We start from the raw sequence: 128,273 nt of genomic DNA on the forward strand, positions 1-128,273 counted from the left end.
CCCAGCTACCTGGGAGGCTGAGGCAGAAGGATCATTTAAGCCCAGGATATGGAGGCTGCAGTGAGCTGTGATTATTATACCACTGCACTCCAGCATGGGTGACAGAGCGAGACTCTATCTCTCAAAAATAATAATAATAATATTTAGCCATATTCTCAGCTCTAAAATATTTACTCTAGGAGAGGGTGACCCCTCAGAAGCATATAACCTAATTAGGCTGTTCTTCCCCATTTGGGAGATAATCAAGGGAGAGGGGTGCAGGGAGCCGTCACTGGCATCTAGCCCCACTTGTTCCTCCTGCCCCCAGCAGGGTTCAGGGCTGCTTCATGTGATCTACAGGCCATATGGATCTTCAGCAACAGCCTCCAAAGCCAAACTCCATGCCTCCATCTGGTGGCCTTGGTCTCAGTAGCTAATGCTCTGCTACTGCCCTACTTGAAGAGGGCTTGCCACGACCCTGGGCTTCTTCACTGCCATGTGCACAATGCTCCCTCTGACATCATTGGGATCGGCCCATTCATTCCTGTAGCCGCTGGCTTCTCCTGACATGACTCCGTGGCATTCACGGACAGAAGAAGGCGGCTATCTCCTGACCAGTTATAATTCTTTTATCAGAATCCAGCAGAAAGGGGTCTTGCTCTTACAGTGTCATAATAACACCTTTGTTATTTAAAATATTTTCCATGGCCAGGCATAGTGGCTCATGCCTGTAAGCCTTAACTTGAACAGCCTAAACATGGAATATTACTTTAAGAGGCCAAAGTGGAGGGATCGCTTGAGGCCAGGAGTTTGAGATTAATCTGGGCAACATAGCAAGACCTTGTTTCTACAAAAAAAAATATTTTTTTTTCCATGATTTTTTGCTTTCTTTCAGTACCTGACCCAAAGATTTCCAAAAATATGTTCTCTTGGAATTGAGTCAAGGAACAATTTTAGTGTTACACCTCAACGTTTCTTCCAAAATTGCTCCTCCTTCAGCTAGTGCCCGAAGACTGACTGATTAAAGAATCTTGTTTCTCTCTTCTCAAAACATGTGTTCCCAACTCATTGTGTATAGTGAATGGTCTCTAAAGATGACCACCATCAATGCCTCCCCTCATTTTATAACCATGCCACTCTTTCCATCAAGAGACAGACTCTATTTCCTCTCTCCTTGAATCTGGGCTAGCCCTGTGACTTGTTTTAACCAATAGAATGAGACAGAAGTTCCTCTCCATTCCTAGCCCTTATGAGAACGATAGAGGCAGGAGGCAGAAAAATACCTAAGCAAATAGGGCAGGTCTCCAGTGAAACCCAACCTTCAAGCAGGAATCGATCCCAGTAAATACGCAAACCAGATTGGGAACCGGCCTTCCCATTTGGCACGCTTTCCTCTGATTGATCCCCATCCTTCACCTACTTACATATACCCACCCTTTCCTAATTGGTTTTCCACACTATCATGCCCACCTTTGAGCGGTGATTTTGCTTTAACCTTTTTCGCATACTCACAAACCAATCAGCATGCACTCCCTATTCTGAGCCCATAAAAAGCCCCAGGCTCAGCCATATTGGGAACTCTCCTGCCTTTGGGTAGGAGGACCCCAGTGTCCCCTCCCTGCTAAAAGCTGTTTCATCACTCAATAAAACTTCCCACCTTGCTCACTCTTCATGTATCTGCGTGCCTACTTCTTCCTGGTCATGAGACAAGAACCCAGACCTAGCTGAGCTAAGGAGCTAAAACTCCTGCATCAAGGATGTGCAAAGGCCTAGGTTCTCATGCTCTCTAATGAAGGCGACCACCATAATGCAAGGAAACTTGGGCTAGACTTCTGAATGAAAAACGATGTGGAGAGAAAGAGGCCACACAGAGGAAGATCAAGGTGCCAGACAGGTGAGTGAAGCCTTCCTGAACCTTCCAGCACAGCACAGCCACCATCCGTCTGCAGCAGATCAGTGACTCAGCTGTCACTACATGGAAGAAAAGAGCCAATCCAGTCAAGCCCTGGATTCATGACCCCCAGAATCACGAGAAACAATAAATCATTGATATTTTATGCCACTAAATTTTGAGGTAACTCGTTACCCAGCAATAGATAACAGGAACCCTGGGAGACAAACCTCCAAGTGTTCAAGAAGCCGCTGTTGCCCTGTTCCTTGCTCCAGCATCTCAGCTCAGGGCCAACCATGTTTCAACTTGCCTCCATGGCCCCCAGAAAACTTTAAGAATTTTCATGCAAATAGAATCCCTGAAAACTTCTCTCATGTGCCCTGACATGCCAACCCCCACATGTGACATAAAGATGTGACTCCTATTTTCTCCCCTCAGATTTATTTTCTCAGTTATGATGGAGACTTTATGAAGATGTCAACATGAATTTGTTCTTCCTAATCAATGAAATAATGTGCAAGGGGCAGCGGTCAGCCTGCAAACCCAAACTGGCCCCAGACAACTGCCAGGGTAGGGAGACTAAGAGCAGGGACTCCTCTTAGGGACCTGCAGGGATCCCCCAAGCATGGAAATAGAGGAAAATCTTGAGTTCCTTTGAGGGAAATTCCAGGCAAATAGCTAGCACTGAGAAGTAAATGAGCATCTGGGTAAGCAAGGTGATAGTAGCTTGAAACAGTAGCCAAGGAAGTGAGAATCACGAGATGTTTGGTCCCCCTATAGAAATTAAAGATCACATATTAACACATGTCCTCTTGAGTTCCTTCAAGGGAAATTCCAGGCAAGTAGCTAGCCCTGAGAAGTAAGTGAGCATCTGGATAAGCAAGAAGGTGATAGTAGCTTAAAACAGTAGCCAAGGAAGTGAGAATCATGGGATGTTTTGTCCCCCTGTGGAAACTGAAGATCACATCTTAACACATGTCCCTGAGTTGTTTGGCAGAAACCTGGACCTCCACCAAATGGATCCACTGGCTTGAAGACCTCAGACAAGGGGGACTAAGGACCAAACTCTGACCACTGTTCTTCATCGTTCTAAATTTCTTCCTGAGGAGCCTGGCGGAGGTCACGTCCCTGGGCCAGAACTAATATTCTACTGATTCCAAAGTTTTAGACAAAGCTTTACCTCTTTAACCAATTGCAAATCAGAAAATCTTTGAATCCATCTATGACGCCTGGCTACCCCCTCCCTCCTGCTTTGAGATGGCCCTCCTTTTTTGGTCAAACTCATATATAGCCTCCATGCACTGATTTATGACTTTGCCTGTAACCTCTGCCTCCTCACCTTTAAAAACCCTTACCTGTAAGCCATGGAGGAGTTCAGGTCTTAAGCCTGAACTGCCCTATTCTCCTTGCTTGGCACCCTGCAATCTTGATGTCAGGGTTGGACTTTATTGCACCAGGTGAGTGGATCCCAGTTTGGTTCAATAACAAGACCATGTGCAGTTAACAAGCATGGCAGTTACATTTATTGATCAGTGGCTGAGTGCCAGGCACTAGCTAAGCACATTATAGGTAACATCACAACTTCCCTGAGAGACATCTATCCTAACAATGTCTTAGCTCGTTTTCTGGATTGTGGGGATCATATATGAGCCAGAGGGAGACACCTCCGTCCAGTCCAGTGCCTTCAGCCACAGAACATGCCCAGGAAAAGTCTGTCTTTTAACCCTATGCTTCCCAACTTGTTTCATGCCCTGGCACATATAAAAAGTGACAATAAATTTGGGGTATACTGAGACAAGGGGTTGAGGTGGAGGTTCCCAGTTGGGAAAATCCATTAAGCTGCTTATAATCAAAAATGCATTTTCCCAAATCCTTTTAAATCTCTTAGATTTCTGAGAGGGGGTGAGAATAAAAAAAAAAAAATTAAACATAATTTAATGGAGATAGGCTATTGTCTCTTAGCACCTTAGGAAGAGCAGCCTTCAACCTCCAGAAAGGGACCGACCTGGGCCATGTGGTTTCTTGAGATGCAACCTTGGACAAATGACTTAGCCTCTCTTGGCTTGTTTCTCTCTGCAGAGGCAAGAACTCCCCCACAGGATTATAAAGGCAGGAGGTGAAGATGGCATCGGGATCAGTCCTCGGGCCAAGTAGAAAAATTCAACCTCAGATACCCCTGGAGAGGAAGACAATTGTTTCTTTCAATAGAAACTACTCGGCCAGGCCGGGTGGCTTATCCCTGTAATCCCAACGCTGGGAGGCTGAGGGAGGGGGATTGGTTGGGGCCAGGAGTTCAAGACCAGCCTAGAAAACATGGCAAAACCTCATCTCTACAAAAAATACACAGATAGCCAGGTGTGATGGCATGCACTTGTAGTCCCAGCTACTTGAGAGGCTGAGGTGGGAGGACTGCATTAACCTGTGAGGTTGCAATGAGCCAAGATCCATCCACTGCTCTCCAGCCTGTGTGACAGAGCGAGACCCTGTCTTGAAAAAAAATGAATTAATTAATTAAAAGAAAAAGAAAAGAAACTGGTCAAGGAGAAGGGAATTTTCTGGACATTAGTGACGGTTTGGGTGGTACCTTCCAGATACAATGGAATTTATTTGGTTTTCTCTGGATATTTGCTTTCTTTTGCTTTTTAGCCATTTTATTGAGATACAATTCACATACCATCCAATTCACCCATTTGAAGTGTACAATTCACAGATTTTTAGTACAGTAACAGAGTTGTGCAACCATCACAACAATCTAATTTTAAAATGCTTTTATCATTCAAAGAGAAAAAAAAACCCCATAGCTATTAGCAGTCATTCTCATTCCTCCCCACCCCTACCCCTAGCCGTCCCTAGCCCTTGGCTAATCTACTTTCTTTCTCCATAGATTTGCCTGTTACGGACATCTCATAACAAATGGAATCATGCACTATATCTTTTGTCTTTTGTAACTGGCTTCTTTTACTTAGTGTAATGTTTTTGAGGTTCACTCATGTTGCAGCATGCATAATACTTCATTTCTTTCTCTTGCCAAACAATATTCCATTGTGTGGCTATACTACATTTTATTTATCCATTCTTTAGTTGAAGGACATTTGTACTGTTTTCTTTTTTGGTTTTTATGAATAAGTCTATAAACTTTTCTGTACAAGATTTTTGTGTGAACGTGTTTTCATTTTCCTTGGGTATATGCATAGGAACAGACTTGCTAGGTTAAACAGTAACTCTATGTTTAACATTTTAAGGAGGCTGGGCGCGGTGGCTCAAGCCTGTAATCCCAGCACTTTGGGAGGCCGAGACGGGCGGATCACGAGGTCAGAAGATCGAGACCATCCTGGCTAACCCGGTGAAACCCCGTCTCTACTAAAAAATACAAAAAACTAGCCGGGCAAGGTGGCGGGTGCCTGTAGTCCCAGCTACTCGGGAGGCTGAGGCAGGAGAATGGCATAAACCCGGGAGGCGGAGCTTGCAGTGAGCTGAGATCGTGCCATTGCACTCCAGCCTGGGCAACAGAGCCAGACTCTGTCTCAAAAAAAAAAAAAAAAAAAAAAAAAAAAAAAAAACATTTTAAGGAACTGCCAAACTGTTTCCAAAGTGGCCACACCACTTTACATTCCCTCATCACTGGATGAGGGTTCCAGTTTCTCCACATCCTCACCAACACTTGTTATTATCTCTTTTTTATTATAGCCATTCTACTGGGTGTGAAGTGATAACTCATTGTGGTTTTGATTTGCATTTCCCTAATGGCTGAGAAGCATCTCTTGTGTGCATATTGGCCACTTGTATATCCTCTTTGGTGAAATGCCGGTTCAGATCCTTTGCCTATTTTGGTATTTGGTTTCCATAGCATTTTTGCCCTTTTAATGGGAGTGTTAAGCTGGGAAGGTGGATAGTGCTTGATTAATGCTTGAGTTAACATGAGTGGATGAGAATGGCTCCCTACATTTGGAGAAGCTTTTGTTTGGCTATGAAGGCCTGGGGCTTTTTCCATATTCCCTGTGCTCTCCCTCTGTTCACTTTTAAGCCAGGGTTCTGACCCAGGTTGTTTTCTGACCCAGCTAAGTATGCAAGGGAAAAAAATAGGAGCTTGCACCAGAGACAGCATGAAATCCACACTGCAGCAAAGATGAAGACAAGGATGAGGATGTTTGTTTACCTCCAGGCTAAGCCTGGATTGGCAAGTTGTCCTCTTGGACAATTCCTCTTACCTTCTCTTACTTAAGAGTTTTAAAGATTAGTCATGTGAATAGAAAGATGACAGTATCAGAAAAACATGTCAAGGAATTCACTATTTCTCAGCCAGACTTGTTAGCAACAGAAGTTATAGGTAGTGGTGTATCTGTGTGTGTGTGTGTGTGTGTGTGTGTGTGTGTGTGTACTAACGTCTATAAATAGGAAACAAACTTTTAGAAAAATAATACTTTAAAAATTGACACATGAGGCCGGGCGCGGTGGCTCAAGCCTGTAATCCCAGCACTTTGGGAGGCCGAGACGGGTGGATCACGAGGTCAGGAGATCGAGACCATCCTGGCTAACACGGTGAAACCCCGTCTCTACTAAAAATACAAAAAACTAGCCGGGCGAGGTGGCGGGCGCCTGTAGTCCCAGCTACTCAGGAGGCTGAGGCAGGAGAATGGCGTAAACCCAGGAGGCGGAGCTTGCAGTGAGCTGAGATCTGGCCACTGCACTCCAGCCTGGGCGACAGAGCGAGACTCCGCCTAAAAAAAAAAAAAAAAAAATTGACACATGAAAGAAGCTTCTGGATTACTGTGTGTAATCATAGCCACCTAAAACTGATGGGGCCACCCATTTCCAGAAGCCATACAGATCAATAAAAGAGCAAATTAAACCATTCATAACCCAGTCCAGATGGAGATATAGATGGGATTCTCCATAAATAGGAGGTGTTCAATGTTTGTTGAATTAAAGAATGAATGGGTAAATGAATATACGGCACACTGCAGAGGAAATGGGCATGCCCTTCCTTTGGGACCCGACTGCAACCCATACAGAGCCCTAGCACTTCTCACACTGCATAGTGTGTACAGGATTAAAGGTCTGTCTACCACTGGACGGTAAGTTCCAGAGGCAAGCACTGTGACGTATTCATTCAACAAATGCTTGGGAAGCTCATACTATGTGCCAGACACTGTGCTGGGTGCTGGCAGGATGAGAGTGGTGAACTAAACCAAGTCCTTCCTGTGGAGCTCACTGACTGTCTATGGACCGATTCTTCCTTCGTGTCCTCATCGTCTGCTCAGTCCAGGGATGCGGTAGACCCTAGTAAGTGTTCCTCCTCCTTTGCTCACCAGATCTTTTTTTTTTTTTTTTTTTTTTTTTTTTTTTTTTTGAGACGGAGTCTCACGCTGTTGCCCAGGCTGGAGTGCAGTGGCGCGATCTCGGCTCACTGCAAGCTCCGCCTCCCGGGTTCCCGCCATTCTCCTGCCTCAGCCTCCTGAGTAGCTGGGACTACAGGCGCCCGCCACCGCGCCCGGCTAATTTTTTGTATTTTTAGTAGAGACGGGGTTTCACAGTGGTCTCGATCTCCTGACCTTGTGATCCGCCCGCCTCGGCCTCCCAAAGTGCTGGGATTACAGGCTTGAGCCACCGCGCCCGGCCCTGCTCACCAGATCTTTAAAGGAAAGATTTGAAGCTGTTCCACTGAGAAACATTTTGTCATTTCTTCGGAGAGGCTCAAAAGCAATCTTGCAGCCTCTGAGCAGTTCATTAGCAGATTGCTTTAACTGGCTCCAACCCTGCACCCTGCTTCTTTGATTCGTTGTTGAAACCATGTGCCTTTCTGGGGTGACCTTGTGCCTACCTGCTCCACACGGTGCTCTTAATCCCGTAAGGCACTGTTCTAAAGCCACTCATCACCTCAAACTACAGTCACCCACCCCAAGTTAACGAGTTTACTCCCTCAGGTCAAACCGGCCACAGCCATGGTTCTCCATCATCACACAAAGGGTGTCTGTTTTGTTTGTTTCGGATGCTCAAGTTAATCTCCACCCATTAGGGAGGCAAAATGGACAGGTTCATTTCAAGAGGATGGGAGGAAGGCTGGGTTTCAGCACTTGGTAACCTTCACTTTGGGAGAAATCCTCTCTCTGCACCAAGGCAAACTTCCTGGAGGAAGTGCCTGCCGGTTGTGCGGTGAGGGCAGTGTTCCCTCCTCCAAAGCAGCTCGCATCCATCGGTGCTAAGAAGACTTAGCCAAGAAATACTCACCATCTCCCAGCCTTTCTCATTACTAGAAAGCAGTGAGAAACAAACGAACGAAAGACAGACATCACAGTTTGCCTGCGATCATCATTCTTTCCATTAAGCCAACACTTAAGAGCTTACAGCCTGGGCAGCAGACACACAACTGGCCTGGAGGGTTCTGTAATGACCAATACCTGGTTCCTGCTTCAAGGGCTTCACTCTTTGGTGGGGGAGACAACTACATAAAGGGTTGATTACAAAATCGCCCCTTTGGAGAAGGTTCAAACTCCTTAGCAAGGCCTGCAAGGCTCTGCACGATTTGGTTCCCGTGGTGTATTCCAGCCTCACACCCTCTACTTCCACCCCTATTTTCTCCACTCACCGCGATGTCTTAACCACACCAAGCAGCATGCGAGTCCCTGAACAAGTGGTGCTACTTCTGTCCTTTGCTTAAACTACTCCTTGGCCTGAAATGCCCCTCTCGCAAGCTAGCAAAGATGCTTCTGTCCCCTTATCTGACAGAGGTGTCTCTGCAGCAGATCCCAACTGGGAGAAAGCGAGATGCCTGAATCTTTTTTTTTTTTTTTTTTTTTTTTTTTGAGACGGAGTCTCGCTCTGCCGCCCAGGCTGGAGTGCAGTGGCCGGATCTCAGCTCACTGCAAGCTCCGCCTCCCGGGTTCACGCCATTCTCCTGCCTCAGCCTCCCAAGTAGCTGGGACTACAGGCGCCCGCCACCTCGCCCGGCTAGTTTTTTGTATTTTTTAGTAGAGACGGGGTTTCACCGTGTTAGCCAGGATGGTCTCGATCTCCTGACCTCGTGATCCGCCCGTCTCGGCCTCCCAAAGTGCTGGGATTACAGGCTTGAGCCACCGCGCCCGGCGATGCCTGAATCTTAATTCAAGTTTTGAAATTTTATTTTCCCGAGCCTGGACATTTCACTTCATGCATTGAAACTGTTTTGTGACTTAAAAGTAGCCATACCTTTGGGTTTTTAAAATTTGAGTCCAGCCAAGAATGTTTGAGACTCTGTCTCAGTTTTCATCCAGGGACAGGGAGAACAGGAACCTCCAGAAAAAATATACAAAGGAATTGTGAGAGAAAAAGATAAATCTATGTTACGATCACATCCTATGAGCCACAATTGCTCAACCTCCAGGCAACCCACGCCTGTCTTTCCCTTAGACTGTGAGTCCCTTCCTGCGTGGAGGGAAGACCGTGCAGTAAATGTTCAATGAAGACGGGGTGGGCACACGGGCGAGAAATGGAACTGCACAGTGCAGGACAGGCTCTGCCCCAGGCATCATGTGCTCGTGTAGGACTCAAGGCTAGCACTGCCGCAGGAGTCAGCCTCAGATATGCAGGGTCTTGCAAAGGAGGCCCTTGTGGGTTTTAACATCTGTCTTTCGCTACACAGATAAACCCAGAAACTTTATAATTCAAATGCACCCCAGAAAGGCAATGTGAATCCAAAGGAGTATCTAAGTGTGGACAACATGTGTCAGATGCTTTCCTGCTGACACTTTGCTTGTGCAGTGGACACCAGGGAGAGCCGTAAGGACCCACTTGAAGAGAAGCGTAGGCTGGGCACGGTGGTTCACACCTGTAATCCCAGCACTTTGGGAGGCCGAGGCAGGCAGATCACTTGAGGTCAGGAGTTCAAGTCCAGCCTGGCCAGCATGGTGAAACCCCAACTCTACTAAAAATACAAAAATTAGCTGGGTGTGGTGGCGGGCGTCTATAATCCCAGCTTCTCAGGAGGCTGAGGCAGGAGAATCACTTGAACCCGGGAGGCAGAGGTTGCAGTGAGCTGAGATTGTGCCACTGCACTCTAGCCTGGGCAACAGTGTAAAACCCCATCTCAAAAAAAAAAAAAAAAAGAAAAGAAAAGAAAAGGAGAGAAGTATTGTCACCAGGTAAACCAAAGACAAGAGATGGAAGCCACATGGCTGACAGCCCATTTGTGTGCACTGCCATAACCTCACCACCCCGTGGGATGTGCAACCTGTAGCAATGAACAAAGTAAGCCTGACAGATTAACAAATCTGCCCCAAATCACACCACCACTAAGTGACAGACTGGGATTCAAATTCAGGTGTGTGTATCTCCAGAGCCCCTTCCAGCAGGCCACACTGGCTGACTCTGGGTCAACCCTTCATCTCCTTCTTCCATTTGCTTGGAGGTACTCTGGAAACCTTCAACTCTGGGCATTTGAGAATTGAGAGAAGAGATGAAGGACCCATCCCCACGGTCCGCACAGGGCTGGGAGTAGTGAAAGTCAGAGGGCAGGCTGGAAGGCAGGGCTGCTGCTGAGGATGGGAAGCTCTCCCAGGCTTCAACAGCGCCCCTGTGTGCACAGTGCCACACGCATCGTGCCTCCCCTACCGTGGGCCCCTGCACGACCTGGCTCACTACCCTCAGTGGCAGCACAGGGGCTGGGGGAGAGCAACCAACACACCGTGCACCCACCCCACCCCTTGCTGGCTCCCTCACAGGCCAGCCGCATGCTGGAGCTGGGCACCCACCGTCTGACACATGGCGAGTCAGCACAGCTGGACCAAGGACCTACCCAGGAACCACAGGTCACAGAACCACTCCAGGAGTTGGTCAAGAGCAAGTGACACTAACTCTATCCCAAACCTTTGTCAGCCTTCACTCATTTCTCTCCTGCTGGGAAAACATCTGGGATACAGCTGCCCCCACTCCTATGATTACAATACAGCCCTGCCACCTGAGAAGGGGCCCCCAGCTCAATGACGGGGTGCGGACAGGGGCCTGGCTCAGCTTTGGCCCTAGCCTGAAACCCCTCAGCTTGCTCATACCCTAGTGGGGCAGATGTGACCTCATCAACTGTTGTCTAGCAGTGGGGCCAGTCCCAGTCACCTTCTCTGAAGAATGACCCCTCCTGGGCAGCTTCATCTGACTTGACTGTAGGTTCTCAAGAGTGGATGACACTCAGGAGGGGGACAACGTATGCTTAGGGAATGTAAGGTTTATCAGTTGAGAAGACACACGAGCTTCCACAAATTGATATATTTACTTCATTGTCAGCGGAGTACACACGCACACATAAATATCTCTGAGTCATTTTAACTCACATAATTACAAGGATACAAACACACACTACTTCATCCCTGTGACTGAGTGCCCTTAGGGAATACTCAAATCCCAGTGGGACTTCTCTCTGCATCTTCTGGCCACTCTGGTCATTCTCCCTGAGCCCACCCACCTTCTCCCCCTCCCTTCTATTCTTCCACAATGGTGGCAAAGCAGGGAAGAGCCAGTGGAAACAGATTGCAGGTGCGCAGAGGCTTGGACAGGCCAGAGTCCACCGCAGCTGCTTTGGTGTCTCTCCTTGGTTCATGTGGTGGGCACTTCACCACTTCACGGACACTGTCAACTCCCTGAAGGCAAGGCCCAGGGCTTTGACTTCCCTGGGCATAGAGAGACAGTGGTCAGGAAAAGCAGCTCTTTGGCAGACTGCTGGGTGTGTGACAACTGTGAGGGCTCAGGGGCTACAAGCAGGGACAGGGCAACCTCGCAAACAAATAACTGAGACCCGACGCGGTGTGTACTGGAGCAGAGCTGTGCAGGGCACTGCAGGAAAAGAGGAGGGGGTAGGGCAGGACGGCTTCCTTGAAGGGAGCCCTTCAGGCACTGTCATGTGCCACATCCTGTGTGAGGCACTTCACCTTCATCTTACTGAATCTGGGATTCAAATCCAGATCTGTCTGCTTCTAAAACCCACGCGCTTTCTTCTGTACAGGTTGCTACCTGAGGGGACATCTGCTCTGGGACTCAGAGAATGATAAAGAGATCTCCAGAATAAATGAATCACTTTCAGAGAAAAGTAAAAGAACAAAAACACAAAAATAAAAAATACACAAAAGAAACAAAAAAATACCACATTCTCCCCAAATTTCACATCGTAAGTGGCTGGAAGTACAAACATAAAGGATGCTGGCAACATGGCCGCGGCAAGAGGAGACTCCGAAGCAAGGTCAGCTTCTCCTCTGATTTCTAGCTTTCAGCCAACAAGGCCAATGGATCTTCCAAACCTGCTGCTGCTGTTGAGCTCCAGAAGAGGCGCCTCTCAACTTCCAGAGGCCAGGAAGGCTCACTCTCCGGGCTCTCAGTTTTGTTTTTTATACTGCAAGACAGAGAGATTTGAAGTGGAGGAGGGAAGCCAACAGGGGCAGGAGGACTCTGGGGAAATCTCAAGCCTCCATCATCTGGACCTCACCTGCCTCCTGCAGGGGCTTCTTGGAGGTGGTGAAACCCAGGCAAGAGGCACTGGGCAGCCAAATCTCTAGTTCATGCCTGGACTCCCTTTCTTCTTTAATGAAAAAGGAAGCTGACAGGGGTGGGGAGGGAGGATAATAAGGAAACTGGGGTGCCTGTCCTCTCTGAGTCTTGTTTCAGGGGGAAAAAAAAAAATCCCAGGTGGAGGAGGACCCTTGGAAGCCAGTTGCTATAATCACTGGGTTTTTTTAAAATGGACGCTGGGTCCCATATCTGGAGAGTGAGTTAGAAGGACAGGGAGGTAGGGGCACACTCCAACTCTCTAGGGCCTCCTAATACCAGCATCTAAGGGCCAAGAAGCCAGTCAACATTCCTGACTCCCTCCCTTCCTCCACCAAAACATACTGAATGTTTCCTCCATAATTCTGCCCCAGTGTGAATACGCCCCCGAGACAGGGAGTCCCTCCCCAGGACAGCTTTCCTGTCTGTGGCGTCACAGCGCCACTTCCGGCTCTGGCACTATAGCTTCCCCTGCTTCTTCCTACTGACCCTCTCAACTCCATCAGCACTGTTGGGCGGAAATTTGCCTTTAAGGACGAAGAGTAAGAGCCCCTCCCCACTTGCAACCAGAAGGGATCTGCCTTCACCTTTCAGCTTCTGGAGGAGGGAAGCAGCTGGCTGGTGGCCTCCTCCACAGGGACCATTCTCAACTGTGGGGCAGGAGTGGCCTCTAGTGGTCATGGGGATCACAGCCATCATCACCCCAGCTCGCAGGCAGAGCCCGGGGGCCGAGCACCTACTTTGTTCATGATCCAGTCAGCATCTTCAATGGCCCTTTTAATAATCTGCTGGATTCTCTCAGGGTTGTCTTCATCTGAATGAACCCGAAAACTCTGCAAGTTTAAGCATAAGGAAAGATGACTAGGCAAAATTCCCAGGACCGACAGCTTCAGAGCACCAGTCACAGGCCAGGGACACTGCTGGGTACTGTATACCCAGCAGCTCTCTTCATCCCCCATAGACAGTTATGATTATCCCACACAGAGATGAGGAAACAGAGGCTCAGAAGTCCCCCCTTGGCTGCTGAACAATAGCATTTGAATCTTAGTCTATGTGACTGCAAAGCCACCAGGGTGGGTGCAAAGACTGGCCCCCAAGTTACCCCTAAATCAAGCTGAGCCCAAAAGCTATCAGGCAGTGGAGGCCAAGGGGAAACTTCCATCTCTCTTCCTCAGAAGAAGCTGTTTTCCCCAGGGTGAGATCTCTGCATAGGTTTCAGAGCAGGGAGGAAGAAGTAGGGCTTCTCTCAGCCCAGTGCTAGGAAAGCCACACAGGGAAGGAAGGGGAGGCACTAGACAGAGTAGTTTCAGGAAATCCACCCAGGCCCAATGCAGAGCATGGGATGCTGTTTGCTTTTGACCAGATGTTCACCCTTGAGAAGCAATCTAAGATTCAGGTTTTGCTTTCCAAAAAGAACTGGCGCCACACGTGGTGGCTCACGCTTGTAATCACAGCACTTTGGGAGGCCAAGGTGGGCAGATCACCTCAGGTCTGGAGCCCGAGACCAGCCTGACAACAAAGATCAATCCCATCTCTACTAAAAATACAAAGTTAGCTGGGTGCGATGGCGCATGCCTATAATCCCAGCTACTCAGGAGGCTAAGGGAGGAGAATCCCTTGAACCAGGAGGCGGCGGTTGTGGTGAGCCGAGATTGCACCGTTGCACTCCAGCCTGTGTGCAGAGTGAAACTCCATCTCAAAAAGAAACAGAACTGGCCTCTTTCCCTCCCCATCACTCCCAGCCCCACACATCCCCCTGCTCATCTTTAGGAGCCCCCTCAGCATACACCTCTGGGACGCCCTCCTTGACTCCCCAGACAGCTAACTGCTCCCTTCTCCACGTCTCCACAGCCCACTGTGGCTACTGCCACCTCTTTTTTTTTTTTTTTTTTAACTTTCCATATTATATTTGTATGAATTTTAGCTAACTTTCTATTTGGAAAGGATTTCTCACTTACAGAAAGCTGTGATAATAATACAAATAATTTCCTATCAGAATCACTGATTGTTAACATTTTGCTATACTTGCTTTATCATTCTCTTTATATAAGTATGTATAAGTCTTTTCAGAAGCATTTAAGAATAAGTTACAGACACCCCGTCCTTACCCCTAAACATTCCCATGTGTATTTCCTAATGACAAGGGCATTCTCTGACATAACCACAATAATCAAACGCAGAAGACTCAACATTGAAACAACACTATAATCTAGAGCCCACATTCCAATTTCATACACTGCACCAGTAACAGTGTTTTGTTTTGTTTTGTTTTTAGACAGGTTCTCACTCTGTCACCCAGGTGAGAATGCAGTGGCACAATCACAGCACATTGCAGCCTCGACCTCCCGGCTTCAAGCAATCCTCCCAACTCATTGTTTGATTTTTCTGTAGAAAAGACCAGGTTGGTCTTGAACTCCTGAGCTCAAACAATCTGCCTGCCTTAGCCTCCCAAAATGCTGGGATTACAGGCATGAGCCATCATGTCTGGCTCCCAGTAATATTCTTTACAGCAATTTTTTTCTGGTCTAGGATCATACATTACATTTAGTCACCATATCTCTTGAGTTCTCTAATCCAGAACAGTTTTGCCTTTCTTTGTGTTTCATGACACTGACATTTTTGATGAGCACAGGCCTATTAGTTGTGTGGCAGATGACCTCTCAATTTGGGTTTACCTGATGTTTTCTCAGGATTAAATTCAAGTTGTACACTGTTGGCAGGGATGCCTGCCTAAATGATGTCGTGCCCCACAGTCTATTTTAATTACCCACTTAGCTGCCTCATACGTGCCCTAGCACAGCTGGTATGCTGGCTGATGCACGCTGTGTTTCCTCGACAGAGAGGAGCTGGGCTGCCCAGCACCAGTTTCCTGTGGCTCTTACCACACTGCCACCTCACCACCATCTCAGAGACTAGCTCTGTGCCCTGGCCTTGACCTCTGACCCACACCCCCAAGCCTGCCATTAGAGGCAGCCCCCAGACCCGGTGGACCCAGCTCCCACCTGCCTGACAGCATGCTTGTAATGCTGCTGGATGCCCTTGGTCGGCAGCTGCCGGCAACAGCGCAGCAAGTATCGGTAGAGCTGCAGTGGCCTCTGAACCAGTTCTGCCCCTGGCAGCGGGGCCATCCGTGAGACCTTCTGTCCCTGGAAAACAAGGAGCATCACTTCTAGGGCATCAAGCCAAGTTCTATACTCAGCCCTGACCCCCAGGTCCCAGTACTCTGGGAAGCAGCCTTGGTGCAGTACAGTGGCCCCTCCTGTCCCATCCCATGGAGCCTGCGCCTTGCGGTGGGCTGGGCATTCAGTCCTACAGAAGCTCTAGCCCAGAGCAGGCCCGCAAGACCAAGGGTGAGTGTGGAGGGAGATGTACAGCCTCAGCTCTGGCGTCTTCTTTCTGGAACTCAACTTCAGATGGTGCGTGAGTAGGTGTCCCTCACAGGCAGGGTAGGGTAGATAAGCAGGAAGACCCTGAGGGGCAATCACTAGGAAAATCACTAGGAAACCAGCTCCGACATCAGTCCTGGTCTGGTGAGGGCACCAAGCCACAGAGGGGAGAATGCCTACAGGCCTGAGCTTCAAAACTCAAAGTGTGCTCCTGAGCCAGCAAAACCCACAGCACCGGGAGATCAACAGAAATGCAGTCTCAGGCCCCACCTCACACCCACCAGATCAAACCTGCATTTTAACAAGGATGCCAGGAGATTTGTATGCACATTTTAAAGTCTGAGAAACATGAATCTAGGGGACTCTGCACAGAGAAGACGCTGGACAGAGTCACCACAGCGTGGGCACATGATTTCATTTTGCTATGAGTTATCATAAAAATCACAATGGCCTGGGTGTGGTGGCTCACACCTGTAAGTTGGGCAGATTACTTAAGGTCAGGAGTTCGAGACCAGCCTGGCCAACATGGTGAAACCCCGTCTCCACTAAAAATACAAAAATCAGCCAGGCTTAGTGGTACATGCCTGTAATCCCAGCTACTTGGGAGGCTGAGGCAGGAGGATCACTTAAACCCCAGAAGTGGAAATGGCAGTGAGCCGAGATAGCACCACTGCACTCCAGCCTGGGTGACAAAGCAAGACTCCATCTCAAAAAAAAAAAGAGAATCACAATGAGCACTTGTTTGTCTCTATTCACTTCACATGTGATTAATGAACACAGTCACAGAGAGGTCTGATAACTTGCCCAAGATCACACAGCTGATAAAGCTGGAGCTTGGATTTGAACTCTGGCAGTCTGGTTTCAGAGCCTTCTTTTTTTTAAAAAAAAAAAAAAAAAAGGTATAGTTGACATATAACCAACTTCATATACTTAAAGTATGTAATTTGATAAGTGCTGCCACAGGTACACACCAGAGAAATCACCGCCATAATCAAGAGAATGAACATATCCATCATTCCCAAAATTTACCTCATACCCTTTGTAATCCATCCCTCCCGCCCTCCCTACGTCCCCATCCCCAGGCAACCGATGCATTTTCCAGAGTTTTGTATAAATGGAATTACACAGCAAGCTCTCTTTTGTGTCTGAGGAAACCATATTCTTCTCTGTATTAACACTCTCTCTCTAAAAAACCCACAACTCTAGCCTAACCTCTTCTTTTTTAAGGGAACTATGAGAGTATAGATTGTTTTAAATGCTAGGTTCTAGAATATATGGGCTTGCAAAGCTTTTATCAGGCTCCTGCCTGAACCTCTGCCACAGCATCTGCCTGGTGTCCCAGTACCTGGCTTGTCACTCCAGTCTCCTCCACCCCGTACCATGTGAGCTCTGGAATCAGTGTCCTGGGCACATCCCAGTCAGTCTCATGAAGTGTTCCCAGACCCCTCAAACCACCAAATGTGGTGCCTTTTGGTGCACATGCAGTTCCCTGGCCATGGACTCCTTCCCATCTTCTCCATGTGAGGAACTTTGTTCATCCTTCCAGGCTCAGCTCAGTGTCCTTCCTCCTGGAAGCCCTTACCCACGGTCCCTCTCTGGAGACAGAGGCACTCACCCTGTCCTCTGTGGGGCTGCAGTGCCCCCTCATGGTGCTGCCAGGGACTCATCTGCTACCTTGCCTGTGGCTCTCCCTGGGCTGAGCGCCTGGCCCACAGCGGGCTTCACTCACTGTTAACTAAACAGAATGAAGCTACTGTCTCCTCTGTATAGAGAGACACCCTCTATGTTCCAGATGAAGGAGCTAAAAGAGATCTAGCGACTGGCCTTAGTTTTAAAGGAACATATAAGAAAAAAAAAAAAAAAAAACCCTCCCCTCACCTCGCAAAAAGAACCAGAAACTAAATCCATCAGATGCCCTTAAACTAAGGAGGGAAGCTTAGGAAGTAGCTGGTTCCGGACGCTCCTTCATTCCATTTACATCCCATTATCTCCTCGGCAACAATAAATGTGTCTCTTCAGCTACGTTAGCCAATTCCTCCTGGTTCCCTGGGCTCTTGCTCTGATGCTGGAGTAGACAGGTGGTTGTCTGACCCCCACCATCCAGTCTCCCTTCTAGTAGCCCCAGTGTGTGATCTGGGGTGCACCCCTCCCCAGGCCTCAGCCCAGAAGGTCTGAGTGGGACTATCAGAGCCCTGCATCCACGTGGGTATAAGGACTGGCTCACACACGGGCATGTGACAAAAGCTAGTCCAATCACAGTGCATCGCAACACTTTTGCAGAAGTGGCGTGAAAGGACTCTAGCTCCTTCCCACTAAACTTGATGCTGGCAGGATTTGATCCTCTCTCAGTGAAGCCATCCTGCCTCCTCGAGAAGCCTGAGACCACACTCACATAGCAGAAGGCAGAACTGAGACCCTGAGATAAAAACAAGCCCAAAGAATTTATTTGGGCCAGGGGTGGTGGCTCACGCCTGTAATCCCAGCACTTTGGGAGGCTGAGATGGGTGGACTGCTTGAAGCCAGGAGTTTGAGACCAACCTGAGTAACATAGGCAGACCCTGTCTCTACAAAAAATAAAAAACTAACTGGGCATGGTGGCACACGCCTGTAGTCCCAGCTACTCAAGAGGCTGTGATGGGAGGATCCCTTGAGCTTCGGCAGTCAAGGCTGCAGTGAGCTGTGATCATACCATGGCACTCAGCCTGGATGATACAAAGTGAGACTCTGACTCAAAAAAAAAAAAAAAAAAAAAAAGAATTCATTTTGGCCCTAAAACCATCTACCTGAAGGAAGTCCTTCCTCTAGACTTCTCAGTGATCTGAGCCAATTAATCCCCTTTCACCAAAGCAGCTGGGGTTCATTGTTTTGTCACTTGTAACCCAAAACTTGTAACTGATGGACAGACCCTGACCTCACAAATTCTTCCATGATGCCCTCTGATGATTCCAGGCTGTAAGGAAGAGTCAGACAAGACAGGGATTCTCAAGTTCCTCCTGCTATCAATCATGACCGTGCCAGTCTGACTCACCACCCAGAAATCAGAGGGGAACCCGTTCCAGGGTGACCAAGACCATGAGGGGCAACCACAGGAGACATACCACCAAAGTCCCCAACCTGATGGGTAGACTCCACTGGCAGGCTTCCCCAAACTATATAAAGTAGTAATCAAATATTGTAAAATGCTAGTCGCGGAACAGATGGTTACCATCTGCAGTCCTCAAAATTAACATTTGGAAAGAGCACAACTTTGTTTCATTACTTAAAAACTCAAGCAATACTTAGTAACCAACCCAGCAAGTATGGGCGGCAGATTATTTTCAGCTCAATTATAATACTTAGTCATTCTCAGTAATAACTAGTAGAGAATACATGTGTGGGTCCACTTAGAAGAGCTAAACTAAAATGTTTTAATTTGATTTAAAGCGTGGGTTTGCTATTATTTAAGGGGCAATGAACCTCATAGCATCATTGCTAAAACTGCAGTCTAAGCCTCTGGGCCTGGCAACACTTACCTCCCTTGCCCTGCCCTTTGGACTTGATCTTGGCCTCTGCACCCTGGCTCCCTGCCTCTGTGATGGCTGCTCCATCTTCCCAGGCAACCAAACCAAAATCATCAGTCAACCCAGGTTCCTCCTCCTCTTCAATCCCCGTGCCACTGGTTTCTTTCTTTTCTTTTCTTTTCTTTTTTTTTTTTTTGAGATGGAGTTTCGCTCTTGTTGCCCAGGCTAGAGTGCAATGACGCAATCTCAGCTCACCACAACCTCCCACTCCTGGGTTTAAGTGATTCTCCTTAGTAGCTGGGATTATAGGCGCACGCCACCACACCTGGCTAATTTTGTATTTTTAGTAGAGATGGGGTTTCTCTATGTTGGGTCAGGCTGGTCTCGAACTCCCAACCTCAGGTGATCCGCCCACCTCAGCCTCCCAAAGTGCTAGGATTATAGGCATGAGCCACCACGCTGGGCCTCATGCCACTGGTTTCTAAGTCCTATCAAATTTCACCTCTGAATGCCCCTCATATTTTTCCCTTCCTCTCTACTCCACTGCATATCCTTGGGTCAGACTCTGTCTGGGACAACTGAAACAGCCCCTAGCTGGTCTCCCTGTCTTCCAGTCCATTTTCTGCCATCCTACTCTGCCCAAGAGCCAGAGTGACTCTTTCTAAAACATAAATCTCAAAGTGTCCTGTCCTTCATAAAACCCCTAATATCCACCCCTGCCCCCATCATTCATGGCAACTTTTCCCAAAATGTAGAACAAATACCTGAAATCATTTTAAGTAGTATATGGCCAGTATTTTTTATTGTAATGATTTTACATTTATTTTCATGTGCAATGAGGGGGAAAAAACACGTTTTCATAGGTATTAATGGCCTAAAGCATTTTTTTCAAATGGGCATAAAATTGATTTTTTTTTTTTTTTAATGTATCAAACAAATAATGCAATTGAAATGTGGACCCGGAAAAAATCATGAGGGTCCTGAAGTGTGGAAAGCACTGGTCTACAGAATAAAATCCAGGCTTCTGTCCATGGCCTGCAAGGCCCCTCTCGCTCTGGCCCCTACCTACCCCTCATCTGCACCTCTCACCATCCACGGCCTAGTCCAGGCAAACCGAGTCCTGTATGGCACACTCCATAACAGCCCATGCTGTGTTTGCCTGTTATGGTCTCGGCACTGGGACAGAATGTCTGGTGTGGAGTAGATGTATTCGTTGGGGTTCTCCAGAGAAATAGAACCTATAGGAGGGTGTGTGTGTGTGTGTGTGTGTGTGTGTGTGTGTGTGTGTGTGTGTGTGTATGAGAGAGAGAGAGAGAGAGAGAAGTTTATTATAATGAACTGGCTCGTGCAATTATGGAGATTGGCAAGTCCAAAATCTGCAGAGCCAATGTGCCAGTTCAAATACAAAGGCTGGAAGCTGCTGTAGAACCCGGAAGAGCTGATGTCCCAGTTCGAAAGTCACAGGCAAGAGAATTCTCTTCCTCAGGGAAGGCTTAGACTTTTCATTTTATTAAGGCCTTCAATAGATTGGAAAAGGCTCACCCATATTATAGAGGACTATGTGCTTTACTCCATCGAACAATTTAAATGTTAATCTCATCCACAGATACCCACATTGAAACACCCAGAATAATGTTTGACCAAATACCTGGGCCTCCTGTGGCCCAGTCAAGTTGACACATAAAATTAACTATCCTGGTGGACATTCAATTTCTATTTTGAACGAATCCTCCTACTTCTGCCTACTGTGCCCCTCTCTGCTTCCTGCACACCTCCTGCCTCTTCCACACTCAGCTCTGTGGCCTGGCTTCTCCTCCTGAAAGCCCTCACCGACCCGGCCACCATGCTCAGTGGTTACCTTGAAACAGCCTTCATCACCCCACATTACTCTAGGTCAGGCCTCTAGCTCAGGCTCTTGCCGGGGTTGCTGGAAGGGTATCCACCTGTCCTCGGGCCCCACCAGCCATTCTCCACATGGTGGTCACAGTGATTTGCCGAATTCCTGAATGAAAATCTTCACTAGACGTGAAAACGGTAGTGTGAGTTACGAATTTTCTTGGGTCATGAGACTGATGTAGTTACGTAGGAGAATCACCTTACTCTCAGGAGATGCAGGCGAAAGGATTTAGAGGTGACGTGTCATCAGGTCTGCAACCTCCTTTCAAATAGTTCAGCAAAAGACAGCACAGAGAGAAGAGTGAGGAAGATGAAGAAATGCAACAGAATGTTCAGATCGCATTTAGATGGTAGGTGTTAAGGGTGAACACTGCGCTGTTATTTCAACTTCCATATATTTGGAAAATTTTCCTAATAAAAAATTGCTTTAAAAACATACCTGGCAGGGAGCCACCCAGCCTTTCTCCCTACGTGTGCTCCAAGTGGCAGGGAACTCACAAGTCCCCCATTTTCACTCTGTTCAAATTATTGGAAAGTCCCTCCAGTTCTGAGTTAAAATTCCCCACTGTAAAGTTCCACTCACTGGTCTGAGCTCTACTCTTTGGGACAAAATCTTCCCTCACCTACTCCCAAGTCCAGCTTCTCATGATTCACAGTCAACTATCGCAGCCCCTCCCTAGTCCCTTTTCCAGTGTAAGCAGCCGGGAGGTGTTGTTGCGTCTCAAAGTGTCTCCGTCCCACGTGCCCTCTTCTGAATACACGTACCTTTATTTTTGACACCACTCTTAAACATGCTGTCCCACAAGAAAACAACAGTTTGGCCATGCTCTGACCAACTCCCCAGGCAGTGGCCCTGTTACCTCCTTTGACCCGGGAATTCAAGGAATGCAGCTCAGACTGCATTCTCTGCTGGGGCCCTCACGTGGCCCTGGCATTTGGCTCAAAGGCAATTTTCCATATACTGCTGTTTTTTTCCTTTTTTTTTTTTTTTTTTTTTTGAGACAGAGTTTCGCTCTTGTTCCCCAGGCTGGAGTGCAATGGTGCGATCTTGGCTCAACCTCTGCCTCCCAGGTTCAAGCAATTCTCCTGCCTCAGCCTCCCCAGGAGCTGGGATTACATGTTCATGCCACCATGCCCAGCTAATTTTTGTATTTTTAGTAGAGACGGAGTTTTGCCATGTTGGCCAGGCTGGTCTCAAACTCCTGACCTCAGGTGATCCACCTGCCTTGGCCTCCCAAAATGCTGTAATTACAGGCACGAGCCACTGCGCCCGGCTCCTGAGCTGTTCTTAAGTCTGTTTTCCCATCTTTTATTTTATGAGGTCATTCCAGAGTCACAATCTGCCACCATCCTTGGTGGGGGTCTGTTATATGACTGAATGTTATCCAACTCAATTCAACAAAACAAGAGCACAGAAACAGTCACATACCAGGTAAACACGGGGTAAGGACAAAGAGAGAGTAACCCTATATACTGGAAGCATCAGTCAACTACACCATGCCATTCAGAGTATCTAGCATGTGTACAACTCTGGACCCCAGCCCTAGGACTACAGAGATGAACAGTTTGGTATACCTAGCTCTCCAACCCAGAGCCTTGTGCAAAGCCGATGGCTCCCATCCAGGGAATGGGTAGGACATGCCAAGTTTGAGAGCTTTTCATTTTACCTCATTTAATCCTCACAACAATATTTTAAGGTAGGTATCATTAGTCCCACTTTATAGATGAGGAAACTGAGGCCCTGAGAGGTTAAGTAACTTGCCAGGAGCAACAAAGCTAGTATAGAGCAAGACCTGGAATAGAATCTAGGTCTATTTGATTCCAAAGACTATGCCCTTATCTGCTTCGCGAAACCACCTGCTATGTCTGAGCCACCCATAAAAATACTGACCAGATCAGGACTAAGGACCCCACAAAGAACTCCAGCAGGATTCATGCACGACTAGGTTCAAGCATTTATAAAGGCACTTGACTGCACTATCATCCAGTACTCCTCAATCTTCTCTACAAAACCTTGCTCCATGCCTTTCTGAAACCCAAGGACATCATCTGCAGCTTCCCCCTGCATATAGATGGAAAAAAAATCAAAAGAAAGAGTCACCAGGCTGACATCAATTACACAGATAAAGGAAATGAGCAACTAAAGAAATGCTTAACAACAAAGCTCTTACCAAATCCAGAGGAGAATATGACAGAATTTTTAAAAAGAGAAAATAAAGCTACAAAGGGAATTTCCTGGAAGTCAAGTGGTATCACTGGCACAGATGTTGAGAAGCAGGCCCACAGTCCCATTTAACCCCACTGTCCTTTTCCCTAACCTATGTCCCAATATAGGCACCTAAAAATAAATGAGAAAAAGTCATATATTAAAAAAAGAACGAAAGAATGGAACTGCAGAAAATAACCAGAAATTATGCCCTATTGAGCACTGATACAAGCTAAATTAAGCCTGCACAGGCCATTTTTTAAATATGCAATTACTCTTCTTGACAGGGAAAGTTGAAAAATAGAAATAGAGTGGTTTTGCTTCCCGCCCCCACCCACTCCAGGGCTCCATCTTGCACATCTGTGTTCTCCCAAGCTAGCAATGGGGCAGCAATCCCTGCCTCCCCCAGTCCCTCTCCTACACAGTCAAGGCTCTCCAGTCCCCTCACCCCCTTCCTGCCTCCTTTGCCCCTGTTGGCACTACCTTGGTTCCCAGCTTTGTACCCATACCTGGCTGGGACTATCCAAATACCTCCTGATCTGTCTCCCTCCTTCCAGCCCAGTCCACACAGTGCCACCCAAGAACACTTCCTAAAAAGCACACCCTGTCACTCCCCTTCCTCAGAACCTCTGTAGAGAGTTCTCTACCCATGGCCTTCCGAGATCTGTTTCAGTCCCTCTCATCAATCTCCCCTCCTGCTGTCCTTCCCATACCTCCTGCATTTTAGCCACAGACTGAACTTGGAGGACTTTGGGATCAGGTAGTCTGGGTTCAAATCCTGGTTCCATCATTTGCTAGTTCTAGGACCCTGGATGAGTTTCTTAACTTCTATCTCGAAGTCTGCTCCCCATCTGTCAGTGGGGTCCCTAATAAATAGTATTTCCTACATAGGACTGTTTTAAGAATGAAATAATGCTCCTAGACTACTAAGCATGATGCCTAGCACACACTACGTGTTTACTACTAACTGTTGTTGTTAATATCATCTCTGAAACATGCTGTGCTTTCCCCTACCTTGACTTCTTCACCTGCCTCAAGAATTCCTCTTCATCCTTAGAGGTCCAGTTCCCTGTCACCTCCTTCAGGTTTTCATTCCATGCTATTCACACCCCTATTACAGTCATCACACTGCTCTGTAATCACTTACTGTGATTATAATCACACATATATAATTATTGTGATTACAGAGCAGGTTTTGGAGACAAAGAACCCTAGTTTAAAAGCCTACCTCTGCTATTTACTAGCTGTGTAATCCTGGTCAACCTGGTTGACTTCTCTGGACTTCTGCTTCCCCCACTGTAAACTGGAGAAAAGAATAACCCACCTCACAGGGCTTCTGTAAAGACGAACCTAGCTAACATATGGAAAGTGCCTAGCACAGGGGCTGGCACATCTTAAGTGCTTGAACATCTTTTTTTTTTTTTGGCCTGAGACAGGGTCTCACTCTGTCACCCAGGCTAGAGTACAGTAGCATGATCAGGGATCACTGCAGTCACAACTGCGCGGGCTCAAGCGATTCTACCTCAGCCTCTCAAGTAGCTGGGATCACAGACACACGCCACCACGTCTGGCTAATTTTTTAAATTATTTATAGAAACGAGGTCTTGGCCTGGTTGGTCTCGAAAATCTAGGCTCAAGTGATCCTCCTTCCTCAGCCTCCTACAGTGCTGAGATTACAGGCATGAGCCACTGTGCCAGGCGTTGAACATCTTACCCTTTCCTACTTTACTTGGCTATCTGTTCCTTGCTGACTGTAAGCTTCTGGAGGACAAGAGACTACACTGTATTAGTTCAACACCTGTGAAATGAGGGGAAATGAGTAAGAAAATATATATATATTATATATATAATATATTTTGTATATATATTATATATAATATATATTTTATATATAATATATATTTTATATATATTATATATTTTGTATATATATTTTATATAATATATATTATATATTATATATATAATATAATATATATATCTTATATATTATATATATATATATTATATATATACTGTTATTAGTCACTCCTCCACAGTATGGTTCAGTTTATAGTACCTGAACCATAACAGAAGTTCCACAGATGTCAACTGATTCCCAAGTTGCCAGAGGAAACTAAAGCCAGTAGGAAACTGTCCTGAAGTCACGAACCTATGGCAGGTGAACCCAGAAAACATTATGCTACGTGAACGAAGCCAGTCACAACCGGCTTCTTAATGTATGATTCCATTTATACGAAACATCCAGAACAGGCAAATCTACAGAGACAGAAGTACATTAGTGGTTGCCTAGGGCTGGGAGAATGGGAGGAGATAGGAGGGCGGAGTGACAGCTAAAGGAGGTGTTTCTTTTGGGGGGTAATGTTCTAAAAAATTATGGTGACGGCTGCACAACTCTGCAAATACACTAAAAGACACTGAATTGGCCGGGCGCGGTGGCTCATGCCTGTAATCCCAGCACTTTGGGAGGCCGAGGCGGGTGGATCACGAGGTCAGGAGATCGAGACCATCCTGGCTAACACAGTGAAACCCCGTCTCTACAAAAAATACAAAAAATTAGCCGGGCGTAGTGGCGGGCGCCTGTAGTCCCAGCTACTCAGGAGGCTGGGGCAGGAGAATGGCGTGAACCCAGGAGGCGGAGCTTGCAGTGAGCCCAGATCGTGCCACTGCACTCCAGCCTGGGCGACAGAGTCAGACTCCGTCTAAAAAAAAAAGACACTGAATTGTGCACTTTAGATAGGTGAACTGTATGCTTCATAAATTACATCTCAATAAAACTGTTTTTAAAACAATATAACCACAAAAAGGATCAATCCTAGGAGCGAAAGGGTTTCGGCCACGGAGCAACTTGCTCTTACGCAGATGCATAAATCATCAGGTCAAGGTCGCTCCGGCCACCGGGTGCCGCGGGCAGAGGGACGGTGGAGGGGACATTCTCCTTTTAAAAGTGGCCAGGACGTGAGCCTCTGAGAGGCTGGACCCCCGGGCTGAACCGGACCCCGCGCCCCTCGATCGCGCCGCAGGCCTTTCCTGCTCCTCCAGGGCCGCCCGGCCAGGCCTGTGTCAAGTCCGGGCGCCGCGCTCCGGTGCACCCAGCTCTCGGGGGGAAGAGCGCGGACCGCGAGGGAAAAAATGCTGGCGCGGGTGGCCCCTAGGTCTTCTATAGGTCCGAGGACACCCGAGGCCGCCACATCCCTAGCCCGCCCCAGCCACCCAGTGGCTCCAGCCGCGGCTGCCCCCGCGCCCCCGCCCTCGGCCTCGGCCTGCGCGGCGCGGCTCACCAGCCTCCAGGGGAACGCCAGCCCCGCCGCCGCGGCGACGAGTGCGCCTGCGCCCCGGGAACTGAGCGGCACCGCCCCTACCCGGCGACGGTGAGCCCAGCGCCCTCTGCCGGCCGCGCGCGGGACTCGGGGTCCTACTGGGTGCCTCTTCCTTGATTCGACCCCACCCAGTTAAAAAGGAAAGCTGTCCCCACTAACAGCCTTCGTTACCTGTTACCTCAAACACCCACTCTGCCTTCTGGCTGTTGCTACGCCGGATATAAGCCCTAAAGGTACTCTCTCCTCCTTATTCCTGAATATGGATTGTGCTAAAATAGTAGGGGTGTTCAAGATCTCTGAAAGGCTTGCTGGAGGACTTTTCCTGAACCTCTCGTGTTGATGACAAGAATTGTGTTTGGATAGGAATCTGCGTTTTGAATCATTTCATCAAATTACAGTCCCATAACACCTGTCAAAAGAATAAATATGACAGTAATAAGCATGCTTCCTTTCAGACCCATCTATAATTATAATTGAGGAAAAGAATACAAAATTTAAACTTAGAGCTACTGCCAGTATCATTCTTTGAAAATGAAATAATGCTGTTTTATTAAATACTCTCTCCCTGCTCTCTCATGTTTAAAGCTCAAGTGCTTCTCTGAATTGATTTAAATACAAGTTTTATATCCTGAAAGAAATAAAGATGAGTCATTATCTTAAGACAAACCCCCTGTTCAATGATGCTGCTGATCTCTCCGCTGATGTCTAAGCGGGAGTTAGGTGGTTAGTGGGTAATATTGCTTCTGTTCACGTCTCTCTTCTCCAGGGCTTTTTAAACCTATTCGTAACGAAAAGGCTGATTTCCTTCAGACTCCATGTGTCGTTGATTTAACAGGACAACTTCTTACAATTTTTTCTTTTTCCTTTTTCTTTCTTTTTTTTTTTTTTAAGTAAAACATTGCTCCCCGATGGCACCTGGGAATTTATTTCTCTTCTCTTAGGAAAAGAGAAGCAGGGATATTTCTTAACGGAAGTTTTGTTTTGTTCCTCCCTTTAGGCTTTAGAGCTTTCTGTTTTCTTTTTTTTTTTTCTCTTCACCTAACATACTAGACTTCCCTCAAATCGGGGCTGGGGGATGGGAATGGGGGGTTCCCTCCCTTGAAATATTCAGATAATTGCCTCCATTTATTTTAAAGATGTAGACTTGGACAAATATATCTGAAAGATACAATTGTACCCTCATAAATCAGCCCTCTTATTTACACATGCATAATCAAGGGCACGTCATTAGTGCAGAGCCAATCAATAAATCATTAAGCTTTTAAAGCCCTTATTAAGAACAATCTGCAGTAACATCATCCACTCCTGTGCTCAGTCTTAGGATCATTTAATAATTTTAAGAAATTTCACAGTCTGTTCTCTAGTCTCATCTCCCTTTTGTTCCTAGATCGCTGTGTTCCTGCATCAGAAACATGGTTCTAATACCTAGAGCTCATAAAATATTCAAGATGCAAGCTGTTTGCTTTACCTCCGAAAGGCTCCGCCTTCAGAATCACTTGTGCCTCTTCCAATTTTACAAACACACAAGATTTTAACTTTCACAAAAATTTCTTATAAACATCCAAACACTAAGAAAAAAAATCCAAAGTAGAAGAGATTTGAACAGCAATCTCTAATTTTTTTTCCAAGTCACAATGGAAACCTAGATTTGAAAATAATTAAATTTGAACCTTTTAACTTGACAGCAACCTTAGGTTCTTACAGCTTCAATAGTAAAATGAAGTAAGTTGTACTAGTGCAAACATTAATTTAAAATGACACCAGTCTCATAATCTAGTAAAACCCCAACCATTTTTACCATGTCATTTTCCTATACACCGAAATTTTAGCAGATGAACATCCTTACGTCAGACAGTGCATGATATTTACAGATAAACAAAATAGACTTTTTACTTGAGAAATTAGTCACCCACTGTCCAGGGGACATGTCTGCACAGGGGAATTTGTTGACTTTCCTGAGAAATACATCACCACATTCTCTTGATTTCTGACATTATGTCATTTAGCCTGACAACTGCAGGTTTGTAACCAATATTTGTAGGGAAAGATACAAGAAGTCCTGACGTTTCCAGTTTAAACCTGCTTTTAGATTTCAAAGAGAAATGATAACATTTGCATCCTCTGATTAAATCAGGTTATTGTCTCCAAGGTTGACCATGTAAATAATTCAAATTAATTCATCAGTGTACAATAGGTTTAATAAGCATAATAAACACTTTGAAGAAAATACTTAAGACCCTCGGTCTGCCCTGGATCTTGCTCCCCATTATCTCAGATTTCCCTGAGAACAGAATGAGTAGTACCACGTTGTTCTCTTCTATTCAAAATATGCAAAGTTGCTATTTACCAGTTTGCAATTTGCATGTCTCAAATCCTGCCAGAACACAGGGTGAGGGGCATGGGGTGATGGGTGAATATGCCAGAAGAGGACACCAGGGGCGAAAATGGAAAATGGGGTGAACAGATCTTCCTTACCCCAGCGTATTGCAAAACACAACTCTTGCTGACTACTCAAGATTTAAGACAATAAAAATATTGGGTATGAAAGGTTATGTGAAATCTCAGACATCTAGTTTGTTTTTCTTTAATTGCTGGGTGAAAGAAAGGGATGAGCAAGGATTTCAATATTTTTATGAAAAGGAACACAAGAGGAAAAAGGGTACAATTGTGACTATTTAGAACATACACTTGGAGATTAATTTATGGGCTAGGTTTCAGCCTTCCTGGTCCTCCGTACTATGTTACTTTCTGCAGCACCATAAATCCAACTTTGCTGATATATCATTCTCTGTTTCTAGTGTGTTCTGTAGTAATTTATTAACAGTGACCACATGTGAAACCACATTGGTGATCAGATATATGTCATCTCTGAATATGTCCCCACTTTTTTATCTCTTGAAAATGTGTTCAATGTCTCATGATTTCAAATTGTAAATAACATACACACACATACCCATAATTTTTTGTATGAATCACCTTTGGAATAGAATTTCTTTTTCATAAAAAGTTCAAGTGCATGCTGGATGTGTATGTGGCAATATTACCGAAGGAGTGAATGTGCTTGGGAACATTTTTCTTTTTTGCATTTTGACAGCATTGACTAAAGATCCACTTTAAATTACCTTGCTTACAAAGTGTAATTCAGTTTTCACTGACTATATCTGCAGTGTCTTGAGATGTCCAGAGACAAGAATTACATGCCACCATTAATAGAAATGGAGACTGTAAGAATAATCAACTTTATTAAATAGGACTATTTGAAGAAAGAGGAGAGACAAAGGGGTGAAGAGAAGGAGAGAAAGAAGAGAGTGAAAAGGAGGGAAGTGGAGAATGAGTAAAAGTAGAAAGGAGTTATCCTGTTGATGCTGTCCCCAAGAGAAAGGGCTGATAGAGTTTTAAGTGTAGCAGCCCAGGAAAAAAAAAAAAAAGGCAACATTAATGAAGGGAAATCATTTTTCGACTTGGCCAGGAAATAGGGTGTTCTGGTCAGTCAACTACGTGGTTAGTAATTACCTTCCACTTCAGCAAACATCTGTTGAAGGAGTAGACTCCTTCATGTGCAAAACTCCATGCAAGACCCTGGGTCATAGCGGAGGCCTCTGAACTCTATCCCTGCCATGTGGGCTCTCCTGTCCTTCTCCACTATGGTTAGAGACAGGTATAATCTTATCGCTGTCCTGCTGTAGTCCCCTTAATGGCTTATCGGTGTTCTCTGAATACATATGCCAAACTCCTTATCATGTCCTACGAGGTCCTCCAGAGTCTGGCCTCTTAAGCTTCCATCCATGTCCCTGTCCTCTGTGGCAGCCACAGTGGCCTTTTGTGCACTCATTGTATCATGTCCTTCCACCCTACTCCTCCTTTAGATCCCAGCTAATAGATCTCTTCCTCGCCTTCCTTTGACATCCACATTCCCACCCCATAATGGAGCAGGTCCCCCCACCCAAATAGTAGACTGTACCTTCTCCTCGGCATGCATCACAATTTATAATTACATATACCTCAGTTTGGATTCCCCCTGGAGAAGCCCCTGAAGCAAGGATTTGAGAGCAAGTAGTTTATTTAAAAGGTGGTTCTAGAAAACACTAAGTGAGAAAATAGGGAAGTGAGACCAGGTAACGGTGGCTCACACCTGTAATCCCAGCACTTTGGGGGGCCAAGGTGGGTGGATCACTTGAGGTCAGGAGTTCGAGACCAGCCTGGTCAACATGGTGCCTCATCTCTCCTAAAACTACAAAAATTAGCTAGCCAGGCGTGGTGGTGAGAGTCTGTAATCCCAGCTACTCAGGAGGCTGAGTCAGGAGAATTGTTTGAACCTGGAAGGCAGAGGTTACAGGGAGCATGCCATTACACTCTAGCCTGAGTGACAAGAGTAAAACTCCGGGAAAAAAAGAAACAGAGAGAGAGAGAGAGAGAGAGAAAGAGAGAGAGAGAGAGAGAGAGAAAGAAAGAAAGAAAGAAAGAAAGAAAGAAAGAAAGAAAGAAAGAAAGAAAGAAAGAAAGAAAGAAAGAGAGAGAGAGAGAAAGAAAGAAAGAAAGAAAGAGAGAGAGAGAGAGGGAGAGGGAGGGAGGGAGGGAGGGAGGAAGGAAGGAAGGAAGGAAGGAAAAGAAAGAAAGAAGAGAGAGAGAGAGGGAGGGAGGGAGGGAGGAAGGAAGGAAGGAAAAGAAAGAAAGAAAAGAAAGAGAGAGAGAGAGGGAGGGAGGGAGGGAGGAAGGAAGGAAGGAAGGAAGGAAGGAAGGAAGGAAGGAAGGAAGGAAGGAAGGAAGGAAGGAAAAGAAAAGAAAGAAAGAAAGAAAGAAAGAAAGAAAGAAAGAAAGAAAGAAAGAAAGAAAGAAAGAAAGAAAGAAAGAAAGAGAAAGAAAGAAAGAAAGAAAGAAAGAAAGAAAGAAAGAAAGAAAGAAAGAAAGAAATTAAGAAAGAAAGGGAAAGGAAGGAAAGGAAAGGAAAGGAAGGAAAGGAAAGGAAAGGAAAGGAAAGGAAGAAATGAAGGAAAGAAAGAAAGAAAGAGAAAAGAGAGAAAGAAGGGAAGTGAGGCAAGGAAAAGAAGGCAGCCTGTAAAGAGAGCCTTCCCAAGCAAGTTACCACTGAGCTTCGTCCTGCTGGGGAAACAGTATGGAACCCACACCTTGGTTATCCCACCTGGGGTATTTATATACCAATTCCTGTTAGTTACAGGAATACAATGCTCTCGTCATACAATGCTCTCGTCATACAATGCTCTCGGGAGCACTAACTCCCTGGTACTTCTGGCCTGCCATGATCTCAGGCAAAGAGATAGAGATGCTGGTAGTTGGAAATCAGCCAGATATACTGCAATGGTAAGGCACAAGGAATTATGGGTGGGGCACTGACAGTTGTGGTAGTTACATAGACATGGACATTTACATATAATACATACATATATATGTGTGGGTACATGTAGATAGATATACATTTGTGTGATTATATCAGTGTTATCTCTCTCTGCACTATGAGTGCAGAGCTGGGACTGAGTAGCAGTATCCCACCCAGTGCCTGGGCCTCACTTCCTGTGATCCACTATTAAAATCACTCTCTTACCAACACCCTCAACTCCCTGGTTCCTCTTGGCCTCTGTCACTCTCACTCTGGATGAATCTATCATCCTCCTTCTCCAACCTGCGCCCAAGCAGATTAATGCTGAGAAAATTACACAACAGAGCTGATGGGTTTTACTTTAAATTTATGATCCAAACCTCAAAGGCATAATGGATGCTGCCTAGGAAGAAAATAACTCTGTTTCTCAGAACTCCTACACCCCACCTCCACCCTCACTCTCAGCTGAGGACCTCACTGAAAGATAGACATCATCAGATCTTCTTCTCACTTCTTCCCCTTCTTTCCTGATATGCTGTGGAAAGTTTCCTTCTGCCTTTGAAAAACCGGTCCTTGGCCAGGCGCGGTGGCTCATGCCTGTAATCCCAGCACTTTGGGAGGCCAAGGCAGGCAGATCACCTCGGGTCAGGAGTTTGAGACCAGCCTGACCAACATGGAGAAACCCCTCCTCTACTAAAAATACAAAATTAGCCGGGCCTGGTGGCGCATGCCTGTAATCCCAGCTACTCGGCAGGCGAGGCAGGAGAATCGCTTGAACCCAGGAGGCGGAGGTTGTGGTGAGCTGAGATTGTGCCATTGCACTCCAGCCTGGGCAACAAGAGCAAAACTCCATCTCCAAAAAAAAAACGAAGAAAGAAAACCGGTACTTCTGCTGGTTCTCTGGGTTGGATCCCTGTGTATTCCTCAAATCTTTGCCCCTGCAGTTATCCCCTCTCTTCTGCTTCATTGATCGCCCGCTTTCCACCCGTTCATTCTAAGCAACATACCAAGGTGGTCCAGGGCCTTGCTACTCAAAATGGGGTTCATGGATCAGCAGCCTGGGCCTCACCTGGGAGCTTGTTAGAAATGCAGAATCTGCCGGGCGCGGTGGCTCACGCCTGTAATCCCAGCACTTTGGGAGGCCGAGGCGGGCGGATCACAAGGTCAGGAGATCGAGACCACGTTGAAACCCCGTCTCTACTAAAAATACAAAAAATTAGCCGGGCGCGGTTGTGGGCGCCTGTAGTCCCAGCTACTCGGGAGGCTGAGGCAGGAGAATGGCGTGAACCCGGGAGGCGGAGCTTGCAGTGAGCCGAGATCGCGCCACTGCACTCCAGCCTGGGCGACAGAGCGAGACTCCGTCTCAAAAAAAAAAAAAAAAAAAAAAGAAATGCAGAATCTCCCACCTGGGCCTGCAGAATCAAAATCTGCATTTAGCAAGATCCCAAGATGGTTCCCAGGCACATCAAAGTCAGACAAGCAATGGGCTAGGGGTTCCCATTAAAACAAATGAACAAAAAACACACATATCCATATTCCATACCCATATGGTATTGCTCCATATCTCCTACCAGATAGATTTCTATTTCTCTACTCTCCCTTATAGCCAAACTTTTATCCTTTCATTCAAAAAAAATGAACACCTACCAGGTACCAAGCTGTTTTCTAGGTTCTGGGGAGACAGAATAAATAAAACCCTTTTGATCAGTGTGCGTGTGTGGTGTCTTAGGGGCAGAGAAAACAAAGAAAGAAAGAAGACACGATCAGGTCATAAGTAAGTGCTTTGCAGAGAAATAAAATGTGGTCATGTGGTCGTCACCAGATGGCTGCTGTAGATCACTCCAAAGAGGTGACATTTAAACTGAGATCTAAGTGACAAGAAGCCGTCATTAGAGTTGTCTACACAGGAAGCCTTAATTTCTCACTTACCATTCCCCCATTTACCCGTCAGCCAATAGAGTTGGTTTCCATCTTGTGCCACTGAAACTGCTTAACAAGGTTTTCAATGGCTTCCATGTTGTCACAAGTAATAGCTCATTTTCTGTCCCTTAAAATGTTGTAAAGTGAGTTAGTCACCTGATTAACCTCTTCCTTGCCATACATTGTTCAATGTTAAAATTAAAGACTTTTCTGGCTGGGCGTGGTGGCTCATAATTGTAATACCGGCACTTTGTGGGGCTGAGACGGAAGGATCACTTCAGCCCAGGAGTTCAAGACCAGCCTGGGCAACCAAGTGGGACCCCCCGTCTCTACAAAAAATTAAAATAATTAGCTAGGCATGGTGGCATATGCCTGTAGTCCCAGTTACTCAGCAGTCTGAAGTGGGAGGATCACTCAAACCTAGGAAGTCAAGGCTGCAGTGAGCTGTGATTGCACCACTGCACTCCAACCCGGGTAACAGAGGAAGACTCTGCCTCAATTTAAAACAAAAAAAGAAAAAGAGGCCAAGTGCAGTAGCTCGTGCCTGTAATCTCAGCACCTTGAGAGGCCAAGGCTGGCGGATCACGAGGTCAGGAGTTTGAGACCAGCCTGGCCAACATGGTGAAACCCCGGCTCTACTGAAAATACAAAAAATTAGCTAGGCTTGGTGGTGCACACCTGTAATCCCAGCTACTCAGGAGGCTGAGGCAGGAGAATAGCTTGAACCCAGGAAGCGGAGGTTGCAGTGAGCTGAGATTGCACCATTGCAGTCCAGCCTGAGTGACAGAGCAAGACTCTATCTCAAGGAAAAAGAAAGAAAGACAGACTTTTCTGGATAAGAGAAGAGATGGCAGGCAAGATGAAAGGGAAGGAGATGAATTAGATAAATTTTACTCAAGCATAAATATATGATTTCAAATTCAGTAAAAAATACATTTTATTTGATGTTTTTAACAAACCCTTTGTTATGTCAGGTATACTCGGAAATGAGATAGATAACTGCTTTGATCCAGTTCACCAAGGGAAAAGCTGGTTCAACGTTTCAACTGGAGGTCAACTGGCCTCCCTGACCTCTGTGTTAACTCTCAGGGTATCTGAGTTGGAAGGAGAGCTGGAGAGGGCTAAGAGGCTTCCCACTGGCCCACCAGCCTGAACCCACTCTCATTCCACCTTTTATCCCTGCAAAGCAGGTTGGAGCATTGAGGGGGTAGAGAAGGTGAGGAAGAAGAAAATAATTTGCTGGAAACTACAGAACCTTACCCAGGAAATGGATGGACATTATTATTAGCCTACTGATGTAGAGAAAGACCTAATTCAGCCCAGGGAAGGTGGTTTAGTGATGTCAGTATGTATTGTACCAAAGCTTGGGTTTCATAAAATAGAGGGCTGCATACCTCATTTACTACACATGGATTGTCAAAACTCTTGACTTTTTTCTTTTCTTTTTTTTTTTCTTCCTTTTTTTTTTTTTGAGACTGTCTCGCTCTGTCGCCCAGGCTGGAGTGCAGTGACATGATCTGCAACCTCCGCCTCTGGGTTCAAGTGATTCTCCTGCCTCAGACTCCCGAGGAGCTGGAATTAAAGATGTACACCACACGCCCAGCTAATTTTTGTATTTTTAGTAGAGATTGGGTTTCACTATGTTGGCTGGGCTATTCTCAAACTCCTGATCTCAATGGATCTGCCCTCCTCGGACTCCCAAAGTGCTGGGATTGCAGGCGTGAGTCAACACACCCAGCCAGGTATTTCTTTTTAAATATCAAATAGTGTTAGAGTCTGTCAGGAGCACACAACTCGAATGTTACCCTAGTGCTGCGCACCGAAGCTTGTTCCTGGTAATAACCACTGATGCACGCATGCACCATCATATAGTCACCCTATGCATTGACTTTGCAGCTTTAACCCACTGGATCCAAGCTCAGTCAACACTTGGCCCTCTGTGGTGATGGGGATATGGCCAAGGGTAAAGAAAACTCAGAGGAAGAGATGGTTACAGCTTCATGCCCCTGCCTACTCCAACAGTAGGAGACAGTAAAATCAGAAGAACATTTTGTGACATGTAAGAAATAGATAACATTCATATCTCAGTATCCATAAATAACATTTTATCATAGCAATGCCCATTTATTTATGTATTGTTTATAGCTGCATTTGTGCTACAATGGCAGAGCTGAGTAACTGTGACAGAGACAATATGGCTCACACAGCCTAAAAGATTTACTCTCTGGGCCAGGCACAGTGGCTCATGTCTATAATCCCAGCACTTTGGGAGGCCGAGGTGGGAGGATCACTTGAGCCCAGGAGTTTAAGACCAACCTAGTCAACATGGTGAAACCCTGTCTCTACTAAAATTACAAAAATTAGCTGGGCATGGTGATGCATGCCTGTAATCCCAGCTACCCAGGAGGCTGAGGCATGAGAATCACTTGAAACCAGGAGGCGGAGGCTGCAGTGAGCAGAGGTCCCGTTACTGCACTCCAACCTAGGCGACAGAGGGAGACTGCCTCAAAAAAAAAAAAAAAAAAAAAAAAAAAAAAAAGATCCCTGGTCTGCAGCAGCCAGTGGTGCAGGTGTTTTAGCCTTGGATTCCAGGTTCTGCGTGATGGTGACCGCATCCTGACTTACTTTTGCAACCTTACCTGCGGGGCTTTCCTGCTTCACATACCTCCCACAATGGCCCTGGCAAATCTCTTCTTGTTCCCCACTTAAATGCCTTGCTGTCCCACCTCTATGTTTTCTCCCTGCTGTTCTCCTCTTTTGGAAACCACACCTAATACTCTCAATTTGCTTTTATGCCAATTTCCTTCAACCTTCAAACAGGCCTTCCCACATCTCTCAACTATAATTTATTTCTCCACCCTTTTTTTGGCCATAATTCTCTCTCTGCTGTCTCATGACATGCCAGTTTCCTACTTTGCATTATAATTATTTATGCACATGTTTTATTCCCCCTCTAGACTATAAACTCCTTGAAGAATGCATCGGCTCATTACAAAATTAGCATTCTGAGAACCCTTATTTGCATCACACATAAGATCTCTTGTCTTCAGCAAAAAGGAGTATACTTATGACACATATAATTGGCACTTATCACACAAATCAATGATAATGGGGAACAAGGGCAAGATGGTTAATTAAAACCTAGAGCAAATTCCTCCAAAATTCATTTTTACCTTTCCTACCATTGTACCAGTATGATATGCACTGGTTTATACTAAATTTCTTATTTTTTACTTTCCCCCCACACTTTATAGATGTGTAACTGCCTTGGCCATCACACAGTTAGTGGGTGCAACAAGACCAGAAGTGAATAATCCACCAGCTGAAATCATCAGGCCTCCAAGAATGGAAAGCTTTGGAACAGTCTTTCCAGTGACAGTAGGAGCCTCTGAACTCTGAACTTTCCACCCCCAGAGCTCCATAAGGATTTGTGTGTATGCCATTTGGAACTTAGACATGGAACAATAATCTTTTAGTGTGGCTCTGATGCTGAAAATAATAGGTGAAGTTAAAGTAAAAATTAAATAAAACAACCAAGTTCCCTGCACATATGTCTGATTAGACAGGCCAAATATTCTATGGGAAACATTAATTCAACCAGCAATGATAAGGAAATAAAATAAATATGAAGAACAACCCTGCTTGCCAAAGCAACATATGCGTTTGGGATGAGTCTTTGCACCCATGACTAGTGTACACAAATATTGTGTTAAACCTCTCCTCCTAATAGCCTCATTTCTCACATGCTCTTCAGAGGAAAAAATGTGATGCTAATTTAAGATGACTTATCCTGCTAAGCACATAAATAAAAAATAGTTCAAAATCCAGAACATGATAAAACTCCCCTTTCACATTTAATTAAGTACTTTTAATTGGCAATTCAATTGGCAGACTGTATATTTCAGGCTGGAGAGATGAAGGCAGAGCAGACCCCTTAGTTAGATACAAAAGAGGAGATGTGGGGCGTATACAATTGCTTTATCATATGTGATACAGAAATGTGATGTCAGGCATGGAAGAAAGACAACTATCTGACTATCTGTACATCTGGGAAGGAATTAGCAGCAAACAGGGCAAACGCTAGAGGGTCTAATCAGGATTATAAAATGTCATTTAGAAAGATATTTACATTGTTAATTAAGCAATGAAGCTGATAACTGCTACTCTGTACATTGTGCTAATTACCCTGGTGCCTTGGAAGACTTTCTAATCAGCCAGATCAATAGACTCCTGGTTTATGCTAATCACAGAGTCACCCTCCTTCTGAAGTTCTTTGCTTACAGCAGCCTGAACGGAGTTCAGCTCCCGCCCACTGTCCTGTGCTAGAGGCAGCCAGCATTCATCTGTCTGCCCACATCACAGCAGTAAGGCTGATGCCTGCTCACCCCCAAGGCCCACAGTGAGGCAACTGGAATCCCACCATGCACCGCGCCACCATCAATTGTTCAGGAAAGAGGCCTGAGCCTTTGTGCTCCATGAGATTTTCATGTAGCCACAGCTCTGTTCTCTTCCGACAATGAAAAAGATCACATAGTCCTGAGGGATAAGGGCTATGAGGAAGACCTAGATTTAAGTCTCTTCTCTGCCGTTGACTTTGACAGTATGACCTTGGAGCAGGACACCAATTGTTTTGATGGGAATGTGTGCAGGACCAAGTATGAAGGTCAATTTGGCTCAAATACTGGGTGAACCTTTAGGGATTTTTGTTTGTTTTCTTTTTCACTGATCATTAGTATGAACAAACCAGTCTTCTGAGCCAGAGGAACCAAACTGCTTACCTCTCCAAGTACACAAGCAGCCGCTCTGGGGCCCCAGCATGACAAGGAGAAATCTGAAAAATGTAATAAAGGGCAAAGACAGTCTAATGCAGAGTGCTCTCATGTGTACAGCTGCCTCTTGGTCATCCACATGGAATGGGTAGAGTGTGCATGAAGGAGACCCAGAAATAATCCATTTACCTCATTGCAACCTATAATTTCTATCTCCTTCCCCCACCAAACCTCCAACAAAAAAATGGCTGGTAGCCAAGTGGCCTGATTTGAAGAAGATTAACTCGTTTGCTTTTTGCTCTAATTCCCTGGTAGGTGTCCTAATGAACAGTCAAAAATCCCACTTGGAGAGTAACAGGGTAAAAAAGAGAGGATTAGCAAAGGGTTTGGATAACCCATGGACTGAATAATCAGTCCCCAAATAATTGAGAGTCAACTACATGTAAACTTTAAGCAGCAGCCAAGGGAGGGCATGGAGGTGGAAAGCCAAGGTGAGAGAAACGCTGAGCACAATTAGGGCTGGAAATAACTGGGATCTGTTTCTTCACTGGCAAAGCAGAACCCCTTCCGTGCACCTCTGCATGGGGCTCCCAAGCTTTCATTGCTAGCTCCCGTGCCCCAGCAGGCAGAGCCTCTGAGTTCAAGGCCAGCTCCTGTGCTGGGCTTTGGGATGGGGCCAATTTGTTGAGTTGTTTCAGTGCTTTGATGTGTAAACTAATCATCCGTCATTGTGCTCTAATTAAACTTAAGTGGTGCAATGGATTTGCTGTCATAGAGGCCAGGGCCCCTCCTGGCTTGGGGAGGGACGGGCAGCATCCGCTGAAAGCATCCCATCCCCGGGAGAGCATAGAGCAAGGAAATGCCAGGCATGAATATGAAAGGAGCTGATAACTCTGTCTAGGCCTAGGAGACTGAAGAAAATGGGACAAACCAGCAACCAAGGCAGGTCTATGAGTCTCTGATTTCTGGGGTGCAGTCGCCCTCAGCATGAGTGTACAGACATAACAAGCTCGGGTCAAGTGGCTAACCACAAGGTGATCTTACATTTGTCATGGTAACACATCTCTCTGGGCCAGCTGGCCTGGCATCATCAAATTGTAACCCAGTTTCACAAGGTGAGGGGCAATCTTCCCCCCCCCACACCCAAACCAGATGACCAAAAGGTGCCAGGAGAGCAGATTCAAGACTCTATAAAATGTTGATCATCACGACCATTTTCCTCTTCCCCAAATACTTGCACTCTAACTTTCAAGAAGTATGTCTAGAATTATGAAGGGGAGAGTGAGTTCTTCTTATGATGGGGAGTCAGAGGAAAGAGGGAGAAGATGGTTGTGGTGCAGTTGTGCTGTGACATGTGTTCTGGGAAGAGAGTCATCCTGTCCCAGATCTGACTCTTCCCTGGCTCCAGTGCACCACCAGAAGGCAGGAATGAGGATGTGCATGCTCCATACTGCACCAACATTTTGTGGGACCACAACCTGGATAATGCTGATATATTTGTCTTGTTGCCTCAACGTAATTGATAAATCCCACTCCATAGAGACACAGTGATGGCATGATGAAAAGATTCTTCTCTTCTTCACCCGTGTATTCGTTTAGCAATTATTGATTGAACATCTGTGTTCAAGGCATGCTATAAGATCAAAGTTGTGCAAGATATAGCCTCTGCCTTGAAAGAACTCCTACTGTCAGAGGAAAGATAAGATGACCACCTATGATTTGATGATTGCAAGTAATTCAATAACAACTGTACCTTGGAAGGAAAAAAAATAGGTCAAGCATATTATCATATGGATATTATGGGGTACTGTCTAGACATCTCCAGAAAAGAAAGAGAAGAAAGGACACTAACACTTTTGGCCATCTTTTTGTATTCCAGACACTATGTCAGGCATAATCACAACTGTTTTCTCATTCAGTACTCACCACTGTCAGAGGCATTCAAACCAGTGCAACTCCATCTTGAATAGGTGCTGGGTAAAATAAGGCTGAGACTTACTGGACTGCATTCCCAGGAGGTTAGGCATTCTAAGTCACAGGATGAGACAGGGGTCACAAAGCCCTTGCTGATAAAACATCATGCAGTAAAGAAGCTGGCCAAATCCCACCAAACCCAAGATGGCGATGAGAGTGACCTCTGGTGGTCCTCATTGCTCATTATATGTTAATTATAATGCACTAGCATGCTAAAAGACACTCCCACCAGTGCCGTGACAGTTTAGAAATGCCATGGCAATGTCAGGAAGTTACCCTATAGGGTCTAAAAGGGAAAGGAGCCCTCAGTTCTGGGAATTGCCCACCCCTTTCCTGGAAAACTCAGAAATAATCCACCCCTCACTTAGCATATAATCAAGAAATAACTAGCCGGGTGTGGTGGCTCACACCTGTAATCCCAGCACTTTGGAAGGCCAAGGAAGGTGGGTTACTTGAGGTCAGGAGTTCAAGACCAGCCTGGCCAACATGGCAAAACCCCGCCTCTACTAAAAATATAAAAATTAGCCAGGCATGGTGGCATGCAACTGTAATCCCAGCTACTCAGAAGGCTGAGGCAGGAGAATCATTTGAACCTGGGAGGCGGAGGTTGCAGTGAGCTGAGATTGTGCCACTGCACACCAGCCTGGTCGACAGAGCAAGACTCTGTCTCAAAAAAAAAACAAGAAAAAAAGAAATAACTATAAGTATCCTTAGTCCAGCAGTCTAAGCTGCTGCTCTGCCTGTGGTGTAGCCATTTTTTTTTTTATTCCTTTGCTTTCGTGATAAACTTGCTTTCACTTTACTCCATAGATTCGCCTCAAATTCTTTCTTGCTCAAGATCCAAGAACCCTCTCCTGGGATCTGGATCAGGACCTCTTTCCAGTAACATCACCATTCTGTAAGGTGAACATGATTATTCCTATTTTACAATGAGAAAGCTAGGCCGGGTGCAGTGGCTCACGCCTGTAATCCCAGCACTTTGGGAGGCCGAGGCGGGTGGATCATGAGGTCAGGAGATCGAGACCATCCTGGCCAACATGGTGAAACCTGTCTCTACTAAAAATACAAAAATTACCTGGTCATGTTGGCGGGCGCCTGTAGTCTCAGCTACTCAGGAGGCTGAGGCAGGAGAATCACTTGAACCCGGGAGGCGGAGCTTGCAGTGAGCCAAGATTACACGACTGCACTCTAGCCTGGGCAACAGAGGGACACTCCATCTCAAAAAACAAAACGAAACAATGAAAAAGCTAAGACTGAAATATCCCTGACAAATGCCATATAAAAGTGTGGCAGACACTCAACTTCTCCCTCCCTCTCCACAGCCCCATATCTGTTTTCTCCTTCTCTGGTAATAGAAATTTTGGCCTTAGATAGTTACCCAAATAAGATCTACCTCTCCTAATCTCCTTCGTATAGATCTGGCCATGTGACTAGGTCCTGAGAATAGGATGGAAAGAGATGTGATGGGAGCAACTTCCATGTTGTATCTTACAAAAGAAAGCAGCTGGGCGTGGTGGCTCACACTTGTAATTGGGAGGCAGAGGCAGGTAGATCACTTGAGCCCAGGAGTTTGATACCAGCCTGCACAACATAATGAAGCTTTGTCTCTGCAAAAAGTAAAAAAAGAAATTAGCAGCGTGGTGGTGAGCACCTGTAGTCTCAGCTACTCGGGAAGCTGAGGTGGAAGGATCGCTTGAGCCCAGGACGTGTAGGCTGCAGTGAGCCATGATTGTGCCACTGCACTCCAGCCTGGGTGAGGGGGCAAGACCCTGTAAGAAAGAAAGAGAAAGGGAAGAAAGAAAGAAAGAAAGAAAGAAAGGAAGAAAGAAAGAGAGAAAGAGAGAGAGAGAGAAAGAAAGAAAGAAAGAAAGAAAGAGAAAGAGAGAGAGAAAGAAAGAAAGAAAGAAAGAAAGAAAGAAAGAAAGAAAGAAAGAAAGAAAGAAAGAAAGAAAGAAAGAAAGAAAGGAGGGAGGGAGGGAGGGAGGGAGGGAGGGAGGGAGGGAGGGAGGGAAGGAAGGAAGGAAGGAAGGAAGGAAGGAAGGAAGGAAGGAAGGAAAAGAAGGAAAGGAAGCAAAGGAAGGAAGCCTGTTTTCTCTTTCCTCTTTCTGCCTTCTTGCTAGTTCCCACAAAGATGTGGTGGTGGCCACCTCCAACCATGGAAATGTAGGCAGCATGCTAGGGCTGACAGAGTGAATGGCTGATAGGGTCCAGGATACAGGACACCCTGAAGACCCTGTATCAGTATGGACTCCTTCTATTCCTACTCTTACATGGAAGCAATAAACTATTTTGTTTAAATTACTGATACATTGACTCAGTGTTTCAGGCACATGTCAAGTAACAGAGAGTAGTACAAACCATGTAACAGAGGAATGCAGAGGAGAGAAAAAGTCATCAAGAAAAATATTCTTCAATTGTTTTTAAATTTATCAAACTCCTATTACATGCCAGGCACTGCTCTGGGCTCTGGGGATTCAAAAATAAACAAAGTTCTTGACCTTAAGGAGGAAATCCATAAAACAATCATTTTATGTAGAAATACCAATGTTAGCAATAATCACAGAGTGCCATGAGTGAACCAGAAATGGACACCTATCTCAGCCTAAAGGAGACAGGCCTTTAACCTGGGCCTGGAAATCCCCGTTCGGATTTTATTATAGTGGGGAAGATGGAAGGTGGAAAAGAGAGGAGGGGAAAAACTGTTGGTAGAGGCTGCCTCCTTGCCTGACTTGCATTAGTCCCACTACCTGTAATTGCCACCTGGAAGGTTCTCTCTCTCCATTCCTAATCATCTTGAATGCACAGGTCCCACTTTGTCTAGAAGACTCTGCTGAGACTCCCCATCGCTGAGTCTGAAGGAGTATTTCCAATGACACTGACATCTGCAGCACTCCAGCAGACTAAACAGCAAAGAAGGTCACACATCAAGTATATTTGCAGGGTTGTCCGCCTTCTTTATTGTGTGTGTTTGTTTGTTTGTTTGTATTGTTTTTGAGACAGAGTCTCGCTCTATTGCCAGGCTGGAGTGCAGGGGCATGATCTCAGCTCACTGCAGCCTCCACCTCCTGGGTCCCAGTGATTCTCCTGCCTCAGCCTCCTGAGTAGCTGGGATTACAGGCGCATGCCACCATGCCCAGCTAATTTTTGTATTTTTAGTAGAGACAAGGTTTCACCATGTTGGCCAGGCTGATCTCGAACTCCTGACCTCGGGTGATCTGCCTGCCTTGGCCTCCTAAAGTGCTGAGATTACAGGCGTGAGCCACCGCACCTGGCCTATTTTCCTTTTAAAAATACATATTTGTCAAAACATGTCTTTAACTCTGGATGCTGTATCATTTATTAGAAACTGCAGTGCTCGTGCCCTCTGCTCATTCACATTGACTGCATGTGAAAGAGTTTAGAAGACTCTAATAGAGAGAGCCCACATTCAACTAGTTTAAGTGTCATGATCATTGCTGGTCAGGGCAGGTGCTTGTTGAGTGCATGAGAGGCAGAGACGGGGAGTTTGCTGGCCATTTCTGGACCTCATTTACAAAGTTGGCTATTCAGTAAGCCTTTAAGACTTGCCAGATTGGGCCACCAAGCAAAGATTGCTGTCAGGAATCCAAACTGGGAAAATAGATCATTTATGTCCTGAATGCCTCATAACATTTTTGCATAGAAAGGAGATAAGGCACAGTATTTGGAATTGCCTCTCCATGAGTTTTTGATCCCTCCCATCCCACCACACACACACACACACACACACACACACACACACACACACACACACTCCCTTCCCCTAAAAAAGACTGTTCCTGCCCTGGTCTACACACCCACGAGCCATCCCTGACTCTCCCTTCCCCTTAAAAGTGAGTCCTGTTGATTCTCTCCCCAGCTTGTCTCTTGAATCTATACTCTTCTCTCCATCCCACCACCAACCTAGTCCAAGCCACCATTGTCTGTCACTAAGAGCCTTGCTATTCGAAGAGTAGACTAGGGACCAGCATCACTGGAAGCTGAACCCACCCCAGACCTAGATGTAAGGAATCAGAATCTGCATTTTAACAAGATCCCCGGTGACTCATTTGCACATGAACGTTCCAGAATGAGAATGCCGCAGGAGCCTCCTAACCAGTTTCCCCCTCCTAGTCCTGGCTTACATTAAGACATTGATCTGGGACCAATTTGCTCTCTTTCTATATATTTATTTTTTGACTGCAACCTCTGACTCCTGGGTTCAAGCAATTCTCCTGCCTCAGCTTCCCAAGTAGTTGGGACTACAGGTGCACACCACCACACCTGGCTAATTTTTTGTATTTTAGTAGAGACGGGGTTTCACCATGTTGCCCAGGCTGGTCTCGAACTCCTGAGCTCAGGCAATCCGCCTGCCTCGGCCTCCCAAAGTGCTAGGAGTACAGGCCTGAGCCACTGTGCCCAGGCTCAATTTGCCCTCTTAACTTGAGAATCCTCACACTATTCAGATAGTGCCATTTTTCCACTGTACTTCTCTACATGACACAGGATTGCTGTTCTAATGTCTTACAGATTATTTTATCCACAAGATAAAGACGAAATTTCTTGTTTCCTCCCTGAGCAGGTGAGGGAAGATATTTTAGGTCATTTCATTGGAGGCTGTGGGATTCTTTTCAGGGTCCTGCATTTATGAAATGGTTTCAGTTCCAAGTCCCCTTTTCAAGTGAGCCCAAGCCTTGTCCCTGTCCCAGCCTAGGCATGAAAACTCCAGCCCCAAGCCATTAGGGTTTGTATTCTGAAACTTCCCCTGCCCCACTCCCACCTCTTAGCAGCCACAGAATCCACTTAGGATCTTTCTGCTCTGTCTTTAACCTCTCCTAATCTCTGCCCCAGGATTATTTGCCTTTCTTTCTATTAAACACAGACCCAGTGTTTGATTTAGTTTAGTTTAGTGTTTTTTGTTTGTTTGTTTGTTTGTCTTTGAGACGGAGTTTCACTCTTGTTACCCAGGCTAGAGTGTAACGGCCTGATCTAGGCTCACTGCAACCTCCGCCTCCTGGGTTCAAGTGATTCTCCTGCCTCAGCCTCCTGTGTAGCTGGGATTATAGGCATGCGCCACCATGCCCGGCTAATTTTGTATTTTTTAATAGAGATGGGGTTTCTCCATGTTGGTCGGGCTGGTCTCAAACTCCTGACCTCAGGTGATCTGCCTGCCTCGGCCTCCTGAAGTGTTGGGATTACAGGCGTGAGCCACCGCACCCAGCCTAGTTTAGTTTTTAAAATGAAAGTCCTTTCTATGTGTTTATGGTGGAGTTAAGAGAGGAGGAGGGAAAGGAGTCCCTCACTGGCCCAGCTTACTTATCCTGTTACCAGTCAGAGCCATCATCTTAAAACTGAGGTCAGATCCCGCTACTGTCCTGTTTAAAATGGGTCAGTGGCTTTTCTCCACGTTTAGGCCAAAATCCAAAACGCAGAATAGGCAACCTGGCCCCTGCCTACTCAGCTCCCCAGTCATTGGTGTGAGGAATGAAGTTGTTGAAAGCGTGATGGTCTAGAGTTTCACTGTCCCACAGGGGGCCACACCAGACCGAGCTGTGTGCTCGGAGCATACTGGATTTCAAAAAATTTAAAAAAATTGTTTTTTTGAGACAGAGTCTCACTCTGTCACCCAGGCTGGAGTGCGGTGGTGCCACTCACTATAGCCTCAACCTCCCAGGCTCAAGCAATCCTCCTGCCTTCACCTCCCAAGTAGCTGGGACCACAGGTATGCACCGTTAAGCCCAGCTAATTTTTGTATTTTTTGTAGAGATGAGGTCTCGCTATGCTGTTCAAACTGGTCTTAAACTCCTGAGCTCAAGCAATCTGCCTGTCTGGGCCTCCCAAAGTGCTGAGATTACAGGCATGAGCCACAGCGGCTGGCCCTAATAAAATTTTATATAGATTACATGTTGAAATGGTAATATTTGGATTATTGTGTTAAATTACGTGTATTTTTTTATTTGATATACTTATTTTTTTTGAGATGGAGTCTCACTCTGTCACCCAGGCTGGAGAACAATGGCACAATCTCGGGTCACTGCAACCTCCGCATCCTGGGTTCCAGCAATTCTCCTGCCTCAGCCTCCCAAGTAGCTGGGACTACAGGTACATGCCACCACGCCTGGCTAATTTTTGTATTTTTTAGTAGAGGCGGGGTTTCACCATATTGGCCAGGCTGGTCTCGAACTCCTGACCTCGTGATCTGCCCGCCTCAGCCTCCCAAAGTGCTGGAATTAGAGGCGTGAGCCATTGCACCAAGCTAAATACATTTTTTTAAATTAGCACTGGCCATGGTGGCACACACCTGTAGTCCCAGCTACTCGGAAGGTCAGGGCAGGAGAATCACTTGAGCCCAGGGGTTCCAGTCCAGCCTGGGCAACATAGCAAGACTGTCTCAAAAAAAATGTTTTTAATTAATTTCACCTTCTTAAAAATATGGTTCCTAGGAATTTAAAATGACAAATGTGGCTTATGTTATATTTCCATCAGACATTGATGGTGAAGCACCTGGAAGCAAAAGTGATTGCAGACATTGGAACTCACATGTCATTTCTGTTTGCTCTGGTAGACTTGGGTGCCTCGGGAAAGCCCAGTGCTTTGAGAAGCAATTCACTTAGCTCTGAGCGACATCTGAGCTCATTCTTGACTGTGTTGAGGTGTGGGCAATCTCACTGGGGAAAAACAAACAGCTGGAATCAGGCTTTGTTCTTAATGCTATTTCTCAGTGCTGACGACACCCCTGCTGGGTCCAGCCTCAGGGGACACAGTGGGGAACGGACTGACAGCCATTAAGAAAATTGAACATCTCAGATCAGACATCAAGGCAGAATCTTTATCAAACTAGCATCAGACCCTGCGAGCTCTCCAGCTAGGAGGAAGGCTTGCCTCTAGGACCTTTGCTGTTCGTGATTATCCGACAGTCTCCAATCCTATTTAACATTCTAGAATTCGAATTGTAAAAAGACATCACTGTGTACTGCTTGCCATTCACTGGCCATGTGGATGAGTGAGTTAACCAAGTTAACCTCCATGGCCCTCAGTGTTCTCATATGTAACATGGTGATGAAAATTGTACTTGCGTCACAGAGTTGGTGGAAAAATGAGATGAGCATCAAGCCACGCACTTAGAACAGTGCCCAGTCTACAGCCAGTGTTCAATGGAGATTCGTTATTATGATGGCTAATTATGATGGGAATGTTTGTATAAAAGGAGTCTTTGCCTACAGCCAAAAATCTTAAGCAAAAGCTGAGAGATATGCTCCATACAGCCTCGCAAGTGCCATTTCTGGGTACTGGTCATGGGCCTGTTCTGAATTATTCTGCAAAATGGGATCCAATCCAAGAATCTTTACTGTGCTAGTGGTCATTTATCATTTTGGCATTTGTCAAGCATCCGTTTCCCTTCAAAATAGTATCCCAGGCTGGGCATGGTGGCTTATGCCTGTCATCCCAGCACTTTTAGAGGCTAAGGCAGGAGGATTACTTGAGCCATGGAGTTCAAGACCATCCTGGGCAACATAGTGAGATCTCATCTCTACAAAAAAAACAAAAAACAAAAAATTAGCTTGGTGTATTAGTCTGTTTTCACACTGCTATGAAGACGTACTACCTGAGACTGGATAATTTATAAAGGAAAAGAGGTTTAATTAACTCACAGTTCCATATGACTGGGGAGGCCTAAGGAAACTTACAATCGGAGGCCGGGCGCGGTGGCTCAAGCCTGTAATCCCAGCACTTTGGGAGGCTGAGGCGGGCGGATCACAAGGTCAGGAGATCGAGACCACAGTGAAACCCCGTCTCTACTAAAAATACAAAAAATTAGCCGGGCGCGGTGGCGGGCGCCTGTAGTCCTAGCTACTCAGGAGGCTGAGGCAGGAGAATGGCGTGAACCCAGGAGGCGGAGCTTGCAGTGAGCCGAGATCGCGCCACTGCACTCCAGCCTGGGCAACAGCGTGAGACTCCGTCTCAAAAAAAAAAAAAAAAAAAAAAAAAGGAAACTTACAATCGTGGTGGAGGGGAAGCAAACACATCCTTCCTCACAAGGTGGCAGGAGAAAGAAGAGTGAGGAGTGAAGGGGGAAGACCCCCTTATAAAACCATCAGATCTCATGAGAACTCACTCACTATCATGAGAACAGCATGGGGGGGAACCATCCCCATAATCCAATCACTTCCCTCTCTCTATATATGGGGATCACAGGTCCCTCCCTCAACACGTGTGGATTGCAATTAGAGGGGAGATTTGGGCGGGGACACAGAGCCAAACCACATCACCTGGTGTAGTGGTGAACACCTATGGTCCCCACTGACTAGAGGCTGAGGTAGGAGGATTGCTTGAGCCCAGGAAGCCAAGACTGCAGTGAGTGGTGTTTGTGCTATTACACTCCAGCCTGGGCAACAGAGCAAGACCCTGTCTCAAAGAAAAAAGAATAGCATCCCAATTTCCTTTTGGGAAATAAAGCCTCCCTCATTTTCTGCGGTTGGTAACTCCTAGCACCTCACCCTGGATAAACCCAGCTCCTCTCTCCCTGTCCTAGTATAGACAGGGGCAGCCCACAGAGCACTTTTTGCTGTGAGCTGCCCCACGTCAACAATATTCTTCTAATCTTTTCCTTTGGGTATAAGTCGGTGAGAGTCCATTTCTGTTGCTTGCAACCAAAAACCCCACTGATAAAATTCTTATTCCTTCCTTTCCTTTCTCCCCTGCTCCTCACTCCAGGCTTTCCTCCAAATGCCACTAGAATACAGAACAGACCACATGGTCAGAGGAATTGCACTTCTATAGAGTTTGAAGTGAGAAAGCAGCACATGCTCCATAAACAGGCCCTTCAGCTGCAACTGAAATGTTATAAGAGAGACAGATCCCACGATGGAAAGCAGTCTTTGTAGTGAGAGAGACCCGGATTCAAAATCCTGCTGTATGACCTTGTGCAATTACTTAGTTTCTCTGATCATCAGTTTCCTCCACCATGCCCAGCTAATTTTTTTTTTTTTTGGTAGAGACGGGGTTTCACCATATTGCCCAGGATGGTCTCCATCTCTTGACCTCGTGATCTGCCCACCTCGGCCTCCCAAAGTGCTGGGATTACAGGAGTGAGCCACCACGCCCGGCCCACATTTTTTAAATAAAAGATATGTTTTAAGAAATTGGTTTACATGATTGAGGGGGCCGGTAAATCTGAAATCTTTTACTTGAAGTCCACTGATTTGTAGATGGTAACCATATCTACAAAATGCTTTCACAGCAACGCCTAGATTCATGTTTGATTACATAACTAGGTACTATAGCCTAACCAAGTTGACTAAGAAAACTAACCATCACAGAGATCATAATACTACTTTGTATCCTTGAGTATTAAGCAAGCTAAATGCTTATAAAGTACTTAGCACAGTGCCTGCCATTTATAGGAATGCAATAGGCAGTAGACTCTTTTCTGACAATCCTTTATTGGAAAGGTTTTTTCTATTAACAGAGGCAGGAAAGGGTAATATAATAGCATTCATGCAATGTCCTGGAAACCAGGCTCTATCCTAAGCACTTTATAAATATTAACTGATATTAACTGATTTCATTTAATCCCCCAGCTACCCTAAGAGTTAGGTAATCTTATTTAGATGAGGAACTAGTGATCCAGAGAGGTTAAGTAAATTGCTGAAGGTCACACAGCCAGCCTGTGGTATGCCAGTAGGCAAGTAACTGCCCCTCTGAATCAGGCTGCCCATGAGTGGTCTCTGCAGCACGTATTACGCAAGAGAATGTCTTTCCAAGTATCAACTCCAGTTAAAACCTTGAGATAAAGTGTGCCCTGCCCAGTCACTTTAAGGAAAACTCCACCCAATCCCACAAACATGGCCAGATTTAGCTGCCGGTATATTTTTGAAAAATATTTTAGGGTAGAATATGACACCCCCACCACACTCCCCACTCCACTCCACCATCTCCCCATGATGAGAAAAAGCCAACACCTTTCCATCTAAGAAAACTTGGCGGAGGTCTCTCCCCACACATAAAGAAGGGCTCCTTCTATGCACTTCTATCAGGAGTGTCACACAACTAACGAACTTTCCAAACAAAGAAACAGCAAGTCAGAAATAAAATCATGCGCTAATTGTGCTTTTCCTGGAATGGATGACTATATAATATTCTAATAAAAAAGCTGGAATCACATTTGCATTTAGACAAAGGCTTGTTAGAAAAGAGATGAGAATAAAAGGAGGCCATAAGACCACGGGTGCTTCTCCCAAGGCCAGTCATTACTGCTCAGGGCAGGCAGCCAGCAAGTGGAAAGTTGCCCAATTTTGGTCAAGTCCAGAACTCCAGGGATGCCCCCTTGTGTCCACTAGCTCTCTCAGGGGCCCCAAATCCTACTTACACTATGGCCACCTAAGAGCATTCAGGCAGCTCCCATATCAGTTCGCAGTTAGCGGGAATTCTCTCTCACAGCAGGTGTTCTTTTTTCCTTTTCAGAACCGTGCTGGAAATTGAACATTCAGTAAAATAGAGTGCTGTGATCATGTTTAAAATCCGGCCAGGTGCAGTGGCTCATGCCTATAATCCTAGCACTTTGGGAGGCCAAGGCAGGCTGATCACTTGAGTCCAGGAGTTTGAGACCAGCCTGGACAACATGGCGAAACCTCATCTCTACAAAAAATGCAAAAAGTAGGCAGGGTGTGGTGGCTCACGCCTGTAATCCCAGCACTTTGGGAGGCTGAGGCAGGTGGATCACCTGAGCTCAGGAGTTGAGACCACCTTGGCCAACATAATGAAACCCTGTCTCTACTAAAAATACAAAAATTAGTCAGGCATGGTGGTGGGTGCCTGTAATTCCAGCTACTCAGGAGGCTGAGGCGGGAGAATCGCTTGAACCCAGGAGGCGGAGGTTTCAGTGAGCCAAGATAACGTCACTGCACTCCAGGCTGGGCAACAACAGCAAAACTCCGTCTCAAAAAATAAAAATAAATAAAAATAATACAAAAATTAGCTGGGCGTGGTGGCACTTGCCTGTAGTCCCAGTTACTTGGAAGGCTGAGGTGGGAGGATTGCTTGAGCCCAGGAGGTCGAGGCTGCAGTGAGCCATGATCACACCAGTGCACTCCAGCCTGGCCAACAACAGAGTGAGACCCCATCTCAAAAATTTTTTTTTTTTTTTTTTTGAGACAGAGCCTCGTTCTGTGGCCCGGGCTGGAGTGCAGTGGCCGGATCTCAGCTCACTGCAAGCTCCGCCTCCCGGGTTTACGCCATTCTCCTGCCTCAGCCTCCCGAGTAGCTGGGACTACAGGTGCCCGCCACCTCGCCCGGCTAGTTTTTTGTATTTTTTTAGTAGACACAGGGTTTCACCGTGTTAGCCAGGATGGTCTCGATCTCCTGACCTCGTGATCCGCCCGTCTCGGCCTCCCAAAGTGCTGGGATTACAGGCTTGAGCCACCGCACCCGGCCTCAAAAAATTTTTAAAAAAATTAATAAAATAAAATTAAGAGTCAAGGAGTTTCTAACTGTGACTGCTTTTATTTTGGTGGAAAATAATTCCAATGTAACAGGTGTGAGGTCATAAACATACAGGAAGACACCCCCAGCTGTGACTTCCTCTTGTAATATGGAACATCTCACATAGGCCATGGGCCATGCATGCTAGGGTAAAACTGTGAAGTACAGAAATCTAAACTTGCTAGAGCTTGATGTTTTCCTTCTATCTTTCCTTGCTCCTTCTTCATATCAAATTTTTCCTATCTTCCCCAGAAACTGGACCCCTGGGTCTAAAGATTGGGATCTTCTGGTTGGGCAACGGCTCCTCTACAAGGCAATTTCAAAAGCCATTCTCCATTTGGTACCAAGTGGTGGAGATTAACATTTCAGCCAGGCATGATCCCAGACCCTGAGGATTAGCTTTGTGGTGTTTGAGTGATATCTACCGGTTACACCCTGGGGTTTGGCTGTCTCCCTTGTCTTTATCTGTCAATGTCAGCGTCAAATTAGAGAGAGAAACAAAATAGGACAAGCCAAGGGCAGCCTTTCTGGGAGTTATGCCAGGCTGGCAAGATGAGGCAGACAGGGCAATGTGTTGGCAGTTCACGACTGGGTCAGATGATAGAGAAATGGGGTGTCTGCAGGGACATACATGGGACTTTGGGTTCAGAGGACTGAGCTAAGGTCAGAAGTTGGAGAGGTGAATTGGAGTCCATGTTCAGAAATCCATACTGGGTATGATGGTGTGGTCTGAGCATAATAGACAGGCCAATCACAGAGAAGAACAGAATCAAAATGCAACTCCCAGGCCTGAAGATGGAAAAAAAAAAATAGAGCATATGAATAATAGTCACACACGTTTCATTCATTGGTTCTTATCCCTGTCAACTCCTTCAGAGCCACAAGGCCCCTGCAGTCACTCCCGCCCCACCTTCCAGTCACTTCCAGGCATCGAGAGGGATTCTCAAGGGATGGCCTCACAAATGGCTGCTGTGGCCCCAGTGAACACATGCTTCTGCACTGTTTGCCTCTCCATGCACCACCTGCCTCCCATGCACCCAGGCAAGGTGCTGTGTGCCTGAATGGCTGCAGTACCCTCTGCCGTGCTCATCATCTCTCCCGGGCCTTCCCACTGCAGGCCATGTCTATATCTCTCTGCCTGTGGGCTTTCTGTGGTGATGGGACCCCACCGCCTCTTCATACAGCAGGATGCAGGAGAATTAATACCCCCTCTAGCTGCCCCATCAGCAGCGCCCAGCCAATGACTGAAGGAGATCCTGTAAATACCCCACCTTCTTCATCCCTAGGACAAGGTCAATTGAAGGAACATTTCTACATAGGCCTTCAGGATTCCCCAGGAAAACTAAGCTCCAGTTGACCACAGTGGTAACTTGCTTGATAATGCATGTCTTACTCGCTGCTTTTCCTTCCCTGTCCCACTTTCCTATGTCTCTACTAGTGTTTCCCAATAAATTACTTGCACTTGAATGCTTGACTTTGGCTGTGACAGTCTGAGACATTTCCAGTCTCTCTCTCTGACCTCCTACTGTTGATTCTTCACACGGCAGCCTGAGTGGCCTTTGTAATTTATATATATATATATTTATATATGAAAATAGAGTAGAGACAGGCTCTCACTACACTGCCCAGGCTGGTGTTGAACTCCTAAGCTCAAGCAATCCTCCTGCCTTGGCCTTCCAAAGTGTTGGAATTACAGGCATGAGTCTCCGTGCCCCGCCCTGTGTGTCCTTTGATAACATCAGTCAGGGCAGATCATGTCCTTGCTGAAAACTTTCCAAGAATAAAAATGCAAAACCCTTCCTATGGACTGTGAGGTTCTTTGCAACCTCTGTGATCTGGCCCCTGCTCTACCTCTCGCTTCACTCCCTCTGCTCCAGCCACAACGGCCATCTTGCTGTCTTTCAAACACTCTGAGTTCTCGCCTGCCTTCAGTCTCGTGTGCCTGCTTTTCCCCTTCTTGGAGAACTCTGCACTTAGATCTCTGGGTGGCTCACTCCTTGTCAGTGTTAATCAAGTGTCAGCTCAAATATCACCTCCTCCAAGAAGCCTTTTCTGACTACCCAGTCTCAAATAGCCCTGTTCTCAACCCCCTGCCCAGTTAGTCTTCAACACTGATGACTACCTAAAACTCTCTTGGGTATGTATTTGTTGACTTGTTAATTTTATGCCTCTTGTTCTGACCCTGGTGCCTAGAACATTGCCCAACACATAGTAGGCACTTGATAAGTATTTGTGGAATGAAGAATGATCCAACAAGAGAAGAAGAGAAATTAAGACAATGGCAACAGCAATGGAGAAGAACAGATCAATTGGGAAAATATATAGGGGAGGGAAGCAGTGATATTAGATGACCAATTAGATGTAGAAGGTAAGGGAATGGAGGCTGACACCAAGCTTGAGAGCCGGCAGGGATAGGGATGCCATTCACCACAACAGGGAGTGCAGGAAAGGGCCAGGCCTGGAGAGAAAGATGGTGAGTTCATGTGGGCATGATGCGTGTGAAAAGTCCATGAAATGTCCAAATGGAGATGTCCAGCAAAGGGTTAACAATATAGGTCTGGAGCATCAGAGAAAGGAGGAAACTAAAGATTTGAATCTGGAAGGGGTCAGCAATGTGCAATTGAGCCTATGGAAGAGAATGACATCACTGGAGGAAAACATTAGAGAAAACTTTGCAAACTAAAATGCTTTCAGGGACCAAGAAAACAATTTAGATAAGTGAGGTAGCTCAGATCAAAACTATAAAGAATGGTGGTTAGTGCAGTGAGAATTCAAAATAATATGTCCCTTCTTGAAAGACATTCATAGTAAATGTTATTAAACCCTATGCGGGCCAAGCAAAACAGGTCTTGTGTGGGCCACTAATGTGAGGCCTTTAATGTAGAATGAGAAGTTTCCTGTGCTACTAGGCCCTGAGAACACCAACATTTAATGGGCAGGCATAGAATAAACAGTTTCCAAATGAGACTGATGAGGAGCGAGAAGAGAGGTGGGGTAAACCCAGGAAGAGTCACGGTGCAGAAGTCAAAGCATTATCAAATGCTGCCGATAGGTCCAATGGAGCGGAGTCAACAAGGATTCCTGGATTTAGCCAGAGGGAGCTCACTGATAGCATGAGCAGGAGCAATGTCAACAGGGAGGGAGTGGAAGACAGAAGCCAGGCACAATTCGATGAGAAATCCATGGAAAATGAGGATGTAGCAACAGTAAAAGGATAGGCCATACTTTCAAGAAGTTCATCAGTGAAGGAAAGAGGATGGGGACCCAGTAATTTCATCCTGGATATCCAACAGAAATGAGTACTTGTGTACATAAAAGTGTAGAAAAAAATGTTGATAGTAGCTTTATTTATTTATTTATATAATTATATTTTGAGACAGAGTCTTGCTCTCTCGCCCAGGCTGGAGTGCAATGGCACGATCTCAGCTCACGGCAACTTCCACCTCCCAGGTTCAAGTGATTCTCCTGCCTCAGCCTCCCGAGTAGCTGGGATTACAGACACCCACCACCACACATGGCTAATTTTTTTGTACTTTTAGTAGAGATGGGGTTTCACCATGTTGGCCAGGCTGGTTTTGAACTCCTGACCTTAAGTGATCTGCACACCTCAGTCTCTCAAAGTGCTAGGATTACAGGCATGAGCCACTGTGCCCAGCCAGCTTTATTTATTTATTTATTTTTGAGACAGGTCTCACTCTGTCACCCAGGCTGGAATGCAGTGGTGTAATCTCAGATCACTGCAACCTCCATCTCCAGGGTTCAAGTGATTATCCTGCCTTACTTAGCCTCTTGAGTGAGGCTGGGACTACAGTTGTGCACCACCACATCCAGCTAATTCTTGTATACAAGGAACTCAGGTAGGAAGCTGGAAATAGTCTGTATCTTGGATTTGGGTGGTGGTTCCAGGGTCATATACCTATGCAGAAGTTCTTTAAGCTGTACACTTAAGATTTGTACAAACATAAGATGTGTGTATGGCTGGGCATGGTGGCTCATGCCTGTAATCCCAGCACTTTGGGAGGCTGAGGTGGGCAGATCACCTGAGGTCGGGAGTTTGAGACCAGCCTGGCCAACATGGCGAAACCCTGTCTCTACCAAAAATACAAAAATTAGCAGGTCGTGGTGTCACGTGCCTGAATCCCAGTTATTCGGGAAGCTGAGGTGGGAGAATCACTTGAACTCTAGAAGCAGAGGTTGCAGTGAGCCAAGGTTGCGCCATTGCACTCCAGCCTGGGCAACAAGAGTGAAACTCCGTCTCAGAGAGAGAGAGAGAAAAAAAGATGTGTGTATGTAATACCTCAATTAAAAAGTGAGAAAACAGACCAGGTGCAGTGGTTCATGCCTATAATCCCAGCACTTTGGGAGGCCAAGGCAGATGGATCACTTGAGGTCAAGCATTTTTTTTTGTTGTTCTGTTTTGGTGTTTTTTTTTTTTTTTTTTGAGACGGAGTTTCACTCTTGTTGCCCAAGCTGGAGTGCAATGGCGCAACCTTGGCTCACTGCAACCTCTGCCTCCCAGGTTCAAGCGACTCTCCTGCCTCAGCCTCTCCTGAGTAGCCGGGATAATAGGCAGGCGCCACCACTCTGGCTAATTTTGTATTTTTAGTAGAGTTGGGATTTCTCCATGTTGGTCAGGCTAGTCTTGAACTCCCCACCTCAGGTGATCCTCCCGCCTCAGCTTCCCAAAGTGCTGGGATTACAGGGGTGAGCCACTGTGCCCGGCCGAGGTCAGGCGTTTGAGACCAGCCTGGTCAACATGACAAAACCCCATCTCTACTAAAAACACAGAAAATTAGCCGGATGTGGTGGTGGGTGCCTGTAATCCCAACTACTTGGGAGACTGAGGCAGGAAAATTGCTTCAACCCAGGAGGCGGAGGTTGCAGTGAGCTGAGAGCATGCCACTCCAGCCTGGGCGACAGAGAGAGACTCCGTCTCAAAAAAAAAAAAAAAAAAAAAAAAAACAGAAAAACAAAAAAAACACTGAGAAAATAAAGGAGAGAAAGAAGACATTTGGCTGAGGAGGAGACTGGGATTTTCTTTTAGAACCAGCTCAGTTCCTGCTTTAGGTCTAATGTTAGAGCTGCTGTGGACATTTTGGCACAGAAGAAAAAGTTCAAACACAAAAGGACTATCACAAATTATGTATGAATTACAAGGGAAAAATGGTAACTTTATTTATTTATTTTTTGAAACAGTCTTGCTCTGTCGCCTAGGCTGGAATGCAGTGGCATGATCATGGTTCATTGCAGCCTTAAAATCCTAGGCTCAAGAGATCCTTCCACCTCAGACTCCTCAGTAGCTGGGACTAAAGGTGCACACCACCATGCCCAGCTGATTTTTCAATTTTTCTGTAGAGATGAGGTCTCACTTTGTTGCTCAGACTGGTCTTGAACTCCTAGACTCAAGTGATCCTCCCACTTCAGCCTCCCAAAGTGCTGAGATTACAAGAATGAGCCACTATGCCCAGTCCAAAACAGTAACTTTATAGTAGAGAAAAAACAAGAAACCAAAGCTAATCTCACCAATACTAGAGCAAACTGACATCCTGTGTCCACTGATATGATGCACTGGGAAGGACACAATATCATTTCAACGGAATTTCTGTCAAAAATATAGAACTTGAATCTTATCATGAGAAAATAATAGACAAGTCCAAATTTAGGTACGCTATACCATGTAATTGGTCTTAATCTTGAAAATGTCAAGATAAAAAAATACAAAGATAGTGGGGCACGGTGGCTCACACCTGTAATCCCAGCATTTTGGGGGCCGGGGCAGGCAGATCATGAAGTCAGGAGTTCAAGACCAGCTTGGCCAACATGGTGAAACCCTGTCTCTACTAAAGATACAAAAAATTAGCTGGGCATGGTGGTGGACACCTGTAATCCCAGCTACTTGGGAAGCTGAGGCAGGAGAATTGCTTGAATCCAGGAGGTGGAGGTTGCAGTGAGCCGAGATCACACCATTGCACTCCAGCCTGGGTGACAGGGCGAGGCTCTGTCTAAAAAACATAAGAAAGAAGGGCTGAGAAACTGTTCCAGATTAAAGGAAATTAAAGAAACATGATAATTTAAAGCAGTATGTATTCCTGAAGTGGTTTTTGGACCCAGAAAACATCTGTAATGGACATTATTGTGATAATTGAAAAAAAATTGAATATGAACTGTACATTAGATAATAGTCTAGTATCAAGTGTAAAATTTTTTTTATTTTGATAACTACTATGGTTGTATGGTTGTCCTTAGGAAACATACACTGAAGTATTTGGGAATAAGGGGGCATAATGGCTTCAACTTACTTTTTTTTAAGGGATGGGGTCTCACTATGTTTCCAGCCTGGACTCAAACTCCTGGGCTTAAGTAAGACTCCTCCCTTAGCCTCCCAAGTAGCTGGAATTACAGGCATCAACTAACTTTTTAATGGCTTAGAAAAAATGCAGAGAGAGCAAGTGAGTGAAAAAGAGAAAACAAATGGGACAAAATGTGAACAATTGGTGAATTTGAGAGCAGGTTATATGGGAATGTCTGGTACTATTCTTGCAACTTTTCTGTAAGTCAGAACATATATCAAAACAAAAAAGTATCAAAAATAAAAAATACTCTCCAGACGTGGTGGCTCATGCCTGTAATTCCAGCACTTTGGGAGGCCAAAGTGAGAAGATCACTTGAGCCCTGGAGTTTGAGACCAGCCCTAGGCACGTGAGACCCCATCTCTACAAAAAAGTTTAAAAATCAGCCAAGCATGGTGGCACTCATCTGTAGTCCCAGCAACTCCAGAGGCTGAGGCAGGAGGATCGCTTGAGCCCACGAACTCCAAGGTGCCATGAGCCCTAATAGTGTCACTGCACTCCAGCCAGGGCAAAAGAGTAAGACCCTGTCTCAAAACAAACAAACAAATCAAAGCATGACAATGTAATAAACAAAAACAACATTGTGTCTCTATAAAGTTTTTTAAAAGTTTTAAAATAAGGTGTGGTACCTTTGATATAAAAGGGAAGGGCCCAGGCCAGTCTTGTGAAAGCATAAAGAAAGAACATCCTTTCTCCCAGGGCCACATGCCTTTCCCAGCTTGAATCAGGGAATGAGAGAGGCACCCAGGTCCCAGCATTCCTGGACAAACAGAACACACCAGACAGCTAAAGGACCGCAGCCCTGACTTTGGGGATTTCTTGGTTATGGCATTTCAGAATTTTCACCAGTAATAATTGTCCAAACAGATACACACACACACACACACACACACACATAAAACAAGAACCTCACTGCAAGGGACTAGCTTGAGACTAAGCTATTTTCACCTTGGAATGATAATATATCAGGGCAGTTAAAGTCAAAGCTTTGTAGTTTGTTTGTTCTGGGTTCAAACTCTGACTTTACCACTTGAGAGAGGGATGTCCTTGGGCAAGTCCGCTTGATCTCAATGGATTTCACCTTACTCATCCTTAACACAAGGCTTCAGTAGTACGTATCTTACAGAGCCGCTGTGAGAAATAAATGAAATAGTGAATGCCAGGCACTCAGCACTATCCCTGGCTCACAGAAGGTGTGCAATAAGTGCAAACAAATATGTAAAAACGGTAAAATGATTCTAGGAGTTAGATGTGTTTCGAAAGCTGGTTAAGGGGCTGAGGACTTTTCTAGGAATAACTTGTGCTCACCGAATATTTACTCCATGCCTGTCACATGGCACATTTGATCTCATTTAATTTTCAAAACCACCCAAAGAGTCAAGTATTATTTTCATTTTACAGATAAGAAAATAAGACCTAGAATGATAAGCTGTTTGCTGAAAGTCCCCCAGCAAATAAGAATTGGATCATTCCAGAGCAAGCTTGTCCAACCCACAGCCCACAGGCCACATGCAGCCAGGATGGCTTTGAATGTGGCCCAACACAAATTCATAAACTTTCTTAAAACATTATGAGGCTTTTTGTGATTTTTTTTTTTTTTTTTTTTTTTTTAGCTCATAAGCCACTGTTAGTGGTAGTGTATTTTATGTTATTATTATATTAGTGTTTGGCCCAAGGCCAAACATAAAATTCTTCTTCCAGTGTGGCCCAGGGAAGCCAAAAGATTGAACACCTTTGTTTAAGGCAACCCAGTTTGGTGCCAAGACAAAGAGGTTGAGGGGTGATATGAGCACCATCAAATGTCTGTCTTCAAGATTGTCCTTCAATTGGTAACCTACAAGGTCCCAAGTCTAAATGAGGATCAAGTGAGTTGGGCCAAGGGGGCTGCAATGGCTTTTGAAGGAAGCCAACCAAAACTATTGCCTAAGATACCCCAGCCTGAGTTCCAGAAGCTTAGACCGCAACCAGTGAAGACTCCAAAATGGGGCTGGCTGCTACTGGAAGCAGTACCCTTGGCACAGATAGGAAAGCTATCAGCACTGGGCACTGGCCCCCTTAGCACGGATGCTGGCGAGTACCAGCAGCCATGCTGATATCAGCAGGAAGCACCTGGTAACAAGCTGAAGTCTTAGAGCAGGAATTTGGAGATGGGGGGCTTGAGGGTACAGATAAGAGGACCAGACTAGGGGACACCTATCAACACCACTGCCAAGGACTGTCATCACAACAGGGGAAGTGGAAGCAGAGCGAGAAGAGGACTATTGCTAGGTAAGAGGACTGCATTTTTTTTTTTTTTTGGTCACCCAGGCTGGAGTGCAGTCACAGGATCTCGGCTCACTGCAACTTCCGCCTCCTGGGTTCAAGCAATTCTTCTGCCTCAGCCTCCCGAGTAGCTGGGGCTACAGGCATACACCACTACGCCTGGCTAATTTTTGTATTTTTAGTAGAGACAGGGTTTCACCATATTGGCCAGGATGGTTTCGAACTCCTGACCTCATGATCTGCCCACTTAGGCCTCCCAAAGTGCTGGAATTACAGGTGTGAGCCTCCGCGCCCAGCAAGGACTGCATTTTTTACCCCTAGGCTAAACAGCCTGGAGGATTATAACTTACAGAGCAGAGAAGAACTCTGATACTCATACCTGCATAGTGCAAGCTAGTCAGTAGACAATACCTAGGTAATTCATTTTCTGATTTCTGACATTAGTGAAAGGTTGAGGTTTTGTTTGTTTAATAACAGCCTTCATTTAGATCTTTGCAAACAGCCTTGAATGAGGAATGTCCTTATGTTTCAGGGAACATACCAGGCCTGGAAGCAGCTTTTTAGGATAAGCCTCACTCATTGAACTTCAAATGCACTGACTCCAACCATTTCCTAAAATAAGGAAAATCTGTCTGCACAGACGGCATTTTCACTCTCCTGAATGTTTTCTGTTGGTTGGTTGGTTTTATTGGTTGGTTGGTTTTGATACAGAGTGATATAATATCATAAAGAATATTAGTCAGGAATGGGGCACAGGTCTCAAGCAGGTCGTGGGACCTTGGTTTATTAATCTTTCTGGGCTTTAATTTATTTAGGTATAATATAAAAGGACGTTAATATATGATTGAGAAGGCCCAAACCACCTTTAAAATTTAGATCTGTGTCTCCCCACCAGACCTCTCTGGAGACACAGGATCTTACTCAACCTCACACAGATTCTTGGGTTTCTGCCATTCACATCTACACTGAAAATTCTCCCATAAACTTTATACAAGTCCTTATGGAATCATTAAAGCTTTGAAAGAAAACAACAGTACCCATTATAAAAGCCCAAGAAACAGAGAAGAAAATCATGTTTTATAACCCAAGAAATCTGTCCAAATCCTAGAATTTTTCTTCAGAGAACATCACAAGAAGGAACGGTCTCCTCCTTCCTGGGGGAAAGTCAGGGTTTCTTTCATTTCCACCTTGTTCACTTGTAACCACTTTCGCCAGGCAAAGTTCTGAGCAAGTGAGCTGGACTCATCACGGAACTCCAGGCTGTGTTTACACAATTGGTAAAAGAAACATTCCAGTCCCATTTCTTTGTCAGCTCCGACAGACCAACCAGCATCCCCCTCCCACTTGCCACTTTGATAGGGGTGACTGGTATCTCCATCTCCATATCTTTGTTGATCATGTTTCTGGTTTCCAATTGCGTCAACTTAACTGGTTGCCAATAATTCTATCATCTGAGGGGAAAGCAGAATCTCAACTGAACCTGCAGATGTCCTATTGAGACTTTGCCCATAAGGGAGCAGTCTTTGGTGCTTAAAATTCCATCTTTTGGACCTCATATCAGTTGATGTTTTTAGTCACATCGGAAACCAACTCTAAGTGATTTAAGCAGGAGAGAAAGTTATTTAAGGATATTTATAGTTCACAGAATCTCTAGGAGGAGAGGGGGGCTAGAAAACCAGACTTGAACACTACACAGAGAGACTCCAAGTCACCCTGGGACTGACCTGAGATGAACAGGGAACTGGTATTTTTAGCTTCCAGAGCTAAATAACAGCCTTCACTTCCTTCAAAACGCATTAGGTAGAAAACACACCAAACATGGGAAAGGGGTCCAGGAGCTAGGCTACCAAAGAGGATAATAAATGTTCACTATAGTTTCATCTTCTAGTTTTGTACTATCCCTGAAACATTTTCTTTTTTCCTCCAGGAGCCTCAAAATTACGGTTAAGTCTACAGTTAGACAGAAGGAAACTGGTGTTTACTAAACACTAACTTTGTGCCTGGAAGATTCACTTACAATATCATGATCCTTACAATAACTCTGAAATATGGATCTCATTATCAGCATTCTTTTTTTGTTTGATTGGTTGGTTAGTTGGTTGGTTGGTTGGTTTGGGTGGTTTTAGTGTCAGGGTCTCTTTCTGTTGCTCAGGCTAGAGCATGGTGACATGATCATAACTCACTGCAGCCTTGAACTCCTGGAATCAAATGACCCTCCCACCTCACCTCCAAGTAGCTGGGACTACAGGCATGTGCCATCATGCCCAGATAATTTTCTTTTTCCTTTTTTTTAAGAGGCAGGATCTTGCTATATTGCCCAGGTTGGTCTCAAACTCCTGGTGTCAAGTGATCCTCCCATCTTGGCCTCCCAAAGTGCCAGGATTACAGATGTGAGCCACTGCACCCAGCCTCCTTCTCAGCATTCTTATTATGTTTTATCTTATTATCCTCCAAGGATAGGTTAAGTAGTTGTTATGGGTTGAATTGGGTCTCCCCAAAATTCCTATGTTAAAGTCCTAACCCCAGTATCTCAAAATGAAGGTAGGGTCTGCATAGAGGTAATCAAGTTAAAATGATGTTATTAGGGTGGGCATTAATTCAATATGACTAGTCTCCTTATAAAAAGCAGACATTCACACACAAGGACACATGCACACAGGGAATATGATAGCAGAGATTAGGGTGATGCAACCGCAGGCCAAAGAATGCGAAACACTGCCAGCACACCACCAGAAACTGGGAGAGAGGCATGGAACAGATTCTTCCTCACAGCCCTCAGAAAGAACCATGCTGCTGACACCTTGACCTTGGAATTCTAGCCACTAGAACTGGGAAACAATAAATTTCTATTGTTTAAGTCACCTAGTTTGTGAGAGTTTATTACTATAGCCATAGCAAACTACTACAGGAATTCACCTCAAGTCTCATAGTAAATGAGAAGCAGAACCAGATTTGAACACAGGTCTGGCCAATTCCAACACATCAGCCTCTTTGCTATGACTGTATTATAATTCCTCTCCACCAAAAACTCTGGGGTGGTCTATAGCCTACGCTTAATGGTTATCAGATATTTTAAGCTGGAGGTCCTAATTTTGGTGGGAAAGATGCCAGTTTGGGTCATGTTGAGTTTGATGTGCCTGATAATACCCTGGCATTCAATAAACACTTGGATATATGAATCTGAAGTTTGGGGAGATATCCAAGCTCAAGAGAGACAATCAGAAGTCATTAATACACAAGTGAAAATGGAAACCCTGAGTATGAATCAGATCAACAAGAAAGAGCACACTAAAAACCAGTGGGCCTAGGATAATGCCTGGAGCAGCAATGATTTCTTTTTGCCACCCTATGTCAATTTTTTTTCCTTCTCCCATAGTAATAGAATTTTTAGCTAAGCACATGGGCTGCAGAGTAAAGACTACATTTCCCAGGCTCCCTTGCAGCTAGGTATGACCATGTTCAGGCTAAAGGAATGCTAGTGTCGGCTTCCTGAAAATTTCCTTATGAGGTAGATTTATGCCCTTTATTTATTCTTCTTCTCTGTCTGTCTTCCATCTTGCTCCCTGGAACTTGGATGTTGCCTTGATTCACAAGGATAAGGATCAATTCCAAGGAATTGTAGGGCAGTTAATTAGAAGAGGACTGTCTTAGTCCATTTGTGTTCCTATAAAGGAATAGCTGACACTGGGAATTTATAAAGAAAAAAATCATTTGGCTCATAATTCTGCTCTCTGGGAGACTGGGCATCTGGTGAAAGCCTCAGGCTGCTTCCACTCATGTCAGAAGGTATAGGGGAGGCAGCATGTGCAGAGACCACATGGGAAGAGAGGAAGCTAGAGGAGGAGGTAGGGGAGGAACCAGGCTTTCTATCAACTAGCTCTGAGAACTCATTCAGTCTCCCCACCTTGCAGGGAAGGCATTAATCTATTCATAAGTGACCCACTCCCATGACCCAAACACCTCCAATTAGGTCCTACCTCCACCACTTGGGATCAAATTTCAACATGAGATTTGGAGGGTACAAACATCCAAACTAGAGAAAGACCTGTGATCCTGAGGCCTTCCTGAAGTGGAGATGCCATATCAGCTCTGGACTGCAAATATCTGGACATTTGTATGACAGCTAAATAATTATTTTGTTCACATCAATGTCGTTTTTTGTGTGTTTTTTTTGTTGTTGTTGTTATTCTCTGCTATAACCAATCCCAACTAACATACCTGGTAAACACCAGGACATAGGAGGTAGACATAGGAAAGAGATCAAAAAGGAATGACCAAGATAATGGACATCTATTGTTATACATACTCATAAGAGCATCACTGTTCTGGAAATAATTCTCCTAACCAGTTGAGTTTTTTTTTACTTTGGGTTCAAGGAAAGAAGTTCTCAGACCTTCTATGATGTTCAAGGCCAGGAGCTATTGATGGCAATTTCTCTTACACATGGAGAGACCTGTTGTCTTAGTCTCTTTGTGCTGCTACAACAAAATATCTGAGACTGGGTGATTTATTAAGCACAGAAACATTTTCTCACGGTTCTGAAGGCTGGGAAGTCCAAGATCAAGGTACTCGCAAATTTGTTTGCCTGGTGAGGGCTGCTCCGTGATTCCAAAATAATGCCTTGTTGCTAAATCCTCCAGAGAAGAGGAATTGTGTGTCCTCACATGGTAGAAGACAGAAGGGCAAGGGAGCCGCATGAAGCCTCTTTTATAAGAGCCTTCATTTATAAGAAAGAAGCTTCATGGCCTATTCACCTCTTATAGGTCCTATCTCTAATACTATCACATTAGCCATTAAGTTTCAACACCTGAATTATGGAGTGGACTCATTCAAACCATAGTCATCTGAGAGAATGAAGTCATCACAGAAAAAGGAGAAGCGATGAAAGACCTGGAGAATTCTGCCACCATCATCCCTGGTGTCAGGCCTCTGAGCCCAAGCCAAGCCATTACATCCCCTGTGGTTTGCACGTAAACACCCAGATGGCCTGAGGTAACTAAAGAATCACAAAAGAGATGAAAATGCCCTGCCCGCCTTGACTGATGACATTCCATCACAAAAGAAGTGAAAATGGCCGGTCCTTGCCTTAAGTGATGACATTACCTTGTGAAAGGCCTTTTCCTGGCTCATCCTAGCTCAAAAAACTCCCCCACTGAGCACCTTGCGACCCCTACTCCTGCCCACCAGAGAACAATCCCCCTTTGACTGTAATTTTCCTTTACCTACCCAAATCCTATAAAACAGCCCCACCCTTATCTCCCTTCGCTGACTCTCTTTTCAGACTCAGCCCATCTGCACTCAGGTGATTAAAAAGCTTTGTTGCTCACACAAAGCCTGTTTGGTGGTCTCTTCACATGGATGCACATGACACCTGGTACAGTTGTAACTGCCCAAGAGGTTTGCCTTGCCCACTGCCTAGACAGAGCCAATTCATCAAGACAGGGGAATTGCAATAGAGAAAGAGTAATTCAGTCAGAGCCAGCTGTGCCAGAGACCGGAGTTTTATTATTACTCAAATCAGTCTCCCTGAGCATTCCGGAGCAGAGTTTTTAAGGATAACTTGGCGGGTGGAGGGAAGCCAGTGAACCGGGGTGCTGATTGGTCAGAGATGAAATCACAGGGAGTCGAAGGTGTCTTCTTGCACTGAGTCAGTTCCTGGGTGGGGACCACAAGATCAGATGACCCAGTTTATTGATCTGGGTGGGGCCAGCTGATCTATCAAGTGCAAGGTCTGCAAAATATCTCAAGCACTGATCTTAGGAGCAGTTTAGGAAAGGTCAGAATCTTGTAGCCTTCAGCTGCATGACTCCTAAACCATAATTTCTAATCTTGTGGCTAATGTTAGTCCTAGAAAGGCAATCTGGTCCCCAGGCAAGAAGGACATCTGCTTTGGGAAAGGGCTGTTGCTGTCTTTGTTTAAACTATAAACTAAGTTTCTCCCAAAGTTAGTTCAGCCTACGCCCAGGAATGAACAAGGACAGCCTGAAGGTTAGAAGCAAGATGGAGTTGGTTAAGTTAGATCTCTTTCACTGTCTCAGTCATAATTTTGCAAAGGTGGTTTCACAATCTTTCCTAAGTTACATCCATATTGCTTCTTTTTTTTTTCATCAGAGCTTCCCACATGAGCTAATTCATTCCAACTCCTATTAGAAATCTAGCTAAAGTTGGGTTTCTGCCATTTATGACCTAAAGTCCTGAGTGATATCATCAGAGAGCTATAAGGAAAATCAAGAAAGTGTGCTGTCATGGAAGAGGATGTTAAGGAGGAATCGATAGTATCAGAGGCAGTAGAAGGGTCTGGTCAATTAAAGACTAAAAAGTGCCTGATGGATTTGGCAATAAAGGTGGTCACCATTATGACAGCAATTCCATGAAGTTAAGGCTGGAATCAGTTTAAGAGTGAACAGGAAGTTAAGAAGAGGAGACAGTGAATGACAAAGACCTCTGCTGAGGAATTGGAAAGGAAAGGAGGAAGTTTAAAGGATAGATACAGGGGGCCTTGGGTTAATAAGGGTTTTGTTAAAAAGCAAAAATTTTTTGCATATTTATAGGCTGAGCAGTAGCAGTTAGAGATTTGGTAAAGGAGTTGGGGGGGGGTACAAAAATTGATGAGGCAAGGTCCAAATTAGAATGGGAGGGAAAGGAATTAAGGTCAAAGGGTAAGTGTTGAACGGGAGAAAAGATACTTTTTCTTTCTTAAGGAAAGATGGTAAAGAACAGGGGCAGGTGAGTGAGCAAAGCTGAGTCTCTCACCTTTGATGGCCTCAGTTTTCTCATGCAGAAAGGCAGACTCTCCTAGTGAAATGGAAGAGAGCAAGAGTAAGGAGGGAAGTTGAGGCAAGCAGTGACAATTTCTTCTTTGATTAATGAGGGGATTAGGAGAGAAGGCTGCTCTAGGACAGTTCTGAGGGCTGGGACTGGGGACCATGGAGGGGCTGTTCTGGCTCTTTCTGTGGTTTTCTCCAGCAGTGGTCTTCTGTCCTGGTTAGTGGAGGAGAGAAGCAGCAGCAGCACTACTCTAGGATGGAGATTTCAAGGGGGGCAAAGAGCAAGGATTGGGGAATAGAGGTGCTGGCGAGAGGGTGTTCTGATGCTATGACATGGGACCCATGCTGAGTAAAGGGGAGGAGGAGAGGCTGGACACCTGGGCCCTAGAGAAGGAAACAGATGCAAGGGACAGGGTGGACATGGAGACTTACTGGCGCACAACCCAGAGAACATTCTGGCATCACTGGGCAAGGAAGAAAATTCCACAGACTAAATTTTAAAATAGGGCTTTGCTGTTTTTAAGACCTGTATTATAGGGAGGAAGGAAGATAGTGCTTACCAGCCGGGCTCAGGGGCCATCCTACCAGCTCCTTCATACACTTACCTACATTCAGGCTTTCTCATGTATCTTAAGCAACTGTGAATACCCAAGACCCGCTATTCCACACACAGCCTTCCAGGAATTGCTTTGTGATACATGGGTATCACAGAGAGGTCCTGTGCTGGCACCCAAAAATAAAAAGAAAAATCCAAGAGAGGAAACTGATAACTTGCATTTGCAAACATACATTTGAAAACAAGGTTAAATACACATTTGAAAACAAGAAGCATGGCCGGGCACCGTGACTCAAGCCTGTAATCCCAGCTCTTTGGGAGGCCAAGGCAGGCAGATCACGAGGTCAGGAGATCGAGACTATCCTGGCTAATACGGTGAAACCCCGTCTCTACTAAACACAAAAAAATTAGCCGGGCGTGGTGGCGGCCACCTGTAGTCCCAGCTACTCAGAAGACTGAGCCAGGAGAATGGCGTGAACCCGGGAGGCGGAGCTTGCAGTGAGCCGAGATCACTGCCACTGCACACTCCAGCCCCGGCGACAGAGCGAGACTCTGTCTCAAAAAAAAACAAAAACAAAAAAAAAAAAAAAAAAAAAAAAAAACCAGGAGTATTCAGAAGAAGCAAAGGGAGTGTGACGTTGCCTGTCTGTAAAGTGGTCATGACAGGGGGTCAGAGGAATCAGACATTAAGGATCATTTCCATTGGTTTACTTTTTGGCTGAATGTGTGACATGAACTTCTGATTTTGGGGGGCTGGTTTCCTAATGATCTTCCTTGATTCTGCATAACCGAGGGTCCCTCCTCAGACTGGACCCTAGCAGGAAGTGACTCCCCATGGTTACAAGGCAGTTTAAAGCAAACATAGAACCCTTAGGTTAGAAGGTTAGAGGCAGCAGCCGAGGATAACACAACGAGGGAAACAGCCCTCCACACGCAAAGACTGGTAGCAACCCAGTTCTCTGTCTCTCTCTCTCTCTCTCTCAGGTCTCTCTCTCTCTCTCTCCCCCAGGCTGGAGTACAGTGTGGCAATCAGGCTCACTGTAGCTCCCAGGCTCAGGCAGTCTTCCCACCTCAGCCTCCTGAGTAGCTGGGACCACAGGCGCATGCCACCATGCCCAGCCAGCTTCAACCTGTTGTAGTAGTTATTTTTTTTGTTTGTTTGTTTTGAGACGGAGTCTCGCTCTGCCGCCCAGGCTGGAGTGCAGTGGCCGGATCTCAGCTCACTGCAAGCTCCGCCTCCCGGGTTCACGCCATTCTCCTGCCTCAGTCTCCCGAGTAGCTGGGAATACAGGCGCCCGCCACCGCGCCCGGCTAGTTTTTTGTATTTTTTTTAGTAGAGACGGGGTTTCACCGTGTCAACCAGGATGGTCTCGATCTCCTGACCTCGTGATCCGCCCGTCTCGGCCTCCCAAAGTGCTGGGATTACAGGCTTGAGCCACCGCGCCCGGCCTGTAGTAGTTATTAAGGAATTATTTTAGGCAGATAGAGAGAAAAAGGGGTCCTTGGGAAGTTTTCATTTTTAAAAGCATCTCTGAAAAATTTTCTTGTAAAGTCCCGGCTCTTAGAGCCAGGCCGGCAACCTTTGATAACCTTTGATAGGCAAATGCAGGCCATTAGAAGCTGGGTCCACCCAAACATAGCGATTCCCGCCCTCTTCCTCTGGCCCTTGCCCCACAAGTGCCTGGTGACATGGCCGCCCCCACAAATCCCCATGTGTGTAGAACGTCTTGGCGCCCTATATTTGCATATTAAAAGCTAGGGTGGGAGGGCCAGCTTTTTCTCGGGCTACGTGAATGACATGTCTGGTCAAACCAATCCCCTAAGCCCTATGCAAATCAGACATCACCTCCTCCAGCCTCTGTATATGTACCTGGCTGGTATCCGTGGCAGGTGGGCACCTCGTCTTTCGGCTTTGGAGCCCCCCTCCCACTGTCTCTGTATGAGGAGCTTCTTCCTTGTCTTCTTCCCTCCTGCTTGCCTATTAAACGCTCCACTCCATAAAACCGCTCTACATGTGTCCGTGTCGTTTTAGCTAAACCAGCATGAGGACCAAGAACCCCGGTGTTCCTCCACTCATCGGAGCTGTATCAAACTCAGTTCTTAAAGTCTGCGAATTAAGCAAGAAAAGAACCAAATGCTTGGCTTCAGTGATAAATGTACCAGAAGGAGAGGCAGGCTGGGCTCCAGCTCTGAGAGCCCAGGGCAAACCAGCAGGAACCCAGGAAGAGAATCCTGGCTGACCAGGAACTTCTCCCTCAGTCATCCCAGGCCCCCAGCATGGCCATTCCTTAGGAAGGGAGGATCTGCTACAGAATCCTTGTGAGACTTGATCATTTATAATCTATAAATATGTATCACACTCTACATCTAGGTCTCATTTTAGAGTGTGGGCTCACTTACCCTTAACAAATCTTTTTGTCACTTTCAAAAAGTCCTCAGATTAAAGAAACCTTCTTCTACTATAAATAGACACCCAGACCCAGGAACCATGCCTGGTGTGATCTTGGCTCACTGCAACCTCCGCCTCCCGGGTTCAAGTGATTCTCCTGCCCCAGCCTTCCGAGTTGCTGGGATTACAGGCATGCACCAACACGCCCGGCTAATTTTGTATTTTTTAGTAGAGACGGAGTTTCTCCATGTTGGTCAGGCTGGTCTTGAACTCCTGACCTCAGGTGATCTGCCTGCCTTGGCCTCCCAAAGTGCTGGGAATACAGGCATGATTCACCTCGCCCAGCCCAGAATATTCTTTTAACAAAACTAATCTCTGTTGGTGTATGCTGTGTACAGAAATACCACATTTTTCTTATGTTTATTTCGTCACAAGTGTGTGTGAATATCAGATAGGAATCTTTCAGTTGCCAATTACAGAAAACTCAATTGGTTTACCCAATAAAGGGGTTTTATTACCTCATGTATTCACCAAATATCTATCAAGAGCCTACTATGCGTTGGGCAGTTGAAAAGTTTGAAGATGGTACTAGCTTCAGGCAAAGCCTGATCCAGTAGCCCAGTTTTAGCAATGACTTGATTGGTGTCTTTGTCTCTGCTCTGGCTTCCATGTGTCCATCCTTAAGCTCCACATGCCAGTCCTTCCATTCTCATTTACCCCGCCCAGCACCATCCTCCATACATTGCTCTGTCATGTGGAAGAGAGAGTCTCTCTCAGAACCCCTGGGATTCACTCTCTGTGGCCATCCACGTGCCTGATCCCAACTAATCAGGGTGGCTGAGAATGGGATTTGGTGGGCTGCCTAGACCAGTGAAACCTACCCCAGGAGGTGGGAATGGGGCCAAATGTACTCCAGCTACTTCCAGGAGAAGTGGACTCCCTGGAAGAGAATAAGAGTGAATGGATGCAGAGAAGCAAGGGACAGAGTCATCACTGCATTGTGTCATTGTTCCAGCTACATGGACAGCTCTCCATAATGACTGAGAGCACAGGCTGATGCCAGGCTGACTGGGTTAGAATCCTGGCTTCACATTTATCAGCTGTATGACTTTGGGCATGTCACTTAACCTCTCTGTGTCTCAGTTTTTTCATCTGTAAAGTGAGGATAATAGTACCTGCCTTATAGGATTGAGGATTGTGATGAGGATTAAATGAGTTAGTATTTGTAAAGCAATTAGAATAGTGAATGATACGTAGCAAGCACTTAAAAGTGCACTGTGCACACAGTGGGGGGCCCAATAAATATTTGCAGAGTGGGTGAAGATGCAAAGCTGGGAGCAAGTCCCACTACTGTCTAGACCTTCAACCCCAGCTACTCCATCTCTCAGGGCAGGTCCTCCTGCCTTGGGGTCTGCTGTTTTGGAGTTGTTTTCCCAGAAAGCTGGCAGCTGGGCAGCGATGAGTGCCCCCCACCTATGATTAAGATGGCACAACCCTGTAAGACATCATTAAAGCACCATTTTTCCCTACAAACTGAGGAGAAATCCATAGGGGTAGATTCTGGGGGCCCATCAAGACACTCCTGGAATAAATGATCTACATGTGCCATGATCATCTGTATGACGATTTCAGGCTGGTTTATCCCCAGCCTGTGACTTTTCACGCTTCCTAAGCTGTATAAAAATGAACTGCAATCAGGCTGATCTATAGATAGACAGTTCCTGTTTCTGAGCATGCCGAATGAGGGTGGCTGTGTTGATACATTTGCATAAAGCTGGTGGATGTAGAAGGCTATGGTTTTTTGCTTTTGTTTTTGTTTTTGGTTTTTTTTTTTTTTGAGGGGTTGGGGTATCCTTTTGGAAGTGGAGCCAGAGAAGAGGTAAAATTAAGGGAAGTGAAAATAGGGCAGACTCATAGCTTTTTCATATGAAAATGAAGGAGGCAGTAGCTACAAGATAAAGTTGACTGATGCTCTGTCTGCAAGGAAAAACTGGGCTGGTTTAAAAAGCAAAACAAACTGACCAACAGGTGACCGGAAGGGATGGGGAAAGGGGTGTGATCTGTCTTTCCTGTCTGCCTCCTCCCTGCCTTTTTCATGTATCCACACAAGGGAAAGATGTAATAGTCTCTGTTTTCCATGTACAGGGATATTTAGACATGCAAATGAGCACAGCTTGTTAATGAGCTCAGGGTGATTACACTGCAGGGAGCTGCCAGCCCCTGCTGAACAATAGGTGAAGAGACACCAGGTGTCTGTGAAGGGGGAAGGGGACCTCCCCGCCCTTGCCTCTGTGCCTCTGACCTGTCTGCAGAATGAAACTGTTAGGCCAAGTTCTTTCTTATGCTCCTTCTAGCTCCCAGATCCTGAATCTAATGAGTGAAGATTAGCAGCAGGAGACCAGATAAGCCCCGGGGCTCATCAGGGAACTGATGAGCAGGTAAGCCCCAGAGGCTCCTGAACCTTACCTGGGCCAGGAAGGGTGATGGGCTGCCAGTGAAGCATGAAGCTGCCTCAGATGGGCAGGACCACCTGGCAAGTGCTATGGAATTGGGGTGGGAGAAGCAGGACCCTATGGAGTGAGCAGGTCATGCTGTGTCTCTTTGGGCAGCATTTGGTCATAAGATGGTGACTGGGCATCTGTGTGCTTTTCAGAAGTCAGGGCAAAGTTTTGTAATGAGAAACAGGAAATGAAGGAGTCTGCTTTTAATTTCTAGGCAGAGATGCTCAGTATTAGTAAAAAGGATGTGGACTTTGGAGTTGTACACATCTGAGTTTGTTGGGCTAGACACATTGGATGTGTTATACCCATGAACCCTGGCTGACAAGGTGCCAGCCACACAGCCAGTCTCCCCTATTGATAAGATAAAGGACTTGGCCTATCACATATGACTCTCCTGACAACCCCTTGATGGTTACCTAGCGAAGGAGGTAATTAACAAAGAATCTTATGAGAAACTTGTGTTGCTCGGGCAGATGCCCGGCCTGGACATCCCAGGCCCAGAGGAGTGGAAAGAACCCAGCCAGTTCCAACAGGATGTGCAACGTACTTTCTGACCTGTTGTTCTGATGGCAACAGAGCGGGACACTGTCATTGCCTGCCAGCCTCCAAGTATCTGTGACACTGTCTCAAAACAGTCTAAAGCTTTAAGTCCCCTCAAACCTCCCACATCTGCCTGTGGCTGGATCACTCCAAAATCAGGACATGTCCCTAACCTTCTTTAAGGACATTCGACTTTATACCATGTCACTAGAGCATCACTCAATCCTGCCTATAAATATGGATGCTGTGCTGACAAGACTTATTGCTGATTTAATGGCAGTGAGTACAGGCTGGTGTGCTGCACACATACACAGAGAATGGTATTGAAAAACAGGAATGATAATTAGAGTTTAATAAATGGTAATTTGCTCCTTGCTGCTGTGTGTGACAGGGGTTGGGGAGGGATGAAATAGAGGGGCCCTTCCAGAAAGTGAAATGTAGATAGAACGGATGCCATGACAACTTTATTTTAATTTTCATATTGCCCAAGATTGAAATTAATTCTTATTTACCAACAGGTCCCTTTCCCTGGAAATAACCTCTTGTGGAACATGAGTGGAGAAGACAATTAGACAAGAAATATTTATCACTGGGACCAAATTTTAACTAGAGTCATAGAATGAAGAGGTCAGGGCTCCAGAAACAAAGTGAAGCAGAGAATTAAAATAATTATCTGGATCATTCAGGGGAAATAAAATCATCATTTTTGCTTGAGTGAGTGTCTGAATGATCTAAATAATTGTGCCCACCCTTTGTTTTGGTCTGGTGGTGAAGACCTGGCCAATCGATCCAATAGCAAAGGATGGAAGTTGCAAGTTTGTGGAGAGAAAGGACAGGAAGGCTCGGTAAGCCTGAATCCCGCTGGTCCTGCAGGCCTGAGTGGTGGGCAGAGGCTGGCCCAGTCCAGAGCTTGGGCTGGGGAGGGAAGGATGGTATTCCTGGAAGCTACAGACCAGAAAGTAAGCAAAGCTGAAAGTCACATGGGAAACTAAGGTTCAACAAACCCAGAATACAGCCAGAAGGAGCCAGGTTTGGTGAATGAATCCAGGAAGCTAAAAGATTAAGCAAAACAGAATCACGAGGGGTGTGTGTGCATGTGTGTGTGTGTGTGTGTGTGTATGTGTGTGTAGTTAGGAAAGGTTAAACAATTCACTATACCAGAGGTTTGCAGCTTCTTGGACTCCACTGGCCAATCAAGAGAAGTGGAATTTTTCTGGGGCAATGGCAGTATGCTAGTGTGCAAATGGAACGTATGGTGTTATTCGGTGGGCCCTGCAAGTCTCCCCTTTTCAAGAACAGCTACTTTATTTCTAGATATAGAATAATAATAATAATAGTAAAAAGACAGCTACTTCATGTAAACGCATGAATGATCCATTGCTTGAGATTTATTCATGGCCTACTTGTGTGTTCATTTTTCAAACACAAATTTTCCTTGGAGGACAAATCAGTGGTTTCCAAGCTTACTATAGACATTAATAATAACTAATTGTGGTAGATTTTGAATTCCACAAGTTATTCAATACTCTTCCTTTCAAGAGACGGAACTTAATTCCCATCTCCTTGAGTATGGCTTGGACTGGGTGACTCACAACAGATAAAATATAGCAGAAGTTATGGTGTGTGATTTCCAAATCAAGGTTATAAAAGGTTTTGTAGATTCCTCTTAGTTCTCTCTTTTGGATTGTTTGTTATGGTAGAAGCCACCTGCCACATTATTAGGATACACAAGCAGCCCATGCAGATGTCCATGGAGTAAGAAATTGAGGTCTCCTGACAATAGCAGTGTGAGTGTGCCACCTTGGAAGCAGACTGTCCAGCCCCAGTCAAACCTTCCAATGACTGTGGCCCCAGCTGACATTTCAATGCATCCTCGTGAAAGGCCATGAACCAGAACCACCTATTTAAGCCATTCCTAATTTCTAACCCTCAGAAACTGAGTTATCTAATAAACGTTTGTTATTTTAAGCTGCTAAATTTTGGGATAGTTTGTTACTCAGCGATAAATAGTACAATAATCATAGCTAAGATTTACTTAACATGTACATGTGGCAGGCTTCACATTGTTAACATATTTAAATGGCTTAACAATCATATGAGATGGTTACATTACCAGCTCCATTTTGTAGTTGAGGAAACTGAAGTATACAAAGTTATATGTCGTGAATACTGTTAGTCCCCTTTCCTGGCTATAAATGTTGGCTGCTAAAGACTTACAGCTTCCCCCTATTCCAGAGAACTACCCCTGGCTGAATAGGAGTGGTCTCACCTAGGAAGTTACACACTGCCTTCCCCTCCCACTATGGCAGCCCTCAGCCACTGACTAGTTGATGCAGGGTAGGACCACCACAAAGTGGGACCAACTGTATGGTGCAATTCTCCCTCCAAAATTTTTTCCTGTGGAATCAAGCAAAAGCTAGACTCTAGCTGGGATTACATTCTTGCTTAGATCCATTTGCTACCTCGATCCTGCTTTCCTATAGAAATTCCTTCTCCCCCAAAAGCACTCCCTCAATAAATCAGGTGCATTGGAATCCTGTCTCAGGCTCTGTTTTAAGGAACTCAACCTAAGTTAGCCATAGTGATTTGCCCAAAGTCATTGCTATGGTTTAAGTATTTGTCCTCTCCCAAACTCATGTTGACATTTAATTGCCATTGTGATGGCATTAAGAGGTGAGACTGCTAAGAGGTGATTAGGCCATGAATGGATTAATGCCATTATCAAAGGAGCAGGTTCTTATAAAAGGTCCAGTTTGCCCCTTTTTTTCTCTCTTATCCTCTTGCCTTCCTCCATGGGATGATACAGCAAGAGGGTCCTCACCAGATGCTGGCACCTTGATCTTGGACTTCCCAACCTCTAGAACTATGAGAAATAAATTTCCATTCTTTATAAATTAGTCCATCCCAAGTATTCTGTTGTAGCGCCAAAATGGACTAAGACAATCATACAGCCTGGATTTGCACCCAGGCAGTCTGACTTCAGAGTTATTGCCCTTAAAAATGTTTCTGGAAGAGTAACAAATACTGGTAGAATGTAGTGGCACAATCATAGTTCACTGCAGCCTTCAACTCCTGGGCTCAAGCCATCCTCCTGCTCCAGCCTCCCAAGTAGCTGGGACTACAGGCATGCATCACCACACCTGGCTAACTTTTAATTTTTCTGTGTGGAAATGGGGTCTTGTTACATTGCCCAGGCTAGTCTCAAACTCTTGGGAGTTCCTCAAGGATCCTCCCACCTTGGCCTCCCAAAGTGCTGGGATTACAGGCAAGAGCCACGGTGCCTGGCCACTACTAAATTCTCGACTCCTATTTTGGCAAGAGACAAGTGGTGTGTGGTTCGGTTTGGCTTTTTGGAACTGCTAGTTCTGCACCCCGCCCCCAACACTCACCATGGATAGTACCACCTGAAAGCCAGTCCTCATGCCCTGCCATCCTCATCCCTTACCTACTACCCTAATTAATCCTGTCCAGATCATCATTCTGGCCATGAATTTTAGCCTCCTCTCTTAGAAAGGATTTATATTTTCTTTCCTATAGTGGGTGAAATTGAGTCCTAACCCCCGGTACCTGTGAATATGATCTTATCTGGAAGTAGAATCTTTGCAGATGTGATTAAGGTAAGGATCTGAAGATGAGATTATCCTGGATTTAAGGTGGGTCTAAATCCAATGACTAGTGTCCTGATAAAAGAAAGGAGAAATTGGAGACAAAGAGACACAGGGGAAAAACCACGTGAAGATAGGATGCAGAGTTTGGAGGGATACATCTGCAAGCCGGGGCATGCCAGGATTGGATTGCGGAGACGCAGGGAACAGATTCTCCCTCGGAGCCTCCAGAAAGAACCAGCCCTACCAACACTTTGATTCCAAACTTCTGGCCTCCAGAGCTATGACATAACACATTTCCATTGTGTCAAGCCTTCCGGTATGTGGTCATTTGTTATGGCGGCCACAGGAAACAAATACACCTCCCTTCAGGGGCCCCTGCTCATCTCAGCCGTAAACCCAGAAGCAGTCTCTGGAGTGAGGATGGGGAATTACAAAAGCTGTAACAGGCATGCATCACCACACCTGGCTAATTTTTAATTTTTTTGTGTGGAGATGGGGTCTTGTTACATTGTTTACAAAGCCACAACCTTGTGGTTGTTGTCATTCCTATTTTGTTTTGTTTTGTTTTGTTTCGTTTTTTACAATCGAGGAAATGGGCCCAGGAAGTTCAAGTGATTTTTCCAAAGTCCCTTACACCAGCCGTCCCCAACCTTTTTGACACCAGGGACCAGTTTTATGGAAGACAATTTTTTCACGGACAAGGGGTGGGGGGAAATGGTTTTGGGATGAAATTGTTCCACCTCAGATCATCAGACATTAGTTAGATTCTCATAAGGAGCGCGCAACCTAGATCCCTTCCAGGTGCAGTTCACGATAGAGTTTGCGCTCCTATGAGAATCTAATGGCGCTGCTGATCTGACAGGAGGCAGAGCTCAGGTGGTCATGCTCGCCTGCCCTCCACTCAGCTCCTGCTGTGCAGCCTGGTTCCTAACAAGACACAGACTGGTACTGGTCCCTCAGTGGTTGGGGACCCCTGCCCTATGTGGATGGTGTATAAAGCCCAGATTGTGGGTCTCTAGACTCCAAATCCTGAAGTTTTTAGTCCTCAAGAGGAGACTGGCAATGATACGAGGACACTAGTAAAGTCTTGGTGTTCACTGTCTATAACTCTTCATTTGAAAATCTAGGTATTTGGGAATGTGGGATGTAGGGGGAACAGAAGGCGGGATCTAGCTTATCATCCTTCTGCCTTTGACAGAATATAATATCTCCCATAAACTGCAGCAGCAAAGTCTAACTTAAGCATTTAAGTGACCCCTTCAGTTCCTTAATGATGCTATAAATGCAATCCTGGTGTGATTTATAAAGCTATTAAAATAAATGCTTCCACTAAAATAAACATTGCTACCTCTCAGCATATGTTTACTTGCATAACCTAAGCACAAACTTACCCGAATATGCAAAACCTGAACCAAAAATGATAAATGGAAGGACCTGGATGCCGTGCACAAATGAACTGGATGTGTGTGTGTCTTGACAGCATTTTCCAGGGACAGCTGGTCTTTCAGACTTTTTTTTTTTTTCTTAGTCATGGTCTTTCAGTCTTGAAGCCTTGCCTTGTTTCTCGGTTTGGAGAAATGCCTCCCTCCATGGTCTGACACCTAGCTGATGCCTCTCTATCCATGAATTTCACATTATGCATGGAAAAGCACTTTTTAAAATGCTCTCCTCAACCTTTCTGCATGGTTCAGCTCCCATGGAGAGCCCCACTTGAGTCTTTACCACTTTTCATGTCACAGAAATGTTTGTAGGCCCTGGGCCATGGGAGGTTTTGGAGCAAGGGGGGCATGATGAAATTTGCTAATCACATCTTGGAACCATGAGATTTTAGGTCTATATTCAAGGAGGCATGAACCCAGGGCCTGAATTTAATTCATCTTCACCCTCACAGCTCTTTGGTCTGTGCTGCATCGGTCATTACGTAAGAAAGAACATTTGAGAAGAAATCCAGTAGGTTTGAGATGATGCCCAGGAGTCATAGGACACAATGGAAAAGCAACAGGAAAGAGTTTACACCTGTCTGTCTGGTTCACTATGATATCCTCAGTGCCTACCATGGGTGCCTGGCATATACAGCCTGCTGTAAATAAGTGTAGAAGGAAGTGAGACAGAGAGGGAGGCCCTAGGGAATTCAGCTTCAAGTCCTGGTTCCACTGCATACTAGCTGTGTGACTGTGGGAAAATTTCTTAATTTCTCTGACTCTCCATTTCCTCATTTTGAACTGAGGACAATAATATCTTTCTATTGTAAGTCTTACACAGCACAACTCATAAAAATGTCTAGAATGGTGCCGCACAGGATAGGTGCTCATTCCATAAATGTTCATTGAATGAATGAATGAAAGTCTGGCTGTTTCCCTGTGGATGAATGGCCCTTGAGCTTGGAGACATTGAGTATGGTGCACGGGGACAAGCTGATCACTTCCCAAGGCGTGTCAGTGGAGCGCTGCCTGTCTCCTTATTTATGTGCCAGGTTTTCATCATTTGCCATCCACACTTAGGGGATTAATTCCCTGGGAAGTGCAGCCAGTAATACACAGCCAGCCAGACAACACAGATAACAGCAGCTACGGTTGTAATTCCCATCCCATTGACAGCCCTTCAACCAACAGAGGAAGAATGGAGCAGCTGAAAGCTTCTATTCAAAGTCAGTAACAATAAGTTACAAGTGACTGTGTATGTGGAGGGCAAGTGAGAGGGGGCAGGAGGAGGGTGAGCAGCCAGCCCCTGCTCTTTGTGCTAGTGTAGCAAGCAGGATCCAGCCAGGAAGTGTGCCCAAGGGCCTACTTAGATGTTAGGGAAATGATTAAAGTTTTCCAATTTTGAAAATAAAAGTTTAATAGCTTATTTTTTTCCTCTTTTTACCCAATACCTTTGGAAACTTTAAGATTGTATTAATTGGAATATAAAATGTTTCAGGCGCAGTAGAAAACAGCATGGTGATTCCTCAGAAAGTTAAACATAGAATTACTATATGATCCAGCAAGTACACTGCTAGGTATATACTCAAAAGAACTGAAAACCAATACCCAATCCAGTACCTGTCCAGGCATGTTTATTACAGCAGTATCCACAATAGCCAAAAGGTGGAAACAGCCCAAATGTCCATCAACAGACGACTGGCTTAACAAATTGTGGCATATATAGCAGAATATTATTCAGCCATAAAAAGGAATGAAGTACTGATACATGCTAGATCGTGGATAAACCTCAAACACTTTATGCTAAGTGAAAGCAGTCAGACACAAAATATTATGTACTATATTATTTCATTTATATGAAATATCCAGAATAGACAAATTCACAGAAATAGAATGGAGATTAATGGTTTACTGGACCTGGGGAGAGAGAGTAATGGGGAGAAACTCCTTGATAAGGGGTTTGCATTGGAATCATGGAAATGCTCTAGAATTGGATAGAGGTTACACAATACTGTGAATGTACTAAATGTCATTAAATTAATTAAATTGTTCACTTTAAAATGGTTAATTTTATGTTATGTGAATTCCATCTTAATTTTAAAAATTGTGTGAATGTAATTATGTGAATACACACACGTGATAAAGAAAATTATAACCCCACATATGAGTATAAATGAAAACTAGGTTTCCTTTCCTACCTGACCCTCCATTCTCCTCATAGACAATTTACTAGAGTTTTTTGTGTATCCTTTTAGAGGTATTTTTAAGACTATATATATGTATATACATATATAGAGATAAGTAAAATCATAGCATGCTATACACACTATTCTTCCGTGGAGAATGTTTTGTTTTCGTTTTTGAGACAGGGTCTTACTCTGCACCCAGGCTGGAGTGCAGTGGGGTGATCATAGCTTGCTGCAGCCTTGACCTCCTGGGCTCCAGCAATCCTTCCACTTAAATCCTGGCCTCTTAAAGTGCTAGGATTACAGGCATAAGCCACCACACCCAGGTAATAATGTTTTTGTTTTCGTTTTTTGAGATAGAGTCTCACTCTGTCTCCCAGGCTGGAGTGCAATCTAGGCCCACTGCAACCTCCGCCTCCTGGGTTCAACCGATCCTTCTGCCTTAGTCTCCCATGTAGCTAAGATTATAGGTGCACGCCACCATGCCCAGCTAATTGTATTTTTAGAAGAGATGAGGTTTCACCATGTTGGCCAGACTGGTCTCGAATTCCTGACCTCAAGTGATCCACCCACCTTGGCCTCCCAAATTGCTGGCATTACAGGCATGAGCCACCATGCCCGGACAGGACAAGAATGTTTTAAAAATACCATTTAATGGGTCTCAACTCAGATTTACTCAATCCGAATTTTCAAGGATGGGTCCAGGGATCTGTTTTTGCAAAGCAGGTGGTTGGTGGGGAGGGAGCCAGTCTAGTCCAGCCTGTGGTTTTCCTGCCATTCCTGAGTACCAGGCATCCTGCCTTCATCTTGGTTGGCTTCCCGGGGTCTTCTCAGAACTGGGAACTCATAGGCTGTCTGGCCCTCAGTTACCCTTCTCAATACTCCTCTGCCTTCACCACCCACTTCAGACCACCTCCTCCTCCTCCAGATAACCATGCCACCCCCAGGGACCCTCACCACCACTACCTGCCAGGCCTGCACTTCCACTAAGCCAAGGCTAGCCCCACCCACTGGCTTCTCTGAGGGCACTCCCAAGGGTCAGCATCTCGAGCCTAGCTCTCCGGAGCCTGATGAAATTCTCATCTTCTCTCTGTTGCTACTCAATAGCTGAGAGACCAACTCAGAAAAGAATGATAGCCAGATTAGAACGTCAATGTGTTTTAAAATATCTAACCAGTTGTTGAGCTCCTGTTGTGTACCAGGTACTGAATTAGGCATTTCTTTTTGGGTTTTTTGTTTTGTTTTGTTTTGTTTTTTTGAGACATAGTCTTGCTCTCTCACCCAGGCTGCACTGCAGTGGCACAATCTCTGCTCACTGCAACCTCTGCCTCCCAGGTTCAAGCGATTCTCCTGTCTCAGCCTCCTGAGTAGCTGGGACTACAGGCGCCCACCACCACTAGCACTAGTTCCCTCAGGTCAGTCTTTTTAAACCCCATCTTACCAAACGAGGAAGGAAATGCAAGCTTAGAGAGGTTAAGGAACTTGCAGGCTAATGCATGGAAAAGCCAATCTGACTCTAAAATCCATACTCTTTCCTCTACCCCACATTGTAGCACAGTCCAAGCCTCGTCACTCATGAAGGGAAGTAAGTGTTATCAGCGAGAGGAGCCTGTGCATCTGCAGGTGGGACACCTCTTTCTGCTAGCAAGATCCCCGGGAACTAAATTATCATCTGAAGGTGAGCGCAGAATGAGAGCCTAGCGAGGCCGGGCATGGTGGTTCACGGCTGTAATCTCAACATTTTGGGAGGCGAAGGTGGGAGGATCGCTTGAGCCCAGGAGTTCCAGACCAGCCTGGGCAACATGGCAAAACCCCACCTTTACAAAAAATACAAAAATTAGCCCGGCATGGTGGTGTGCGCCTATAGTCCCAGCTACTTGGGATGCTGAGGTGGGAGGATTGCTTGAGCCTGGGAGGCAAAGGTTGCAGTGAGCTGTGATTGCACCACTGCACTCCTGTCCAGCCTGGGCAACAGAGTGAGACCATGTCTCAAAAAAAAAAAGAAGAAGAAGAAGAAGAAGAAGAAGAAGAAGAAGAAGAAGAAGAAGAAGAAGAAGAAGAAGAAGAAGAAGAAGAAGAAGAAGAAGAAGAAGAAAGAAAAGATAGTCTAGTAATCTAGGGAACAGAGCATCTCAACGCATCCCCCACAAGGCTGTGGCCACATTAGCCTTGGCCCACAACATATTGTGCCATTGCACTCCAGCCTGGGTAACAAGAGCGAGACTCAGTCTCTAAACAACAACAATAACAACAACAACAACAAAACAGAATTCTATTCTCTAATGGCCTGAATATTGGCATCTACCCTCCCCTCCCCTTACATAAGGCTAGGTAAACCCTGGAAGATTTTCTGCTTTGCCTCCGTTCCATCAGGGTACCAACCAGCACCATCAGTGGGGAAATAGTCTTTGGAATCCATGAACCTAGGTTCAGATCCCAGCTCTTCCCTTTATTAGCTGTGTGACTTCAGACTCCAGACTTGAGACTTCAGACACAGCTCCCCAGATGCATATAAAACTCACAGCCCGGAGTTCAGTTACTGCTGATTCCTCTCTTCCTCCTGCCAACACAGTGTTTCCCCAGACATGAAACCCACTTTTCTTTTACCACATTCCACTCCTGAGGGTTATCTCTGGTCATGTTTATGGGACTTGGGTAATCTTAATCCTCTCCCTCCCAGCCCTCTCTCCCCTTTGCCCTCAATCCAAACAGGCATATGATCAGGGCCTGGCCCCAGGCATAGGATAGATATAAAAGGGACCTTGTATCTGAGACTGGGAGCCTGGAGCTCCTTGGGGAGGATTTCTACCTCCCACGGCTCACTAATCGGGCTCCGGAAGTCACATGAGGACTCGTGATCCCTGGGCCTAGATGGTCTTTCGTCTCACTGCAGACAGGACAAGCTCCGTGGGACGAAACAGCTTCACTGCCTGACCCCAGGCAGCCCCACGGCAGGCTTGCCTCACTCTGCCTGAGAGTCATCTTCCTGAAAAGTTGGGTGGTTTGTGAATTCAAAAATTCAATCCTTCTTTATTCCTAAAGATTATTGTTCTTTCAAGGGACATTTATCCTTGGCTTATATCCTCCAGATTGTGTCTCTTTAAGTTGCAGGGCTTAGCTAATGTCTATTGAGTGTTTGTACCATGCTAAGTGGGATTACATGTTATTTCATTTCATCCTCATAACAACCTTGGGATGTGGGCACTGTTTCTATCCTCAGTCTAAAAACCATAACAATAGTCAACATTTACACAGCACTATGTCACAGACATCATTCTCTGTGCTTTATGTTTATCAACTCACCCTATCATCACTGCAGTCCTACGGTGCAGTGTAGATGCCAGTCATCCCCCATTCACTGAGACTCAGACAGGTTGAGCAAGTGGCACAGGTCACACAGCCAGCAAATCACAGAGGCTGAAATTCAAGTCTGGGCAGGATGGCTCCCAAGGCTCCTGACCATTCTGATACACTGCCTCCTGTTTTTCCCATAGCAAGTCCCACTTGCCATTTCAGCAGCCATGGCTACCATTACAAATCAATAGGGTGTGAGCCAGACAAGGCCTGGCTCAGCCACATAGTTTCCTGAGGCGCTGAAGGACAGACCACACTGATTGATTTCTCAGCTGGATCTTTAAATGTCAGTGTGTGCGTGACCACCTCAGACCTTGGGTACAGAAATAAATGCAGAAGGAAAGGACATTCTAGTGCGTGGGATGAGAGGGAAGCAGGATAGGAGAAGAGCAACAGCCTGGAGCACACGTGTGCAGGCCGGGTGGGCTTCCTGGGCTGGCGGGAGGGGCCCAGTGTAGGCGGTGGGGGTTGGGAGTGGGGTGAGACCTACACCCTTGACCTTGGACTGCTGTGAAGCTATTTATGATCTGACACCAACCCCGGAGAGATGGGTCTTAACCTGATTTGGCTCCCCTATCAGTATTGACTGGCCGCTGTTAGGCTCTGCTCACTTGGGCCAGCCTGGCTGCCTGAGCACAGATCAACATCCACAGTGCAGCATGGCAGGGCAAAGGCGGTGCCCTCGCTCCCACCCCCCAGAATTCACCCAGGTCCCCACTGCACAGTTATCTGGGCCTGCCCAGTTCAGTCATTCACTGTTCTAGGAGCGGAGGGGACAGGCACACGTGACGGAGACAGAGCATCCTGCCTACTCCCATGCAGTCTGGAAGAGGAGACTGACAGGATAAGGAAGCCAACAGAAATAGACTCAAGACGAATCTCAGATGTGTTGTGTGCAGGAAAGGAAGAAAATGAGGTGATGTGGGAGAACCCGTGGGGAGGAGACAAGGGAAAGGGGATGATAGCCCAGGAGAGCCTCTCTAAGGATGTGAGTTTGGAGCTGAATTTTGAAAAAGGAGCATTCTGAGAATTGAAGAAAGAGCTCTCCAGGCAGGGGGTACAGCAGAGGCAAAGGCCCGGTGGCAGGAGCAGGCTCGGCCTTTCAGACATTGAGTACAGGGAGCAGCAGAGTGATGGGTGGTGATGGGAGAGAGGAGGGTGGGGACCAGCTGGACCCCCAACCCCTGCCACCCTGTCCCTGTAGCATGGCTCCTTTATAAGCAGCCCAGGTTCACCATCAGGACTTGACATTGGTCCACCTCTTTCTCCCCCTCCCACCCACATCCCTGGACATAGCTTTGGGTTAGCCCCGTGCCCTCACAGTTGTGGTAAAATATTCCAGAGAGTGGCTTGGCATGGCGGCTCATGCCTGTAATCCTAGCACTTTGGGAGGCTAAGGCGGGAGGATCACTTGAGCCAAGGAGTTCAAGACCAGCCTGGGCAACATAGGGAGACTCGTCTCTACAAAAATAACGAAAATATTAGCCAGGCATGGTGGTATGCACCAGTGGTCCTAGCTACTCAGGGGACTGAGGTGGGAGGATCACTTGAGCCCAGGATGTGGGGCTGCAATGAGCTGTGATGGCGCCACTACACTCTAGCCTGGGTGATACAGCAGGACCCTGTCCCCCCTCAAAAAAAAAAAAAAAAAAGATTCCAGAGAGAAGACCCTTATCCAGTCATGCCAAATCCAATATGGGAGGTTAAGGAAGGACCCCAGGGACTGGGACAATAGAGATTCCTGATCTTCAGGGACCACCCAGTCCCACCATCTGCCTCCTCTAGTTCCAGCTCATATCACATCCCAGCTGACCACTCACTCATACACGTCTGCCCTGGGCTCCATCTCTGGGCCTCTGCTCCTGCTGGTCCAACACTGATTGGCAATGTCCTTACCCCACATCTCCGTGTGGGGAAATCCCTGTCATTTGCCAGCATAAATGATTCCAAATTCACGAAGTCTTTCGTGACTCCCAGTCACATTCAATCGCAGGTTTGACTTGTTTTAATGCTCCTCAGGCATTTATTTGAACATCTCTTTGATCTTTCATTTCCTTTTGTCTTATAATGTAGTTTTCGGAATATCTGTCTCTCCCATCATACCACAAAGTCTGTGGAGAGCAAGAATTCAAATGCTGGTTCTGCCATGTCCTGGCTATGAGGTTTTGACAAGGCACTTCACCTTTCCAGATCTCAACTTCCTTTGATTCCCACAGAAGAGACCCTGAAACCAGGACATGCTATCTGTAGTTTATTGGGAGGTGATTCCAGCAAGTGCTGGCAGGCAAAGTGTGAGATGAGACAGGGACAGGAAAGAATCCCCAATAGGGAGCATTATTCATCAAGTCACCACACTGTGCTACTGAAGTTCAATACTACTGGGTAACTTTGGGGGACCGTAGAATACCGTTTCCTAACCTGGCTGAACATTGCAATCATCAGGGAGATTGAAAAAATATGAATGCCTGAGTTCTATCCACAGAGATTCTGATTTAATTGGTCTGGGATATAGCCTAGGCACCGAGATTTTTTTTTACACTCCCAGGTGATCTAATGTGCAGGAAAGTTTGAAATCACTGGTGTAGAATACATCTCAGAGCTGTCCCAGTCAAGAGGTGAAAAACCAGTGTGTTTATCCACCAACTCTCATCCATCTTTGGTTGAGGATGTTTCCAGCTTATTCTGTGAGTGTCCTCGAATGCCACCTTGACCAGAAAACAAAAAGCAAAACAAAACAAAAAACCCATAGATGTTTGCAGCAAGCAGCCTGGGATATATGAGGGCGAATATGGGAAGGGTGTTAGTGTCTGCTATATCCTTCCTCTCTAAGACAGGGGTAATAAATTTGTGAATTGTTGTAAGGATTAGCAAATGTCAGCTAAGTGTCTGGCAGGCACACAATAGGCAGTTACTAAATGTTGTTATTCTGGTTTTTGCTGTGGGTTATTGCTGTATTCCCTTCAGCACCCGCGGGGGCTTTGTGCATAGTGGATACCTAGCAAGTATCAGTCATTCTCTAAGCGCTCCTCTGAAACAACAATGCTGGAAACCTGAAATCAATGGGGCTGCCAAGACACACCACTCAATCCTGTAGTTCTTGAGACTCTGAAACCACGTCTTTCCTTACATGATCTGATATTTTAAACCTGGCTGCACACTGGAATCACCTGAGGACTTAAAAAGAAAATACAAACGCCTGGGTCCCAGCCCCAGGGATTCCTGATTTAATTGGTCTGGAGCTAGGTCTGGGCATTTCGGATCTGTAACAGCTCCCCTGGAGATTTTAATGTTGTAGACCTGATGATTAACCAAGGGTGGAGGGTTGGGTGGGGGGTCAGGAAATGAGCAGGGAAAGGATAGCTGCATAATTTTTCCCTCTGTTCCATCCCAATCCTCCTTCCATCCCTCCGCTGTGTCTGAGGGCTTCAGAAACTCGTTTCTAGAAAAGTGGCTGGAGGCCCTGGCAAGCCCTGCTGCTCTCCGTTCCACAGGGCAGGCACACACCACCACGCAGCCACCTTCTTGCTCGTCTGACATTTGCCCTCCTCCACATCCTACTTGCACAGCCCTGGCACCCACACTGGCTCACTCTGCAGACCTTTACCGAGTGTCTCCCACACATCAGACACTAGGTGAGGCGCGGGGACATGGGGCTGCTGCAATCCTCACAGTTCCTGCTCTGAGAAGAGAATAACACACAGAAACCTACATGTTCAGGACCCCGGTGGAAGTCTGCATCCTTGCTGTGAAGCAGCGGAGGAAAATCATGTTCTCCTAGGCAAGAAGGAGAGAGCCTGGAAAGGTTTTCTAGAAGAGCCTTACTGAGATAGGTAGAAATTAACATCCTATTATCCTTTTTTTTTTTTTTTTTGAGATGGAGTCTCACTCTGTCACCCAGGCTGGAGTGCAGTAGCACGATCTCGGCTCCCTGCAACCTCCACCTCCCAGGTTCAAGTGATCCTCCTGCCTCCGCCTCCCAAGTAGCTGGGACTACAGGTGCACGCCACCACACCTGGCTAATTTTTGTATTTTTAGTAGAGACGGGGTTTCACCATGCTGGCCAGGCTGGTCTTGAACTCCTGACTTTGTGATCCGCCCGCCTCAGCCTACCAAAGTGTGTGAGCCACTGCGCCCGGCCAACATCCCTATTTTATAAATGAGAAATTTAAGTCACCAGGGAAAGAGGCTGATGTCAGAGCCTTTGTGAAGTTCCAGGCAGGGTGCTGGGCACTCTACCTACATCATTAATAACAGTAATAATAGCTTGTGCATTTATGCATTTACTGTGTGCCAGGGCCCTTCCAAGTGCTGGTTGAACCCTCACAACACTCCTAGGAAGCGGATGCAATTATGAATATTTCCCCATTTCACAGATGAGGAAACTGAGGCTTGGGGAGGTGAAGTGACTTGCCCAACATCACACAGGAAGAGTGGAGCCAGAACTGCAGCCCAGGCTGTTTGACTGCTGAACCTCTTCCCTTGACCTTGACATTGACAGCCTCCCATCATCCTGCTCATTCTCATAATCCAATGAATGAGGGAGGCATTAGAAATGTGCTGTTTATGATCAAAGACAATAAAGCCACAGCCACACAGAGGGCAAGCTACAGGCAGTGAGTCCAGTCCTGGCCTGCCTGATTCTGCAAGCCCTCCTTGGTGCTTTGCTCCCATGCTCCAGCTTCCCTCCCATGCCTCCACCCTGTTTGTGCAGCTGCAGGTTCTCCCAAGTATTTCCTCCCCAACTGAAGACCAGGCCCAAGAAGCAGACCCTGCCAGCTGTCAGCTGAGCCTTGCTGGGTCTGGGCTGCAGCGGGGCCTCCTTTCCCACAGGCCCCTACAGGAACTCCCACAGTCATCAAATAGGGGCCCACTCAGCATAGAACTGACATCGCCAGCCCCACGAGGCTGGTGCCTATTGGCAGGGCCCAAGGATGGCCTGATGTTTCTGCTGGAGTGTCTTGCCATGTCCCCATTTTTATCATATTTTTAACCAGAGGTGTGGGGGCGCCGGGAAGTCTGTGATTTGCTGGGGTGAGCACAACCCGGCCTGTATCCAGTATCCAGCATCTCCCTGACACCCAGCTAGGCAGATACAGCAGGACTCTGCCCTCTCTCCCCTCCCTGACTCAGAGCCTTGTCCCTTTGAGAAAGCCCAGGAAGGCAGCTCTGCATGCTAAGAAAACACTTGCCAACCTAAGGGCTTGTAATGAACTAAATTCTGCTGAATTAATTGGATGTCGTTAGCAGTGTCAGGGAGGGGGTTGGGGAGCAGTGGCATCCACCAAGCCTGGGGAAGGGAAAGGCGGGGGCAGGACAACCCACAACACAAAATACTTCTGCACAGCTTGTGCAAGAGAAGAATTCCTCATTGTCAGCTCTTGCCAAAATAGCCAAGGCACCCACTCTCGCCTCAGACAGCACCTCTATTCTGAAACTGGACTCCCAGCCTGCAGCTTTGAACTTGGGCCTCCAGGTGCATCTGTCCTTGTTCACAGGAGCCATAGCACAGCCTTGATGATAAGAATGAGCCTGAACCAGCCCCCACCGAGCTTCAGGGTCAAATTACAAAGACATCGAGAGGCTCTATCTCTTGGCTGTACATCCTACTTCCTGCCTTGATGAAGCAGGCAAGTAAAGAACCCCCCTGCTGGTAATCACATCTAGTTAAGAGTCTGGAGGGGCTCAGTGTGTGTGGTCATCAGCTGGTCTCTGCACAGAGGGGGCGGAGAGACAAAAGCAGAGACAAGAGCAACTGCTGGAGGGACCTGAGCCCAGAAGCCTTTTTTTTTTTTTTCTTCTTTTTTTGAGACAGGGTCTCACTCCGTTCCAGGCTGGAATGCAGTGGTGTGATCTCAGCTCACAGCAACCTCTGCCTCCCAGGCTCCAGTGATCCTCCCATCTCAGCCTCCCAAGTAGCTGGGACTCCAGGCATGCACCACCATGCCTGGCTAATTTTTGCATTTTTTGTAGAAACAGTTTTCCCCATGTTGCCTAGGCTGGTCTCAAACTCCTGGGCTCAAGTGAGCCTCCCGCCTTGGTCTCCAAAGGCGGTTGGGATTGCAGATGTGAGCCAACATGCCCAGCCTGAAGTTTTATCCTAGCTTTGCTCTAAGTGGGCGGTGTGACCCTGGACAAGTCACTCCTCTCCCTGAGCCACAATGTCTTCAACTAAGGGATAAGGGTTGGAATGAACAGTTCATCTTAATCCATGCATCTCACACACTGGGAAAAGGCAGGGGTCTTAAGGGCATTGCTAAGGTTTGGAAACTTTGCATGCACTGTGCCCTGTGTGTGGGTGAGGAAAAAATAGCTCTCATGCTCACATATACTACTGTATTTCAAATGAACACAGAATTGATTGTTTTTAATAAAATAAACATTTGTTTTTAAAGCAGTCACTGAATTCATAGGAATTTTGGTCATTTTTTAAATGACACTTTATCTTTTTTATTTTTTATTGTGGTAAAATATATATAACATGAAATTGACCATTTTCACCATTTATTATTATAAGTGTACAGTTCCAGGGCAGTAAGTACATTCACATTGTTGTGCGAGCATCACCATCCATCTCCGGGAGCTTTTCATCATCCCAAACAGAAACTCTGTACCCATTACACGGTAACTCCCATTCCTTCCTTCCCCACCCGCCGGCCCTGGTAACCACTAATTAAAGTTTTCTCAATCAAAAGGCACTAAAAATGCAATGACTCTGTTATATGGGGTCCATGGAATAACTTGATCCCAAAAAGGTAAGGCGTCCCTGACCTAGATGTGCTAAGCCCCTTCCCGAACTGACGTTTAATGATTCTAATTTTCTAATGGCAGGAGGGAAAAATCAACCTGTTAATTTTTTTTTCCTGGAATGAAGATGAATTTAATTTTTTTTCCTTTTCATACAAGATGGTGTCTGGAGGTAGAATCTACAAAAACACTTAGAAAAGTCAGAGTTGTGGTTTCCTCTAAGGGGTTGGAAAGAGCACGAAGAAGCTTGTAGGGAGCAGGAATGTTGTAGATCTTGATCTTAGAGTTGTCACATGGTAGGTTCCTATGGAAAAAATTATCAAGCTGGCTAGGTGCAGTGGCCGTGCCTGTAATCCCAGCGCTTTAGGAGGCCAAGGCAGGAAGATTTCTTGAGCCCAGGAGTTCAAGACCAGCCTGGGCAATATCGTGAGACCCTGTCTCTATAAAAACTTTAAAAATTAGCTGAGTATGGTGGTCCATGCCTGTAAGTCCTAGTTACTCAGGAGGCTGAGGTGGGCAGATCACTGTGAACCCAGGAGTTAGAGTCTTCAGTAAGCTATGATCGCACCATTGCACTCCAGCCTGGGTGATAGAGTGAGACCCTGTCTCCCAAAAGAAAAAAAAAATTATCCAGCTGTTTACTTCAGATTTATGCACTTTGCTGGATGCATATTATACCCACAGTGACACCATTTTTTAAGTGAAGTGAGCCATTCAGTTCAAATGGGTGCAGGTAACAACATCACGGTCAGGGAAGGGTCTCACCTTTCCCCTGCCAGTTTGTTATGTAAATCTGTACCTTGATTGTACAAGCAAGGCAGAATCTGTTCTGTCCCGAAATAAGGCCAGGTAATGCACCATTTGTTTATTCATTTGTTTAAGAAAAACATGTGCCGTGTCTTCTATGAGCCAGGCCCTGTGCAATGCCCTGGGAATAGAGAGAAGGTCCCGGATCTCACAGAGCTGTATCAGCCATCACTATCTCATTCGTCCACCTACAACATGCGTGGTCAAGTTCGTTTTCACCTCATCTGAATGAGTCCTGCTGAAATCTAAGCTCATTTCCTGTCGCTACTTTCTCAGCAGAGGTCATCTTAAAGACTCTCTGAGGTCATACTGTGAAACTCTGGCCGGATGATCATTAGCAGGGAGTAATCCTCTTTGTCAGGCAAAACCACTTCGATTCCTTTATAAACCTGCCCATCATCAAACCCTCTGGTCAGTGTTGGTTAACATTAACAAGGTGCCACTACAATTTACCTGTTTATGTTTCTCTAACCTAGAACTTCTTGAGGACAGACCCTTGCATTATTATTATTATTATTATTATTATTATTATTATTATTATTGGCAAGGTCTCATTCTGTTGCCCAAGCTGGAGTGCAATGGAGCAATCACAGCTCACTGCAGCCTCGACTTCCCGGGCTCAAGCAAACCTCCCACCTCAGGCTCTTGAGTAGCTGGGACCACAGGCGTGTGCCACCATGCCCGGCTAACTCTTTAATTTTTTGTAGAGATGGCGGTCTCCCTATATTGCTCAGGCTGGTCATGAATTCCTGGGCTCAAGCAATCCTCCTGCCTCAGCCTCCCAAAGTGCTGGGATTACAGGTGTGAGCCACTGTGCCCAGCCTGTATTAATTTTTGTACTAATTATATTTATTGAGCATCAAATAGGTGCATAGCACAGTGCCTGGTACATGGTAGGTCCTCATGAAGTTGACTGAATGAATAAGCAACTTTATAAGTGAATAAATGGATGGAACAGCAAGAAGCCCAGAGTAGCTAAATCACAGGCTGAAGGTCACACAGTAATGGCTGGACTGGGAGGGACACCTGTCCCCAGACTTAGGTCTGCCTCTCTTCCCTTGGCAGGCAACAGCCACATCATAAAACTTTCCATCTATTCCTTTGAAGAGGTGGGTTTGATTTATATCAGCCAACAGGCAGCAAAAATATGGGCCTTCAAATTTTATTGCCTTTTTATTATTCCCGGTGACGCACAGAAATATCATCCAAAACATTAGCAATTACTTTGAAGGTGCATGTTTCAAAGGCTTGGGGATGGGGTGTTTTCTAATTTGATAAGTCAGGGTGTTTTCTGCCAGGCAGGCCCAGGGGCAGCGGCAGGACTGGAGCTGATTCAAAAGCAGAATTGATCTTTCAAGCCTCATTTTCATTTCCATCAGCACCCTATCAGACACCTTATCCCTGAGCCAGTTCCTATCCATGTATAATTTATACATTTGATTTCAATAGATTAATCTCTGCCTCATTCACAGGAGAGTACAGGAGGGATGGTTCCCTCTCTTGTTTTCCATAGGGAGAGTAATCATATATAGTTCCACGGATTTCAATCTGTTTCCACCTACAGAATTTCTTTTAAGATTAATTCCAAACTCACTCTCATATTTATTTAGTTTTCGGGACTGGGTGGAACTGTGGGCACGTGTGATAATTTCTGTTTATGCAGGAGGTGGGCATATTCCAGGCATACCAGAGAAGAGACCAGCCTGGTGCTTAGGAATGGCCATCCACTTTGGGGGTGAATCAGGGATGTTGGGAGAAGACTAAAGCCACCCTCCCCTGGAGCTAGGGTCAGCGCTCACTGACCTCTGACCCAAGCGTAGCTCTCCATCCCCTGAGCTCCGGGGCTTCTGGAAGAACACCAGACAAAGATCAGATACTCTTTCCAAAACCGACCGCATTTCCACCATCCAAGGCTCTCTTATTTCTCCCTTTCTCCATTTTTCTTCCCAGTGCCCTCTGGATTCCAGAATCCAATTCTGGAATCACATTTTCAGAACTCTCTTGGGCTGGGCACTGTGTGTAGCTCAAGCCTGTGATCCCAGCACTTTGAAGGCCAAGGTGGAAGGATCACTTGAATCTAGGAGTTCAAAACCATCCTGGGCAACATAGTGAGACTCCATCTCAACAAAAAATAAAAAAAATTATCCAGGCACAGTGGAGTGCCTCTGTAGTCCCAGCTACTCAGGAGGCTGAGGCAGGAGGAGTACCTGAGTCCAGGAGTTTAAGGCTTCAGTGAGCTATGATGGTGCCACTGCACTCCAGCCTGGGCAACAGAGTGAGACCCTATCTTAAACAAATAAATAAATAAATTTTAAAATATTAAGTACATAACTTTTTAGAAAATACAAATTGCCTATCTGATTCAGTGTAGTTGATGAATTAAAAAAAAAAAAAATACAGGCCAGGCACAGTGGCCCATGCCCATAACCCCATACTTTGGGAGATTGAGGCAGGGGGATCACTTGAAGCCAGGAGTTTAAGACCAGTCTGGGCAACAAAGTGAGACCTCCATCTCTAAAAAAAAAAATTTTTTTTAATTAGCCAGTCACAGTGGCATGCACCCGTAGTCCCAGTTTCTCAGGAGGCTGAGTCAGGAGGATAGCCTGAGCCCAAGAGTTCAAGGCTGCAGTAAGCTATAATCATGCCACTGCACCACTCCAGCTACTTGGGAGGCAGAGGCAGGAGGATCATTTGAGCTCAGGAGTTTGAGGCCGCAGTAGGCTATGATGGTATCACTGCACTCCAACCTGGGCAACAGAGCAAGACCCTGTCCCAACAAAAGAAGAAAAAAAGAACTACCTTGGCAGTGACTGAACTCCCTGTCCCCATTCCTTATACCCAAAGCCTCTTCTCAAGAGCCCTGTGTTTCTCCGTTTATGGGCAATTTCACCCCCAGAGTCAAGACACAAGCCTTCCTGCTGGAAGTTCTTCCTGGTTGGGCAACATGGCAGATTGTATTTTCCAAGATGGCTGCATAAAGATATCCCATCCCACAGGTCCTTACAACGTGACACTGATGATTCTCCCACTGAGAAATGGGGTCTACATTTCCTCCACTTGAATCTAGGCAGACTTGTGGCGATGACAGAAGTAACGTTTTTGCTCCTGCCTGCTTATTTTAGAACTCTTGTTCTTGGAGCCCCACTGCCATGCTCTAAGGAAATCCAGACCACACAGAGAGGGCACGTTTAAGTGTCTGGGCAATAGCCGTGACTGAGGTGCTAGCCAACAGCCAGCATCAATGTCAGTCATGTGAATGAGGAAGCCTTTGAAATGACTCCAGCTCCAGCAGACATCTGATTCTAACAAAGACCAAGAGATCGTGAGCAAGAATCACTTAGTGAACCCCTACAGAACCATGAGAGATAATGATAGAATGATTATTGTCATTGTTGTTTTTGAGACAGGGTCTTGCCCTGTCACCCAGGTTGGAGTGCAGTGATGCAATCACGGCTCACTGCAGCCTCAACTTCCCGGGCTCCAGTGATCCTCCCACCTCAGCCTCCCAAGTAGCTGAGACTACAAGTACATGCCACAACACTGGGCTCATATTTTTGTTTTTTGTAGAGATGGGGTCTCACTCTGTTGCTCTGGCTGGTCTTGAACTCCTGGGCTCAAGTGATCCTCTTGCCTCAGCCTCCCAAAGTGCTGGGATTATAGGCATGAGCCACTGTGCCTGGCCTGCTTGTTGTTGCTTTAAGCCACTAATTTTGGGGGTGCTTCATTTTGCATCAATAGATACGGAAACAGGCATGGTTAGCAGAGCAATTGGAGATAAAAGTGAGCCTCTGGCAGCTTTCCCCCTCTCCAGCTTAAAAGACACCCCACATTTATACAAAACCACATGCAAATGAGTACCTACAGCCTCAGGTCCTCCCTCCCTCAGCAAACATTTGGAAAGGAGAAGATGGGAAAGGAAGAGAGACAATATTCATTGCATGCCTGTCATATACCAAGTAGGGATCTTCTAACCCATTATACAGCTAAAGAAACTGAAGTCCAGGGAAGTTAAGTAACTTAACCAAGCCCATACTGCTAGAAAGTGTGCAGTCTGTGAAGTGGGGCCTGCATAAGTCGCCCATGGACTGAGACGCATGTGGAGGGAAGTGGTGCTCAATAAGTATTAGTGGAATGAATGAAAAAATAAATGAATGCACTCCCCCAGTCTTCTCTTTGTAGCCTTTTTCTTTTCCAGTGGCTCAGAGGGACAACCCAGCCAGTTTGCTTTTCTCATGAAGGGCAAGAGGGGGAAGGAGGTGGCTGCGGGCTGAGTCCAAGAACCCCTGTGGCTGGGCTCCTGCAGATAGGGTGGCCTTCTCTGCCAGCTGGGAGTTGCCATTCTGCTGTTTCTCTCCAGTCATGGCCTCAGGGCTACCTCCTCTGGTCTCAGTCCTCTTTCGGGTGCCACTCCCCGACTGAGCTCCCAGTTGTCCCTTCAGGCCCATCTCAGCCCATTTTTCCTGCATGTGCAGCCTCAGGTGTCAGTTCCTGGGGCAGAATCAATGCCAGAGTGATTGCCACCACAGAGAGGCAGCCAGGCAGGGCTAGCAGCTCCTCCTTGCACCCTTGTCCTCTCCAGGCACAACTGGGATCAGAAATAACCTTCTCCCTTGCCAAGGCATTTGAGGAGGACTGCAGGCCCTGCAGCTATAACGTCTTTCTCTCGTTCTTTTTTTTTTAACCCAGCAAATCATATTTTCCCAAGAAAGAAGGAGAAGAAAGCAAGCATGAAGAGGGGAGGAATTTACACCAACAAAACACCTCCCATGTCCCAGGCACTGTTAATGTGCATTCATTATCTCATTTAATCCTCCTAATAATGCTGTGAGGTACATAGTATTATCCCTGCTTTACAGATGAGGACACGGAGGCTCAGAAAGGTTAAAACAGTTTCTCAAAGTTACACAGAGTAACTAATGGGAGTTAGGGTGAGGTTTCAAGCCCAGCCGAGCCTGTATGGCTGTAAAGCCAATGCTATTTTCACTATAAGCTTTTTCCTTTTTCTCCTTCCTAGGAAGGAGAATCCTCTTGCCCCTGGAGCCTATGGGGCCATCACAGGTCCAGGAGGTAACCTCATCTCCATCACCCAAGTATCATGCATGGAGCTGCGGCAAAACTGTCAAAGATCACAAGAAAATTACTCAGTCAAATGTATCTGAGCCACCTCTGGTTCCTCACTTTTGTGTACAAGACAATTGAACTTCTGATATTTGGTTCTGGCCCACTCATCACACCAGAGCCTTCAGGCGACCATAACCCTGCCTCCCAGAGCTCAGATCAAGCCAAATAAGGAGCTGTACTCCTTTCCCCTATATCTGACCTAGCCCGCCACCGAATTGCATTTCTGCTAAATACCATGATAGCACAGTGGGTCAGCACCCAAGTTCTGGAGCTACGCTGCCTGGCCTCAAATTCTGGTTCTCAATACTAATAGGACCTCTAGCAAGTTACTCAACCTGTCCCTTGGCTTACTTTTCCCACGTGCAAAATGGGGTTAGTAAAAACACCCAACAAATAAAGTTGCAAGGACTCAGTGAATTAGTATGCAGAAGGGCTCGTCGTATTGTAAGTTGGCTATTGGTGCTGTTTCTGGTTTGATCTAAACACCCATCACACCCAGAAAGAACACCTCCCAGGGCCTGCAGCAGCTCACGTTGCAGACCACACTAAACAGCCCTCCCAGCCCCTCTTCTCACCTATCACCTCTCAGAGAACCAGGTAGAGACTGGCCTGGAAGCCGTTCAACATACACAAGGATGCTCTTTGAAACTGGCTGGGTATGGCCTTAAGTAACTCACAATCCAGCTGTCTCCTCTGTTTCCCCTCATGCTGCACAAATGGCTTCACTAAGTTCCGGCCTCACCTTGAACCCTGGGATCATTTCCTGACATTGCTGGTGCCTGGCCTGGAGGCAGCACCTTATACAGTAAGGAGAAGCAGCTGCTCATTACCTCGCCTCCCCACCTCCATTAGGATAGAATTCACCTCCCAAGATGGGACGCTACAGCCAGAGGGTGAATTGGTGACCTCATTCCTTGGCTCACTTGGTTCCAGGCATCCCTAAATGCCAGTGATCTTTCCTTTCCCTCTGATGTGTCGATGCCAGCCTTTCAGTGGCCAGGATCCCTCCCCTGGCCCCCAGCCCAGTTGTAGAACCACCCTGGCATGTCAAAGGACTCTGGATTCCAAATGGCATGTTTAGAAGTGTGTTTATTGCCTGTGTTAGTGGTTTTCTCCCATCAGGACACTGACTGTTGAAAGCGAAGTTCAAGCCAGGTTGGTGCAAGTTGCAGAAGCAGAAAAAGGATTCTATGCTACACCTCTCTCCTTCCTTCAACTCACCCATCCTGAACGCACCAGTGTAATACCATTGTGTTAGTCTGTTTGGGTGGCTATAACAAAATGCCACAGACTGCGTGGCTTATAAGCAACAGAAATGTCTTTCCCACAGTTTTGGAAGCTGGGAAGTACGAGATCAAGGTGCCAGCATATTCAGTCTCTGGTAAGGGCCTGCTTCCTGCTTCACAGATGGCACCTTCTCACTGTGTCCTCACATGGTCGAAGGGGCAGGGGATCTCTCTCAGGCCTCTTTTATAAGGGCACAAATCCCATGTATAAGGGCTCCACCCCCATGACCTTATCACTCCTCAAAAGCCCCACCTCCTAATAACATCACCTTGGGGGCCAAGACATCAAAATAGAAATTTTAGAGGAACACAAACATTCAGACAATAGCATTCCATTTATCCACCTGTCCACCTGTGCACAGCATTTCCTGGCCCCTCCTCTCCACTGACATATCTTTGTTTCTATATCAGAATTTTTTAAAAAGACATTCATTAAGCTTCTGATTTGAAGCAGGCCATGTGCTGTTTGCTATGTATTGTCTCAATTACTCCTCACAAATACTTTGGGGGGTAGGTATTATTATGCTTTAAATTTTTATTTATTTATTTATTTTGTATTTATTTATTTATTTTTTTTTGAGACGGAGTCTCGCTCTGTCGCCCAGGCTGGAGTGCAGTGGATTGCAGTGATCTCGGCTCACTGCAAGCTCCGCCTCCCGGGTTGAAGCCATTCTTCTGCCTCAGCCTCCTGAGTAGCTGGGATTACAGGCACGCACCACCACGCCTGGCTAATGTTTGTATTTTTAGTAGAGATGGGGTTTCACCATGTTGGTCAGGCTGGTCTTGAACTCCTGACCTTGTGATCCGCCCGCCTCGGCTTCCCAAAGTGCTGAATTACAAACATGAGCTACCAGGCCCTACCCACATATTTTAATATAGGGTCTTTCTCTGTTATCAAGGCTGAAGTGTATTGGCACTAACACAGCTCACTGCAGTTAGGTGGAGACCTCCCTGGCTCAAGAGATCCTCCTCCCTCAGCCTCCTGAGTAGCTGGGACTACAGGTGTGCACCACCATACCTGGCTACCTTTTTTTTTTTTTTTTTTTTTGCAGAGATAGGGTCTCCCTATGTTGCCCAGGCTGGAATACTATTATTAATCCCATTTTATGGATGCAGGAAACTGAGCCTCAGAATGGTTATGAAACTTACCTGAATTCCACATCCAATGAACAGCCACACTGGGATTTAGATGAGGTCTAGCGAACTTTAGAACCCAGTTTTTTGTTTTGTTTTGTTTTTTTGAGACGGAGTTTCGCTCTTGTTGCCCAGGCTGGAGTGCAACGGTGCAACCTCGGCTCACCGCAACCTCTGCCTCCCAGGTTCAAGTGATTCTCCTGCCTCAGCCTCCTGAGTAGCTGGGATTACAGGCATGTGCCACCATGCCCGGCTAACTTTGTATTTTTAGTAGAGACGGGGTTTCCCCATGTTGGTCAGGCTGGTCTCGAACTCCCGACCTCAGGTGATCCACCTGCCTCAGCCTCCCAAAGTGCTGGGATTACTAAGAACTAAGTCTTGTTTTTTGTGTGTTTTGGTTTGATTTGCTTTGGGTTTTGTAGAGGCAAGGTCTCCCTATGTTGCTGAAGCTAGTACTGAATTCTTGGACTCAAGCAATCCTCCCGCCTTGGTGAGGTCTTATTTTAATATCAACAGGCCTGGGTCCCTAAAGGACTCTCTGTGACATATGCAATGATTGGTGTTGCAAGAAACGCCAAAGGTAAAGGCTTAGAGTAGCCCTATGAATAGCCAGTTTCAAAATCCAACATCCTGCTACCATGATCTGAGCACCCAGCCTGGTCACATAAACTCAGCATGCAAGAAAGCATCAGGCAATGTTTCCCAAAGTGTGTTATATGGAACCCTCCCCCCAACAGATGTTACACCAAAAGAAGGGTTCCACAGTCCAACAGGTTTGGGAAACATTATATATTCTAATCGCTATCTAAAGATTTATAACACCGGTTAGTATCTTTTTTTTTTTTTTTTTTGAGATGGAGTCTCACTGTCGCCCAGGCTGGAGTACAGTGGTATGATCTCAGTTCACTGCAAGCTCCGCCTCCCAGGTTCACACCATTCTCCTGCCTCAGCCTCCCGTGTAGCTGTGACTACAGGCACCCACCACCATGCCCAGCTAATTTTTTTGTATTTTTAGTAGAGACAGGGTTTCACCATGTTAGCCAGGATGGTGTTGATCTCCTGACCTCGTGATCCACCCATCTCAGCCTCCCAAAGTGTGGTTAGCAAATTTTTAGTTTGAGGATTTTAAGTCTCTTTCAGTAAAGAAATCTGTTTGCCTTTATCTAAATCAGTGTTTCTCTAGTTTATATAATCCCTGAACCCTTTTATCCTTTTTAGTTTCCGTGGAATCAATGTTTTGTGGAATAGAGTTTGGGAAACACTGTTTTGGTGTCTCACCCTTGCCTGAATTGGGCCAGTTGCGTCTGCAGATCACCAGCCTGCCAGCTATGACCACCCACTCCATAGGTGGTACCAACAAGGTCAGCAGCATGCAGCTTGGGCCCATGGATCAGAGATTACACTCCTATTACTGGCAGGGGCACCTCTAACCCCTGGAGCCTGTAGCCAGCTGCCTACACAGCCCACAGCTGACCTCCCTTGACTTGATTCCTAGTCTTCAGGCACTCCCTGCCTCCCTGAGCTCCCATCAGAACAGCCCAGAAAGCTGCACGCCTGCTTCCTGCCAGAGAGGACATGCTGGATGGAGAGAGAGCTGGGTGACAAGCCCAGCTGGAAAGCAAAGTACTTCCCAAAGCAGCACTTAGCAGGGCCATGTGCTGGGGAATCAGCCTCTGCTTGAGCAGAGGCATCCAACAGCTTGCAAGGCAAAGAAACAAACAGCTCCCAAGCACAAAACGCCTTCACAAATGTACGGCGTGTGAAAGAACCCACCTGTCTCTCTGCCACCCCACCCACCCAGGTAACACCCAAAGCAGCAGCAGCAACTGCGGCCGCCTCCACCCCCAACAGCCAAAGTCATGTGAATGCCAAAAGCCTTTGCTTGTCAGCTCCTAAGGACAGAACCAGTGTAACTGGTACATTTCGCCTAGCACAAAGCCCAGGACGAGAGATCAAGAAATAGTTATGGATGCAAGGGGCCCAGGACAGGGTGAGATAGAAGTGGAAGCACCTATGACATCAATACAGCCTTCTACTTCCTCTTGAAATTTGCTTTCTCGAGCCGCTTTTTAAAGAACCTGGTATTGTCCTCGACTAAGGATCCTATGTTCACACAGGTATCTAAAACCGTGGCCAGCCTAAGGCATTGTTGATTGAGTCCATATGTGTGTATACTTTACTGATGGGTATATATAGGTTTATGTGAATGGGGAGAGTCGAGAACACAGGAGAAACCAAAATGCAAGGGTTCTATTGGACAGCATTGCCTGAAAAAGACACATATTTTCCATGATTGATAATCAAGGTTGGTATCGATGACTGCTTGTCTTTCTCATCTCCACTGCACCCCTGAATAGATAACCCCTACCATGAAATTTATAGCCCTTTGCTTGAAATGCTATACTCTACAATAAGCTAAGACCAAAATAATAACTAGAGGGCAAAGCAATTAACCATTTCTCCAGGCTGAAGTTTCAACCTCTTACTGCCTTGATAATTTACTCTGCAAAGTGGCAGGCACCTGGCTCAGAGTCACTCTCCAAATCTATTCAAAAGTCCCTGAATTCTGCTGAGTCTGGTTTCACTCTATGAACAGGACCAAAAACAATAAGGTCTTCAACACCTTATTATAATTATATTATAATATTAAGTTGTATTATAATTATAATATATATTATGAATATATATTTAAAAACTTAGTTTTCCTGCAAAGCTTCCATTTGCTGGTATGCTAGGAGACAGAATGAGTAGTTTTACTGTTTTCATGGAAGCCTTTGGAGGAGTGGACCAAAAATTACATCACTGTGTGCCATTCCTTCGCCACCACATCTTCCTATTTCCACAGAGATCTTGGGGCTCTCGGGCCCTCAGCCTCAGGGTTCTCATGGAAAAGTTGTGGCCATTCCGAACTTTCAGGGGAAATACAAGAAATGGGAATGCCAAGACAAAAAGCAGCCAAAATCATATCACAATCTGTCTAATTCTGAACCTTTGATCTTATCATCTGCTCTGACCTCTCCTCACCCCCAACTGCATCCCCTCCTGTCTCCTATTCAGTGAATGGTTCCACCCATCTGCCACTGGCTCAAGTCACAAATATGGGGGTTATCTGGGATTTATCCATTTCCCTCATCACCACCCCCATGTGGTATTCAATCAGTCTCTTAAGCTGTGTCACCCTCTCTTCTCCAGCCTCACTGCCACTACCGTTGTTCAGACCACCGTCTTCTTTCCCCGGGTTGAACAACAGCCTAAGTGTCTCCCCTGCTTTTAGTCTTGCTCCCCTCTGTCTATTCTCCACACTACAGTGCCACAATGACCTTTCTGAAAAACAAATAGAATCATGTCACTGCTGCACTTAAAACCCCTCAGAAACCACTTGTGTTCACCAGGATAAAATTCTAACCCCAACCTTGATACCCAAGGTCTTTCGTGTTGGCTCCCAGGCCACCTCCCCAGCCTCTTTTCTCACCACTCTCCCCTTCTCTTACCAAATACTAAACTACGAGTAGCTCTCAGGACACACCATGTTCTTACATACCTCTGGTCCTTGCACATACTATTTCCACATTCTGGAACAATTTTTCATCTTCTTTCTCCTGGCTAAGTCCCATGCATTCTCCAAGAATCAACTAATGCATATCTTCCTCTAGAAAACCTTCTGGAGAGGCAGAAAGCCCCTGCTGCCTCCTTACTGTCCCCAAGCTCTTGCATAAAAACATGCTGTTCCTTCTATCTTAGTCTTATCCTTCTGAAATGTGGCAGAAGGTGAAGCAGACTCCTGAGCAATTCCTAACCCATAGCACCTGAGGGACTATCTCCCGAGCCTCCCTTTCCTCTTTCGTAACAGAACCCCAGTGTCTTCTGATATCCACCCTCGCCCAAATAGCCCCTTGCCTCAGGGAAAGCTGACCTTGCCACACTGATTGGGGTGGGGGAAGGGGGGTATCTATCTCATTTTTCTTCACAATGATTGGCTCAAGAATGTCATGTGACCCATTTCTGGCCAATGAGTTATGACATTTCTTGTCTCCCAAGAGAGAGTCACTGGAGGAGACCAGGTGTGGTAGGTAGATCATGCCTGTAATCCCAGCGCTTTGAGAGTCCGAGGCAGGAGAATTGCTTGAGCCTAGGAGTTCAAGACCAGCCTGGGCAACAAGGCAAAACCCCATCTCAACAAAATAAAAAATTAGCCAGGTGTGGTGACACACACCTCTGGTCCCAACTACTCGGGAGACTGAGGTAGGAGGATTGCTTGAGCCCAGGAGGTTGAGGCTGCAATAAGTCAAGATCCACATCACTGCACTCCAGCCACCTGGGTGACAGAGTGAGACCCTGTCTCAAAAAAAAAAAAAAAAAAAAAAAAAACAGAAGGCCGGGCATGGTGGCTCATGCCTATAATCCCAGCACTTTGGGATGCTGAAGCAGGTGGCTCACCTGAGGTCAGGAGTTTGAGACCAGCCTGACCAACATGGAGAAACCCCGTTTCTACCAAAATTACAAAATTAGCTGGGCATAGTGGTGCATGTCTGTAGCCCCAGCTACTTGGGAGGCTGAGGCAGGAGCATTGCTTGAACCCAGGAGACAGAGGTTTCAGTGAGCTGAGATTGCACCATTGCACTCCAGCCTGGGCAGCAAGAGCAAAACTCTGTCTCAAAAATAAGAAAATTAAAAAAGAGAGAGTCACTGCAGGAGATGGCCTGTCTTCTTCCTCTACATCAAGAATTCTTAGCCTTTTTTTGGTGGGAGGGTGGTGCCAGGATCCCTTTTGTGGTCAGATGAATTCCATGAACTGCTTCTTAAAATAATATTTTAAAATATATAAAATAAATTACATGTAAACAATTATAATTTAACCATGTATTAAAATATTAAAACAATATGTTTGTGGTATAATAATATATGTGATACTTTATTAACACATTCAATATCAAGATTTAATGGTAGATCTAATAACTACTACAATTTCAAAGTGGGATTGAGTATAAATTATATTTTATAATATATTCACAATTGTAATGTTATGTGAAAATACATATGATTTCTTTTGGTGGCAAAGCCACAGTACACTACTACCACTATAGACGTTGCCTGCATTCATAATTGAAGAAAATGCCACATTTCAGTTAGAGGTTAGTGGTGTAATTCTTTCTCCCACTCAGGTTCATGGCTCCCCGGGTTTGTCTGTGGAGCCCCAGGTAAGAGCTCCCTGCTCTGGACTTTGTACTCTCTGGCTGTGATGGCTGGAACCACTGCAGCCATCCTGCCAGCAACTGGAGGGTGGACCACTATGGGCATTGGCATACCAGAAAGATGAAAAGAACCTGGGTCCTTGATACCATTGCTGGGCCTCTAAACCAACCAGCCCCAAAGCCCATTGACTTCAGTTATGGAAAGTAACAAAATTACTTATTGTTTAAGCCCATTTGACCCAGGATTTCTATGGATTCAGCTAATTTACAGAGAAGGAAGAATGTTTAACTTTATGTCAGAGTCAGTGTCACAAGACAGAACAAATGGAGCACCTACACTGAGCTCGCAGTCCAAGTAGAAAGCCTGTTTCCTGACGGAAAGCAATTTAAACCGCCTCTGCTATATTCACAGTGCAGGAGAATACCAATTGCACAAAAATGACATAAGCTCTGAGCCCTGGCGTCAGCGAGACTTCCAGGAGCACCTGCACCTTAGCATCATCTTGCAAGCCCATTGGATGGAGGTGAAGCCTTGCACAAGGACGGACTGATGAAAACTCTTTCCTAACCACTGTACTTTGAGCACACCTGGAAGCAGTAACAAGCGTTCTGAACATGAAAGCTTACACTCTATTGCCCACAGCAGGGGGGGAGAACAATGTGGGATACACCCAAAAGCAGTGCTGCTCAAACTATAGTCCTCAGAAAGGAACATCAAACCTGATGATGCATCTGAAACAGGCACCAGAAACATCAGGAACAGATTGCTGGGCCCTGTTCTCAGAGGTTCTGATTCAGTAGGTTGGCAGTGAGCCCTAAAATGTGCATTTCCAAAAAAACTTAGTGTTATGCTGAGGTTTTTGGTCCAAGGATCACACTTTAAGAAGCACTGTCCTAGAGGATCCACAGAGGCCCAGAATTACTCCCTCAGCCACATGGCTAATCATATCACTTAGGGAAGAGGATCTGCCTTTAAAAATTTATTAGGAGTTGGGTGCAGAGGCTGGTGCCTATAATCCCAGCTACTCAAGAGTTCGAGACCAGCCTGAGCAACATAGAATTCTCTTAAATATTCTCTTTTTAAGACATTCCCCAATCTCTTAAAAAAAAAAAAAAGTTCATTAGGTATTAATATGCTGAAAAATTGATCTGGTTATCTAGTTCTCTTTGCCAAGTTTGGTTTAAGCCAGGCACAACTCTACGTGACAGCGGAGTGCTAGAGCTAGCTGATACCAGCTCGAAAGAGCTAATTGTTAAATTTTCAGGAATTTTGCAAGCAAGTTATTAAACACAGCCATCGGCCGGGCGCGGTGGCTCAAGCCTGTAATCCCAGCACTTTGGGAGGCCGAGGCGGGTGGATCACGAGGTCAGGAGATCAAGACCATCCTGGCTAACATGGTGAAACCCCGTCTCTACTAAAAATACAAAAAACTAGCCCGGCGTGGTGGCGGGCACCTGTAGTCCCAGCTACTCGGAGGCTGAGGCAGGAGAATGGCGTGAACCTGGGAGGCGGAGCTTGCAGTGAGCCGAGATCGCGCCACTGCACTCCAGCCTGGGTGACACAGCGCGAGACTCCGTCTCAAAAAAAAAAAAAAAAAAAAAAGAAAATAAACACAGCCATCATTAAAAATTAAATTATATATACTTTTAACAAAATAATTATATTAAAAACAAAGATATTTAGCACTCCTCACTTCCTAATTATTTTACTGTATTTTATTATCATCTCTGCTCTTAAGGTTATTTACATCTACTGTATGTATGTGGTGAAAAGGTTATATGATGGTGCATCTTCTCTTCCCCACTCCACATTCGATGACTTACCATTGGTAGGTTGAAACCAGCCACAGTGGAATTTACACCATGGAAACTGTTGATTGTATAGATTTCAGATAATGATGGAGAAAATGTTAATAGTGCAGATTAAACTTAAAATCATGTTGTGTCTATAACTGTTATATTGTGACTAGTACCAAAAAAATCAAGGCAATATTCTTCCAGCATTCAAATATTACCACCTGATTCAGCAAAGAAGTCACTATGTTATTGACTAGCAAATGAAATTCTGATACATGTTTGTTGTTTTTCTTTCATTTGACTCCTTAATGGAGACGAAAATATCAACTGACATTCATGTTGGAATTATCCTCATTTGTTAATGATGTGAGTCCTTCTTTGGCAAATTGGATAGCATTGATTCACAGTCTGATTTTGTCAAATCATGGGTGAATTGAAACCACAGTTACGGCTGCGGAAACAAGAGTTCAACAAAGGTCAACAAAAGCACTGTGAGAATCAGTTGGCTGTGTGAAATTTATGATAAGGCATTGTATAGTTGATTCTTCTTTGTAATTTGGGTGCTTCACATCTGTATTAGTCAGATCAGATGGTCAAAACAAAATATTATACCATGGATTAGGTAGCTTAAACAAGAAAAAGTTATTTTCTCACAATTCTGGAGGCCAAAAGTCCAAGATCAAGGTTTCAGCCAATTTGGTTTGTGGTGAGGGCTCTCTTCCCAGCTGGTAGATGGGCCGCTTTCTCTTTTGTCCTCAAATAGCCTTTCCTCAGTGTGCACACACTTGCACATGGAGAGATAGACCCAGCTCTCTGGAGTCTCTCCTTATAAGGACACTAATCCTTTCAGATTAGGGCCTCACCCATATAACCTTATTTAACCTTAATTACTTCCTTAAAGTTCTCGCCTCTGAATACAGCCACATTGGGGGCTAGGCCTTCAACATCAGAACTGGTTGGGAGGGCAGTGGATACAAACATTCAGTCAATAACAACATCCTTTCTCTCTGTAAAATATCTAAAAATTTATAATAAATGATATAAAAGTTATAATAAACATTTTTTCTGGAGAGCCAGTTTTAAAATATTAACGATCACCATCTTTTAGTCATCTTTATTTTCTGGATGGGGTAGGTCCTAGCTGATTATTAGAGGTATGATTCCATTGCCCAGAGTGAGCAAAACTGGATGAGCAACTCCCTGGCAGAATTCTGTTTTACCGGGATGATTTTATTCGAATGTGCTGCCTGTAACAATAGTATCTTTCCCACACTTGTAATTCGTCCTCCTGTGAGTAGCTTGGTGTACTTCCCTAGGCAGGGCGTTGCCCTGAAAAACTTGCTGACCCAGGGCCACACCAACCCTCCCAATTGCTCGCAGTCTGTCCCTCTTTCCTTACAAGTTTACCATGGCACGAAAAGCAAGCAACTTCCTCCTGAATCTATCCACCAGAACAGGACTGGGGAAGGGACCTCCCTTTCTCATTAAAGGTCCAAGGCAGCGATACAGCATACTAATACCCAGAGGCAGGCGGTGCTACAGATGGGCAGTCTGGTCAGTGGTGACAGCGCAGGCCACACAAGACCTTGAGTTGGAGGAGCAGAGGGTCTTTGCAGAGCAGTGGAGATGGTGTAGGACTGGACTTATTCACAAACACCCTCGATGACTCTCAGATATGCCGGAGAGGAGAGATCAAGTCCTGCAGTTGCTCAGGTAGGGCTATCCAGCAGCAACTTTCTGATCTAAGTAGTTATGAGATCTCATTTGCACCTCATTTGTCAAGCTTCACCTTCATTCTGCAGATGAGACGGCTCATTTTAGGAGAGCAGATGACTCAGCCAAAGAGGTCACACGGTGAATCAGGGTCCAGTGGTGTGGATGTGTCTGTTTCATTCAGCCTCTGCTCTGGGCGAGCTTTCTTCTTTAAATGAGCAGAGGAAGCATCAGCTCCATGCATAGAAACACACAGAACCAGCTGGCATGTCTGCAAATCTACATCTGTGCTTCTCCCAGACCTTTCAAAGGTTCTGGGGATGAGAGTTCAGGGTGAAGGCACTCCAGAAGCACTATGCTGGCAGCTTTTGCCCAATGGCCCACTGTCATCGCCTTGACTCATCACCCACCTGTTTCATTTGTCTCTGTCTGGGAGCTTAACTACAGTCCGAGTTCCTATAGGCAGGGACCATGATATGCATGGGCTTCTGAGCCAGAACTGCATTCAAATATTGATGCTGCCACTTACTAGCCACTTACTAGCTATGCCACTGGGCAAGCCCATTAAATGGAAAAGGAAAAATGCCAAAATTTGTTGAGGGCCAGGGTGTGGTAGCTCACACCTGTAATCACAGTGCTTTGCGAGGCCAAGGTGGGAAGATCGCTGAGGCCAGGAATTCAAGACGAGCCTGGCAATATAGCAAGACCTGTCTCTACAAATAATAAACAAAAAATTAGCTGGGCATGGTGGCGCGTGCCTGTAATCTCAGCTGCTTGGGAAGCTGAGGCAGGAGGATCCCTTGAGCCCAAGAGTTTGAGGTTACGGTGAGCCATGACTGCACTACTGCACTCCAGCCTGGGTGAGAGAGCAAGACCCTGTCCCTAGAAAAAAAAAATTTTGTAACTTATTGAATGCCTTGTATAAGTTAGGATTTGTTTTGCTTGTAAATGACTGAAACCCAACTCAAACAGGATTAAGCAAAAAAAAAAAAAAAAAAAAAAAAACAGTTTATAGTTTCAGCAATCAAATGATCCTGGAACACTGGAACAGATCTTATAGGCTTCTGGCAAGGCTTGAGACCTTGTAGACTTCCAGGGGGCTGAGCAATGTCCTCAGGGCCCATTTTTGCTCTCTCCACCTCTAGCCTCCACTTTTTCGGTGTTGGCTCCATTGCCATGTGGGCTTTCTACTTAGGGTAGAAAGGCGGCTGCCTAATCTCCAGTCGTGTGTACGTCATGCTGCATATACCGACTGTCAAGCTCCCATCCACTGGTAGGGAAAACCAGTCTCTTCCCCAAAACACTCACACAAATCCTAGGCTTCACTTTGGACCAATCTAGGTCACGAGTCGCACCCCTGAACCAACGGCTGTGGCTAGGGGAATCCAGAGCACTGGTCAGCCATGCTTGAGTCACTTGCTCACCCCCTGGAGTGAAAAATGAAGCCTGGTCCAGAGCTCATGAACTACAAATGCTGTGTGGAGTGGTTTCCCAAAGAAAAAGAAGGAACTATTACTGAAACAAGGTACAATGGGTAGCCAAAAACACAACAAATGCCTGCCACACCTACTATCTGCCATGCTCTTGGTACTTTTTTTTTTTTTTTTTCATTAAACTCTTGCAACGGTGTAACTTAGCCTTTCAGAATCACAGTTTCCCCTTTTTAAAATGAAGATAATGATACCTAGTAAGACTAGCTACTACTTCTCTGGTACTTTCCAGGCACTGGGCTAAATGCTTTATGTATGCCAACTCATGTGATTGTTTATATCATAAGATTATTGTTGGACATAAATTAAAATAGATGACATAAAATGTCCTAGGTGTAATACCTGATACATAATAGGTGATAAATGTTTAAATGCATTTTATTTTATCAGTCTTTCAAGGACAGTATTAAGCACCTAACAGGAGCTTATTTTAAAAGATGAATGAATTAATCTGTGTATGAAATTATTTCTGCATTTACTCATTTATACTCTACCTAGTTGCACAAAGGATTTGATATACAGGATATACATTCAATAATATAGCACAATATAAACAGATAAATAAAATCAGGACCAAGGAATGTGTGAATTAGAATAGAATAACAAGATAAGGGGAAAAATAAAATGCATTAAGGGATGTCATGGAATTAGTTTTTGAATTTGAGGCTTCGAGTTTCCTGGCAACCAAAGGGAAAAGGGAAAACCCATTGGTTTCTATCCTACAGTTCAAGAATGAAAAATAAAATTATTCCTCTGGGAAGATGATTTAATGAAGTGGCTTTTGAGATAAAGGAATTCTTTTTGGGCAGTTGGGGTAGCGGAGACAGAAACAGATACTGAAATACTCTATTTAAGGTAAAAACTGTAGTTTCTTTAGCACAGGAAGTAATTGGCAAGAAAGCACCTCATCTTTTGTGGGGCAAATGCCTGATGTACTTTTGATAACAGAATGAGGTGCCACTTTAGGCCTCTGATACAACAGTCAAATCCCTTGAGGTGAAATGCCTCCCACAGCCTTGGGAGGGACTTCCCTCCAACAGACGCCATCTTCAGAGGGGAGGCAGGAAGCTAGTCTCCAGAAAGTGGAAGACCCTGCAGATCTGACTTCCATTCTCAAGAAGAGACCCAGGAGCTATTCTCCCTGAGGCCTAAGGAGGAGAAACCAAGGGGGTTTTCACCTGGCAGCTCCCCTCGACAGGATAACGCCTCTCAGCTACAAGGTCCCTGCCTGTAGCCAGGAAAGAGTTAATTGCAGTGACCCAAATCTGCAGTCCCATTTTCAGCATGCTGAAAATTACTTTTTAATCCTGGCTTTTAGGGCTTGCCTGGGGAGCCATCTGCTGCACCCTCCCCCACCTCGGGCACACAGGATTACTCCCACCTGCCCGCCTAACGTGCTTTTGTGGGGCCTAATTCTGCTCCTGCCCTTCCAGATCATAGTAATTTGGAGGATGACAGTTTCATTTGTGGGGTAGGAAGAGAGCAAAGATTTTAAAACAACAAAAAGCAAGGTCTTCCAGCCCAGATTAAATAGAAAACAATTTGAAAGGTCAGAATCCACAGAGGTGCAGGTCTGCGATGAACAGACCCCCAGCCTCAGACATGCCATGCCATCTGTTGCAGGCATCTGGGGCTGGGCAATGTAGCACTTGGTTTTTTTCTGGGTTCCAATACTTAGAGGCCAGAGGGTTCCAAAAGTGGGTGATGCGCCCATGACTCGGCTTGCTCCATCCAAGGAAACTGAACAGAAGTCCCTAAACCCCCACTGGAACAAGACCTAGAGATTATGCCCTAGTCTCTCAGTCCTTCAGCACCTCTCTAGACAAATTTAGGGAGGCCCCCTACTGTGTGCCATGGTCTGCACCCTCAAGGACCTAACTACGCAATGAAGGAGAGATGAGTCATAAAGAGTACCCAGTGGGATGTATGCTGTGATGGGGCCTTTGACCTGAGCCTTGAAGAATAAGCATTTACCAGATTGACAAGGTGAGACAGGACCTTCTAGAGAAAGGGAATTGGATGGACAGAAGCCAGAGACGGGATGGTGCTTCTGAGGAGGGTACAGGAAAAAAGGGTCTCACCTACATGGCTGGGGGAAGTTATCAGTTACATGGGTACAATCTCTGAGAAGTCAATCTAGCAATAATCTTTGAAATTACAAACACACATATCCTTTCACCCAGAAATTCCGCTCCCAAGAATTTAACTAGCAGATATACTCCCACATATGCAAAATAACATGCTTACAAAATGTTATTCAATGCAGCATTGTTTGCAATAGCAAAAGGTTGAAAATGACCTACATGTCCACCAACAGGCTGGTTAAATGAATTCTAGGACATTCATATAAAGAATACTCTGCAACGGGAAAAAGAATAAAGTAGTTCTTTATGTTCTGGTAGGAAATCGTCTCCAAGAATGTTGTTAGTGATAAAAAGCAAGGGAAGTAACCAAATGCAATGTGTGGACCTTACTTGAATTTTGATTCAAACAAAACAGCATTTGTTGAGAGAGAGAGAAAAAAAAACCAAGGAAATCTGAATGCTGACTAGGTAGCTTATGGTATTAAAGAATTATTGTTTTCTTTTACATGTGTAGAGGTTGTGTTTTTTTTGCGGGGGGGTCATTTTGTTTTAGAAATATATGCTGAAGAATTAATAGATGAAATTGTATGATGCCTGGAATTTGCTTTAAAATAATCAGGGGGAGAGGGAGAGGAAGTGAAGATACAAAAAGATCGGCTGAGTGTGGATCATTGTTGAAGTGGGTTGATGGCTATATGGGGGTTCACACTGTTTTTTCTACTTTTGTATATGTGTGAAATTTTCCTACAATAAAAGGTTCTTAGAAAGCAAGGTGCAGACTGGTGTATTTAATATGCTGCCACCAAAACTAAAAAGAGCAGACTGGCCGGGCACGTTGCCTCATGCCTGTAATCCCAGCACTTTGGGAGGCTGAGGTGGGTGGATCATGAGGTCAGGAGTTCGAGACCAGCCTAGCCAATATGGTGAAACCCTGTCTCTACTGAAAATACAAACATTAGTCGGGCATGGTGGTGTGTGTCTGTAGTCCCAGCTACTCAGGAGGCTGAGGCAGAAGAATCTCTTGAACCTGGGAGACGGAGTTTGCAATGAGCCAAGATCACACCACTGCACTCCAGGCTGGGCAACAGAGTGAGACTCTGTCTCAAAAAAAAAAAAAAAGAAGAGCAGACCCTCACTAAACAATTGTATATATATATAATATGTATATAGTATGTGTGTGTATATATATCTTATGTATGCAACATATATACACATTATATATATAGTATATGCATATATAGTATGTGTATATATAGTATGTATACATATAGATATATTGTGCGTGTGTGTGTGTATGTGTGCATCTGTGTATGTTGAATGAATGAATGTCCTTCTGGGACCTATCAGGTTATTTAGGTCCTGTTTATACAGTTAGTTTAAAAAATAAGTATTACATAATGTGAAAAATGCGGGAATACAAAGGAGGAAATGAATCATCTTTAAGGGGGAGAGGGGCTGGTTGAGGAACGTTGCTGGAGAGGAGATGACGTCTGTGCCGCATCCTGAAGGGTGTCGAGGAGCTTGGCAGGTGAGGAGTGTGAGTGAGGAGTCAAGCATTTTATACTGAGGAAAGAACAAGAGCAAAGGTCAGAAAATTTAAAGAACAGATCATGTTTAACTAAAGACACTGCTTTTGTATTATTACCCAAATCATACTATTGTCTTATACAGAGAACTTTAGCCATGCCTCTTCAATTCAATTCAAAGGGATTTATACATCCACACATGCAAAAACAGTAGGAACAATATACTTGCCTATTTGCTTACATACGTATAACAAATCTCTGAAAGAAAACATACACAGCTGCTAAAACTGTTTGCCTCCAGGAGGGTAGACTCATGGCTGGGGGACAAGAGTACGAAGGAAATTTTTTACTGTTTTATTTTTTGTATCTTTTGAATTTGGACCCAAGTAAATGTATTATCTTAAAAAAAAAAAAAAAAAAAAAAAGTCCAGGTGCAATGGCTCACGCCTGTAATCCCAACACTTTGAGAGGCTGAGGCAGGCGGATCACTTGAGGCCAGGAGTTTGAGACCAGCCTGGCCAACATGGCAAAACCCCATCTCTACAAAAAATACAAAAATTAGCTGGGCATGGCAGCACGCGCCTGTAATCCCAGCTACTTGGGAAACTGAGGCAGGAGAATCACTTGAACCAGGAGGCAGAGGTTGCAGTGAGCAGAGATCATGCCACTGCACTCCAGCCTGGGCAAAAGAGTGAGACTGTCTCAGAAGAAGAAGAGGAAGGAGAAAGAGAAGAGGAAGGAGAAGGAGAAGGAGAAGGAGCAGGAGCAGGAGCAGGAGAAGAAGAAGAAGAAGAAGAAGAAGAAGAAGAAGAAGAAGAAGAAGAAGAAGAAGAAGAAGAAGAAGAAGAAGAAGAAGAAGAAGAAGAAGAAGAAGAAGAAGAAGAAGCAGCAGCAGCAGCAGCAGCAGCAGAAGCAGCAGCAGCAGCAGCTAAAATTTTAAAAAATAATAATAAGATTTGGAATTACAGAGAGCAAGGCTGAGTAGCTTGGGTAAGTTATTTACCCTCTATGTCTATGAATTTATTTTCCTATCCAGGGAATGGGGACAATGACATTAGTATCACCTCATGAGAGTGCTGTGGGATTAAGTGAAATAATGTATTAGATAAATGTATTAAATAATGTATCTAATTAAATACTAATGTACTACATTAAATAACACCTTTATAAACACCAGCTGACATTAATGCGAAGCCAGGACTCAATCCGTGACTCTGATCCCGCATTCCAAGTTCTTCCCACTCTAAAGGTAATCCACTTGACTAGCCCTCAGGCTGAAGATAGCAAAAGGATCAGTGGGATCTCTCTGAAGCTTAGCAGCAATGGCCTCATGGGTCTTTATTGTCCATGGTCAGCTCTGCCAAGAAGCACATACAAACATTTCTCATCAGCTCATGGATATTTTCACTGGCCTTGTCTACTCCATGAAACAACATTTGGAGGGCAAATGGATGAAAGGTGTGGTCTTGCCTGTATGACCAGGATCAAGTGTTTCCCTCTGAGACACGTGATTCTTCCCAGAGCCGTTACCAGGCACCTAGGTCCAATAGCAGAGAGCCCTGGCCTAGAAGTAGGAAGGTTTGTGGCCCAGGCATGGGAGTCAAGAGATCTTAGACACTATTGGCAAGGCATATAGCCTAAAGTGTATACCTTAACCTCACTGAGGCTCAGTTTCCTCATCTGTAAAATGGGAATAAAAATACCTGCCCTAGCTATCTCTTAGGGATGATATGAATAATTAATGAAAGAGATATGTGAAATTAAATTTTCTAATTTAGACCCTAGACTATGGGATCTTCTTCAATCCATTCTACCCAGGCAGAGTCTTTGGTTCTACCAATATGTAAGTTTTAAAATGTGATCAAAGGAAAGCCAGAGCTATCACCTTCAGGTTCCTGAAACTGTCCTCCTCTCCTCTGTCAAAGAGATTATAGCACACACAGGTGGGTAGGGAGGATCCTAAGCACCATAAATACATGTAGGCAATATCCATATCTCTCAAATGTTTGTCCTTGGTGAGAGCTGCAGCTGTCTTTTAATATGGCTAAATGAAGTAGGGGAAAATCAGAAAAATGCAAATGAGATTCTTATTTTAGGCAAATCAATCTCAGCAATGCTCATATCTGATCAAGCTTATCTTTAGGACGATCATTAGGATAATGGATTAATGTGAAAGTTTATTTTTACCCTGTCTGCTCTCACTCTTTGAAGACCCTTCAAACCTCATCTTGATTCTGCCAGACACCCCAGGAGGAAGGGAACTCCTTACCAGTCAGTGTAGTCCCCAGCATTCGTTTTGGGGCAGACTCTGGCAATCACAGGGTCCAGCTCACCACAAGGTCAGCCAGTACCACACTGCCCCCACCTTTCATCACATGACCTGAGACAGCTGCAGCTACCCTTGGACTCCAGGGTTTTTTTTTTTAGGAAGTCCCAGAAAGAGATGAGAAAGATATGGGGGATTTTCTTTACAAGGAGGTCTTTGAGGGACCTGAAGTGCGATAAAGAGATTAAGAGAATAAGCCTTGAAGTCAGGCAGTCCTGGTTGAATCCTAGCTCTCTTACTTGCTATGTGAACCTAACTTCCATGAGCCTTGGTTTCCTCATCTGTAAAATGGAGATCATATTGCCATCTACTTAACTGGGGTGTTGTGAGATCTAAATGAGAATTGTGTGCACGCAGCACTGAGTGAAGTATCTGACATGGGGTAAAAATGAGAGCTACTGAGCACTTAATAAAGCACTGTCCCAAGTTCTTTATATGTATTCATTTAATACCAGCAGCAACCTTATAGTATGGGTGTTATAGCCCTCTTCTTTAAAAACAAAACAAAAAAAAGGGGGAAAAGGAAAGCCTGAGAAGTTGAGTGACACAGCCAAGGGCCAAGATTTGAACCCATGGCTCTAGAGCCCACTGCATCACTCATACCCTACAGCTCTTGCCAACTCACTGGCAAAAATGGAGAAGGGTCTTTTGCTGGCATAGAGGCTGGACTTGTAGTGAACCCCTCTAGAATTCTATGTAATTAGAAACAGAGGGCACCAGTTCAGGAAGGAAGAAGCAGGTAAAGGAGAAGGCACAGGGGCCCAGAGGTTTCACTAGGCAGGAAGGAGAGAGAGGCAGCAGGATCCTGTCCACAAGCAGCCATCCCAGAGCCACTTTCTAGAAGGACCAGCCCCTACACAGAGCCCCTGGCACTGCTGTCCAGAGCCTGAAGCCCAGCTAAGGCTTCTCTTCCCTGCATATTGAGAAGGCGGCTGGAGAAACATCCTGGGGCTCTGCAGAGATGAAAGTCACAGCACACCCTCAAAGCCTTTCTCATTTCAAGCATTCGATCACTGTATCAGAGCCATTTTGAGACAGCAAAGTGGGAGTCCACCTTGGGGCAATGACATTTGAGTCTGAGTCCAAAAATGTTTGCCTATAGATGTAAAGAAAAGCTCAGATTCTCAGAAACAACATAGCAATTAAGACAAAAGATTAAGAAATTCAGGCCTGTTTCAAGTTCTAGCTCTAACACTTACTAGGTGCATAACTTTGAGTGATCATCCTAACCTGGTGCCTCAGTTTTGTCTTCTGTAAAATAGGGCTAATAATACCTACCTCACAGGATTTAGGGAATTAAATAAGAAATATAAATATAGAGCCGAGATAGGGTCTAGCATAGAGTAAGTGGTTAATGAGTAGTAAGTACTTATCATTATATGTGGTGGTTTTACATTCCTAAAAGACAAAAAGATATACATTCAGTTGACCATGTGTGTGTGGAATGGGGAATGTGCACATACTTAAATATAAACATGCGTTTATAAGTATTTCCCCCGGCACATCCCTGAAAAACCAGTATATACTCAGACATTCCTTTAAATCAAAATCAAGTCTATTCCACTTCCTCCTCAGTCCAGTGAGGTGTGCAAGGCATCAGTTATTATCCCCAATTTAGAGATCAGGACCCCAAGGGACTTAGCAGCATCTAAGTAGCCTGCTCAAAGAGTCAAGGCTAATCCAATGTCTTCCCTATCTTTTCTTAGCCTTCCTGACAATTTGTGTTCACTGCCCCCTCTAATTCTCTGTCCAAGCTAAAAGATCGCGAATTCCACACCCTTCCCCACAATGCAGCCTGATTATAGGAAGGAAATGCCTGAGAAGAGTGAAAGGAAAAAAGAAAGAAGATAGAAGGAAATGAGATAAAGGGACATGTGGCCTCGTTCTTCACTGTCCCAAATTCCCTTTTCAAAGTCATAAACCTACACCCACCTCTTTCAATCGCCCCCTCCATTCTTGCCTCTGCCCCTGTGTCCCTGCCTTGTCTTCCCAAGGGCTGCAGCAATATTTCAAATGTTCCTCCTACAGCTGGGTGCCTGCACTGGTTTCTGGGCTCCTGGCATCCTGAAGCCCCACCCTGATGCTGGTTCCACACGTGCCTGTGCACATTCAGGGCTGTGAAGGGTCAGTGGTCCACGTGACATTCCAGGAAGGAACAAGCCTTCAGGGGCACTGTCCTTGGCTGGTTCCTACAGCACTTCCTTCCTTGTACCCCGCAGAGCCTTTGGCATGTAGTGTCACGTGTTCATCTAAGTACCACTGATGGTTTTGATTTTGCATCTGAAGAGTGCACAGAAGCTGGTCTCGGACAATAAAAGCAAAGGTGAAGGTGCCAGGGAGGAAGGATCAGTGTGAGGAGGGTATGGAATGGTGCATGCAAAGTAACAGCACAGCGCCTGGCACAGTATAGACTCCTCACACAGAGGGCTGTCCTCCCTGCCCCCAAGGAGATCTCAGAGGCCCCCCTCCTGCCAAAGCTGCATTTCAACTCCTCGCATACACTTGGGCTTCAGTCCATTACACATGGAAATTTGGCTTCATTGATATAAAGGGGCTAATTATCACATGAGACGTAATTACAAGACAGGAAATGGATTTATAGATGCCATCAGTGGGAGGGGAAGTTGCAGCGGCTGCTCGGACTGCTCTGTGCTCCTAAAGGGCTAAAGCTGTCCCCAGCGGACAGGATTCTTTGCTTTGCTGAAAAATGTGCTCCTTGAGAGGTCGGCAGTACTACAGATTTCTGGAAATCAAATCTAGTTCTGTCTCTGATTTTGTTCCACAATTGGCAATGTATTCCCACAGGATCTCTTCACATAATAAAAATCATACTTAAAATGTAGTTAGTCTTAAAGGAAATACTAAAAGAGAAAGATAAGTCATACAATAGATTCTAAAACTAGCCCAAAGGAGAAATGGTGGGTAGAAACTGTACAGCACTAGTACCTGCTTTTCTTTGAGGTTAGATGAACCCCGAGAAAGAGCTATATTTGCCAGACACGGTGGTGTGCACCTGTAGTCTCAGCTACCTGGGAAGCTGATCGCTTGAACCCAGGAGTTCAAGGCCAGCCTGGGCAGCACCCTTTCTAAAAGCAGGGGAAAAAGAGCTATATGCCTGCTAATTAACCTAATAAATAGTCCCTTATGATTTCATCTTTCACCTTAAAATCATATATCTTAATTTAGACACACATACACACACAGAAATGTAAACAGACAATAGGTATAAGTGAAAAGGCCCTTCGTCATTGATAACCAAAGATAAGCAAATTAGTACTAGTTAATATTTAGGGAGCACACTCTGTGCCAAGTCTGCGCTTTGCCTGTCTTATTTGTTCATCTTCATAACAGTCCCATGAGGAGGGTGCAGTCATAATCCTCAATTGATAGCTGAGGAACTGACACTTAGGAAGGTCAACCAAGGTGGCCAAGTCCATACCATAAATGCCAGAACAAGGGTTTGCACACCACTTGTCTGAACACAGAACCTGGATTCTGAAGAACAATGATACAATTTCTCAAATTAACAACAATATATTCTCAAGAACCTTAAAAATAAAAATTTTTCAATTTAAAAAAAAAAATTTAGAAAAGAATCTTAAGACTATCACTCCCAGAGACCAAGCATTTGACTCCTGATCACCTATCTTTACGAAATAATCGAAAATACAGAAAAAGCTTAATGCATAAAGATCTTCTGAGCAGAGTAACTTGATTATAATGGGGAGAAATTGGAAACTAAATGATTAGCAATGAGGGAGTGGTTACATAAATTATGGTACATCCATAAATAGAGTATTATTCAATAATTAAAATTGATGTCTCTAAAGAGTTTATAACAACGTGGGCAAAAGTTTATGCTTTGTGAAATAAAAATGGCAGGATTCAAATAGGTGTGCGTTACAATCTCTACAAAAAAAAAATACGTAAAGAAGGACATCTAGAAGGAAACATATCAAAATGTCAGTTTGTCTTTTTTTAAGCTTAATTACTACTTTAAGAAACCATATTCTGTCTTTTGTGACAGCTCTTTACTGTTTGCACTCTTAACTGTGTTCCCTAGGCCCTGCCCATGCCTGTGAGGACTTTATGGTGAGGTCTTGCTTATCTTTCCTCACAGATGTGCGTTTAAAAGAACCACTATCATCATAATTTCACATTCCTGTAAGTGTACGTGTTCACATAACGGGCTTCCCTTAAGCAGAAGATATCTATGCCAAAGTTGCTTCCTTTGTCCTGGCTGATGACATCAGGTACAGAAGACCAAGGAAAGGAATGCCTAAGGGGCAGGGCTACAGGTACTATTAGTCTCCTCCACACCTGAATGGTCACTGGTTCATTTATTCATGCACACGACAAACTTGTGCTGCATGCCTACGATGTGTCAGGCAGCACCACTTTGGGTTCTGAAAATGTAGAAATAAAACACCCAGGTCAAGCATGTTGGCTCATGCCTCTAATCCCAGCACTTTGGGAGCCTGAGGTGGGCGGATCACTTGAGGTCAGGAGTTCGAGACCAGCCTGGCCAAAAGAGTGAAACCTCGTCTCTACTGAAAATACAAAAATTAGCTGGGCATGATGGCACACACCTGCAATCCCAGCTACTCGGGAGGCTGAGGCAGAAGAATCACTTGAACCCAGGAGGCAGAGATTGCAGTGAGCAGAGATCATGCCACTGCATTCCACCCTGGGTGACAGAGTGAGACTATGTCTCAAGAAAAAAAAAACTGTCAAAAGTTTGCCACGTGGCTCTACAAGCATCTCTGCTGATCATCTAGGAAAATCCAAGGAAGCCAAGGCCAAAACAAGTAACTGAGACTGTATGGCGAGTCATTAGCTGGAGAAAGAACTAGAAACCAAGTCAGGGTCAGGTGCAATGGCTCAAGCCTGTAATCCCAGCACTTTGGGAAGTCGAAACAAGGGGCATTGCTTGAGCTCAGGAGTTCAAGAGCAGCCTAGGCAGCATTGTGAGACCCCAATCTCTACAAAAAAGAAAAAATTAGCTGGGCATGGTAGTATGCGCCTGTAGTCCCGGCTATTTGGAAGGCTAAGGTGGGAGAATTGCTTGAACTTGAGAGGTTGAGGCTGCAGTGAGCCATGATTGTGCCACTGCATTCCAGCCTGGGTGACAGAGCAAGACCCTGTCTCAAAAAAAGAGAAAAAGAAGCCAGGTCACCCAGCACTTTGCAGTGGGCAGAAAGGGATATTAATTCTTCTTGCTGGTCTAAGATAGCAGGCTCTTTGTAAAAATAACAGTAATAATCAGTTCTGTTGGTAGTTTCTGGTGCCTGTGGTGGAATGACAAGGACACTAGCATAAGTGGCCTGTCTTCTGTGGGCCAGGCTTGTGCCTAAGACTGGTCTTCCTAACACAGATGGTCCACCTGCGTGGTTGACAGGCTTGGTCCGTCTAGAAGCATCATGCTGCTCCTGTGCTTCCAACCCAGGAGACCGCGTCACACCCCCATACCACAGGGAGTTCCACCCCAGGGTAGAGTGAGAATTAGACAGACCTGGGTTCTACCCCCTACTCCACCACTTTCTAGCTGGGTGGCCTTGGGCAAGTTTGCTGCCTCTTCTGAGACATAAGGTCCTCAGGAGATTGGTTGTTGTGAGGAGGAAATGGGATAATGAGTGAAAAACCTAAAGCCACAGCATCACTGGAGGCAAGTTCAGCCCACTCTTGGAATTGGTTCCCTCATTCTCCTCAGGCCAGGTCAGAGGCCTCCAGGCCACTGTCTCCAAAGACCCCTCTCAGACAAGAGCACTGACCCAAGGCTACTCTCGAGCAGTCTGCTCACCTGAATGGCCCATGAGAGACAGTCTGCCATTTTAGCCTCTAACACCCACTGCTTTCTGAAGCAACAAGGCCTACCTTATAAGACAGTGGAGAGAGATCTGCCAGCCTGGCAAGGCAGCTGGGACCCCAGATTCAGACCGCCAAGAGTCTTGGGCCTTCAGTAGTCAGGGTCCTGCGAGGAGACAGAAGCAAGAGCTCAAAGGCTCCCATGATGCAGCCTTGACCCAGAAGAGGATTTCCCTGTGGAAAACTGCTGGAGTGCCACCACAAGGCTGTGGGACAATAGAGAAGGGCCCGTGAGGAAGGAGTGGAGAGAAAGGGAGAGAAACAGAAGGTAAATCTCTGGAAGGACAGTTGGGGAGAAGATAAGTGTGTGGGCTTCAGGAACAGAGGAAAAAGGGTTTTGCTTGAGTGACCTTGGCCAAGTGTTTAAAATCTGTGTGTGTTTGGCTGCCAGAACGGAGGGAGTGACACTTCCTATTGTGCAAAAGGTATACTCTGGGCCCAGAGATTCAGAGAGGTGTTCCTAAGGAAGGCCAGGCAGCCGACCAGACGGGCATTTCCTTTCATCAGCTCACCACAGTCCAGAATCTGTGCACGGCCTGGGAAGCTCCCAGACCTGGTTTATTGGCACATGGATGGTTCACTTCTCAGGAGTCAGTGTCCAAGAGCACAAGAACTTGAGCAAAAATCCCAGAAGGCCAGGGAGCAGACTTAATTGGCACAATGGCTCAGGGAGTATGCTCCCACCCAGAGACTTGGCATCCCAGGGATCTATGGAAGTGTCTTGCTTGTGAAGCTTGGAATAAGAGTCTATGACTTGCTTTATTGATCTCAATCAGGGTCCCCTGTCTAAGTGGCTTGTGGACCTCTCACCATCCTTCCATAGCATTGCCACAGAAAGGCAGGTCTCCATTTGGTTAGCCTCCCTCTGTTCTCTTCAGTGTTTGGGCACCCCCAAGTTCTTTGGGTTTCCTTTTCCATCCTACCAGGCCAACCACTTGCCTTCTGTTCTCCCTGCCTTTCCCAAAAGAATGGACAGCAAATTGCTTGGTTTCCACTTTGTACTTACAATCCCTTTGGGAATGCCTCCCTGGTCACCTTGAATGGCATTGGAGGTAGCGGGGAGGGAGTCTCAAACTCTTAGGTCACATCTTCACAGGCTGATTTTTATTTCACTGCAAGTGGCTATTCTCACCCATTGTGTAATGATCTAAAGAGTCTGGTTCTCAAACGGAAACTTTATTTTCCATATCTTCATCATCTGGGTAGGGGAGCCCTCATTATCATGTATGGGTAACATTTTCTTTACAGGGTGGAGGTGAGGATTAAATGAGGTAGTAGCATGTGTGTGTATTGGTATTTGAGTTCTTAGGCCAATGTCTAATGTCTCACAAATCACTCAGTAAATCACCATCCTACATCTCCTACCCACTACATGACCAATATGTGAGAGGAGAAAAACAAACACAAGAGCCTCAGCATCTTAGTCTTTGCCAGGAATAAAGCTGGGCTATGGAATAGGAAGGAAGAGGAAGCTGAGGAACAGACATACAGTTTTGATATTTTTCCCCACCCAAATCTCATGCTGAATTGTGATCCCCAGTGCTGGAGGTGGGACCTGGTGGGAGGTGTTTGGATTATGGGAGCGGATCCTTCATGACTTGGTGTGTCTTTGTGATAGTGAGTGAGTTCTTGTGAGAGCTGGGCATTTAAAAGTGTATGGTACCAAGGGCAGAGCAAGATGGCCGAATAGGAACAGCTCCAGTCTCCAACTCCCAGCGCGAGCGACACAGAAGACCGGTGATTTCTGCATTTTCAACTGAGCCTCTGCTGCTGATACCCAGGCAAACAGGGTCTGGAGTGGACCTCAAGCAGTCTCCAACAGACCTACAGCTGAGGGTCCTGACTGTTAGAAGGAAAACTATCAAACAGGAAGGACACCTACACCAAAACCCCATCAGTACATCACCATCATCAAAGACCAGAGGCAGATAAAACCACAAAGATGGGGAAAAAGCAGGGCAGAAAAGCTGGAAATTCAAAAAATAAGAGCGCATCTCCCCCGGCAAAGGAGCGCAGCTCATCGCCAGCAACGGATCAAAGCTGGACGGAGAATGACTTTGACGAGATGAGAGAAGAAGGCTTCAGTCCATCAAATTTCTCAGAGCTAAAGGAGGAATTACGTACCCAGTGCAAAGAAACTAAAAATCTTGAAAAAAAAGTGGAAGAATTGATGGCTAGAGTAATTAATGCAGAGAAGGTCATAAACGAAATGAAAGAGATGAAAACCATGACACGAGAAATACGTGACAAATGCACAAGCTTCAGTAACCGACTCGATCAACTGGAAGAAAGAGTATCTGCGATTGAGGATCAAATGAATGAAATGAAGCGAGAAGAGAAACCAAAAGAAAAAAGAAGAAAAAGAAATGAACAAAGCCTGCAAGAAGTATGGGATTACGTAAAAAGACCAAATCTACGTCTGATTGGGGTGCCTGAAAGTGAGGGGGAAAATGGAACCAAGTTGGAAAACACTCTTCAGGATATCATCCAGGAGAACTTCCCCAACCTAGTAGGGCAGGCCAACATTCAAATCCAGGAAATACAGAGAATGCCACAAAGATACTCCTCGAGAAGAGCAACTCCAAGACACATAATTGCCAGATTCACCAAAGTTGAAATGAAGGAAAAAATCTTAAGGGCAGCCAGAGAGAAAGGTCGGGTTACCCACAAAGGGAAGCCCATCAGACTAACAGCAGATCTCTCGGCAGAAACTCTCCAAGCCAGAAGAGAGGGGGGGCCAATATTCAACATTCTTAAAGAAAAGAATTTTAAACCCAGAATTTCATATCCAGCCAAACTAAGTTTCATAAGTGAAGGAGAAATAAAATCCTTTACAGATAAGCAAATGCTTAGAGATTTTGTCACCACTAGGCCTGCCTTACAAGAGACCCTGAAGGAAGCACTCAACATGGAAAGGAACAACCGGTACCAGCCATTGCAAAAACATGCCAAAATGTAAAGACCATCGAGGCTAGGAAGAAACTGCATCAACTAACGAGCAAAATAACCAGTTAATATCATAATGGCAGGATCAAGTTCACACATAACAATCTTAACCTTAAATGTAAATGGACTAAATGCTCCAATTAAAAGACACAGACTGGCAAACTGGATAAAGAGTCAAGACCCATCAGTCTGCTGTATTCAGGAGACCCATCTCACACGCAGAGACATACATAGGCTCAAAATAAAGGGATGGAGGAAGATTTACCAAGCAAATGGAGAACAAAAAAAGCGGGGGTTGCAATACTAGTCTCTGATAAAACAGACTTTAAACCATCAAAGATCAAAAGAGACAAAGAAGGCCATTACATAATGGTAAAGGGATCAATTCAACAGGAAGAGCTAACTATCCTAAATATATATGCACCCAATACAGGAGCACCCAGATTCATAAAGCAAGTCCTTAGAGACTTACAAAGAGACTTAGACTCCCATACAATAATAATGGGAGACTTCAACACTCCACTGTCAACATTAGACAGATCAACGAGACAGAAAGTTAACAAGGATATCCAGGAATTGAACTCATCTCTGCAGCAAGCAGACCTAATAGACATCTATAGAACTCTCCACCCCAAATCAACAGAATATACATTCTTCTCAGCACCACATCGTACTTACTCCAAAATCGACCATGTAATTGGAAGTAAAGCACTCCTCAGCAAATGTACAAGAACAGAAATGATAACAAACTGTCTCTCAGACCACAGTGCAATCAAACTAGAACTCAGGACTAAGAAACTCAATCAAAACCGCTCAACTACATGGAAACTGAACAACCTGCTCCTGAATGACTACTGGGTACATAACGAAATGAAGGCAGAAATAAAGATGTTCTTTGAAACCAATGAGAACAAAGATACAACATACCAGAATCTCTGGGACACATTTAAAGCAGCGTGTAGAGGGAAATTTATAGCACTAAATGCCCACAAGAGAAAGCAGGAAAGATCTAAAATTGACACTCTAACATCGCAATTAAAAGAACTAGAGAAGCAAGAGCAAACACACTCGAAAGCTAGCAGAAGGCAAGAAAAAACTAAGATCAGAGCAGAACTGAAGGAGATAGAGACACAAAAAACTCTCCAAAAAATCAATGAATCCAGGAGTTGGTTTTTTGAAAAGATAAACAAAATTGACAGACCACTAGCAAGACTAATAAAGAAGAAAAGAGAGAGGAATCAAATCGACGCAATTAAAAATGATAAAGGGGATATCACCACCGACCCCACAGAAATACAAACTACCATCAGAGAATACTATAAACACCTCTACGCAAATAAACTGGAAAATCTAGAAGAAATGGATAATTTCCTGGACACTTACACTCTTCCAAGACTAAACCAGGAAGAAGTTGAATCCCTGAATAGACCAATAGCAGGCTCTGAAATTGAGGCAATAATTAATAGCCTACCAACCAAAAAAAGTCCAGGACCAGATGGATTCACAGCTGAATTCTACCAGAGGTACAAGGAGGAGCTGGTACCATTCCTTCTGAAACTATTCCAATCAATAGAAAAAGAGGGAATCCTCCCTAACTCATTCTATGAGGCCAACATCATCCTGATACCAAAGCCTGGCAGAGACACAACAAAAAAAGAGAATTTTAGACCAATATCCCTGATGAACATCGATGCAAAAATCCTCAATAAAATACTGGCAAACCGGATTCAGCAACACATCAAAAAGCTTATCCACCATGATCAAGTGGGCTTCATCCCTGGGATGCAAGGCTGGTTCAACATTCGCAAATCAATAAACATAATCCAGCATATAAACAGAACCAAAGACAAGAACCACATGATTATCTCAATTGATGCAGAAAAGGCTTTTGACAAAATTCAACAGCCCTTCATTGTAAAAACGCTCAATAAATTCGGTATTGATGGAACGTACCTCAAAATAATAAGAGCTATTTATGACAAACCCACAGCCAATATCATACTGAATGGGCAAAAACTGGAAAAATTCCCTTTGAAAACTGGCACAAGACAGGGATGCCCTCTCTCACCACTCCTATTCAACATAGTATTGGAAGTTCTGGCCAGGGCAATTAGGCAAGAGAAAGAAATCAAGGGTATTCAGTTAGGAAAAGAAGAAGTCAAATTGTCCCTCTTTGCAGATGACATGATTGTATATTTAGAAAACCCCATTGTCTCAGCCCAAAATCTCCTTAAGCTGATAAGCAACTTCAGCAAAGTCTCAGGATACAAAATTAATGTGCAAAAATCGCAAGCATTCTTATACACCAGTAACAGACAAACACAGAGCCAAATCATGAATGAACTTCCATTCACAATTGCTTCAAAGAGAATAAAATACCTAGGAATCCAACTTACAAGGGATGTAAAGGACCTCTTCAAGGAGAACTACAAACCACTGCTCAGTGAAATAAAAGAGGACACAAACAAATGGAAGAACATACCATGCTCATGGATAGGAAGAATCAATATCGTGAAAATGGCCATACTGCCCAAGGTTATTTATAGATTCAATGCCATCCCCATCAAGCTACCAATGAGTTTCTTCACAGAATTGGAAAAAACTGCTTTAAAGTTCATATGGAACCAAAAAAGAGCCCGCATCTCCAAGACCATCCTAAGTCAAAAGAACAAAGCTGGAGGCATCACGCTACCTGACTTCAAACTATACTGCAAGGCTACAGTAACCAAAACAGCACGGTACTGGTACCAAAACAGAGATATAGACCAATGGAACAGAACAGAGTCCTCAGAAATAATACCACACATCTACAGCCATCTGATCTTTGACAAACCTGAGAGAAACAAGAAATGGGGAAAGGATTCCCTATTTAATAAATGGTGCTGGGAAAATTGGCTAGCCATAAGTAGAAAGCTGAAACTGGATCCTTTCCTTACTCCTTATACGAAAATTAATTCAAGATGGATTAGAGACTTAAATGTTAGACCTAATACCATAAAAATCCTAGAGGAAAACCTAGGTAGTACCATTCAGGACATAGGCATGGGCAAAGACTTCATGTCTAAAACACCAAAAGCAACGGCAGCAAAAGCCAAAATTGACAAATGGGATCTCATTAAACTAAAGAGCTTCTGCACAGCAAAAGAAACTACCATCAGAGTGAACAGGCAACCTACAGAATGGGAGAAAATTTTTGCAATCTACTCGTCTGACAAAGGGCTAATATCCAGAACCTACAAAGAACTCAAACAAATTTACAAGAAAAAAACAAACAACCCCATCAAAAAGTGGGCAAAGGATATGAACAGACATTTCTCAAAAGAAGACATTCATACAGCCAACAGACACATGAAAAAATGCTCATCATCACTGGCCATCAGAGAAATGCAAATCAAAACCACAATGAGATACCATCTCACACCAGTTAGAATGGCGATCATTAAAAAGTCAGGAAACAACAGGTGCTGGAGAGGATGTGGAGAAATAGGAACACTTTTACACTGTTGGTGGGATTGTAAACTAGTTCAACCATTATGGAAAACAGTATGGCGATTCCTCAAGGATCTAGAACTAGATGTACCATATGACCCAGCCATCCCATTACTGGGTATATACCCAAAGGATTATAAATTATGCTGCTATAAAGACACATGCACACGTATGTTTATTGCAGCACTATTCACAATAGCAAAGACTTGGAATCAACCCAAATGTCCATCAGTGACAGATTGGATTAAGAAAATGTGGCACATATACACCATGGAATACTATGCAGCCATCAAAAAGGATGAGTTTGTGTCCTTTGTAGGGACATGGATGCAGCTAGAAACCATCATTCTTAGCAAACTATCACAAGAACAGAAAACCAAACACCGCATGTTCTCACTCATAGGTGGGAACTGAACAATGAGATCACTTGGACTCAGGAAGGGGAACATCACACACCGGGTCCTATCATGGAGAGGGGGTGGGGGGAGGGATTGCCTGGGAGTTATACCTGATGTAAATGACGAGTTGATGGGTGCAGCACACCAACATGGCACAAGTATACATATGTAACAAACCTGCACGTTATGCACATGTACCCTACAACTTAAAGTATAATAATAATAAATAAATTTAAAAAAAAAAAAGTGTACGGTACCACCCTC

General features: G+C 45.4%; 1 protein-coding gene and 1 long non-coding RNA gene across 5 annotated transcripts; one reads left to right on the plus strand and one right to left on the minus strand.

The window, feature by feature from the left end:
- Window positions 1-11,089: 11,089 nt before the first annotated feature.
- LYRM9 (LYR motif containing 9) lies at window positions 11,090-26,903 on the minus strand. 4 transcript variants are annotated; one of them, XM_065531124.2, is made up of 5 exons: window positions 26,643-26,687; window positions 25,421-25,513; window positions 15,376-15,519; window positions 13,114-13,206; window positions 11,090-12,221 (listed from the first exon to the last, which is right to left on the minus strand). In XM_065531124.2, the coding sequence occupies exons 2-5, from the start codon at window positions 25,427-25,429 to the stop codon at window positions 12,204-12,206; spliced, it is 264 nt and encodes an 87-aa protein (XP_065387196.1). In that variant the 5' UTR covers window positions 25,430-25,513; window positions 26,643-26,687; the 3' UTR covers window positions 11,090-12,203. The 4 variants fall into 4 exon arrangements, with proteins under 4 accessions (XP_065387196.1, XP_065387198.1, XP_065387197.1 ...); XM_065531126.2 differs by lacking the exons at window positions 25,421-25,513; window positions 26,643-26,687 and adding an exon at window positions 26,853-26,903; XM_065531125.2 differs by lacking the exon at window positions 25,421-25,513.
- Window positions 26,904-60,724: 33,821 nt separating this feature from the next.
- On the plus strand, window positions 60,725-97,179 carry LOC135967613 (uncharacterized). The gene is made up of 4 exons (XR_010581760.1): window positions 60,725-60,775; window positions 77,060-77,139; window positions 82,291-82,415; window positions 96,657-97,179. It is a non-coding gene; the product is annotated as an uncharacterized lncRNA (long non-coding RNA).
- The last annotated feature ends 31,094 nt before the right edge of the window (window positions 97,180-128,273 follow it).

This window comes from Macaca fascicularis, chromosome 16, assembly GCF_037993035.2.
Source record: "Macaca fascicularis isolate 582-1 chromosome 16, T2T-MFA8v1.1".
In the NCBI taxonomy this organism is placed as follows: domain Eukaryota; kingdom Metazoa; phylum Chordata; class Mammalia; order Primates; family Cercopithecidae; genus Macaca; species Macaca fascicularis.

Bases quoted from the DNA above. Each gene is read 5' to 3' on its own strand.
- LYRM9 (XM_065531122.2), bottom strand. From the start codon at position 15,537: ATGCTCCTTGTTTTCCAGGGACAGAAGGTCTCACGGATGGCCCCGCTG. The intron at 13,207-15,375 runs GTGGGAGCTGGG...TTAAACTTGCAG, and splicing joins ACAAGCATGCTGTCAGGCAG to AGTTTTCGGGTTCATTCAGA.